The following is a 144179-nucleotide window of genomic DNA, read 5'->3' as shown; positions in this document are numbered from 1 at the left end:
TTTATAATTTTTGTCAATCAGATTACTTAAAATGGCATAATTTTTTTTACTTTGAATGTCTGTAATTAGTGACTATTTACATCTTTTCATACATTTATAGACCGCCTGATTTTTTGTGTGAATTAATTATTTTTATACTGAGCTCCTTTTCAATAGAGTCATTTAAAAGTTAATTTATTATAATTTCCTTACATATTATTCTTTCATTGCAACACTCTTCTATCAGACTTTTAGTTATCTTTTAAATTTTGTTATGGTCTTTTATTGCACAGATTTTCTGAATTTGATGTGATCAATTTTATCATATATTTAAAGCTTAGTTTTGTGTGTTTTCAAATTATTTAAAAGCCTTTTCTATCACCAAAATATTTTTCTTTAACACTATGTAGTTTCGTTTTCTAAGTTTTGATCAATAGTTAATTTAGGATTTAGTTTTATGAATGTGTGACTTAAGTTTGAATGGACAGCCAGCTGTTCCAATTCCATTTACTGAGTTATTTCCCCATTAATTTGAAATAATATCTTTATTGTATGAAAAGTTTTAATATTTATAGGTATGCTTCTAGATTGTTCTATTGTATTATAATACATTGATCAATTTGTTTACTTCTATGAAAAATACCAGTTTTTATAACTATAGGTTTATAATATATTTATTTTTAATTCTTTATTATTTTTCTTTATTTACAAATATTTTTATATTGATTTGTGACAGGCATTTTACTAGTTCATAATAACAGCTCCTCTCATATCCAACCTCCCTTTATTTATATGTTTCAAATTTATCTGATTTATTCTTGCCCATTCAATTTTCCATATAAATTTAGAATAATCCAATCAAGAGTTTTTTATTGGAAATGCATTGAATGTATTAATTAATTTTGGGAGAAATAGCAAATAATTTTTTATTTGTAAATTAGTCATATTTTCCTTACCATCCTAAAATTGTAGCATGCCGTTCACAAAGCAGCCACCAGGTGGTGTAGAAGCAAAGAAGGTGAAACAGGCCCAGTAATAATAAAAGAGCTGGACAGAAAGAGGTTGTAATTATCTGCCCTTAGGTCCTTGCACTTATTTTGTATAGCTTACAAACCTCTCGTTTACATCATTTTCCTCAGACTTGGCAAAAAAAAAAAAGTGATATTTCCCCATTTTATAGACAAAAAATAAAATAAAGCCCAGAGAGGTGAGGGGACTTCTCCAGGCTATACGGCCACTACAGGAGGATGCATAGCCCATGTCTTTCTTCCATGCCAACTCAGATTCCCTTCCCACTACATCCCACTGCAGATTCCAGATTTTCCTCCTCTGCACTATCCAAAAGGAATACAAAATAAGTAGAAACTAAAATAGAAAGCAATAGCAGAAAAATGTGTGCAGGAACATCATCAGTAAATTCAAAATTTTGGCATCATCTTCCATGGTTTTCTCATCTCCATTTACTAATTTAGGCCATCAAGCCTGTGCATTTTTCCTTTTTGGCATATCTCACAACTCTCTTTTCTCTTCTCCCAGTATCATCTTCATCTCACTTCTTGCTGGCATCTATGACCCCAGGTTTCCCCTCCAATGCAACTCCTTTGCCATGATAATAATTTTTGTTAGAGATGAGAAAACTGGGGACAAACAAGGATGAGAAGACTTGGGTTGAATAGGAAGCTTGTGGGGTTTCCAAAGCAGGCAGGACCTTCCAGGAACATTTGGATATATTGATACCCAGATGCTGAGATACGGGGAGCTGAGAAATGGTTTAGGTAATCATTTCTATTGGATTACTTAGTAGGGTTTGGGGAGGGAAGAAGCAGCAGGAGGCAGGTGAGGGGCTATCCAAAGTTAGGCAGGTATGGACCTTGTGGCTGTTTAGGAGATATCAGTTCCTACCTTGTGGAGCAACAAGACACAGCCACATTCAACCATGGCTTTAGCTTTGGAATCAATTATGCTCTGGGCCATGCTAATTCCAGCAACTTTGAGCCAGGGACCTGGTAGCTCAGACACTGTGCTGCTTTGACTCTGTTTCCTGGTACTAAGCTTTTGTCACATTTCTTATGAATGGGCTTTATTTTCCACCCAGGCCCAATCATGGTCTTGTACCTGAGCTCAGCCCTCAATTCTTCCTGTTTCAGAATCCTGCCGTATGGATTTCTCGGGGCCTAACTCAGCCTTTCAGGTCTCCCTGACCCTGGATGTTTGCTTCCCTGGATCTCCAGTTGTTTTCTACCCTAAGCTTCTCTGCCATCTGATTCTGCTCTGCCTACAACCCCTAATGGACCTTCCTGCTGCTGAGCAACTGCTCTGACCCTGGGCTCTACCTGCGTTACTCACATCTTCCCCGAACTTGCCACAAACCTGCCCATATCACCTCTCTTTGCTCCTCCTGAGTCACCTACAGGAGCCTCTTGATGTGTCTCCAAAGACCAGGGCATATAATCTATTGACCCCAGAAAGTGGGTAGATCAAGAAAAGCATGTCGAAACAAGCAACAGGAGCAACAGGCAACCCTTCCATTGCCAATCACCAAGAGGCTGCTGAAAAATATGCACCCTCATGGGGGCCTGTTTTCTAAGAAGACTTGCTGAGTCATTGGGGAAATGTGACCCTGGGCCAGGCCTCTCAGCACCTGCTGTTTCTACTTCCTATAGCCTTAAAAAGAGAAATGAGAACAGCTCAATTTTGCCTTATAAGGTAAATATGGGCAATTCTTTTGGAAGGTGGGGCTGTGACTCAAAGAGGCCTGCAGGTGGCCAGGAAAGAAGGTTTCTGTGCAAGCATAGATCAGATGTATACACACACACACACACACACACACACACACACACACACACACATGAGCAGCGCCCTGGTTCCAGGTCTGGGAAAAAAGACATATTCCACACACACACACACAGCTCCTCTTCGTCTTCTGTGAGTTCTTTCCCTCTAAACTCACCGAATCTGGATTCATTGCTGCAAGAATGGGGGTTTGGGAACATTCATTCCCACCAACTAAGAAGCAGGTCGACATGACTTGTGCCTCTAAAAGGAAACCATCCATCAGATCTAAGAGCCCATCAAGGGGTGGGGCATGAAAAACACGGAAACCTTAGCCAATTTGATGAACAGAATCAGAAACTATTAGATTTTTAAAAAAGATTTAACCACATAGTAAACATTTCTTCAGCTACATTATGAGACCACATCCTTAAAAAAAAAAAAAAAAAAAAAAAAAAAAAAAAAAAAAAAGACCTTATTTAAGAGATAGTTATGAAAGCCAAACACCCTCACTCAATTCTTTTCTTATCTCTAATCTAGTCATATAACTTAAGTGAATGCAAGTGGAACCCTAAGCAAGTAGAATAAAATAAAGAGAATTGAAAGGCCTTCTATTTTCTCTCTTTTAGACTCCAATTTACCCTGTGACCTGGCAACAGCAGGTGCTGAATTATTCGTTGAATGAACTGGGGGGTGGTCTGGACCCAAAGAAGGACAGCCACTGCAGGGTTAGGACTGGCTGGGGAGGACCACACCCAGATGTTTCACCTTGGTCAGGTCATCTCCCTTGACAGCTACTATTGTCCATTCACATCACTGGAGGTGACCTATGGATATAGGTAGCTATGGCCAGAGTACCTCCACTTGTGTTTTGACTTAAGGGTCAAGGACACCATAGGCCTCTGGACAACTGATGCCATGCCTTGCCCATCTCCAAGCTCCTGATATGTCTTCATGTCATAGCCCTCCAACACTCAATGATCTCCTTAGGACGAAGGCCCACTTTATCTCCTTGCATACATCCCCCATTGCAATGCCTTCTTGTTTGGGAGGGTGAGTGATTTGCCACCCAAAAAATATACCTTTTGGGATATTGATTATTTTAAACTGATTATTTTTAAGAAACAGAAGACCAAAGAAAAACCTTTGACCTTTCCCTAACTGCCCAAAAGGATTTAGATAGAAGATCTGCTCTAAGAAGGGCGTTATCATCTTAGATAACTATAGTTTAATATGAACTCGGTGTGATAGACGGGGAGGAACCCAGCCAGGCCTGTTTGATCAAAGTCCTTTCTCTGTCCCATTGTTAAGGATGACCCAGCAAATGTTTATTTACCAAAAGTTTGCTTTTCCAGGTCCATGTGAATTATCTTCCTCCCCTTTGAAGTACAAACCACTATCCCCCTTTCTCCTTAGCTCAAGATGACATATAACTTTCAGCTGCCTGATTCATCATCCATTCCCATATTCTTATGGTATCCCGTGTGTACACATGTAATAAATTTGGTGATGTTCTCCTGTTAATCAGTCTCATGTCAGTTTGATTATTAGACTAGCCTGAAGAACTAAAAAGGGTAGAAGTAAAATTATGTTTTCCTCCCTACATTAGTGTGCCATTCCTCTGCCCCCCTCCTTATTTAAGTTAGCTGATAGCCAACCTTTGTCCCTAGTTGGTATACTGTTTTGGAAAGTGCTGTTCAAGGCCTTTCACAATTACTTATTTACTGCCCATGACCTACAGCCTAATTGCCAAGTGGACCAGTTCATAAGATAGCAGATATACATTCACAGTAGACCAGCTGTTTTCCTCTTACCATATAACTGTTCCATGTACCACACAATTTACTTACATCATCTTCATGTGCTCGCCAGCCATATATCCCCTTTCTCAGTGCAAGGAAGTATAGGAAACTGTGTGGCTTTTCCAAATATTGATTGCCCCTCCTTGGGAGGTAGGGAAGCATTTGATCTCCCGCCCCTTGATGTCAGACTTGCCCATGTGACTTATTTTGGCCCATAAATGTGAACAAAAGTGGGATGTGTCACTTCTGAGTAGAAGTTTAAGGAATCAGCATTTGTTTCACCATATTCCCTTTCCTTCTGTCAAAAGCAACAGTGATATTGCAAATAGAAGCGACTCTGCCCCCCTTAGTCCCAGGAAGATGACACGAAGTAAATCTGCCAACATGTAATGTACTTGGTGTCAGCAAGAAATATACTTTCGTTATTGAAGATTTTGAGGCTCATTACTGAATTCATGACATGCAGGGGGAAGCACTACACCCCTGCTCCTTGCGTCTCCATCAAGGGGAAGGCGTGTTTTCCATTCTTCAGGAAGAAAACAATATGGTAGAAATACTTCCAACTTTTCTCCATCCTCTTCCCTTCCTCTTAGAAGATTTGGTGATGTGGGAGCGGGAGATGGCATAGGGAGCTCACTTCTTCCAGTTTCCCATCGGGGTCTGTGTGTGTGCAGAGTGTTGACATCTTCTGCAAGTGACAGTGAGGTAAGGTCCCAGAGGCAGGCCTTGTGAGGAAAGTGGTGCCAACAAGGTGGTTGGTAAAACATTAAGAAGTCCATGTGAGAAAACATGTAAACCAACCAAGCTTTCATTAGTGATAAAGATGATACGTTGATTTCCATATGTCTGCTCCTGTCTGTTATTAACATTCACATCTGAACTTGGAAACATGGGTGTTTTTATTTGCCCCTTAAGATTCCAAAGCACAACATCTATGTGGTCCAACTCCATTTCTCTAGCTTATCATATAGCATCAGTGGCATCCCCCAAATATTCCTGGGGGGAGCTGTGAGCCATCCAGAAGGACTCTCTGGCACAGCCTGACAAGCCAAAGATGGTGCAAGGAAGGTGTTACTGCCTTGACAGCAGAAGGAAAGAAGGGGATCAGAGAACTGCTGTTTGGGGTGTATCAAAATTCAGAAGTTATCTTTTATCCATCTTCGCACACCGTTCTTCACCACACTGCTTCAGTGACCCAAAATAAGGACTCAATATCTGATTGAGGAGGTCATGGGCCACACCTCTGGTCTACACCTCTTTGACCAGGTTCACTCACTTAGAAAATACATTTGAGCCATTTGCCTCACTCTGCTCTAACTCTTCCTTCCCTCTGAGGAACTGACCCAGGAAGGCCACCAATTCTTGCTACTAGGCCACCCCAAACTACTAAAGTGCTTGGTTTAGCCTGCTTTATCAGGAGAGAACAGTGGCTTCCAATGGGACATTAAATATGTGTTCCATGTTGAAAAATGAGAACTAGAGGAGTTATGTGACTTATTGCAGGCCACACAGCTATTGTTTCTGTGCCTCCTTTCAAACCAAATAATAATAATAACAATGATGATTCACTGAATATTCCTGTAGGTCCAACCCCATGCTAACCTCTTGCATGTAATTCTCACATCATGTAAAGTCAATCTTATTATTTATTAATTTAAGGATGAAGAAATGAATAGTTTTTATAACTTGCTTGATATTTGATCCATAATTGATTCTACTACCCATTCTATGTAGTTGTACTGTAAAAGTTAGTATTATAAAATTATAATACTGTCTCACAAAACTTAAAAATTGAGTCTGAGGGCTACTCAGTATCTTACATGTGGTAATGCAGACCCTATACATCCCCCCAAAGATTTGAGAGTGTTAGAGCTGGGAGCCATTACCAAAGGTTTGATGTTATGGAGTCTCTCCCACTCTTTCTCCTTCTATCACTGCCCTAAGCAATGGCTCCTTTTCCTGGAGAATGGTGTTCAGAAAGCAGGATCTGGTCTCTAGATGTGCTCACTGCTATTGTAGTATCTGTGTCTCAGGCCTTCTCAGTGGTCAGAGCTAGTGAGTACATGGATGTATATGCATGCATAATATTCATACATATTTAGAACTGGATTGAGACATAGATATAGATGAGTATGTGTCACACTTTATATCTACATAGTGATAATTTATCAATTTATCATTCATATTATTAATTTATTATTCATATAAATATCTGTATTTATAAAAAAATATAGTTCACACTGATAGCTACAATTTATATTTAACAGCCCAGGGTTCATTTTAGTTTCTCACTTTCCATACAACCAGGAATCTGGCTCCCATTATCCTTAATATATTTACCCATGTCATCAGTCATCCTGCAAGGGACCAATGCCCCATAGCTAGCAGCACACCTCTGCCACGTGGACACCCTTCTTACCCCACTCAGACCCTGACTTCCTGATTAGCCTGTCATGCTTCCCACTCTCACCCATCTCCCTGGCATGGACACCTACTCTGTTGTGTCCACCTAATGGACTTAGGGAGAAATTGTATTAAATTTTTCAGGAAGAGAAGGAGCACTATTTATTATTATTATTATTATTATTATTACTATTATTATTAATTTTGCAAGATAAAGCAGAGGAAGTCTCCACCATAGAACTGTTTTATTTGAAAGTTCTTAATGTCAAGTATTTGAACTGGCTTAGATTTGAAGGGAATAAATCTGGAAATAATATCCTCGAAGTTTTACACCTAAAGGTGTTCCAAAGTAGGAAAATCTTTGTTTAAAGACAGCCTCAACAAGCTGTGGTGACCTAGCCCAGAAATGACAAAACTGATGTGCAAGTCTCTTTGTGGTTTGTCCTTCAGACTGGGGGTGGGATGGGCTAGAGGTTGGGGGAGAATGTGCTAAGCTGGGAATCAACTTTGGTTCTAATCTTGGCTGCACAATCCATTTAAGGAGAATCCCAGACAGACTCTTAACTGCTGAGTATCAGTCTTGTTAGTAAAACCTGACTCTCTCCCTGGGTCCTTTATAGACCCACAGCTCCCAATGCATTTAGAATGTTGTCTCCTGCCCACCTTGGGGCCAGGAGAAGGCCTTAATCATCATCTCCATGGTACCAGCCCCCCTTCCCAGCTTTTTGTTTTAAAGAGGCATTTAATTTAATATCTATTTTTTCTTTGTTGATTAAGGTATTACATATGTGTCCTTATCCCTCCATTGCCCCCTTCACCCCTAGTGCCAGTCCTTGGGGGTGAGTGAGTGCAGGACCCAATCGCCCCAGGCGGCAGGTCCCCTCTTTGAAGCATCCTCTCTGTGCGCTCAGCTGAGAGCTCCCTCTGGTTGCATTGCCGGGGAGGGGAGTCATGCTTATTAGGACAGCTGGTGCCCTGCAGGGACTTCCACCCACCCCACCCAGGCCCTCATAAAAAGCCCCGATTCCCTGATAAGGAGAGGAAGTGACTGCCGCAGGAATTTGATCTGTGATAACCCGTTCCCCCGACTCTCTCATGGACTGCAATGCGCAGGCACTTGGCCTGTCGCTGGAGGCAGCAGCAGCTGCAGCCTCCAAAGGAATGTGTGTCCAGTCCTGGCTGCTGAAAGGCTGGAGGGAGAAGCAGGGCCCGGGACATGTCAGGGCGGATGCGTCCTGATGAAAAGGGCATGAACCTCATGTGGGCAGCAAGTGGGGAAGAATGTAGAGAGGGTTAGGAGGTCTTGCCTCCCTGGGCCTAATTTCTTAAAGAAACAGAAAAGCTGTCCTATCTGTTTCCCTTTAATCTTGTAACCTGGCCTCTCCGAAAACTGGGTTTTAAATGAATTCAAGTGAGCGGTGCCTCTTGTGCTCATTCATGAACTTTGGAAAGAGCACACTCCCTCTGGAGACCAGGAAATGGTCCATCGTCTTAGTTTGCCGTCTAAGGATCCCAGATTTTTCAGTGCAGAGTGGCCAGGGAAGAGGCACATTTTCAGAAGAGCCAGGTGATTAAGAAGGGAATGAAGGAGGAATTCCTACACTGTTTAACCCCCTGGCAGGCATCCCATCCATTCATTAGGATTATCTGTCAGTGGGAAGAGCCTTGGATTAAGTGAGGGAAGACCAGGGTGTCACCCTCGCCCAGAGAAAGGAGGGTGGACCCCTGAGCCTCACATTCTCCATCTGTACAGTAAACGCCACACGCTCCCGGCAGCTCCAATATGAAAATGCTGGGGGGGAGGCCAACAGCTACAAATAGGACCAAGTATTATTGGGAACTTTCCTTCTTTTCAAACACACATATCCCCTGGAGGACAAAACCTACTGGCATTTACTTCTTAGTGTTAATTATGTTAGCAGATAGCATTCTCCTAATCCCTAACTATAATTAGCAGCAGGAAAAAAAAAAAAAAAGAGAGAATTTTGTTCCTACTCTCACAGCTCCAGTTGATGGGGTGAAGAGCTGTAGAGCCGGGCAGTTGCAGGGCAGGTGGAGAAGGGATTAGCTGTGGAATGTTAATGTGAAGTGATGGGAATGGTCTGGATTCATAGGGAGCTGTGTTCAAATCCCGGCTCTTTCACAGACTACGTCATCTGGGAAAAGTCTTTGAAACACCTTCAGGCCTAAGTTTCATATCAGTATAGATTAATGATGGAGGGCTTCCACAGAGGATCTGCAGGCACTAATTGTAGGCCAGTTTGTGATAGTACAATACACCTTAGACAACAAGCCACTGTCTGGCATATGATGTACAATTATCAGGAATTATTTCCTGAAAAGAATGAGGAGTATTTCCTCTGAAGTGGTCATTCAGGCCTGAACTAAGGACTATTAATTAATGTCATTTGTAGAATCCCCAGTACAAAGCACAGTGCCTGGCATACAGTAGGCACTTATGTATGATAGAGACAGGTTTATACAGTGCAAGCCTTCATTTTAGCCCAAGGAAAAAGTCAACTCCTCTGCTTGTACCTCTGGGGGAGGGTGACACCCTGTTCTTCCCTCACTTATCAAAGATTTTTTTATTGCTTATTAAATTGCTTATCAAAAAATTGTTAATTGTTTTAGGTACAAAGACGTATTAAAATAGTAAAAAGAAGGGGAAACAATCTAAATAGTTGAGATTGGCTAAACAAATGTAGATTTATGTAAATGGAGTTTTTGTGGCCATTTAATAAAGATTATATAAATGTATGTTGGCATAAAAAGATATTCAAGTTACATTGTTAAATTTAAAAAGGTAGATGCCAACTGGTGTGGCTCAGTGGTTGAGCATTGACCCATGAACCAGGAGATCATGGATTTGATTCCCAATCAGGGCACATGGCAGGGGTTGCATGGTTTGATCCCCAGTAAGGGGTGTGCAGGAGGTAGCTGATCAATGATTCTTTCATCATTGATGTTTCTCTCTCTTCCTCTCCTTTCCTCTCTCTGAAATCAATAAAAACATTAAAAATTATTTAAAAATAAAAAGGTAGATTACAGTTCTCATATCATGGAGGAAAGTCCAGAATGCTTACTCCCCAAAATATTTATAGAGGCTATATATCTTCATGTAGTATTAAAGGTTTATAAACTAAACTAGAGGCCCAGTGCATGAATTAATGCACAGGTGGGGTCCAGCCAGCCCACCCCAATTGGGGCCATCAGGCTGGGCCAGCTGGGAGGACGGACTGTGGGCAGTTGGCTGGCTGGCCCCATCCTCCGACAGAACTCCTGGTTGAACTCCTGATCTAACTCCCAGTTGAGGGGATAATTTGCATATTAACATTTTATTATATAAGATTTCTTCTCTCTTTTTTCCTCTTATTCTTTATAAAAGCTTAAATGAGATATAGTTCACATATTTTATAACTCACACTTAAGGTGTGTAATTCAATTACTTCTAGTATATTCACAGAGTTGTGCAATCACCACCACAACTTCTTTTCAACAGCACAAAAAGAAAATTCTCATTCCTTAGCCATCATCCCTAAGTCCTCCACACCATTCCTTTGCAACCACTAGTCAACTTTTGTCTCCATAGATTTGCAAATGCCTGCTGGTTTATGTTTTAAATTCACATTTATATGTATTAAATGTGCTTTTCAGTGGAAGTCCCCTGAGAGTCTCTCCAATGATCATGCATCAAAACTATCATCACTTAAGTAGATCGTCTGGACTGAAACCAGGGACCAAAGTTGCACCTGTTATTAGAGGTGGTTTAGACCCGGTAGTAATGCTGCTTAGCATGTGAGGTGAGATCTGAAGATCCCAAGCTTCCTTTGACTTTTCATGGTGCCCATATCCTGGAAAGAGAGCTTTGTAACTTATAGTTTCTTGCATCTGGAATCTCTTTTCATTGTTTGGAGAGGGGCAGAGATATGCCTGAAACCCTCACCTTTGACTTAATACCCATTTCCATGCTATGGTTTGCACAGTCTTATTTTTCATCCAGAATTACTGGCTTTAAGTGAAATGGTTTCTAGAGCATAGATCTAGTTCCCAAATTCAACTCAAGTCACACATTTTTGCTACTTGTGTTTTTGAAATGATTGTGTCAACTTGATCTTAGGTATCAGAAAAGGGATTTTATAACTCAGGAAAATAGGATGATTTTAAAAAAAAAGTAGCTAGTAGCTCATTTCTTAAAGTTCAGATATTTTATATATAAAAATTTATTTCTCCAATATTTATTAATCATTTCCTATGTAGAGAGCCCCTAATTAAGTGCTCAGTTATATAAGAAAGTATAATCCTGACTTAAGTAAACTTGTAATTTGTATGCCTGAAACCCCAGTCTTTAAATACCATGTTTTTTTCTTTATTTACACTATTAAGGAAGTCAGTCTCCTTAACTCTGATAGCAACCAACATAAGCCCATCTAGAAACACAGCATACATTAAGTTGAACCATATGAAGTTACTAATAGCCTACAATTTTTCTATACAAAAATGGCAATTTCAAATGGTTCAATGTAATAGAAAGAGAAAAATTTGCACTAAATAATGACGATGAATGCTTAAAGTTTACCTGAATTGGATTTAAAATATTTTATAGACCTTATCTCTTTTTAGTCTCACAACAACCCCATGATGAAGATAATACTTTGATCTCCATTTTATAGATGAGAAAAAAGTATCAGAAAGATTTAGTAATCAGTTCAAGTTCATATGGTCAGTAAGTGGTCTTATTGTCTGGTCCCCAGAAAGGTCTGTGTGACACAAAAAGACTATGCTTTTAAATAAAACTATATTAAATAAAACATTAAAGGAATTGGAGAGAAAGGAGAAACTATGGAGAAGTTTTTATCCAAGTGTCTAGGATATAGTGTTCGTTTAATAAATTTAGAGGCAGCCGAAATCGGTTTGGCTCAGTGGTAGAGCGTCGGTCTGCGGACTGAAAGGTCCTGGGTTCGATTCCGATCAAGGGCATGTACCTTGGTTGCGGGCACTCTCACTGATGTTTCTAGCTCTCTATCTCTCTCCCTTCCTCTCTGTAAAAAATCAATAAAATATATTTTTTTTAAAAAGAGTAAGAAAAAATAAATTTAGAAGGCAGAGAACATGATTACTGTTAATAAAAAAGCTAAAGTATGAAATTCTTTCCATATCCTTCTTTTATATTCTGAAAGCTACAGAATAGCTCCTCTCAAGATGTATAATGTGTCTCAATGAGTCCCATCTCCATCTGATTTTACTTTCAGAGGTTCTAAAAAATGGAGGCTTCACACAATTCTCCTTTAGTCAATAATCTGATGACTATCAGTAATCTTCAACCTGTTGGCTAAAAAAAATTTTTATTTTCACATTAAACTGTTCTCTTCCAATAGGGCCTCAAACACTCCCAGTATGCAACCATAAACAAGTTAAGAGATAAGATATATACTCATAATAATTAAGAGTGATAGGAACAATCAGTAGAAGAGATATATGGACTATGAATGTGTCTTCTCCTAATATATTCCAGCAGAATTCTATTGTATCTATGATTCAGGCAGTCCTTGGGCAGAAGTGATCTGTCTGGTAGGATACCTCTGAGTTTGCTAACAACAATCAACAACTGATAAAACACCAATGTGTGAACCACTTGACTCCATCTTGTGATGAATTCACTTTCCCAAAATTCTGTCATTGCAATCCACCACTCTATAAGGCATTTCTTTTGCAAACTGTGTGCTGACAACTGTACATAGCTATTTCAGAATTCTTGACATTTATTGATGCTTTTTGGGCAACGGAATGATACAAGTTGTTCTCATAAATCATTGGTACCAAAGGGCAATGCTAAATTCTTCCAAAGCATTCTGGGAAGAGCATCAAGGAGATGGCCATAAATGCTATCAGGCACTGCCTGCCACATGAGCAAACCGTCCGGTGAGAGGAGAGATACAGAGAAGTGTGACAGGGTGAGCATGTGCAGGATAACTAAAATTAGTTTCCAATCTGAGATCCTTCTTTCTGCCTTCTCTGGAATGGCTGTCATTATCCACAGTTTTCCCCATACATGGTCCATTCTGAAATTCTTGCCATTCAGAGGTCTAAATGTCAACTGCTCTGAAAAAGCTACTGAAATTCTGATGATGAATGAATGTATAACATTTCAAACAGATAGTCTGTGGAATCTTATCACTCTGCCAGAAATGCAGCCAGAAAGACAGTCATGGTCATATATTGATGGAAGGCCACATTGTTGGCCTTGTAAAGCGATGGTTCATAAAATACCAGCGCATAGTGGCAGATTGATACCTCACCCCAATAACACATCTCCACGTCGACCTGCATGCACTTCTCAGTCTTCCCAGTGCTCCCAGTAGGCAGCCCCATCCCCCAGTCAGAGGTTGGACTGTCCATAGGCAAATGAAACCCTCTCCCAGAGTCTCAGCCCAGAGCCCTTCAGAGACCAGCTGCTGTATAGGCCCCAGGGAAAGTCAAAGATTTCCCCCAAAGTTCTCTGCCAGAGAAGAGGTCACCTTAAATGGGAAGCCTTACAAAGTCTCATCCTACAATTATGGTCTCAATTACTTTCTGTTGATGAATGAAATACTGCCTGGGGAAAACATCAATCTAATCACCTTAGTTCAATATTGACTGAGATCTGTCTGTTTGAACTGACAAAATTAAAAAAAAGCAAAGAAATGTAACCCATATTTTGTAAGTTTTTTTTGGAAGTATTGCTCCAATAGCTACCACTGAATGATAGAAGAAAAAAAGGGCCTTAAAGGTAGTAAAACAGGTGTTTACCCTGGAAATGTCATAAAAATACACCTCAGGACAACTGGAAAAAAAAAAAAACAACAAAAAAACACACGAACAGCTCATGTTTTCCAAGTGCATGTCTGAGCTTGGGATCAGTTTTCTAGGAAAGGCTGCTATTGCAGCCGTCTTAGAAGTGGGTGATAAGATCTGGAAGCCGTGCTGGATGACTTGAACAGTGGCTCGAGTGATGTCACTGATTTATGTGAAGACTTTACCTAAAAGGAAGAATAAATAGTTTTAAAGTCTGGAGCTAAATAGATCTCCAAACCCATGGTAATGAATATGAGAACAAAGCCTTATTACAGGGTAACAATTATTAGAACAAAGCCTCATTATGTCAAGCACCATTATCCCTGCTTTGTAGATGGTAAAAGGAAGGCCTTGGGGGGTTAAGAAAACTGCCTAATCAAAGCAAGTAGCCAGGCTCCCTGACCACAGGTCACACTCTGAACCATAGGAAACCTCGGCTGGACTGTGTCTGATTCTGGGCTGTGTGTTTGAGTTCTATTCTCAAGCCATGAAAGTGAAAATAAAGTATGCAATGTATGTTAATCTCATAGGAATCAAAAGAATAGAAGTTTGTCTACAGATTTAATTCCCAGCCGAGGCGGGAGCATCGCTTTGCTGCAGGGTAATGCACATCGAAGATGCTGTCAAGGACAATCCCCTAAATTTGACTGCTTGCTGAAAGCCCTGTGGGTGAGGTCCCTGCAGACGTTTCCTTCTGCAGAGCATGGAAACAAGCGAGCCGTCTGTGCACAGAGCAAGAAAATGAGGGGAAAGAGTGGATTGAGGGTTGTGGGAAGAAAAGAATAGAAAAAGTCTAAGAAACATTGGCCACGCGGATAAAAACAAAACAAAACAAAAAAGGTAAAGATGGTATTATGGACTCCTACCAAGTTACTTGGGACGTTCATTAATTTAGTAAAACACTTGAGTAAGTGACACTGGAACCTGACACCTTTAATAGCAGAAATTCAGCAATAAAGGAACTTCTTTCTCTGGAAAAATTGACTTCTCACTGGTGTTGTACCAAGAGAAGAATAGCACAATAGCAAAGGAAATAAAGCAGAAGCTATTCTTTATCTTCTCCCATGGAAACCCCCTATTTCTGCAAGGCCCTCTCTCTCTGGTCCTTGGCAGCCTCCTTCCCGGCGGTCTCCCTCCTCTTCTCACTGTTGAACTCACTATTTTCACTAAGGACCTCGTCCTGCTGTAAGATGACTGCTTCTGGTACCATCTTTTCATTTTCTTTACCAGATGCTTAGTTCATGTAGTGTCTCAGAGCAGCCCTCCATATTTGTCATCAGCCCTGTGGTTCTGTGGACCCAGTTGACTTTACAACTGAAGTTTGCAATATTACTTCAATGTTGCTGAAATTCCAAGAAGAGTTCACTTTAATAATTATGGAAATGGCTTTCTTCCTACTTGTATTGACTGGTTAAGATGCTCTAGAGGTTGCCTAAAATTTGTTATATTTAACCAAACTTTATGGAGGGAAAATGATATGTTTTAGTGACATTTATTGGTGCTGGGATATATGGATGAGTTATATTGCTCACTAAGTCAAAATTTTGTAACCTAGAATACATCATACATAAATAATGTATTGTTGCTATTAAAATGCTGCACATGCCCTGGCCAGGATGGATCAGTTGGCTGAGCATTGTCCTGTGCACCTTAAGTTCACAGGTTTGATTCCCAGTCAGGGCACATGCTGCGTTGTGGGCTTGATCCTCCATAGGGGGTGTGCAGGAAGCAGCCACTGATGTTTCTCACATCAACATTTCTCTTTTCTCTTTAAAAAAGTAAAAACAAACAAACAAACAAAAAAACCCATGGCTGTTTAAAACACACACACACACACACACACACACACACACACACACACACAATGCTACACATAATTTCTCTCCTGAACTTCAGTTTCAGCATTTTCAACTATTTCTCTGACATGTTTACTTTGCTTCTCCCTCTTCAGTTCAAGTGTACTAAACTAAAAACACAAACCACCTCTAAGACCACTTACTTTCCAATTTTTTATATTTTAAATGAAAAGTAAGTGAAAAGTCATTTTTTAAATATGTTCCTGAGCAGACATCTCATTTATCTCTCAGCTGCTTAGACTCTGGAGTTAGAATTTCTGGGTTTAAATCTTAGTTCTACTATCATACGTATTACACAATCTGCAGTAGGAATATTATTTCACTTCTTTGAGCCCGTTTCCTGAACTGCAAAATAGTGCCTACCTCATGGAATTGTGAGAATTAAAAGGGATCCCTCCTGTAAATAAAGTACTGCATTGAGGGTACTCAGTATTTGCTGCTGCTGCTGCTGCTGTTGTTGTTATTATTATTATTATTTCTATCTTATTCTTGTTCTCATTTTACCCATCAGATGTTTTTGCCTCTTTTTTTTTTTTAATATATTTTATTGATTTTTTACAGAGAGGAGAAGAGAGGAATAGAGAGCTAGAAACGTCAATGAGAGAGAAACATTGACCAGCTGCCTCTTGCACACCCCTTACTGGGGATGTGCCCGCAACCAATGTTCATGCCCTTGACCAGAATTGAACCTGGGACCTTTCAGTCCGCAGACTGATGCTCTACCACTGAGCCAAACTGGTTTCGGCTGTTTTTGCCTCTTAATTCCCAGAGGAAATTGAGGCTATTGGGTATGCAATTCCTCAACTTCTCCTACTACTTCAACTATGAATGTATTTCCTCCCATCTTCTCCTTTCTCCCTTCGTTGTTCCATTTTCTATTCCTTTTTCTTCTCCACCCAGCTGTGGTCTCTCTGCTAACCTCTTATTTCATCAAATCAACTCCTCTTGGGAATGTGCAATAGCGTTGAAGTGACTGACTTTGGATTGTCAATCTTGGCTCCTCTTCCTGGCTCTCTGTCTAGCATCCTCATCTGTGGAATGGAGATGATGATAGCACTTAGGTCATAGGGTTTGGAAGAGTGTTCGATGAGACAATAACCAGAAATCATGGGGCTCAGTACCTGGCACAGAGTAAGGTCTGAATAAATGGTGGCTTTTTATTGTTATTGTTATATCTGTTGGAGTTGCCGGAGCAGTGCCTGTCTTTGCAGCCTAGTGCCACTGTGCATTACACAGTGTAGGTGCTTAATAAACATTTGTTCTAGTGGTGGTGGTGAATGATGAATTATTAGCCATGATAAGTTGCCTCTGGCTGAGGCTCAAGATTCTTGATTTCTCAAAGAGCTGCCTGATATCACCACCACAAGTTCCAGAGAGCAGCATTTATGTAGCAGGGGACGCTCTAGGCAGAATAATTTTATTTCTATGAGCATTTTCTCCAAAACATAATATAGTCTCCTGATGAGCCGGACTGGACCAGATAGAGGAACACTTTTATTTTGGCCATAAGCAGGTTCAAAGTTTAGAACCCAAGGGCAGAAGCAGTGTCTTTGTCTCAACTCAAATAAGAAAAAACAACAACAAAAAAACCACATGTCCAGTCCTTGGCTCAGTGGTTGACCATGGACCTATGTATGAATTAGGTGGTTATGGTTCAGTTCTTGGGGGCATGCAGGAGGCAGCCAATCAATGGTTCTCTCTCATCATTGATGTTTCTATCTCTCTCTCCCTTCCTCTCTGAAATAAATAAAAAATATATTTAAAAAACCAAAACACCAAAACAAAACAACCGTATGGAAAACACAGCTAAAAAAGAAGAGACCCAGTGACTTTCACCTAGAAAGCCTAGAGAAGATGGTGGGATGGGAAGAATATGTCTTCCTAACTTAATGATGCCCAGATCCTTCTTGTCTCATCAACCACTTGGAGGACCAGGATTCTCATGAATTAAGCCCTGGCTAATATTCCCAAAATACTTAATTCTCATAGAAATAGCCAGTGGAATCTCAATATTTTCAAAGTGATCCCTGAGGAGGAAGAGTAGGTGGCTCTGATGTGGGACAGAAGGTGGATGTCAAGAAGCAAGAGATGGAAGTGCATTTAAGAATTAGAATGCACCAGCAATTTAAGGAATATTTGGACATTAGGCAAGTTAGTATACTTAATTTAGATATAAGTTCCTTTGAACATCTTTATGCTTAACTCTCTGTATAATGCTATATAGAACCCGATGCAGATAAATATGTAGTAATATTCATCACAAATGTACTCTTTAGTTTATTGATTCATTGAGCATGTACTGTGTTCCAAGATTTCAGGGATAAATTAATGAAATACAGCCTCCATTCTCAAGTTGTCCATGTATTCAAGAAGACAAGCATTCTAACCTTATCTCAGGGAAGCTGATACAACTCACAAGTATGTCAACCATGCAACATATCAGGACCATTTCTGTGCCTGGCGTAACAGTTTGGGGATGCATATTTTGAAATTCTTTTGATCACAAATTTAGTCAGTTGGCTTTCTTACAGAGTTCATTTGGGTGTATTATCTTAGCTAAGCCAATGATTGGTGAGTGGCAGAATCAGGTGACTACAGAATCTCCTTAAAACAAGTTTTCTTTTTTTCAATTATTCAGCTACCAAACTCCATTTGGTTGTCTGTTTGGCTATTTAAAGAATCCTAATGTTATCCTCAACTAGAATTTATTCTACATTATGTTATCCATCCAAACTATACAAAATCCCCAGAGATAATTAGCCAATGAATCCTAAACACAAAATCTTGATAGATAATTCTCTAATAATAATTTTGGTGAGTATGTGAAGGATATACATGGCTTTGGTCCCCTGGACTTCCACACAATGTAAATTACATCAGAACAAGCTTAATTGAGGACCCTTATCTAAAATGCACTTTGTCATTTTCCAGTTATATATTCACATTGGTTTGTAAGAATTGCTTAAGCAGAATTGCTGTCTTATGACCATCATATGATTACATTGCAACTTGACTCTGTCACCTGACCTTTTTCCATTGATGGGAAGAAATAAAGACATATTTCCTTGGGAGATAACAGCCTTTTAAGGCAGAATTGGCCACCCCTTTCTGTTCGGAAGCCAGAAAATTGTTGCTGTAAATAGATCTGCTATTTCCACGTTGCCTAAAGCCAAAAATCATCCATGCTCTCCTTTTCTCTTTGTTCTGTGGATGGCATTTAATGAAGATGGGTTACATGCAGACTCTGATTTCACCAAGAAATGTGTGATGTTCAGCAACAGTTCTGTCACAACACACTCAGGCTATCACTCTGATACGGAAGGCCTTCTCCAAGAAGCCCTTCTGGCATGCAACCTTCAGGACTTGTCAAGTGAAAGTAGTCAGAAAAGTGGCTGCCCGCTGATAAGGCGGGTCTCAGTTATTTCTCTCTCCTTCCTCCTCTCTTCCTGCAGCCTGTCTGAGGCGGCCGAGTTGACCTCCAATATTTCTTCCAACTTCAGAAGTCAACGATTCTAAGTGACTGATATGCCTCAGTGGATCATGAAGCCGGGGAGCAAGGGGTTACATTTGTAATGTTCTGTATGGTTATACATTCTCAGACCATGACACTGACATTCACAGATTGACATGACTGAAATGAATCCTATCTTTTTATTTTTATAAAACCATACTTATTTTTATTTTAGGTATTCATCATCTAGTCATAGTCACCATCCAAGTTCAATAATATTGGGGGAGGAGGGTTTGTCTTGACCTTGCAGCTCTAAGGAAGGTCCTGGTATTGATCACTCAAACAGGGAATGCGTGTTATTCCTGCAAAGTGTATTCTACAGATAGGCGACCATATTATCTTAATGAAAAAAAAGAAAGGGAGCTCATATTTTACCTATTGTTCTGGGGAAACAGGACAAAACATTTGAAAGTGGAACTGTCCTAAGAAATTTAAAAATATTATAGGATTCATTCGGTGTTCAGGGAAACCACATTAACAGCAAGTACAAAGAAGAGTGTAATCATATAGTGAAAGCTTTCTGCCATGCCCTATACACCTTCTCAGAGATCAACTATATGAACTACAGTAGTAAGTAAGCTAACGAAGTCTGGTTAGGCAAATCAGAGGGAGCAGTGGCACGAAGGTGAGTATGCATCCAAGTTCCCCAGCATGTGACATTGGGATGATTCATTTAACCTTTCAAACCTCAGTTTCACCTGTAAAATGAGGACACAAAATGCCACCTTGCAGAGCAGAGATCAGATAATCCATGGGAAATGGCCCAGGATACAAGCTCCTCATAGAACTAGAATCAAAACAGCTGAACTTGACTAATTTCCTTCACTGAAAGATTGTCCTTATTCATCTCTCTTAGTTTTTCCTCTGAGCTGCTTTCCAGATCTGAGTGTCTTGTGAGGCATGAATGGCAGCTTATCTTGCTGAGAGTGTGGAATAAACCCTTAGCCAGTCTCTGGTGTTAAAGGGCTTGACTTATCGCAGTGTGGTGGCAAAGCGCCCTGGCCGGGTTTACATCTTTGTCTTTGCACTCGGCGCGGTTGCTTAGCACAGCTGTCAAACACCTCGAGTGATTCTAAGAGCATGTTGATGGACAATCCATTCCACTCCTAGGATATCCTAGGTCAGTGGGCATTGTCATTTTTAGCATTTACTACTTAAGAAGGGCAAGCCGACAAAATTTTTGTTAGACTTTAAAAACTATGAAAATGTTATTTTAGATACACATAATGCAATCTTCTATAAGGTTTAAAGCTTCTTGTCTCACTCTATGAACAATTGTGTTTCTCAAAGGAGGGTACGTGTAATAATCTCCATTTGAAATGTAATGTGGGAACTCACTATTTCAAAGCTAATAATAATAATAATAATAATAATACTATTTTGCTACTTTGGAATTTTATAGATATCAGTTTACCTATTTTTTCTAAATGTGGGTTGTCTTTTTCCTCCCACATCTTTTTTTAGTAAAGGGGAATAGGATAATAATTTTTAAAATATATTTTATTGATATTTTACAGAGAAGAAGGGAGAGGGATAGAGAGTTAGAAACATCGATATGAGAGAAACATCGATTCAGCTGCCTCCTGCACACCTCCTACTGGGGATGTGCTTGCAACCAAGGTACATGCCCTTGACCAGAATCGAACCTGGGACCCTTGAGTCCTCAGGCCGACGCTCTATCCACTGAGCCAAATGGGTTAAGGTGGAATAGGATAATAATTTATCTACTTGTTATCTTCTAGGGATGTAGATAACATATGAAGTACTAGTTCTTAGGATGAAAGGAGTTCTGTTCCCAGGACTTCCCCAAGGGTCTTTTGACCAAGATAAAGGTTCAAAATTGTTTTTACATATTGAGCCCTTATTTATTCTTTTGTCCAGAAAACTGCCTCATGCTGTGCTGCAGATCCCAGGAATGAATGGGGAGAGCAGGAAAAGAAAAAGAATCTCAGCCTTAATTAAAGTTCCTAAGGTCAACCAACACAGGTATTGGCAAGGGAGTGAAAAAGTAAAAAACTCCTGCTGGGAAGAAGTGAATTGGGAAAATCATTTGGGAAAACAATTTGGCAATTAGATTATTGATAACACACTGTATATAATGAGGGGAAAGAAATAATCCAAATGTCTATCAACAGTGTAATAAAAGTAATACATTTTTATATATTTCTAAAACCAATAACTATGCAATAGTAAAAATCAATGAACTACAGCTACAGCATCAACATGTGTGCATCAAAACACATTCTGTTGAATGCAAAACAACTAGAAAACATAGAGCATGGTGTCATTTACATATAAAATAGGCAAAACTGGCCTAGCCAGAGGGGCTCTGTGGTTGAGCATTCACCTATGAACCAGGAAGTCAGGCTATATGCTTGGGTTGCTGGCTTGATCCCCACAGTGGGGCATGCAGGAGGCAACCAATCAATGATTCTCTCTCATCATTGATGTTTCTATCTTTCCCTCTCTCTGCCTCTCTGAAATCAATAAATACGCAAATTAAACTGTGTATTTTTAGGGATGTGTTCATATGTAGTAAAATCATAAAAATGTACCAGGCTGATTAGCAGAAAATCGTCTAGTAGCTACCTCTGTTGGGGAAAAGAAGAACTGGAAAGGGTTAGGTTGGAGGTTTTAAAGTTATTAGTCTTTTCTACATTTACAACTGGGTGGTAAGTACACAGTTGTGTTTGTTTTATTATTGCCTTAACAAACTTTTATATACTTTATATAAACATTTTGTGTATATGGCACATTGCATAATCAAATTGTAGAAGAATGTTAATGCTTTGCAAATCTTTAGATGAATAGTGTAAGGTAATATATAATCTATGTAGTGGGTCTCAAAGAAATAAGTACATATAGAGAGGGTCTCAAAGAAATGTCTGCGTACTTTGATAATGAATATTTATTTTAAGTGACATTTATGCTCTTATGGTGTTACTATAAGTCATCTAAAGATGAAAATATTTAGTTGTTTGCAATCATATATTCCTTCAAAGACTTTAATAACTACTATGTGCCGATCTCTAGGCACTTAGGCTGTATCAATTAACAAAACAAAGTTTCCTGCTATCAAGGAACACATATTCTAGCTGGGGAATGAGGGGAATGGCAGAGAGAGACGAACGGAAAACAAGGAGCGTGCATATTAATAAATTCTATCTTATGCTGGAAAGTGATGAGCAGGGTAGGTAGATTCAGGGTTGTCTGATGGATTGCCATTTTAAATAGGGTGGTCACAGGGCAGGTTTCATTGAGGAGGTTAATTCTGAGCCAAGACTTGAAGAAGCTGAGATTGACCATGTGAATTATCAGTGAAAGATTGTTTCAGGCAGAGAGAGCAGTTGAAGCAAAGGCCCAAAATGGAGTAAGAAGGCCATGGAGCTAGAGTGGAGTTGACGTGTCAATGACATCAGAGAGGTAGGGATCCCAGGGATTTTGCAAGACTTTGTCTTTTTCTCTGAGTGATGATCTAATATTATATCAGCATCTGGCTGTCATGTTGAGAATAGATTGTTAGGAGTCGGAAGCAGAGGCAGGGGACCCCGATAGTAACCTATTTCCTCAATGCAGACATAAAGTAACTTGGCACAGACTATTTCCACTTATTTCTGAGGCTAATGACATTTTACAGAGAATAAATGTTATTTAACCATTCTGCATTTTTTTCTTCCTCCTACCACATTTCAAGTAAGCAAATATATTATGTTCTCAATCTTACACTATGTTGTCACTCGTATTTCAAATGTAAAAGTCCAACGTCTTTACATTTCAATAGAATTGCTAGGTTTTTCTTTACTACATAAAAAATCCTCTTACAAGGTTATGGGGCATCCACTCAATGGAATTAGGCAATTACAATGATTAATGGCTGTGAAGATTATATGGCAACATGAAACACCCTTACAATGGAATGTTCAGTGAAAAAAAACCCCACACAACAACAAGAGGTGAAGTTGTTTATTTGTGTAATATGATTTTAAAAAAGATCCATCACCTCCGAATTGGTCCAGCCCTAACTTACTCTTGGACCTCATTTCCTATAATTCTCCCCTTTTCTGGATGTTCTATAGCCATTCTGACTGATGCTTAAGCCTTATAAGTGTGCTGTCATTTTAGAGGCTTCACACAGGTTGTTCTCTCCACCTGCAATGCTCTTCCTGCATGGGCCCCCAGGTACCTCCCCTGCCTCCACCGGGACGGCCTTCTTTGGCTTTGACAGTGAAATAGCAAACCCTCTCCTTGGCACTTCCTATTCTCTTACTTGGGTCTGTTCTTTCCACTGTACTTACTTTATTTGTATATTTATTATCTCTCTCCCTCCAACTGGAAAGTAAATTTCACAAGGTCAACAGTTTGGTCTATTATCTTCAGGTTTTGTTTTTGAACAGTACCCAACAGAGAGTATGTGCACCCACGAAATCTTGTTGAATTAAATACTCTTATAAAACCTTAAATTTTTATTTATTGCTAACTTGATTATTGATGGCAATTCACATTAAAGGCCCTCTGGGACAGTGGAGGGATTGCATGGAAGGTTATTGAAGGAGAAAGCTTATGACTATTTAAAGCACATCATTGAAAGAGTTTTGAGTTGAGTTGACGTGGCCTCTGTGTGTTGCTGTGTGGGAATCTTATGGCCCACTGCTAAGCCTTGGGTAAGCAGCAACCTAAAGGCTGAGGGGTAACTAGAGACAAGGAAGCATTTCTCCTACTGAAATGTAGACTCTGGATTCTGGAGTTGATGAGGAATGCCACTCACTGCCAAGGCAACTTCTAACCCTTGAAGGAGTGGTGGGGTAGATGGTATCAGAAAAGAGCAGAGCTCCCTGACCCATCCTAGGGACAAAGCCCTCCCCCCACTCCCATGGTTTTCTAGGTCTGGGTACAGTGGGAAAAATCTGGACTGAAGAATGAGAGGACATCCAGACAGCAGTCAATGGAATAAATCAGTGCAGACCATTTGTCCTTATATTGAATTTGAAAATTCTAATGCCCATAGCTTATAGAGCTCCAGCTTGGGAATTTTAGGCTGAATTTATAGTCCCTTGTAATACATAGTACAACAGTACTGTGTAGTGCTAAACTATTCAAATATTGCCATACAAATGCTAACTAGCTGCTGCCTGAGCCCATCCCCCAGCATCCCATCTCCCCAGGATCCAAAGCTCAAGAGGGAAGGGTGGGGCCTCTGGGGTCCTGCTCTGGCACTACAAGTAGGATCTGTTCTGATTGACTGGGGCCTGGTATACAGCTTGATAAATATTTTTATCACACTTGGTTTGAGAATGTATACCCCAAAGACCTGAACATTTCTGAGTAGGTAGCAAGAGTAGTGTAATGCTTCCAAAGTGGGGTCCAAGGTGGAGGGTTCCAAGAACCTGGAGTCATGCATGCTCAGAAACCTCCTGACTTCATTGACCTCTTGTCCGCAAGGAGAACTTTATCAGTAACACTTATCCAGGGAAGCATCAGCATTCACAGAGGGATAGTCCAGGGGTCACACCTTGTCTGGACCACAAATCCCTTTGAGAGGCCAGTGAAATTCAGTCTTAGATCCTTCAAATTTGTACAGTTATTGAAACTAGCCTTAAATCTTTGAGACTGGGAAGTGTAGTAGGATCCAAAACAATGAGATCACTGCAAAGTAATACATGGTGTTCAGAAAAATCAAGATGTGGGGAGGAATGGGGAGCTTTTTGAACCTTTTAGAATCGTCAGGGAAAGCTTCTACAGAAAATGAGATTCTGCAGTTAAATTATAAGCTTATCCTAGGCCTAGAAGAGGGAAGGTTATATTCCCTTCCTCCTTGTATGAAATCCAATCTCCCTTCTCATCTACCCTTGCAGAGGTGCGGGGCTTAAGGACATCACAGTTAAGGAAGCCATAGGCATTGAGATGTGGTTATAGACATTTTCCTATTCTACCCTTCGATCAGCCCCAAATATAAATAAACATTTCTGATTTGGAAACTGGTCCTAATATTAAGTCCCATAGTCACTCTGGAACGGAGTACAAGGTGGCCGATGATAGCTCAGTTGCACATCTTACCCCTGAGAATGGAAATAACTAGAACTCTGCAAGGTGGGATGCCCGTCTCTCCTCCTGACCTTTGAAATGGTGCACCCGGGCTATAAGTGCCGCCACTTACTCTGCTGTCCTGTGGCGGTTACACGCACATGCCTGCCGTTCAGAGATCTGGAGTGTGCGTTGACATCTGTGTGTGTGAAGATAAACCGGCTTGTTTTGATGTCGGCTATGATACAGGAGCCCTGCTGGCATGCTGTCAGAAAACTCCTGTTAAAACGAACCACCCACAGGATGCGGTCCAGCCCCCTGATCATTCACTAGTGGACCTGGTCAGGGTGTGATCTATTTTCAGTCTATGGTCATCTTTTTAATGTAGGAGCAGAAGCTTCGACTGAAATGGAGCCATGAAGCAAAATCAACAATTACTAAACAAATAGACAATTTTGAGAAGTTTTTTTTTTTTTAAGTCTATTCTTTATTAAGGTAATTTTTTAAATGCTGTAAAATTTTGCATTTTAGGAGAGGGGGGAAAAATCAAAAGATGATTATTAACCTTGGGAGCCTCGAGGAAGTAAAAAGTGAAGATGCTGTAGCTGACCTACTGGGATAAATACAGGAAAATTTAACTCAGAACCTAAGAGTAGTTCAGGGTACCCAATGTCTAGACACAGCCCTCGATACACAGTCAGGCTGCCTGAATCACCACACAGGGAGTGAGTGCACTGAGCAAGCCAGGAAGACACCATCAGTCCCTCCGCCTCAGTGGTAAAAGCCCCACCCACCCACCCACCCCAATGCTGCTATTACCGCTAATTGGGGTTGGAAAGTGAGATGAACTTGCTTTGTCTTTCCAGTCAATGCCACCTGGTTTTCCTGACCGAGGCATTTGTCATTTTTCATTGGCCTAATAATGTTATGCATCAAGCTTTTCCTAGAGCCACTTGATCATTTTGATTGAGCCATCGAGGTAGATTTGTCAGGGATTTTGGTATTCTTAATAATTCATTGCATGGGTGAAGGACTTGCAAATTGTTGCCTGCCTCCTGGCTATGGACTCCCTAGCTAGGGGGACACTGATTCAAAAGTTAGATTGTCTTTTTTTTTTTTTTTTTTTTTTTTACAAGAGTCCGACTGACTGGGTTCAAGTCCCGGCTCTAAGAGTTTGTAGCTTTGCGACCTCTAGCAAGCTCTTGAACTTCGGTGACCCATATATGTGATGGGGATAATAATTAGGTTATTACGGGGAGCATGTTAGGTGATATGCAAAGCACTTAGAACAATGCCTGTTTGTAGGAAAGCACCTAATACATTTTGGTCCTTTTATAATGAAGCACTCTCCTTATTTTTCAAAGCCATTTTAGCCAGATCAAATCTGTACAAAAAAAAAAAAAAAAAAAAAAAAAAAAAAAAAAAAAAAAGGCCATTGACTCTAAAGAGTATTTAAACTCACTTATACCTATTCATTTAACCTGAAGATTTTGGATATTCGGTCTTTCTTCAAAAATGTTATGTGAAGATGGAAGCCCCATTACTCGAATTAATAGATACCGCCATCGATGTGTATTGTGTTGATTCTTAATATTTGTTATATGCATGTGTGAAACTGAACCGTTTAAAAGCAGAATTTAGGCATTCCTGCCAAAAGGAAGTGAATTGAAAGGAAGAGAAGCAGAGCCTTTGCTAGGAGAAAATTGTCCTATCTCTCAGCCAGTGTCAGAATGTGGAAATGTTTACAAAATGCTCATTAAAAGAAAAAGGGATTGCAAGATAGAAACAAAATCTGGTGCACAAGTTTACACTAGTGAGATAAGAAAGGCTAGGCCCCTATAGGGTATTTTGTTATCCAATTACTGCAACCTGACTTTTGGGGGAAGCGGACGAATGGTAGGGGGAGGGAGAGAGAGAGGAAGAGTTTCCAAACTTGTCTCCAGTGACACGAGACATTTACGCTCAGTGAGATAAAACTGCCACTTAGAGCCCAGGGAAGCTAAACCTTCCTGGGTTGGCCTGGGGGCTCGAGCAGAGTCATGGATTCCCTGGCCCTGCAGCTGTGCGCTCTCCTCTGCCTAGCGGCTCACTCTGCTTCTGGAAGCCCCATCATGAGCCTGGAGCAGTCGCCTCTGGAAGAAGACATGCCCCTCTTCGATGATGTCTTCTCAGAGCAAGATGGTGTTGACTTTGACACACTGCTGCAGAGCATGAAGAATGAGTTTCTCAAGACATTGAACCTCTCTGACATCCCTATGCAGGATTCAGCCAAGGTTGACCCACCAGAGTACATGTTGGAACTCTACAACAAATTTGCCATGGACCGCACCTCCATGCCATCTGCCAACATCATCAGGAGTTTCAAAAATGAAGGTAAGCTTACATTTTATCGATGATATTTGGTTTGGATCTTTTTCAAGAAGTGACAAGTAAATTTCTAATGCATGATAGAGCGAATAAGGGTGAATGCAGACATATAGACATACAAAACAATATGGCCTATATCATTTTAATGCTTATTTTCCAAATGGTATTAAAAGGTACTAAAGAATATCTTTTAATTCAAAGTTATAAAGTGTCTACTATTTTGACATTATAATGGGATCTTGAAATTTTTTTTTTAAATTTTTGCAAGTAATACAAAAAGCTAATGTTGGCCGACTACTGTACCGCTGCTATTGGTCACTTTTCAGATAGGCCTCCATTTCCACTTGGCTTTTTGATTGATTATAAAATGTGTCAACTTCTATTTTGATTGAAAATGATGAAAATAGACACAAATCAGAAAGTTGTGTTTCACTCAAGCTTTGGACCAGTTTCCCTCTTGTGGCCTTATTTAAGAGATGCTCAAACAGGATGGAAACTTCTATTTCAGAGAGTCTTCCTACAGTTTTGTTGCATTTGATGTGACACATATATCTTTGAGACACTGTTTATAGTTTCTAGGAAGTGTGCACAGACCAGTTAATGATCCAGCTTATATCTGTGCCTTTATGGAGAGTGAGGCACAAGCTTCACATATCAGTGGAAAGATGTGTTTTCTCCTCCCAGATCTTCAATCAGTAACTAAATCTAATGACCTAGGAAGTTAATCCTTTTGTTTATTGTGGTGTTAGTTGGCCCCTCCAAAAATCTAATATCTATGGTAAAAACTGTGGGTCCAAAGAAACTAATTCTTTAATATTTACTAATTATGCTTTTATAGACACTAGCCAGGTGAAAAATAGGGTTTAGATTGATTTTGGCCAGACTGTCTTAAAAGGAGAAAGGTGGTGTCAAAGAAATAGCTCAGGATTTGGGATTTTGAGAACAGGTTGATTATAATGAGTTTAATTTCTCTGAACCTCAATTTCTTCATCTGTATATTGGGGATACAATACAATTGAGTGATTCAAAAGAGGTTCTGAGTAAGAAACATTCCATTTCCTATGAAGTGTTGAAGAAACATTAGTTATTCCTGATGAATTCCCTAAATTCTAGGCATTACAGAAAATGTTAAGTAGGTATTGCTTAGCCCTGGAGATACCATTTGCCTTAAAAATTTAGTTGACAGACCAAATTTTATAATATTTAGTAACATATTGGATATGGTATTTAGTAATATTTAGTAGCATAGTGGAAATGGCAAAGCTGAAATTGCAGATTCCTGTGTAGGTGAGTCTGGATTGCAAATGAACAGTCTTCTTCCATGGGAGTCCTTCCTTCCTAGTACTTCTGTGTACTGAACCCTCTGTGCCTGGCTCAGAGCCGCTCCCATCCTCCAGGGAAATTGGGGTTTTTTTCAGCTTTCACTTCTCCCATGGAGGATGTGGATGATCCAGGTCAGGAAGCAAAATTACAGAGTTTCTCATCAGCAAGGGTAGGGTCCTCACTCCATGGACAACCCCGCCGCCTGCAGCTCTGCCAGTCTGTAGGTGGGAATATGAAGTCCCCAGGACAGGAATGCTGCACTGGGCTCGCCCTGCTGGCTGCTATTGTCTCTCTTCGACTCTTCGGGTCTGCACAGTGCAGCTTTCAGGAGACAGATCAACAAAACAAAACAAATCCCCCAATCCCTCCAAATCTAACTAATCAAGGGGAAACAATTGCCACCTCGAAGGTGGAAAAAGCATGACCAATACTCCTATCAAAGCTCTGACTTTATCTTGTCATCTGGGGGAAGTCAGTTCTCTTCTCTGAGGCACAATTTCTTCTGGTGTAAAATGCACAGAGCAGCAATGCCTGCATTGGAAGGACATTGGAAGAGCTAAATAAAATGATGTTTACAGAGCACCTGGCACATAAAATTTGCTTAGAAATGTAACTCCTCCACCTATTACCTACTATATTTGCAAATGCACAGTGAATGTATTTTTTAAACAGCTTTATTGAACGAAATTCATGCAAGGGCCTTGGCCCTGGCCCCCGCCTGCCTCCACTTCCTGGGCCAGGGCCTCTGTTGCCTCTGCCACTACAGCTTTGTTCAAAAGGAAGGATGTCTAGAAGGACATCCGGTCTAATTAGCATATTATGCTTTTATTATTATAGACAATTGACATACAATAAATTGCACTTATTTATAATGTATAATTTGATAGGCTTTGACATATGTAAACAGCCATTGAAACCATCACTACAATCAGGATAGTGAACATATTCATGACCACCAAGTTTCCCAGTATTCCCTTATAATCCTTTCTTCTTACTAGAGTGAGCTTTTATTCTGCACTTTTCTCATGGGTCAAGCAACCGGTCCACTCCCCTATTTTTGGTCTTTACGTGTTCCCTGCCCAAGGTAAGCTGTCTCCTCCATTCTTATAAGGAGGGATAACTCCCAAGCTATCTGATGTATTAAGGACATATATTTTACACTTATAAATCAATTTGGTCTGTTGCCTGGAATCATCAATTAGTCAATTTGTTGATTTGTTTAAAGTGCTGCCTCAAAGGTAATCTGGCAGATTGAAGGCATAGAAAGGAGTTTCAGATGTGGTACTTGCTAGCATGGTAACAATCTAGTTAGGAAGATTCATTCATGGAAAGACAACATAAATACAAGGATGTACATGGCAAAGGTAAAAGGAGAGATAGAGAGTGAGAAGTCAAGTGATTTAGAAGGGAGTGAACATCCAGATGGGAGGTTAAAGAAGAGAGGTCCCACAGGGAGGAGTCATAGCTAGGTCTCTGGAAATGAGGAGGTAGGGCTTTCCAAAGGTCAGAAGAACTTATTCCAAGGTGAAACATACAGGAAAGCAAAAGGGTGTTTTCACAAGTAATGAAGATATCAGTCTATTTTAAACAGGGTTTACAACTTATTTCATCTTTCAACAAAAATCAATGGAACAATTGCAATGTTTCATGCACTGGAGAGGATGAATGGAAGTAAAGACTGGATCAAAAGATTAAGACCTGGTTATAGCTGTTTTGAGAGTCATATTAGAAAATTGAAATGCATTCCATTGACCAATATTTTCTATTGGCAGTATATGAGATTTTAGTCGAATCTAGAGGGAGCTGCAAACATGTGACATAATTATACACTTTTATTATTATAATTAGAAAAATCCACATATCACCTCAAACCCCTCATTTCATAACTGCTGTGGCTTAAGAAAAGTCTAAATGAGGTTCAAAGTATAAAATAATCAGATCAAGTTATCATTTGGTGGTGCTTATCATTGTCAGTGTCATGGAACCCCTCAGAAATTCCTTTTAGATGTGTATTACCTGAGTCAAAAGTATAGACGCTTTGGACTCCTATAAAATTCTTAGAAAGTCAACATGATGATATTTGAAGGTGTGTTTCTAAGATGAAAGGACCTTTTAAATGTTATTTTATAAATATTCTTGAATGATTTGTATGTGCCAAACTCCATGCCAGGTGCTATGGGTATAAGACTAAGTTAACCAATTTATCCCCAAGGTTCATTTCCCTATTTATTTTTGTCAAGAACTGCATACTCCAAATCAACTGCTGTGACCCTCCTGGTATATAGCTATCTTCTTGACATTGTCAGGCTTTGGTGTCTAGAACAGGGATCTGCAAACTTTTTTTTTTTTTTATCAAGGGCCATACAAATAGTACATATTTTAGGTTTTATGAAATACTAGAGGCCCAGTGCACAAATTTGTGTACCAGTGGGGTACCTCAGTCTGACCTGTGGGATCAGGCCAAAACCCGCTCTCTAACATCCTCTAAGGGGGTCCTGGATTATGAGAGAGTCCAGGTCAGGTCAAGGGACCCCAATGGTGCACAATTGGAGCCAGAAGGGATCTGGGAGGTTGGCCAGCTGGGAAGGAACCACGGGAGGGTTCCAGGGTGTGTCTGGTCCATCTTGTTCAGTCCCAATTGACCAGACCCCAGCAGCAAGCTAACCTACTGGTTGGAGCATCTGCCCCTGGTGGTCAGTGCACATCATAGTGAGCGGTTGAGTGGCCTTACCATATCATTAGCATATTACACTTTGATTGGTTGAACAGCTGACCAAACAACTGGACACTTAGCATATTAGGCTTTTATTATATAGGATTTTTCTTGGGACTATTTAGCTCTGTGGTTGTAGTGCAATCATCATCACAGATAATACAGAAGGAATGGGTGAGGCTGTGTTCCAATAAAACTTTATTTTCAAGACTGATGACCAATGGAATATAGTTTACCAACCCCTGGTCTAGGTGGAGGTCTTTAGGAAGAACAGTGCCCAGCCAGCTATGTGGGAATCTTCACCCATTACAAATGCAAATATGACCAACCACGAGGCCCTCTGAAAAAAGTCAGAAAAAGACAAATTGCCCTGGTGAGGTGGAGCATGGTCCTGATACACCAAGGTTGAGGGTTCAATCCCTGATCAGAGCACATACAAGAGCCCACCAATAAATACATAAATAAGTGGAACACAAATTGAAGTCTCTATCTCTCAAAATCAATCAATCAATAAGATTTTTTTTTTTAAAGAAAAGAACAACCATCACATGTTCCACTTGCTAGCTCAGTGGTTCTCAAACTTCCTAATGCTGCGACCTTTTAATACAGTTCCTCATGTTGTGGTGACACCCAACCATAAAATTATTTTTATTGCTACTTCATAACTGTAATTTTGCTACTGTTATGAATCATAATATAAATATCTATGTTTTCCATTGTCTTATGTGACTTCTGTGAAAGGGTCGTTTGACCCCCCAAAGGGGTTGTAACCCATAGGTTGAGAACTGCTGTGCTAGCTCTTCACTGGTAAGAAAAATTGGGGGCTTGCCCACACCATCTCTAAGGTCCTCCCAGTGCTATAATTCTGTGGCTGACAAGCTAGCAAGCAAGACTGGGTGAGTTTTTCACCATTTATTAGGCTGCCGTTTTCCAGTTTAGTCTTGGCAGCTTAACTCAGTCTAACATTCTACCTTTGACATTTCAGTGTTCTCTGTGTCAGAGAATGCTAACATTGTGTTTGTTTTCATTTATATCCCCTTATTCTCTCTGTTTCAAATTTCCTTCATAGAAAAGCCTTCTTATGACATCAATAAGTGTCTGTTTTTCTCTGTGACATACTGCAAATGCCACTTTTTTTTTTTTTTTTTTAGAGTTGTTTTCCCAACCAGCCAGTTTTAATGGGCTCAGAAAATACCCTCTCCTCTTCAATGTGTCCATCCCCCACCATGAAGAGGTCATCATGGCTGAACTTAGGTTGTACACACTGGTGCAAAGAGATCGCATGATATATGATGGAGTGGACCGGAAAATTACCATTTTTGAAGTACTTGAGAGCACAGAGGACAATGAAGGTGAAAGAAACATGTTGATCTTGGTATCAGAGGAGATCTCTGGAACCAACAGCGAGTGGGAGACTTTCGACGTCACCAGTGCCATCAGACGTTGGCAAAAGTCAGGTTCATCCACCCACGAGCTGGAAGTCCACATTGAGAGCAGACACGATGAAACCGAGGACACTGTCAGGGGACAGCTGGAAATAGACACTAGTGCCCAGAATAAGCATGACCCTTTGATTGTCGTGTTTTCTGATGACCAAAGCAGTGAGAAGGAACAGAAAGAGGAACTGAGTGACATGATCACCCATGAGCAACTTCTGGATCTGGACAACCAGGGTCTGGATGGTTATTCCAGCGGTCCTGGGGAGGAGGCTCTGCTGCAGATGAGATCAAACATCATCTATGACTCCACTGCCCGCATCAGAAGGAATGCCAAAGGAAACTACTGCAAGAGGACCCCACTCTACATCGACTTCAAGGAGATTGGCTGGGACTCTTGGATCATCGCCCCGACTGGATATGAAGCCTACGAGTGTCGTGGTGTTTGCAACTACCCCCTGGCAGAGCATCTCACGCCCACAAAACATGCGATTATCCAGGCCTTGGTCCACCTCAAGAATTCCCAGAAGGCTGCCAAAGCCTGCTGTGTGCCAACCAAGCTGGAGCCCATCTCCATCCTCTATTTAGACAAAGGCGTTGTCACCTACAAGTTTAAATATGAAGGCATGGCTGTTTCTGAGTGTGGCTGCAGATAGGAGAGGATTTGTGTTGCTTATTTAATAACTGTATATGTGTATATTTTATGTTCCTATTTAATAAGATTATTTAATAAGGGTGTACAGATCATAGAGGTTTACTTCTGGAAATGGACAGGTTGGTTTGTTGTAAGAAATGCTTATTTTGTTATACGGTCTCAATTCCTTCTGATCTGTGTTTCTCTGGACTTGCCATTTCCTGACAATGCCACCTCCAACAGCAAATGACAAGACCATGCTATTTGTCTTCTATGTCAATTTGAAAACAACAATCCCTGAGCAGAAATATTGTGTCAAAAGATAGATTTATGTATATGTATATGTGTACATATAAGCTTTAAATCTCTATTGGTTCTAAAGAGGTAGATTAGACTCACACACATAAAAAACTCAATCAAATGTGTATATATTAAAAGCCAATGGTATGCTCTCAGTCACTTCTTCTCTTAGTAGGAGTTATGTCAAGATAATTTGCACCAGGGATTTAACCATCCTAGGGAATATTACATTTCCTAAATATTATTGGGAATGTGGGCTGGGCTTTTATCAGTTGAGTGTCTGCCATCACTCAGAGCAGCAGGGCCTGGTAAAGGATGTTGTATGTGTGAGGAGAGGGGTTATTTGATGCAGAAACCAAATAGGTTCAAGAGGTAGTGGCCTTAAGGTGCACTAGCAAAGAATAAACACATTGTGGCACCCATGGTTAAGAAAGGAAAAAGTGGGGCTTCAGGGTGACATCTGCTTCTGAGATAATAAGAGAGCAAGGCCTATGTTGGCCTTTATTGCTACAGAAGGTAGATGAGGTGGGGGAGGGCACATAGGAGATGAGAGAAAAAGGATCTAGATGTTATCCTAGGATGTGTCTGTAAAATTATAAGCAGTTCTAATTGAAGAATTAAATCTTTTGGTCAAAATAAAATTTTCAAAGAACAAGAGGGAAAAAACCAGAAGGGATCTGTCTGTTGGTCTCTTCACTTCTTAACATTTTTCTTCAATTCTTAATATTCCTCCCTTGCCTCTGCACCTCTGTGTTTGTTTCATCCACCTTTCTTTTCTCCCTCTTTCTTCTTTGCCCCAGAGCCTCGTGTCTTCCTCCCATTTTTCTGTCCCTTGTTTTCACTGCCTTCATTGCTCCAATGTGACCTGGAGGGACACCAGGAAGCATTTCCTTCAGGATGAGTGGAGTTAGTGCTCCAATTCTAGTTTCTCCCTGATGTTTAATTTGATTTGGTTTTATCAATATCCTTTATGGATGTTTTGTCCATGAAGAATATTTAAGAATAAGAAAAAGAAAATGAGAGTCCAAATGGATTCACCTAAGTAAATGAATTAATAAATAGACATACAAGCAAATTACTGAAAGCTACGGCTGAATTTTGAAATCAGATTTGCCCATGTAGAACCCTTATAGCCTTCCCATTCTGGTCTTCCCATTTGGGAATTGGCCAGGACTAAGGACTGGGAAGTGTTCCTGACAGCAATGGTCTACTGGTTCTGCCAGCAGTTAGCCAATTGGAAGGACACTGAGACTCTGGTTGTGGTTTTACCCTCCCCATTCTCATGAGGGATCATGGGCTTTGTGCAGGAGGAACCAGAATAGTGCAGTTTTCAAGCTGTTCTGACACCTCTGGGTGGATGACACAGATGGTTCAAGCTAGAATCAGGAATGTGATTTCTAGTACATTGTCCCCACTCACCCCGTTGAATGCTTCCTTAAGAAGTCTGGCATGTTTTATAACCTAGGAAACCAGCAGCCTCCCTTTCACAAAACTCTTGGGTTTATAAATTCATATCACACTAGAAAATAGAGGCAAGGGAAGTGATTTTGAAAGACATTTTCCCCAATTTAGACCTCAGCTCTGTACATCCAGATGCATAGATTCTGAAAGCAAATAGAGGGAAGATCTTGGGGGATTCATTGGCCTAAAAAAGTGGTTCTCTGACTATCAGCGAGTATACAGTGAGTGACAATTTAAGATGGTCATGCAATTCAGATTCATTCATTTATGGAATAACCTCCATATACAATGGTACGTACGTGTGTGTGTGTGTGTGTGTGTGTGTGTGTGTGTCTGTGTGTGTGTGTGTGTGTGTGTGTGTGTATGTGTGGTGTATGTAACTGGCTGTGGATAGCCACACTTAGACCCCTCAGTGGGATGTGGTACATCCTTTACACCCATGGTACACACTTTAAACTCATGTTCTCTACGGTACTTCTTATTCTTCTAATGGACACTGTCATAGACATACATTAAAACCTCAGTTGAACAAGATAGTTCTAGTTCGAGAAAAATCAAGCAAAATTGTATGTCTAAAATACTTAAGACAGTGGTATGCTGGTAAATGCTTTCCTGGGGTGAATAAGCCCTGATTTGTGAATTTCAATGGTGTAAATACTCTCCTTTCCTATTTCAAGGCACTAAAGCGATGTCAACTAGCTTACAAAATTCCTGAACTTAACAGCTGTTCTCAGGAGCCATGCTTGCTGGCTCTGGCACCTCACTGCTATCAGCACCCAGCTCGTGCCCTCTGCCGACTTGCCAGGTTCCTAGAGAAATCTTGTTGTGAGCACTTATAGTCACTCTTCTATTAAAGAGATATGAAAATCTAGGCTGTCTGCAACTGGCCAGCACATCCCAGCAGCTGCTTCTTTTCCCATAGCCCAGACATAAATATGCATTTTCCTGATTTTCTTCTTCCATATGGAAAGAGGTGCAGAAATCCACATATTGGTTATTGACATGTTGCTAGTGGCAGTTTTTTGTTTTTGTTTTTGCTTTCTTCTCAGAAAATGAAAGGACATGACCCATAAACAAAGAGTCCTCCCAGTCCCCATCAGGCCTCACCAGCCTGCAGTCTCTGATGTTGCTGCACTAATGTGAAGCCATAAAATTGTCAGAACCTTAGAGTTTTGTGCAAGTCAAGCTCACTAACATCTTCTCTGATCATAGACCTTGGCTCCATCCTACACTCTTCTTTTTTACAGGTTTATGGCCAAATTAACATCATTGAAGTTGACCAACCCAAATGACTCTTGAGGAGAAGTGTAACATAGTGACTTGGACAGCCAACCACCAAAACATTCATGTAAAGGTTTCTAGGTGTCCTGTTATTTATTGATGGATATATTTATTTTTGTAATATAGTGTAGAATACCAAATATTTTATTTTTATGTTTGGATTCTTTCTTGGATAAAATAGTCTTCTGTGCTTTTCAAGTAGTGTCTTCCCCAGAGTATGGCTCCTTTACAACCTTTGGTCTGTATTTTTATCCCCTCTTTTCACATCAGAATTTCCTGTTATTTTAGGGAGCCTTGCCATAAGCTTGCCATCATCTGGTATATTTGTGTCTCGTAGGCATTGCTGTGAGCCCCATGGCATAGTGACTGATGTGCAAATAGTACAGTTTTAACTATATGCTGTAGTTTGGACTAAAGTGTAGATGTTCTAGAAAGTATTTACTCAATAAATTGTCATGTCATTTCATGAGTTGACATTGTCATTTTTCCATCAGAGCCAAATCTCGTCAGACTGTGAGGGACTCTGCTTGCTGTTCAGTATTTAATTGGCGCTTTTCATTCCCAAGCGAGGTGCTTTTCTGCTGACCGCGTCCCTTGCTTTCAATGGCCCACCAATTCAAAGACCAGGTCGGATAAATAAATCCCTTTGTAATTGGCTCAATTACTCTATACATGGAAAAGAAGTTTATGTGTGGATTCCCAAAAGAGTCAGCCTCAAAATGCCTAATTCTTTCCCTGTATATGATTTTTGGCCTGAGAAACAATGATATATACTGTTCCCAGAACTGTTGGTAATTGTTTTGACATTCTTCAGAATCTAGGTTCTTTAAGTAAAAGATATTCTCAGAGAAAGAGATTTTACATATTACTTCTTACCAGACTCCTCAACAGCCCACAGAGCCCAGCAGGGCTGGGTCAGAACAATGCACAATTTGTCTGTCGCACAGGACAGAAGGGACATATTAAGAATTGTGGATCTTCTCAGAATGTCACCAGGGGTTGTGCTTGGTCTTTGGGTGTCTGGTGAAAAGGAAACACTACTGTGACTCTGTGCATTTTCCTGGCCCCAACAGCCACATTTGATTTCACACATTAGATGGAAAGTAGAGAATGTTATGTAACAGCCACAAGAAAGGGTGTTTCTGGGTATGGAAATATATCCATAAGATTATCACTTCATCAGGGAATGACTGTGTGTTGTGATCAGCATGCTTCTGTGCATATAAGCACTTGTCCTGTGAGTTTCTGGCCTGATCCAGTGAGGTCTCCACGTGCTCATGCCCACCCTGCGAACTTCCACAAATTAGCTAATGCCACGATCACACTGAATCAACTGAAACCCAGTAATTTTCTTGTGTAAAACCTGTTTGCTATCCATGTCCAAATGTATGTAGAAATTGCTAGGCCAAACGGAAGACGGGAAGAAATAGTTTACACCGTGTTCATAAATTAAATGTGTATATTCAGAGTTATCTTGTTAAATAAAATGAAAAAATTATTTTGATAATTATTTGAAACATTTTTACTTGAGATGAAATCTGTTTTGCTCTCCTTCCTTACTTTTTTTCTCTGGTTTCCCTTTCACAATATATCCAGATGGAATAAAATTTCTTGCTAGATTAGTGGACTATGCCCTAAAAATACAATAAATCTGATTTTCCCTTTTAAGTGATCTCATCGGAGAGTGAGATTCTCTTGTGATATGGTCTTCCACTTTGCACAACTGTCTGCAAAGCCCATGAATGCAAGACATACATAGCAAATGAAAGCATCTCCTCTTTGTCAATCACTGAGAAATACTTCTTCTCTGAGTTTAGAATGAGTCAGACAAAAGAGCAATTACTTTGGGAAAAATTTCCAGGCTAATTTTTTGCTGAAATTTGATTATTGAATCTCTTAGAATCTCAGGCTTCGATGGAACTTTTAAGTGACCTGGCATGCTCCATTCCCTCCAGCAGCCCGGCAAAACCCCTTTCCATCTTTTCTGCAAATAGAAGTGAAGGGAGTGCACTACCTCTTAAAGGGCACCGATCAGATTTTAAGCTGTACTCAGTTTAACGAATAGGTTAGCTCATTATGCACACAAGTCACTGCAGGAGAGGCAAAGGTAAGCAGGCAGTTGTTCGACTTCTCCTTCATAAGGAACTGAGGTCTCTCTCAGTGTCCCTCATAAATTCCCAGATCATAACTCTTGAGATGGCCCATTCATATCTAATCCATTTTTGTGCCAGCCCCATGGTTTGCAAACAGCTCTCCTGTCCTTCTGGATGCATGGTCCCCATTTCCTGCAGTAGTGGGCGTGTGAACACATGGCCAGACGCAGTGAGCCCTCAGCCAGAGGGAGACACACGGGAAGCCCTTGCTGGGAGTAGACCTGGCCCTGGGTGTGTCATAGACCCTGTGGGCAGACAGACCCCGCTGCCTGTTCTTCTGGACGGAAGTTCCTTCTTATGGCAGGACGTGGGAATTGAGGGATACAGAGTCCTGGATGGACTAAAATTCCTTCCATCAGACAATCACCCTCACCTCTTTTGGGGGGAATCCTCTGATGTCTGGCTGACAGGCCGTATCTGGTGAGTGTGTCAGCAGGGAGCACAGCTCTTGTCCCTCACTGATAAGGGCAAGACAAGCATTCTAGTCATGGAGGGAGGGGAGCTGAGAACCCAGGTTGGGGCTTAAGCCAGGGCTGGACTGAAAAAACAACAAAAAGCCAGTCTTAGTCATAATGTCAAATTCTTTAGCAACCTATTCATTCTCTTCTGTAAATAATTCCATTTATGGATGTCTCTTGGAGTGTGATGTCTGGACCCATTCTTCACATATTATGGTCTGAGCACGAAACCAGCCACCTTTGTTCTAGGAGCATCTTGGCTACTGGTAACTGAGACGGCCTGGGATGGCATTGGGCAGACATGGCCGCAAGTTATTTTGGGGGATGAAGAATGATTTCCAAAGCTCTTACTGTCCACATAATAGCACGTTACAGTCTCTAATAGTGCTCTGAATGTGAATTCATCTTCGTGGTGTTGCAGGATAATAGGGCCATGAGACTGGCTGCATGTGACTCTGATCACATGGACGAGAGCCCACTTTTGCGCACAAGTGACTATTTGTAAAGAAGAGGCCTATTTGGAGAAGGTGAGAGCTTGTTAACTTGGGTGGTTATAAATGGATTATGCGATTATCTCCAACTCACTCTCCCGAACTGTCAGTTTATAAGAACCAGTTCCTGCCCTCTCTTAACCTTCCTCAGGCCATTAGCATGGATCCAGAGGGCTCGTCTTGTCCTGAGAAGAAAGTCTAGAAACACATGGACACCCCAGTCCATCTTCGCTCTTCAGTGTGATTGAAAGGACCTTATCAAAAATGTAGGCCACTCAGTTCAAATTGAGATTCTTTGGTGGAAGGCGTGAAGCAGAGAGTCAGACCAGACTCCAGCAGAGAGTTTTCACTCACAGGACACAGGGTCAACTTTTCTGCACAAAAATGGGGATGGTATTAGAAAATTCAGTTCTAGCCCCTTATTAGTATTCCTGCCTAAAACAAGTAACATGACCTGACCAATTAATGAGGAAATATCAGGTAAACCCATGTGAAGAACATTCTGCAAAATAACCAGACTACACTCTTTTAAAATGTCTGTGGCAGTGCCTTGGCAGGTATGGCATCAGTCGGCCCATGAACCAGGAGATCAGGGTTTGATTTCCGGTCAGGGCACATGCCCAGGTTGCAAGCTCAATTCCTAATAAGGGGCATGCAAGAGGCAGCCAACCAATGATTCTCTCTCTCTCTCTCTCTCTCTCTCTCTCTCCCTTCTTCTCTCTAAGATCAATAAAAGTATATATATTTTAAAATGTCAGTGGTAGTGTCCAACTCTATCAGTCGTAACTCTCAAGTGATCTTCATTTACAATACTCTTCTGTATGGCTATTGTTCTCTTCCTGAAGCTGTGAGAAGCTATGTGGAAGGAGTAACTAAGCTTTTGCCTAAGGCGGTGTCTAAGCAGCAAGCAGGCAGCATTAAAAATAAGACCTCCATGCAACAGGCAAACTCATGCAAAGAATCAGAGGAAACAGAAAGGAGGGAAAACTGTGCATCAGCGTGGCAAACCTGAGGTCAACACGTGAGCTGCAGTGAAACATCCTCCTGAAATAACCAGGCTCAGCCCTGCATTCCCTGAAAAGAAGTATGCTCTTCAGGCAGCAAACCATCTGCTTGAAGTGTTTGGAAAACAGATCTCCAATCACTGGTAATTTAAACTTCCTTATACCCAGTTCAATGTTTGATAAGGAAGGAGTGCTAACAGGACGGGAACTGAGTTACTATATTTAGCAGCCCAGCCAGAACAAAAACCAGCCCCCGCAGCTGTTCTGTTTATGCTCCAGACCCTTCTGCTTTAATTAACACAATATTTACACGAAACCAGCTCCTGTGACATCTTTTGCTGCAACTGTCACATGTTTCGTTCTTTGTTGTTATTTTTGCTTTTTTTTTTCATTTCCTGCAAAATACAATTGAGAATATGCCTGAATGAAGTATATACATGGTGAAATCATACCATAGATAGCATCCTAACTCTCCCAAGGGCCAAACCCAACTGCTTGTGGGGTCAGAGATTATGTTGCCAGGTAAAATGCAGGATGTTCCATTAAATTTGAATCTAAGATAAATGAGGAATAATTTATTTAGTGTAAGTATGCCTCACTTATTGCATACTAAAAAAACGAGCTTGTTTATGTGAAATTCAAATTTCATTGTGTTCCCTGTGTCTTAATTTGTTAAACCTGGCAGCCTTAGTCAGATATTGCTCAGAAGGTTACATGAGTGGTAAGAACCAGAGAAAAATGAAATACCTCTCCCCTCCAGTCCCAAATGAGTGATTCACAGGATCATAGATCAAGCCTATCAGGGTTCATTGTCAAAGAACAGCTTTGAGATGTGACGTTGAAATGCACTTGACCACAACACCTGCCAATACTAAAACAGCAACAATGCCTAACTCATCCTCCTCCCCATTTCCCTGGACAGCTTCCATTCAAAAATTCTTTTTTATGTTGAGTTTGTCTTTAGATCTTGTTATATTCATAAAAGTGAAATCACTGCAGAAAAAGATATGCACACTTAAAACATCCGGAGAGGTACTAGCAAGTTACTCTCCAAAATGTTTACCCAATTATACTCCATTAGCTGGTACAAGAGTGCTGATTCTATACCGTTTCTGATGTTCAATAATACTATTGCTTTTTGTAGTGAAGGCTAATGTGGTTGAATCATGTCCCATTTAAAAAAAAAATGATGAAATCCAACGCCCAATACCTCAGAGTATGACCTTATTTGGGGAAAAAAGGTCTTCAAAGAGGTAATCAGGTTAAAATGAGGTCATTAGGGTGGGCCCTGGCCCAGCCTCACTGTTGTCCTTATAAAAAGGGCAAATTTGGACACCGACTGGCAGGAACACAGTGAGAACACCATGTGAAGATGAAGGCAGAGATCAGGGTGAGGCATCTCCAAATCGTGGAACTCCAAAGATTGGCAGCAAACCCCCGGAAGCCAGGAAAGAGACAAGGACCAGCTTCTTCCTCCCAGCCCTCAGAAGGAACCAGTCCTGCTGGCACCTTGAGCTCAGATTTGCAGCTTCCAGAAGTGGGAGAGGATATATTTCAGTTGTCCAAGCCATGCAGTTTGCGGTACTTTGTTACAGCAGCCCTCGGAAACTAATACAGATGCTAAGCACAACGACTTTAATTAAATAAATGTACACTTAACTCTTTAATTAACGATTGGTGAGTTTGACTACGTTTTCATATATTTCTTGACTACTTCTCTTGGTTCTATCCATAGACTTTTCCTGTCTTTAACTTATGGCTTATATTGCTTATATTCTTCTGATTTGTTTGAATTTTACATTCTGTCTACTTCATGGTTTGCTATATGCTAGCAATCGTTTTCCTATTTGTTCCTTATCGTTTAACTTTTCAAAAATATTACATTTTGCTGTTCAAAAGTTTTACATGTTTACTTAGTCAAATCTGTCCATCTTTTTTGGGGCTTTATGGTTCTTGCTTCATACTTACAGGTGGTTTCCCCATCTCTAAATTATTAAAATGTCCTGTCAGCACTGTTTGGCCTGGTTTAGTAGAGGGATTAGGAGAGTTTTGCCTGCTGAGGGCCATCATCAGCCAAATTCACACTAAGCCTGGGGGGGAAAAGTTTAAAGCTTCACTTTTTTTTGGTAAGTTCTTCCTCAACTTCCAATTTTGCAATTGCCTCTCAATCTGTAGTTTCTGTGGCCTCAGAGCTAGTGGCTCACTCCTTCTGTAATGCCAGGGAAGCAGGGTCCAAACCCGGTCAGTTCTTTTGCCTTAATGTCCCTTCATGTCTTTAAGCAGTCTGATCAGATGGTGTTCCTGTTACTATCACTGGGTAGCATGCCATACCCAGAAGTCTTCCTTACACACACATATAGCCCCTGACCAGCGCGTTCCCTCTCCCCTCTTTCTCTTTCTTCCTATGGCTCCCTCTGGGAATCTTTATATGATGGCAGGTTGCCAGCGTGTGTGTCCCGAGAGCAGTGTATGGCCTTTTATTATCTAGCTGTGAGAGACATGCAGTGTCACCTCTGCCACATTCAGTTTGGTCGGAGTCACTACGTCCAACCCATATTCAACAAGATGGGCATTGGATGCCATCTTCTGAAGGAGGGTGCGCTGATGAATTTTCAGGCATCTTTTAAGACTCCCATAGGTGATATCTAAGAAATGTCTAAGCAGGTTCTCCTTTCTGTGCACAACCCACACTGGTCCATGAGAAGTATTCTTCGCCCTGCCTAACCCTGAGAGAGCTAGCCTATCCCTGCTCAGTGGTAACTTTTCTTCACTCTTCCACCAGATCGGCTCACCAGTTGATCTCTTAAACTTGCATTTCCTGGGCAGGGCTCAGACTTGAGTCCTTGATGCCCTTCCCTGCAAAAATAGGAAACACATATTAAGCTCTCTGAGGGGTTCCGTTTGAAGTGATGAGCAGGCATTCTTACTCTTCCCCTTAACTCCAGAAATTAGTAAATCTAAGTAAATGAGTAAATGAGGATACAGTCAAGATGAATTGATAGTCACCAAAGTCAAGTTTTGAAGAATACTTGTAGGCATGGAAAATATTTTCTTAATGGGAAATTATTTTTTCTTAAATTAAGTCAAATAACAATAATTAAAAAAAAACACCCTCAAGATAGCTAAGCAATATATTTAAGCTAGAACTATATGCTTCTTTCAGTCCTTTTTGTTTATTAGATTTTGAAAGTCTATTCAAAATTCTTGCTCTTTGGGCAAAGGAGTAGGAGAAAAATTAAACAACTTTACTAAAGTCATCTCAACAGTCAGTGGAAGAATTTAGTACAACACCTAGGTATCCCAATTTCTCATATCAGGATTCAGTCTGATGTGACCAAGATATTTTTAGTGAAGTTTTATCTGTTAGTGAAGTTATATCTTTTAGTGAAGTTATATCCTAAGGTTTGCCTTAATACTTGTTTGTTTTAATTATCAGAGAACAAACCAAAAAAATCCAGATCCTATTAGACTGTGTTTTTCATTTTCTAAGCATTCATGAGAGTATTTTAACATAAGACAATTTTTAACAAACAAACCCTACTGAGAAATATTATTTAGTACATAAGGATCTACCTAACGTAGTTGAATGCCACTGGCTTGAGGAGCTGCAAAGTGAGAAGCAAAGTGCTTTTGAGACAACCCAGGACATTGTGTTGAAAAGCTACGTGTGGAGTTAAGTAAAGGTTGAATGCAGTGTGGATTCAGCAGGCAAGTACAGTAACCAAGTCCCATGATCCATCACCTTTAGTTTGTTGTGTTTTGCTATGACAACTGCTTATCTTTGAATGTTTTTGGATCTACAGCTGACACTTGAGGATGTGGCTTTTCCTAACTGGCTTGACAAACAAAGACTAAATATGAAAATTTAGCAACATAGCAAGAGATTTCCATATGAAGTATATTAGGGATCTTATTATAATTACTCTTTGAATGATCACATAAGTGATAGCAAAAAGACACTTTGGCAGCACATATAGTAAAATTAAACAATACAAAGAATATTAACACAGGAATGACCCCCAAATTCATGAAGCATTCCATATTTCTTTAACAGAAACAAACAAAAAACACTACATGGAGAATATTTGTTACTTTGAATTCTGATATTTACCAATAAGATGCATTTAATCAATCACCTAAAGCTAATTTGAGCCCTTTAGAGCCAAAAACTAGTGCTCTTACTATCAATAATTTAAAATCAATGATAGATCAAACTGTTAGTCTCTAGCCCTTGTGCCCAGGCAAATTAGAGCAATGCCAGATTGTAGACTCTGGCATGCCACTCTGAGTCTGCATGGCCATCTTGTTCACCAGTAGAGCCCTAGTCCCTATCTTCTTCTTAGACCATCAAAGGATCCCACCATTATCTTGAGCATTCTAGAAGGGGATGGCAACCCCCCAAAGGCCAGACAAGTAACATAAATAGGCAAGATGGCCTGGCGACTGTGGATCAAAGGGCTCAAGCTCTGACTGTTGGCAGCAGCAGCTGTGAGGTTCCAGACAATTATTGCCACAGTGGAATTTAGGCCCAGGTGTACTAGATTTTCCAGTGTTTAAGATAAACTGGAAATCTGGAATTTAAAATTTTTTTGAATTTTCCCATCTGATTCCAGAAAGTGTCTAGATCCTGGAAAGTACAAATAATGCAAAGCTGTGAGCCAAATTTGGCCCAGAAGCTACTTCTTCGTCTTCTCTGGCCTTGATGTTAGTTGGAACCCTGGGTGAGTCACATTGCTCCTGACTAGGACTTTTCTCACTGATCCCATAATTGTGAACATTGTGTTCAGAATTGGAAAATCGTTCTTCTGGAGAGTCAATCTCTGTTTTATTCCCAGGCACTTCTCTTGGTCAAGATGGATCAGGTGATAAATTTAAAAAAAAAGAAAAAGAAAATAAAAACATGGATCAGGTGTTGGAAACAAAACTTCCTAACCCCCAATTCAGGGGAGTTTGCCTCTGCTCTTTGGTGCTTTCCCAATAGCATCATTGATGTCCCCCACAGCCCTGTTAAGGCCCACCTTGGATTTGGCATTGTTCCTACAGTGCAACATTAGAATGAGACTTTCTTCAACAAAGGGTCACTCTATATTGATGGTTCTCAAGCTAGTTTGTGCATCAGAATCATCTGATGAATAATTTTTAAAAAATATATTTTATTGATTTTTTTTCAGAGAGGAAGAGAGAGTGATAGAGAGTTAGAAACATCGATGAGAGAGAATCATCGATCAGCTGCCTCTTGCACAATCCCCACTGGGGATGTGCCTGCAACCAAGGTACATGCCCTTGACCGGAATCGAACCTGGGATCTTTCAGTCCACAGGCTGACATTCTATCCACTGAGCCAAACTGGTTTCAGCTGATTACTAATTTTTAAAACAGAGTCCCTGGTTTTACCCAGGAGAATGATATTTAGTCAAAGGGTCTGATATAGGGCAGCAGTTCTCAAACGCATACTTGTCAGGACCCTTTACATCCTTAAAATTATCAAGGATCCCAAATAGCTTGTGTTATAGGGGTTATATCTCTTTATATTTACTACATTAGAAATTTAAACTTAAAATTATAAAACATATATTTATCAATTCATTTAAAAATTAAACTCATTGCGCATTAATCTAACGTATTTTTGTAAACAATAAATATATTTCCCAAAACAAAATTTATATCATGAGAAGATTGGCATTACTTTATAATTTTGCAAATTTCTTCAATGTCTGCCATAAAAGAAGGCAACTGGGCTCGCCTACCTACTTCTGCTTTCAGTCCATTGCCATATGTTGTTTTGGTTGAAGTAGATGAAGAAAATGTGACCTTGAAATTTGTAGTTGAAAAAATGAGATATATTTAATAGCTTTTCCAGATAATTATAAATATTATTCTCTAACACTACACTAAAACTTATTTATTAAGTGTTAGGAGCAAAGTAAAATCTTAAATCAATGAATTCTTTGTATTTAGTTACATTAACATCAATTTATTTTCTTACACTTTTGAAGGATCTTTTACCCAAGAGTGAGAAACTATATAGCATCATGCATTTGTTATTTAAAAAAAATATTTGTTCATAGATCTTCTAAATGTTGACACACATTTTGTTAATGCAATATTATCACATATCGCGTAGCTGTTGGAAAACCCCATTGTGCACTCTCATTAGAGAATGAGAGTGATAAAAGCAAATAATGTCTTAATATTATTATGAGAATAGCTTTGACCTCTATGGACACTCTGGTATAATAAAAAGAGCCCTTTCCTAGAAATACATAGATTCTTCCACATACTGTGCTACTAACCAGCTCAGTGACCTTAAAAAAGTTTCCTCACCTTTCTATGACTCAGTTTCTCAACGGCAAAATGGGGGTTTGGAACACAAATCAGTGTTTATCCGTGGGGCACCACTGGCGTTCAAGACAGAAGAATTTGTTGTTGTGAGGGACTGTCCCTCATGCTATAGGGTATCTAACATCCCTGCCTATTCCACTGGATGTGCGCAGTGCCATACTCTACACTCAAATACTGTGAAATGCCCAGACCCTCAAGAGAACCCTTTGCGGTGTGACAGTGCCTCCAGTCTAGACCTATTGGATTAAATAAACTTGAGGGTTTTTTTTTTTCCAATTTTGAAGCCAATTCTATTAGAAAAAATTAACATATTGTTCAAATTTTTTATCTGTGTGTGCACCATCTATTTAAGTGTTATAGACATAAATATATTTGATTTGAACAAATGTTTGTGACTACTTTAGTGACATGGAAGGTAACAAAATTATGAGCTACAAATATATAACGTACAGAGTTTTATAAATGAGGGTGGTGGGGAGATGCGCAAAGTTGCCTACCTCTGGGTTAGAGTGCCTAGCTAGAGAGGGGTCCGGGAGGGGAAACAGAAACAGGAAAAATAATCACATTCTTTTGGCCATATTTTTACAAACTTAGGATTCTTAAAATCTTCCATAGTGGCTAGTACTTTTCACATTCACTTGTGCCACTGACCAGAAGTGTGGAAAGGAAGAGCTAAGCTAGATTACCAAGCTTCAGGGGACACAGAGATACCATGCAATGGTCCCTCAGCCAGCCCTGCTTCCTTCCGCTCCTGAAGGGGCAACATGGCCAAGTGGCTAAAAGCCTGCTGAGCCAGCCTGCCTCCCTGAGTTCCCTCCTTTGCCAAGGGATACTAAAAGTACCTACCTACCTTTCCGAAGATTAAATGTGCTAACGCACAAAGGACTTGGAATAGTGTGTGCCAAAGGGTAAGAAAGCAATACCATGCCATTAACAGTGTTACTAAGGATAGGCAGGAAGCCCTGATCCCTCCCACTGAAAACCTTGGGCCACCTTAGATGTTCTGTTCACCTTTCCCTATTAAGTTTTACATTCTGTTCCCATAAGGCTAAACATAAAGCTGGTTTTATCAGACTTTTATGTGTGCATGGCGGATGTTGGTGATAACAGGAGGAAGTGCCATCTTATAATCTTCCTGACTTCAGCATAGAACTCTCAGGGAGCTCCCCTTATGTCCATTCTAGGTGAGAGTAAAGGAATTTCCCAAAGCCCAATAGAGCTGGCACACAAGAATTGGGGGGTGGGGGGTGGGGGTGGGGGTTGGAACACACATTTTCTTTTTATGAATTTTCTCCCCAGGATATTTTTTCCTATTGATTTTTAGAGAGAACGGAAGGTAGGAAGTGAAAGAGGAGGAGAGAGAAAAAGGAGGAGGATGAGAGAGACACATCGATTGGTTGCCTCCAGCAAGTGCCCTGACCTGAGTGGGGCCAGAGAGGGCCTGGGGATTGAACCTACAACCCAGGTGCATGACTTTGGGCGGGAATCAAACCCGAGACCTTTAGATGCTCAAGCTGACACTCTAACACTGAACCACACTGGAAGAGCAGAACACATTTTTAAATGAGGCCACTCTGAAACTGTCTCTGTTGGCAATGAAAGTCCCACCAATACAGGCCAACATTGTGATGAACACTGAGAAGAAAATTCCAGGTTTTAAGAAAGAGACAACCCTTGCCCAGAGGAAGCAGCTTAAAAGGTTTGGAGGTGAATCTTGGAGGAGTGCTTCCTCTTCTGAATTCGGCAATTCATGCAAAGTTGCATCTTATTCCTTATCCTCCTCCTGAAAGAAAGAGACGGATCCCGTTTTGTCCATTCCTCTCTTTGCAGAACCTCCCCCTAGGCTCCCAAGAATATTCACTTTCACATCGGCAGAGAAATGAGGGTGGTGGGGAGATGAGCAAAGTTGCCTACCTCTGGGTTTAATTGTGCACCTATTTGCAACTGGCTTCCGGTTGATGCCTGGCGTGCTGAGAGAAGAATTCTGACAGATGTGCATAAGTCATCAGCCTTGCAGAGAAAGGCGGAAGGTGACCTCATGGTAAAGCTTCGGTATATGTGTGTGTTTCTGAATAAACACTCTCTAGGAGAGCTTCTAGGTCTGCTGTTTCTTAATTCTGTTCTTAAGTGGCCTAGAAACTTAGCCACTCTTTGCTGAAGCTTCTACCCATGACCAGTTTAAGTACTTGATGGGGAATTGGCGAGCTGATTTTAAGGTCTCTTCTAACTCTGTACGTTACATATTTGTAGAGCTGGCAATGTGTTCAAATTCATCCAGTTCAACCCTCTTATTTTCAACATGAAAGCTGCAGCTGAATGACCTTCCTAGATCAGGTATTTCTTTCATAGCTGGAATGAGTCAATAACCATAACCTTTTCCACTCCTTAGTCTAAGGTTCTTTAAAATATATATATATATATATATATATATATATATATATATATATATATATATATATATATTTTTTTTTTTTTTTTAATTGAATTTTTTTACAGAGAGGAAGGGAGGGGGATAGAGAGTTAGAAACATCAATGAGGGAGAAACATCAATCAGCTGCCTTCTGCACACCCCTTACTGGGGATGTGCCGGAAACCAAGGTACATGCCCTTGACTGGAATCGAACCTGGGACCATTCAGTCCACAGGTCGATGTTCTATCCACTGAGCTAAACCAGTCAGGGCAGTCTAAGGTTCTTGAAATTGAGGTCCACGTGCTTCCCTGGAGATGTGTAGCTATGTGCACAAGGTAGCCAGTGTTGGGAGATGCACTCCAGTCCCTTTCGATTAATGTCCCCAGCTCTGCTTACCTGTTCAGCTGAAAATGATGAATCAAGAAAATATTGTTTCCGCAATAATTGCTCCAGGAAAGAGTAATATTGGTTGGCACTGTGAAATGGAGAAGGAACAATCTTTTATTTTTCTTTATATTTTTTTTATTGACATACCAGTCCTTGAGCACAGTGCACGGGTGACTGCAGAAGGGGTGGATGAAGGACACTGAGGATGCCCTGGCCACTACTCTCACTCCCCCAAAGCAATTAAGTCTCTATAGATTAAGCGTCCTGTCTCCGAGAGGCCCATGTGCTCCCAGATGGCTACACTACTCCTCTAAAATGATCCCCTGACTCTTAGGGAGTGAAGCTGCCTTTGCCATCACATTTCTTGAAAATCCAGCTTTCTCAGGACTGCAGCAAACAGAACTACATAAAAGCACCCTGGAATTTAATGAGCCTTGCTTCTCTACCCCTTGCTTTTTTTTTTTTTTTTTTTACTCCTCACTCAAAGATATTTTTCTATTGATTTTTAGAGAGAGGGAAAGACAGAGAGAAATAATGATATGAGAGAAACACATTGATTGGTTGCCTTCTGCACACGCTCTGACCAGGGCCCGAGTTGGGGAGGAGCCTGCAACCAATGTGCCCTTGACCAGAATTGAACCCAGGACCCTTCAGTCCACAGGCCAAACAACGCTCTATCCACTGAGCCAAACCTGCTAGGGCTCTACCCCTTGCTTTTGACATCAGTAACTATTACTTGCTTCTAAATAATTTTTTGTCTACTAACCAGGTTTTCTCCTAATAATGCTATGTTTTGCCAGCATTGTTAGCATGGAGCACAGTCTGAATTTGAAACCTGTTTCCACTAGTAATAGTGGTGAGACTCTGGGCTAGTGATGTGATCTCACCAAACTTCCTTTATGTGCTTGCTTATGTATTGGATGCTGCTACTCTCGTTTCCTGATTCATGTTGATTTTTATGTGACATGTGCATCTTATTATAACAATAACCAAAAGCTCAGCTTAAATCCATTTGCTGTCACGGAAAGGAGTATAGTTGATTGAATATTAAAGCTGTGAATTACTTCAAGCTGGACTAGGGGATGAGAGGCTGAGGTCAAAACTCTCCACCACAGTGTTATCCTCTCAGAGTCTCATTACTCCACACAGCTAGTGGCAAGCGAGGCTTGGATCCCATAAATGTTGGGAATTTCTGTGTTTCCCTTGAACATATAAAATATTGTGGGGCCCTTGTGAGTTTGCTATGGCTCCCAGCACACAGTTTGGGAATCGCCAGAGTAGTCAATTACTGGGTGCCAGGAACTCTGCTACACATGGGGTCTAACGAATGAACGTGGTCTGTGCCGCCTGAGTCTTGCGGGTTAGTGATGAGACCAACATTAATCAACTCATCTTACCTAAACATGCATTCTTACAAACTATGCTAGAGCAAGGAAGTAAAGCCAGAACTTTGCCAGGAAGACCTTGTTCTCAGGCCTGAAGGAACACTCTATCCACCTGCAGTTCTCAGCAGGTGTTTCCGTTGGCATCCACAAGCCTTCAGCTGTACTCAGCACTATCCTTCCTAAAACAATGACTTGGACAAAGAAGAAAGCCAGTATGTCCAAATTTGGAGAATTAAAAATAGCCGTGTTCGTCATAATGAGATGCATCCAGATGGGGCCAGAGAAGCCCATGTAAGTCATCTTGTTTTCCCTGGTTCTCAGTGGTGATATTCAGAAGAGGCTCTCCAAGAAAGACCATTTCTCTCCAATAAGGCTTTTGCTACAGCTCCTAGAGGTTGGTCAGGGTGAATGCCTGTGGCTTTTAGAAAGGATTCATTTTGTTCGGGTTCTGGGCAAACTGAAGCTTACAACCTGGAGGCAGGCTGTCTGTTCTCTGGGGCCTCTGTGCACTGGGCCCTCACTCTCATCTGTACATCCCTTTTTTAAAAGCTCACAGCATGCAAAGAATTGAAGAGGAGGGGCAAGGCCACAGACCTCGCTTGCCACTAGCGGTGTGGGATAATGAGACTCTCAGAAGATACGAGTAATGTTGTGGTGGAGAGTTTTGACCTCAGCCTCTCATCTCATGGTTCAGCAATTTTCATTTCACTGTACATGTAAACTAATAATCACTAAAATTCTGCGACACACCAAAAAATATATTTTAGTTTTTGCTGATCTAACAAAAAAATAGGTATAATTTTGATTGACTCACAGAAAAGCGTAAGAATAGTAATTACCTATACTTTTGCTCCAAAGTGACTTTTAAAAAAATATTTTTATTTATTTCAGCGAGGAAGGAAGAAGAAAGAGATAGAAACATCAATGATGAGAGAGAATCATTGATTGGCTGCCTCTACACTAGGGATGGAGCCCACAACCCAGGCATGTGCCCTGACCAGAATTGAACCATGACCTTATGATTCATAGGTCAATGCTCAACCACTGAACCATACCAGCCAATCAGTCCCACATTGACTTCTTAAAAAATCAGGTGCCAAAACTTGTATATAAGGATTCCTAGTACCAAGAATTAACCAATAAGACGTATCCCTATTATTCAATGAGACCAATATGATGTAACTCTATTGTATGATCTATATTTTACATTTCAAGACAAGGCGTTCACACAGGATGGCTGTGTTGCCAATTTTTTTAATTTTTTTTTTTTTTTTTTACTGACAATTAAGGGAAAAGAGGTCAGTGCCCCTGACTAAAAAGTCAGGTAGTGTTTGTTTTAAAATTTTTTGTGGCACACTGATTGACAATCACTGCCCTAGTTCAAGGCCCACCCACCAAAAAGACCCTCCCTGCTCTGTTCCAGCCCAGCGTGGGGTTGATGGAGAGGCATGAACCTAGAGCTCCCACTAGTGGCAGGAGTAGACCACCACCATTTCTCGATTTTCCATTTGTTTCCTCCCTTATTCTCATTGGGTTTATCAACTACGCATATGATCTACAAGACACATTCAAAAATGCCATCGTCACCTTTATGGGAACACTCCCCCAAACACTGGCAGTTCTCTGTGGACCCACAGGGAAAAATGATGTTTCCAGGCCTTTGTGAATGTCCGCTGTTGACACCCACGGCCTCAGTTACCAGTAAAGAAATGTAAAGTGACCTCATTCTTACCACCACCCTTCACTTCTTTCTTTTTCTGAGGCCTGTTAAGAATAAAGAGATGTGAATTTTACACACACACACACACACACACACACACACACACACATTTATCATCGTAGGTTACCCCTGCCTTTTACCAGCTGGGAGATAGTAGGACTGCTGGGGAGTTTGTAATGAGTGGCTTAGGATATATGTGTACAACAGGGATGAAGAAAAATTCTTTCCCCCCATCCCTTCCTTGATGATACTTCTTCCCTGTCTGCCTTTTCTCAGCATCAGCATGGTGAGATTGGGGGCGCCCAGCATGAAGGGTGCAAGTTCATGTTCAGCCCAGGTACAAAGGTCTAGCACAGTTCACTGAGGGGTTAAAATGTACAATAGACTGGGCAATTTTACTTCCTCCTTCTCGAAGGGTGATACTGCCAGGTCTGCCCCCCTGAGACCGAGTGGGAGAGTCCTCTGGTTGCCTCCTGGGTGTGAGCTGTGTGCTGTGTCCACTGTGTGGAGGACAAGGCCCGTCCCCCCCGGTGAGCAGCTAGGGAGAAGGGAGTGGAGGGCAGACTGTGACTTGGAGCTGTGCCTGCCTTCTCAGCTACACAACTACACATGGCAGCCCAAGGCAGGAGGCACTCGCCACCTCCCCTCCCCGGAGTTCCACATGGTGAGCCCCTTCTGCCTTCTCACCCTCTCTGCGGGGTTTCTAACCACTGTGTCGGCACACCCCGCGTTGGCTATGATCTTCAGTTCAGTGGTCCAGAAAGAGACCTCGGCCTTGGGTTGTACTTTCTGTGGAAGTTCCGTTTCCTGCCAGGTGCGAGCTTCACTTATGTTGTTGCCTCCCTTCTCACTTCACTTTACTTTCCAGTAAATCTGCTTCCAGTTGGCCACACTTGGCTATTAATATGTGCGAGCAGACTAATATACCAAAAGTCAGTGTGTCAGATGAGCAATTCACCCAATTACTGGAGATCGTCTGACGTGTTAGCTTTGCCCTCACGTGCCCCAAGCCCATCTCTAACCCCAGAAGCTGTCAGAAAATAGCTTCCCTTTGGACGTGAGACAGTTTGCAGAGACACAGTAAAAGGCAGGAGCAACAGCAGAAGCCACGCACTCAGCTGTTAAGATGGGGATACTGCTATCTAGTTCTGGGGTTTGTGAGGATTAACTCAGCCAATACAAATAAAGCACCTAGAACAGTCTGACAGGCAATAATAGGCAGCACCCAATAAATGTTAGTGATTATTCGTATTAAAACAATCGTGACTTAATTTCACACATGCATTTACATTATATGACTTAAACTACACTAGGTGAAAAATAAAAATAACAATTTAAATGGGAAAGAAGATAGATAGAAATCACTAGGGCCAATTCAGTGGTCCATACCTTGGCCTTGGCCTTGTCCTTTACCAGGGAAGGGAGAGGGGCTAGAGATTGAGCTCAACAATCAGTGGCCAGTGATTTAATCCAGCATACTTGTGCAATAAAGTCTTCAAAAAAAAACAAAAAAACCTGCCGAGACCGGTTTGGCTCAATGGATAGAGCGTCGGCTTGGGGACTGAAGGGACCCGGGTTCGATTCTGGTCAAGGGCATGTGCCTTGGTTGCGGGCATATCCCCAGTGGGGGGTGTGCAGGAGGCAGCTGATCGATGACTTTCTCTCATCGATGTTTCTGGCTTTCTATCTCTCTCCCTTCCTCTCTGTACAAAATCAATAAAATATATTAAAAAAAAAAAACACAATAGGGTGGGATTCAGAGAGCTTGGGGGTTGGTGAATACACGGAGAGGCAGGAGAGCATAGAAGCTCCGCATCCCTTTCCCCATATCTTGCTTTACATCTCTTCCATCTGGCTTTCCTAAGTTACATTATTTCATAATAAATGGTAATTTAGCGAGTAAAGGGGTTGCCTGAGTTCTGTGAGCCACGTCAGCGGCTCTCAAATTCCATGGATTTGTTCCTGACTAAGTTACTGTTATATTAAGATTCCTGGGTAACATTGTCAGGCCCCATTTCCCCCATTTGCAAATGCGCATATAACATCACTTTACTTTCTCTCTCTTAAGCATCTCTTATCCTAAATGAGTGAATGCATAATAAGCCAGCAAGTAGGGCTTGAGTTGTGTTGATCAGACGTGTAAAATGGGAGCAGGTAGATTTAATATTATCATTAGTCTTGACTTGAGCCGAACACAGTAGTTTTACTGGTAAAACCATATTTAATAATACTGTCTACACATTAAAATTTACAGGGAAGTTTTTTAAGAGAAAAAATCATGGGCTCCACGCTCTGTTCCAAGATTCTTATTCAATCGACATGAGATGGAATCTGAACATCAGAATGTTTTTAAAAGTTCCTGAAGGGGATTCCATTGTGCAGCCAAGGCTGAAAACCAGTCTTAGAAGAGCACCAGTAATGCCAAGTAGGTGAGAATGACATCACATAAGGTGGATCTTGGTTGTGACCAAGAGATGAGCCCACTCTACATTCTGGAAGCTCTCAGCAACTGATGTTCAGAGGGTTTCAAATCATGATCAGGGGGAAATGTCACTTAGATAAAAGCCAAGAATCACAAGAATCCCTGAACGGTGGGTTAAAGGAGCCCTCAAAAATTATCCAAACTGAATTTTCTACCTGATTGCTGTGTGAGCACCAAAGGGAAGGTCTCTGGGCCTCAGTTTCCTAGCCACTAAAGGAGCAGGTTAGATTAGATAAGTTTAAGGGTATCTTCCAGTGCTGTTATTCTGATAGTTTTCAAGCCTCAGAGAAAAGAGATGTTGACATTGCCCATTCGTGCTGGTATTCTCTGCGCATTCTTTGTCGGAAGTCACTCAGCAGCTCTCTCTGATGCTGGCCACGTGCCAGCCTGGGACCCTGGAATGAGAGGCAGCTGGATCTTCGTCCTTGAACTTCCCCCCACCCAGTCTTCTCCGTCAGGATCAAGGCTTTCGTGAGAGTCTTGTGAAGGCAGCCTGTGTGAACTGCAGGGCAGCCTCTGAGTGATCTCTCTGCTCCCAGCCAGCACGTGGCCTGACCACGGATGGCATCGGCAGAGGAAGTGGTGGAATGTGGAAGTTTACATGACGACAGCGCATGCACATCCTCCTGTCTTGAATCAGGGAAGCCCAGCCAACGGCTGCTGTGCTCTGATGCTGCTCGCCCATCCCCCCAGCGTGGTGACCTTCAGCTTCCTCTGAGTCTCCTGCTTCATGCTTTTCTGAGGGGTGGGCCTATGAGCAGGGCTTAAGGAAATGCTCAAAACAACAACAAAAATACTTATTGCTCACATTCTCTGCAACAGGCTGGGTACTATCGATGCCACACGAGATCTCTCCAGGCCTCAGAGAATGACCAAAATCCATAGGAAGGTAGCTATGGTCTGAGTGTTTGCTCCCACTCCCATATTCTAATAGAGAATTCCAAAGCCCCAAAGATGGTGATATTAAGAGATGGGGGCCTTTGCACAGTACATAAATCATAATGGTGGAGCCCTGGTGGATGGGATTAGTGGCATAAAAGAGACCCCCACAGGGCTTGCCCGGCTGGGAAGGGATGGGGGAGGGGGTCAATTGGGAAAAAAGGAGACATGTGTAAAACTTTAGACAATTAAATAATAATAATAAAATATAAAATAACATAAAAAGAGACCCCCACAGAGATCCCCAGCCCCCCACCCCCTCCACCATGTGAAGATACAAGGAAAAGCCTGCAACTTGGAAGAGAGCCCTCATCTGGCCCTGATCTTAGACATCCGGGTTCCAGAACTATGACGAGTAAATACCACCCCCTCTGGGGTATTTTGTTATAGCATCCTGAATGGACCAAGGCAGGAACATCCCAGGCAATCCCCTAATGCAATGTATCCTCTCCAGTGCACAGGCATGCTTGAGGTTGTGAGAGAAATTAAGAATTTAGTTAGGAAAAAGGGAAGGGGTTTTTAAACGTGACTGAAGATCTTTTTAGGCTCTAGGTCTCTGTGCAGATAGAAGAGGTGGTAAGGTGAAGGCGGTAGGTGGCTGGAAACAGGCATAATGAGTAGATATTGCCCAAAGAAGGGCTTTGAAAGTGAAGGTGGGAGCCCCAGGATCCAACAGAGCACTGATGACACAGGTCAGTCTTTGAGTTCCGCTTTCTAGAAACTAGCACCTTGGTCCAGGTGAAGCCACCTTGTCATGCATCTTATGTGCACTTTTTCAGGGCATTGAAGACAGTAGCACCGGACCCCAGAGCTTTCCTTGCCTTTCCTTGGACTCATGAGGTCCCAGAGTCCCTGGTAGACTCTTCCTTGTGCTTCCCCCCTCCCTGCTTTTTATGTATTTCATTGTTTTTATTTATTTATTTTTTACAGAGAGGGAGGGAGGAGGTAGAGAGCAAGAAACATCGATGAGATATTGATCAGCTGCCTTCTGCATACCTACTACTGGGGATGAGCCGGCAACCCAGGTACATCCCCTTGATGGGAATCAAACCCAGTACCCTTCAGTCCGCAGGCCAATGCTCCATCCATTGAGCCAAACCAGTCAGGGCTTGTTGCTTCCCTTTTATGGAAGTTGGCAAAGGACCAAGTTGTGGCAGCTTAAGCAAGCAGAGTTTCCTCTTGATCATGAAGAGGAAGTGATGCTCCAGCTTCTGAAGCTGGAATGGCAGTTCAGTTGTCTCACTGTATTGTTGGACAAGGTAGGACAGAGGCATCGCGAGACCAGGAGGGAGTTGGGATCCAAACATGGCCCTTGCGCTCAGCCTGAGCTCTCACTTTTAGACCCAGCTTGGCCCTGTCACATGGACCTCCAAACAGCAGACTCCAGGGCTTCCTCTTTGCACCTTCACACAAATGTTTGCTCCCTTAGAAACTGCGCTGCCAGCTACTTCCTTACTCAAGGTTTTAGCAGCCAAAGAATCAGTGTGAGGAACCCATGGGAGAACATGAGAGGGAACATGTGTCTGGCAGAACTGCACACACTCATCAATGTAAATTCGGTGTTCAGTGAGTATTTCCATGTTTTCTACTCTGTAATTTAAAAGCAGCAAACCCCAGGAAACAACATTTTTTATTGCTTTAGTATGTTCTAAAGCCTTTCTCCACATCCCAACCTTCCACAAGCAGGCCTCTGAGAGCATGCCCTAGGTGCTGTTCACACTCTCCATCAGTCTGGTCCTCAGGTGGCTGGGGTGGGTGGAGCAGGACCTGAGTAACAGGATGGAGAAACACTGTCCTCCTACCCCTATCTGTACCTTTCTCTCTGAATAATAAATAGGTCATGGCCACAGATAGGAAGACACTAACCGGGATGAAGAACACAGAGAGAGGAGAAAAGTAAAAAAACAAAGGGAGAAAATAAAAAATGGAGGAGATACAGATGCTGGGGAAGGCTGAACTGTCACTGTGGTAACCATAGATTTCAAGTCACTGATTAAGCCACATAGCTTCAAGAGTTCAAGTGAATTTATGGGAGCAATGGGATGATATACGAAGCTCATGCAGATAATTCCTGCAGGGAAATCAAGCCAATGGTCTCCAGAGCTGAAAGCATATTTGAGAACATCTATTTATATTCATTTTTTAATCTGATTATCAAATTTCTGTTTATGTTTCATAATATGACATAGTGACATGTATTATGTAATTTATAAATAAATAAATATTCCTATGTCAGGAGTGGTGAATGCTCAAATATTTTCTACTAATGGGGTACATGGTCAAAATAGCTTGGAGGCCACCTTGCAAGAAAACCATTAAAGACTCCTCCATCCTACCTGGCAAGGCCTGGGACCTCAACAGAGGCCTCTGCCAGGTTGGCTTAAAGGAAAAATCAGCTGTCTAGAAAGGTCTAGGGCCTCATGTCCCCTTTTTAAAGTGTGAAATCACTTGTATTTTAGTGAAACAGAAAAAAATATTATTATGACTGTCACTATCTAGACTCCCAACCATCCTCAAAGGAAGTTACATCAGAGCATGTCTGCCCTGTGCAATTGTGGCCACAGAAAGACGAGTAAGGATGGAATCCAGTCTGTGTTCCACTCACTAAGCCATGTCCCAGTGGATCAGTGCCTCTGCCCCAGGGAAGAGGGCCTTTTACTAATTCTCACAAAGATGTATGAATCAATAGCCCTGCTTTTATTTATTTATTGTTTTTGCTATATTTGAATATAATTTTCTCATCTATGTTGCTTTCATAAATACAGTTTATCGCTCATTTTCTTAGTCTACTAATAATTTTCAGTTTCCAGCTCCTGGAGATGGTGCATCATTGGGGAGTGTTGCATGGGGCTCTCGCTTTAGCAAGGGCAGCCCCTCAAAACCATGGTGAGCACTCAGAAGCTGAAGGTCAATTTCAGCCTTTCTGTCTCAGAGATGCCCCGAGTCCATGTGACGAGGTGAGTTGGTCCACACCTAGACAACAGAGAACTAAACTTTAATCCAGCTTCAATTGGGGACAGCCTGTTCCCTGGGTCCTGAGATGTGGCCTTGCTCAAACGTCTCCATCGGACATAGCCATCCAGCCATAGAAAGTTCCAAGTCACTCAGCCTGAGACCACAGTGGAATAATGCAATCCTTTTGAATACAGCCACAGGCGGTCATGGACGTCTACGTATGTCCCTGCTCGCCCTTATCTTCCTGCAAATTCCACTGATTTATTTACTGGGAAATGTGATGTTTTCCTCCCAAATGTCCTCTCATCTTAGGGAGTAATTTTGCTTCCCAGCTGTCACATAGCAAGGAAAAAGGGAGCAGTGTTGGGCCTCTGTTGGCTGCTTCCCCTGTACTCTGGGGATTCTCATTCATCAGTCTTAGGCTCCTTCATCGATTTGACAAATTCCTTGACTTCTTCTTCCAAGGTCTTGTTCCTCCTCTCAACATCCTCCCGGGAGCGCTCCACGTTTCGGAGGCTGATCTCCAAGGCTGCAGACTTCTTCTTTTCCTTCTCCAGTTCTTCGTTGAGCCTCACCACCTTAGCCCAGACGTCATAATTTTCCTTCTCAAGGCTACAAGGAAGGAAAGAAATGAATGAAAGAATTGAGTATTACCTCTAGACTCCCCCTTCTCACATCCTCCTCTGTCCATTTTCCTCTTTCCACATCACAAGACCTATATCCAACCTGTACCACTTATTTACGTCCCAACCCCCACATGAGCATTTCCCAGGAAACTGAATTCCCACAGCATGTCGGAGCCTGTTTTATCATTTAACACATCTTGTGACATCTCTTGTATTTGCTGTTCATCTCATGAACAACATGAGATGAACATAAACATATAAAACATGTTTATGTTTTATATCTTCCACCTGATAATAGTCTTTAAAAGAAGGGACTACATCTGATTATATTTATTTCAATACCCCCTCGTCCCAGCACCTTGCATTAGACTTGCTCAACAGAAATACAGATTGACTACTGAAGCCCCACCCATGTTTCACAGATCCCATTCCCAACACCTCTGTACACGTAAGAGCCTTCTCATCCTGCTTCAATGGTGAGTATGGACCAGCGCCTTCTCTTAGTAAGGCCTCCTAGGAATCAAGATTTGGAGAAGTCCAGGGAACTCCCCTTTGGAGCAGCAGTCTTGGCAATGCCACCCTCACTTATGAATCCTGCTCCAGGTGAAGAATGTGTTGGATTCCTGAATTCACAGGCTTTTCACTATTACTGGCCAAAATCCCTAATCTAGTCTCAGGTGGCCCCCTGCCTGGCTATGCTGAATTAACTCTCAGGAATGAGAATACATATGATGTTTCTCAGCCAAAGGAGATTTCAGGCTTGTGGGAAGATTGTGTGATTGGAAATTTGCTTCAGAATTTCATTCTGAGAGATGCTGCCTCCCTGCCCCCACCCCCAGCCCCCAAATGCCCGATCATTTTACATGGGGACAAGCTCCCATTTGAGCCCATGCCTGACTTCTGTCTTCCAGGGCTTTGCCCCATTCTGTATGTAATGCCCCTTGTCTACCACTCCCTATTGCTTCTTAAAATGAAATTAAGTCTTATTCCTTCTGGTCCTCCCATCACAAAGCTCGTTTTCTTCTCCAAATTCTCCATATACCTCTTGTTTCGGGAGACATCTCAAATGAGACATTATGCTATATCTTGATCAGTGATTTCAGTGGAGAGGTAAGATCTGAGTGGGCTTGAGAGCTGGTTGAAGTAGGTTCAAATTCCAGCCCCACCGATAATTAGTTGTGAGACCTTCAAGAATCTTTCTGTCCTTCCTGAGTCCCCATTTCTTCTGTAAAGTGGGGCTATTATCTATTTCAAAAGATTGCTGTGGGGTTACATGAAAAGATGTATCTGAAGCATGAAGCTTAGACACTTTGGACTGTTTCTTCTCCCTCCACCAAGGATGGGAGGCCCCTGATGGTGGATTCAGAAAACTGTTCCATTCAGGAGAAGTGGCCGCCTCCATGGCAAACAGTTCTTTCTCAACCATGTCAATGACATCCATGTTAGAGTACAGTGGGAGTCACTGCCAAGGCATCAAATGAGGCTTTTTTGTTCTACCAACGCCTGATTTATGCCCTGGCCTCCATTTCTGTGCCCTCTCTCCTCTCAGTGATTGCCTCCTGCTCTAGCCCTCCACTGCTCTGGTGCTTGAACACCTAGACCTGCTTCCTTCCTCTGGCCTCTGCACCTTTGGTCTCCCTGCCTGGCCTGCTCTTCTCTCATATGTAGACCTGACTTGTTCCCTCTTCTCCTTCAGGCTTTTGATTTAATGCCACCTTCTCGGTGAGGCCTTCTTGACAACTCTATTTAACATTGGATCCCCTTCTGGAATCCCCCAACCTCCTGCCCTGATTTATTTCTCTTCATGGCATTTTCTACCATTGGGCATAGCATATATTTTCATTATTTTTTCATTATGTTTGTATTATCTGCCTGTCCTCACTAGAAGGAAATCTCTATCAGCATAGGAATTTTTGTCTGTTTTGTTCAGTGCTATTCCCCAATAGCTGGATGTCACCTGGAGCACAATAGTTACTCAGTGAATATTTTCAGAATGAATAAATCACAGTAATGTGAAAAAAGTTTTAAGTTCCTCTAAATTTATTAAGCATGTTGATCCTTAAAGAATTGCTATTTAGAAATAGTTGATTAAGCTACATAATTTTTCATGAATTTAATTTGAAGCTCAGAGTAGTCACTCATCACTGCATTTACCCTTTTTTTCTTTTCAGGCCTAACTAGTATAAATTACTGTATTCTCCAAACTGAAGGTTTATAATGTCACTTCTTTGGCAGATGATAACAATCCCTATTGCTTCATATATGTGCCCGCAACCCAGATACATGCCCTTGACTAGAATCGAACCTGGGATCCTTCAGCCTGCTCTATCTACTGAGCCAAACCAGTTTCAGCCCCTACTGCTTCTTAAGATGGAAGCTGAGTGGCTTCCCTCTGTATGTGACTTACTTTTTAATCTGTTCCTCAAAGGCTTGTTTCTGTGTTTCTATTTCCTTTCGCAGCTCCTGGACTGTCCTTTGCAAAGACTCCAGTCCCTCTTCTCCAGAGTTCTTTGTCCCAGGCCCGGTTTCAGAGTTTGGGCTTGAAAGAGTATCTCTCTTGGAGTCGCAGGCATGGAAAGAGAGTGCCCCTGCTTCATCCCCAGGAGACCCCGGCAGGGTAGGGATGTTATCATAGGTGGAAGTCCTCTGAGCATCAGAAAAGTTTGGCACACCTTGAGACAGTGTTCTCCTATGCCCCTCCCCTGCCTTCACCTCTGAAGAAGATGACCAGAACTCATTTTTGAAGATCTCCATCTTGCTGCTGTTGGCACCTTGAAAAGCTGCTGTTAAGAAACATTTCCGATTAGGGAGGGTCTGAGTCCTTTTTCGTGATTGCAGCTTCCAATCCCCTGGCTTTTCCCTGAGAGTTTTGCTGCTGTGTTCCAGAAACATGTCACTTGGCTGTTGTTCAGTGGGGCTGGTTACTTCTGAGTCGCTGGCCTAGGGAAAAAAAAAAAAAAAGGCCATGAAAGTTACATGAGTTTTCCCCACTTGTGTCATGTTCACAAGAAAAAAAAATTAGAGGCTTGAAAGAAAGCATCTCTGGGCAGCACACCTATGAAGCTCTTCATTAGAAGAACATCTGTTCATTGGTCACATTAGTTGATTATCTGACTGGCATTTTTTTTTTTCTGGAAGGACATGGTACTTGAAGGAACTCATATTCTAAAGGTGATGCACTGATTAAAAGTATTATATGTTTGAGGTAAAAGTGTTCTAAACCGGGATTCTTTTATAACTTTAGAATGGGGAGGCTTTTCTAACTAGGACTCAAAATTCAAAAGCCATAAAACAAACATTTGATAAACTCAACCTACATGGCATGAGCCCCCAAACTTAAAAGAATAAAATTAAAACAAAGAAATAACCACATGCTAAATCAAATAACAAATGACAAACTGCAAGAATATTTGCAAGGCATATCACTGACAACAGGCTACTCTCCCTACTATCTAAGGTTCATAAAAATGAAGAAGAAAAAGACCAATAATCAATTGAAAAGAAAAAGACCAATAGCTAATGGGAAAAGAATGAGGCAAAGAGCTCACAGAGGAAAATGCAGTTGGCCTTTACATAGAAGAAAAGATATTTGGACTCTCTCATAATAGGAAAACTCAAATTAAAATTCCTGACATATCAGCTCTCACTTATCAAAAGGACCCCCATCACAAAAGAGCCCCAATTTTGACAGTACACCTCTGCTAAGGAAACAGATTATTTTATACATCACTGGTAGAAGTACAAAATGGCACAAACTTCATTTGATAATTTTAATCAAAATTACACATTACAAATCTATGTAATTTCTGAGTCAGCAACCCCAGTTCTGGTGATTTATCCCAGAAATATAAAATACAGCCCTGGACACAAAACGAAGTATAGTCAAGGTTATTCATTGTAGCCTTATTTGTAGTAGAAAGGCATGAAAATTATCTGTTTATCTGTAAGGGCTGGTTAAGTAGATTATGATACAAGAGTGAAACACTATATTCCTGCAAAAAACATAAGGTCATATGAGGTAGCTGTCTATGTATTAACATGAAAAGGTCTACAGTATATATTGTTAAGTGGAAAAATTCAAGATACAGAGTGAAGTGTGTGTGTGTGTGTGTGTGTGTGTGTGTGTGTGTGGAGAGAGAATATTTTGGGTAATAGGGAGATGAATAATAATTTACATTCATATCTGCTTAAATTTGCATAAAGGAACACTGGAAAGATAAATAAGAAACTAATAAAGGCAGGGAAGGATGGAGTGGGTGGAGGTAGAAGAGGGATCAGGACTTCTCAATGTAGCTCTTTTTCTTCCTTTTTATTTTTTTCAATTAAATTAGAAAGGAAAAAGAAAGAGAAAGACACACACACACACACACACACACACAAAGAATAGTCGTAAACATCAAATCTGAAACTAAGGGCTGAGACTCTTTTTCTAACTCTTCTGCTAATCAAGTGCTTCAGCAACCTCATCTGGAGCTTTGAGGTGAGAACTAGATCAAAAATCTTATTCTGTAACATTCTAGTGCTGTCACCTTGGGCCACCTGGTCAACCTCCCTGAGACTGAAGTCCTGAAACATAAAATGTGCATGATAAATTCTGCCCAATAGAGTTACAGTGAGGAGTCCACATCTGATCTGTTTATATTTCCCAGCAAAGTGCCTGCCCAGAGCTGCCCACACTGTTACCATTAAAAGAATAAACCTGTCAAAGGAGCATACCAATGGCTAATCTGAAGCACTTCTAGGATGATGTCACTGTACAAGATATGAACATTTCTAAACATTAATTTAATTTTTGAGTGTTAGTAAGATGCAGTGTGTCCAGATTTTACTAAGAAACATCATCACCAACCACTACCTACTTTTTCTCCCAATCCTTTCTTAATCATCCTCAAGATTAAAAGTACTACAGGCAACTTATATTACCAGGTCAACCTAAAATTTTCAATTCATTTCTTGGTCACACATAACAAATCAGGCTGCTACATAAAGTTCACATGTTCTTTTATTTAAAAAAATTGTTTTATAAATATATAAAACATATTTGACCTTTGTAAGTTGTTGCCCTCAAACAGTCTAGATTTCAGAGTCTGCGGAGTTTTCTGACATTGAGAACGTGAGCCCCGAGCCTTCAGTACAAATGAGGGGGTTGACATTGCTGAGACAGTTTATCAGAGAATGGGATATATTTCACGAACACATCACATGCTCTGAGAAAGAAATCACGTTTCATGGGTTAGCAGGAAACCAGTTCTCTCTGGATTTTGACCCAGAATTTTCAATAACCCTCACTGAAACATTTACAAGGTGGTGTATCTTTTTTCCCATTGAACTTCTCTGGACCGTGTTTCAAAGTGTTTCCCTTTGGAGTGTGCTTCATTGAAGAGTTCCATTGCTCAGTGGTCACATTAGCACACACACATCACTAATCCCACCTCCAGGATGCAATCAGAGACTAGACTTTGAAAGAGGCCAAGCTTTCAAGATGCCCGGGGTGGGAATGGCTCTGGGGGAGGAGGTCAATTGGGGAAAAGGAGGCATATGTAAAACTTTAGACAATAAAAATAAATAAATAAATAAATAAATAAATAAATAAGAAAATAAAAGATGCATTCAAATGACTCTGTACCAGCTGTACCCATAGCCACAGCATCATCAAAAAAACTCCTCAAACTGCCACCCACAGAAGCTCTTATATGGAATGACCTGGATTAGAGGAAGAGTCCTGTGGAAGGAGGAAGGCTCTCTGCACCTTACCGTGTTACTGAAGCTGTCTGTCCTAGAAATCGGGACATCCTCAGAGGCATCCCAGCCCACAGAGCTTCGAGGCACTGGAGGTTTCTTGGGGTCATTTTTGGGAGCTGGGGGTGACAGGGGTACATCCTTGGACTTGGGGAAGAGGACTTCATGGTCTCTGATCATCATGGTCATCACTCTTTGGATTTGGGGAGTTCCTGAAAGAAAAGAAAGAGATTTGTGGTGCTGGACCACAACGTAGTCCTCACCTATGGGATGTCTCCAAAAGTGTCTCTAAAACCACAGCAACCAAAAGGAACTCATTTTGCTCCTCATAAAACTCTTCTTAATTGCTTGGGGTATGATATTGTAGTGAAAGGGATAAGCTAGAACATAGATGTGGACTGGAGTGAAAGATGGTTATTTTCAGTTTACACCCCACTGGCTCAGTCTTTAAACAGAAAATTAGCAATCTAACAACAGAGAGAAAATTAAGACAACTGTCTCTCCTAATGTGGTCTTCAATGTAACATGCGATTTTTATTGCACACAGTGAATATGTGCCAGGCATATTGCCTCCACAAATCTATGGCAGACATCAGTACTCTATGGCAAAAATTTTGCTCACTGATCCAAGACACAGCCTCAGAAGCCTTTTCAACACAGCTTTACAAGTATTCTTTTTTTGACTTGGCTTATAAAATTAACTTGTTTATTCTCTCTGGCTAAGGATATTTAAACATAATAAAAGATTAAGAAACATTAGCTAACTGTTTTTGTGCCAGCCTATTGTATGTACCGTGTGACCTTTAGGTAAATCTTTAACCACTGCTGTGGTCTGGAGAATGGACCTAATTCCTGCCCTGCCTACTTCACAGGACTATTTTACAATTCAGACAAAATAATCAGCTGAAAATTCATGGCAAATTGCAGATCAGTGCACAGACATGAGGGCTAGTGTTGTAACTGCTGTTAGTTCCTCTGTATCTGGCTTACCACAGGACCATTCTTACCCCTCATAATCACAGCAGGGTCTTCTACCTTCGACCTGATAAGATTCACACCAATCACGGTAGCCAGGTTATCCACGCTCATCTTGTTAACAGCACAGTTCAGCTGGATTTCATGTAGGAACCTGTGAACAGACAGGCAATCCCAGAATAAGAAATAAGAATTTGCCAGAAGAAAGCACTTCTGGGTACCAACGAGATGTCAGAGATACATCCCAATTCTCCTTCTGATCTCAGAAATGGGATCAGCCTGCTCTTCCCAGAAGATTTTAGCTTCATCCCCAAAGATTTAAGATGAAGGAAGAATAGAAAGCAGGAGGGGCCTGCCCTGCTGAGGTGGTGGCCTTGGTCTGGGAGCAGAGAGGGGAGTCACATTGGCAGAAGGCAGGATCCAATTTCAGGGAGCTAAGAGGAGACTAGAAGGACCAAAACAGGCATTTGACTGCTCCTTATCCTGCCTTTATAAATTTATCTCCCAGGCTCTCAGCACCCATCATGCCCAAGTCTCCAGGGAGGAAAATCTCAGAGGTGGGAATCCCAGTGCCTCCTCACTCTCATCCTCCAATTATAGCACCAAGTATCTCAAATTCTCAGCAGGTGCTCAATAATTAACAATTAATTTCTATTATAGTTCTACCCAATTGAGGCATGCACTTCTGAATCACAATTAAAGAAAACTAAACAGCCAACAAAGGATTTTCTACTTTTTCTGGAAACCATTTTTAAATGGATAGGCTGGAGCAACATAAAATTTGAAACAGAAAAATTATCAAATAAATGCTGGTCTGTTCAAATGAGAAAAGCTTATGGCATATTATGAAGTTATTTAAAATCCTACTCTATGACATAGGAAAGTATTCACAGTGGAACATGAAGCCAAAAAAGAAAGCAGAATACAAATACATGTATGTAATTTCAATTTGGTACAAAAATTGTTCTGGTAAATTTATATTGATGAATGTAAAAATCAATCATAGAGACAAAAACACCCAGAAGGAAAAACACTCAGGTCTTAATAGTGATTTTTACTGGGTAAGAAGATTGTGGGTAATTTTTATTTCTTCTTTACAGTATGTTGCATTTTCCTGGTTTCCAAATCAAGCATGCATCACTTTTTATAATCTGGAAACTACAAAAAAATGATGTTTTAAATTTAAGATAAATTTCAGCTCTGCCTGGCAGGAGATCCAGGCTCCCAACTCAGCAGCCACAGAGAAGACACACAGCAGGTCCTCAGAAAGGGGAACTGGAATGTATGCCTCTGGGGCACTAAGTCAGGATGACTGGAGCTAATTCTAGAACCCATTATAAAGATTTTGGTTCTACTGCATGCCCAAGACTCTTAAGCAGTGCTGAGGAAAGCCTGAGGAGGAAGCATGAACATTTTGTATGCTGATCAAATTTTCAGGGGGTCCTTTAAATTATCTTGTGGACACAGGAATGTACTTTGGAGTTATGTAAATAGAGTTGACCTTCCAAAGATCTGAACTAGAATCTCTGAGTTCAAGGAGACACTTTTTCCTTCTCCATCCAGGAATTTACTTATATTCTTATTCTTAAATTTATTGGTGTGACATTGGTTAATAGGATCATATAGATTTCAGGTGTGGATTTCTATGATACAAGATCTGCATATTGCACTGTGTACCTATCACCCACAGTCAGATCATCTTGCATCACCATATATGAGGCCCCCTTCACTGCCCACCCTCTAGACTGGAAACTGTGTAGCTGATACCAGGGGATTCCTACCTGCAGATGTAGCTCAAGAGGCTGTAGTTGTCTCGAGGAAGGGTGGAGAGCTGCTTCATCAACTCCTGCTGAGCCTGGAAAGACATTTTTAATACCAGTAAATGAGCCTGCTCGCTTGCCAGCAATGAGACCTTGGAACATAATTGGTGTGTCTGTGTAAAAGCAACACTTTGGCAGTGCTATCGGAGTGTTACATCTCAAGCATTCATTAAGCAATTACTGTGGGTATGAGTTGTTGATAGTCCTTGCCTCAGGTTCTTGGAAGAAGAACAAACAAATAAAAAAAGTAACACTACAAAAATAAGTAAATAATGAGCCTCTCCATTCTATTTTTTTGCAACATTTTGTGAATTTACAGTTATTTCAAAATAAAAAGCTATTGAAAGGCACACACAAAACTCTGAGAAAAGGAATTATCCCAGGGAGCCACAGACCCTACAGGCAGCTGAAGCTGGAAGGAACAAGAAAAGCTCCGCCCTTCCTCTCTCCGGCACATGCATTCTTTGTATGCCCATGTCTGACACTTGTGGTCATCGTGGAGCTAGTACAGTCAGATCTCTCACCTGCTTTCCAAGTAGGACAGCTTGCCCTTGTGTCCCAATGGGTCTCAACAAGAAACCCTTCTCAACTGCATCCTCCCTCTCTTAGTAACTTTAAAGTGACTTTGGGGTATTTGATTAAGGGCCAATTCTTTACTGGATTGTTACATCCCATGAAGGCTGTCACCATGATTGGCTTCATTTGCCTTTGGTTGCCAAGGATGTTCCTGGTGGACAAAGTATCTCACCAACGGGTATGGACCTCCTGACACATTGTTCCCTGCCTAACCAGAATAGTGTTCAGTAACCATCACCTTCTTTCCGAGCAGGACACCTAACTCTAATGAGATACCAACCTTTGCTTCATCCGCATTCATGAGTTGCCCACAGAGCAGGAATCCCTCATACTGGCTCCAGGGAACCACAGGTTCTGGGAGGTCCCGGAGATAGAGCTTTAATAGGGAGGCCACCGTGTGCACGTCTGTATCTCTGGAAGAAAATGAGCAACACCCTTTAAAAGCAAAACTCCAGAAGTCTCCTCAGCTACCCTCTGATGAGCCACTGAATAGAATCCAGGGTCCGAAGGGAAGCTTTGCAGAGGAGTAGAGTCTGATAAAGGTATATTGACCAAAACATTTTTGCTAATTCCTTTTATGGAATAATCCCCCTAACACCTTTTCCTTTATCTATTCTGCCTAACTGCCTCAAAGGAAAGTTCAAGGTCTTCTTTTTCATTAAACTTCAACAGTTTAACCTTCATTGATTTCTTTTTTTCTCCAAGTCCCTTAGCATCTCACAATTTAGCATTCTGTACTTAGTGTCTCATTTTTCATGTGATAACTGCTTTATATCCATGGTCCATTGATCTATTTGACCCCCCCAGAATCTTAAATTAATTCTGCAATCTTTAATTTAATCTTAAATTAAATCTTAAATCAATTCTGTGATCTTTATATATTTATGCAATCATTCATTCAACTAACAAGCTTTGAAAGAAACTATTTCAGATACTATGTCAGGCACTAGGCTTTCAGCAGTGAATCAAAGGGACACACAGGATACCTCACCTCATTGAACCACAGAGGTGTGCAAGCTTAAATGTTACCAAGTCATTACAATACCATATGGTTAGTACCAAGACAAGGGAAGTCCTGGGCCTGGGATCATATGGAAATGTGGAAAGGGACTTAATGCAGAGTTGGGGAGCCTCAAGGGACTCTTCAGTCAAGATCTGTAGAGTGATCAGGAATTAAAGCGTGGGGCAGGCAGCATGTGGATCAGCCTAGAGGGGGAGGGAGGAGGCCTGCTGCAGGAACTGAGACAACATTGATTTGATCACCTGGTTAGCAGAAAGAGACATAGGCTCTTCAGCTCAGCTTCTCGGGTTAACAGTAGGAGTTGACATAGCATGATCCCAAAGTCTATATTTGTACAGCCAGCTAGCTAAGAATGGATTTTACGTATTTTAATGGTTGGAGAAATAACTCAAGAGAAGGATATTTCATGGCATGTGAAAATGACATAAATTTTGATTTCAGCTTCCATAAATAAAATGCTATAGGAACACTGCTATGCTCATTCATTTTTGTATAGTCTTTGGCAGAGTTGAGATAAGAGCAGAGTTGAGAAGCTGCCACAGAGACCATCTAGCCCACAACACATAAATATTTCAAAGGTGGCCCTTTAAAAACGTCTGCTGACTCCTGGTTTATAGAGCTGTTGCATTTATTCCATAGAGAAAATAAATCTGAATCTACCATATACTAGAACATCATTAGTAAAGAAATATTGATTTATTTCATATCAAGAAGAACTGATGTTCTTAAGAGATAGCCCTGATAGTGTTTAGAAAGTTGTGATGTGGGAAGAGGCTCAGATAACCTGAGGGTCTCGTTTAGCCAGCAATTGGGAATATAGAATCTGCTGGGTGGAATACATCCCGATGAGAGACAGGAGGGGTGGATTGGACAGGAGGAGGAGAAGCGAGGCCTTGGAGGCAGCAGAAGAGAGAATGCCAGGACTTGACTAGAAAGCTCTGTCTTGGCGTTGTGTGCACATTTTTGAACACTTGTTTTTGACAGCCAGTGGGTTGGAGGCTCCCCTTTGCCGCCTGTGAACTCTGCACCGCAGCCTGCACAGACCAGACTGCTATCTAGGCTCCATGGTGGCCCTCAGGAAGTCAGGGGGTGGGGATTCAGGAAGAGACTTCCCTGCTGAGTCTTTGCCTAAAAATATCCCCAGGCAAAGCCCTCTTGGCAAAATATACAAGAAGTTTTCAAGGAAGTGTCAGAAAATCCACCAGAGCCCACCTTGCAGGAGTAACATTCTCCTAATGTCGCCGTCCACCCAGGTCTTAATCAGAATCCAGGGTCTACGGTTCGATCGGGGTCTCTCTCACCCCACATCCAATTAGTATCCCAGGTCCCCTCAATTCTACTATCCAAATGTCACATGAATATCTCCAAGTCCCTCTCCTCCTTCCACTCTACTTTTCAAAAGGAGGATTCCCCCTGCCCCCACTCCCTGCCAGGACTGCACAGCCTCCTAATCTAGCCTCCTGCCTCCAGGGTTCCATTCTCCAGTGCACTGTCCCCGGCCTGACACAGCACCCAGCGCTCAAAACACACCCACAAAAACAATGTAGAAAACAAAGAATTTGAAATGAGAAAAAAAGCATAGAGGATATATCAAGGAAACAGAATCTTTTGAAGAGAAACAATAATAAAAACTACCAGACAGGTTAGTCAGGAGAAACAAAGACAACATTTAATAGCCAACATTAGACGAGAAAGGGGTTATAAACCACAGATACAATATAGATACCTCAAAGTTGTAATCAAAGAACACAGTTAGCAATGTAAATCATCCTAGGACACTGGAATGCACAGGAAGCTGCCCATTCATTTTACCAGGGGAAAATATGAATGCATCACCTAACTCCTTATGCTTCTTTACTGTGTCTCCGCTTAAATGTCATTTTCTTGGGGAACTTCCTAAATCCACAAGACCATGTCAAAAACCCCTGTTCTAAATTCTCACAGTACCATCTTTTTCATTTTTTAGCACTTAATACAATGAAAATTATAGTTACTTCTGTAAATTTTTGGTTTCATGTCTGTGCCCCATTGGGATAGGGCTGAACAGATGTCATGGTTATAGTCTAAATTTCCTGCATGGTACTTCCTGATTTTGCTGTTCCTCCAACCCAATGGAACATCCTTAAATTTTAAATCAAAGACTACAAGCACGTCAGGAGCCAGGTGGTTTCTGAGTTCAAGCCCTGGTCCCGCAGAGATTAGCCAGGGCTCCCAGATAGCTCTGCCCACCTTTCTTTGAAGCACTGATCTTATAATGCAGACTGTCTTTGTGCATTCCTCCCAGAGATGAGAGGTCTTGGAAGTGCACTGGCTCTGTGAGCAGGCAGTAGCCAGCCTAGTAGAGGCTAGACAAAGAAATTTTCAAATTCATAGTTTTATCTTGAATGAGAGCCTGACACACCTGTACTGGAATCTGCCAATAGAGTTCCTTTGATTTCCTTCATCTAGTGAGGCAATTTGGGAAACTCACAGTGAAACTGCACATGTGACCAATGTAGGGAGGTCTAGATGAGTATCCACAAAGGTCATGTGAGCCCAAAGAACCAGTTCTGGGAGGACCCTGAAGGGCCCTTCCTATATTTGGCTGTGGGAACTCCTCAGTTCTGGCAGCGGAGATGTGTAATAACTTTCCTTCTTTCAGATCCAAATATTTCAGAAGAATCAAAGACTCTGACTCTGCCACCCATGCTGATTTTATAGACGCAGGAGCTCGAGGCTAGGGCGGGTATTTGGCAACCCCCTGAAATCACCTCTATGCCTGCTGGCTGACTTCACATTGCTTTTGCAACAACCCACCTGCATCTTTTGATCAACTCAAAGCTAATTAAAAAAATAAGAAGAAAAGTGAATATAAAGGTGGCAAGCTTAATTGAACAAGTGCTTGGTAATGAAAATCAGTTTACGGTGATGCTAAAAGATCCTTAAATTCCATGCCCATAACCTGGTATAGTTCCAGTAACAACTCCCCCCATTGCTTTCCTGTTAAAATACAGCACCCTTGCTACACTAACCTGTTATGTGCCAAGGGCAGCAAAGACAGGCCTATGGTGGTCCAAACTAAGACAGTGGCCACGAGGAGGGAAACGGATGGGTGTTAGAGATGCTTCGGAGGCAGAATGGAAACGTTGGGGACTGGAGTGAGGGAGGAGAGAGAGAGGTGAGCAGTGAGACTGTCCACATAGCGTGACACCCAGCTATTCACCTTTTGCCAGGATCAGTCCTGCTCCTCAGTTCTCAAAAAGCTTGTGAAGAATTTCAACCTTTGGAAACTGGATAGCGCTCAGGCCTGACTTGCTAAATCTTAGTTTATGGGCCACTGATTTGGAAAGAATAATGACTTTTTCTTGCCAGCAAGGCAAGTGCATGCAGGCAACCAAGGCAAATATTGCACAATAAGCAGAGCGCGTGCAATGTAGGATGGTGGTTGTACTAGCTGCGCATGGCAGACAAGAAAGCCTTGGCTGGGAGGCTGGAGGAGGTGGGGAGGGAAGGGAATGGTGGGGAGAAATGACCCTGCACCAGAAATGCCCCAAACAGGGCTGGGCAACATCCATTGGGAAAACACCAGGCAGCCAACCTGATGGTATGTACTCCCTCCAGAAGGGCTCAGAACCAAGTTCAGAATTGGAAAGTCCTGTGCTCTCCTGCATTAACAAGGGCTGGTTCTGGCTGCTCAGCAAAGCCTAGGGAGACCTTCACAGCCCTTAGATCTAGACATGGTGTGTCCTCCACCACACCCAGTCTGTTGTACAGGCAACTCAGCCCCGAAGTTCCTTATCTGCCCTGAAGGCTGGGCCTGGAACTAGAACCCATCTTTCCCCTGCCCCATACTCCCCTCCCCGTATCTGCCCAGCAGGCTCTCCGTGGAGCTCACCTCTCTCTCAGGTAATTGATCACCATGTCTCCTAACTGTGCCCCAGGCTCCCACATCCTAAACTTTGAGCAAAACAAAGGCTCTTTCTGTTGCAAGCCAGGGCTCTTGGCAGTGTCTGTGTGAGTCCCACAGCTCCACTGGAAGAGAGAATCTTCTTACGCAAGTGAAGGCAGAGGGAAGGGTGAGGTGAAGGCAGCGTACCTGTCAAAGGAGGGCCTCTCCCCCGCATCGAAAGCATCTCTGAGCTGCTTCACCAGGTTGTCCTGCCCAGGCAGCCGGAAGATGCCCTCTTCGTTCAGGCCATGTTCCAGGATGAACTCCGCACACTTCTCCACAAGGATGGGCACCAGGTGGGGCCCGAATTTCTGCTCATAGGCCACGGTCTCATCCAAACGCTGGCCAAACACCGCTGGGAGAGAAAAACAGCACCTGCCCATTATTTTGTCTCCCGTTGGATGAACTGACAGGTCAAAGTGCTTCGCCTATTTCTTGAATTTCTGTGTTGCCTATGACCTCAAAGGCTTTAGGGAAATGATACTAAACAAAATAGAGGAAACCAGTCACCCACAATATTTCCTGGGGCTGGAAACTGGGGTAGTCTCTGTCAGTCTTTTTCTATGGACACACATGTTTACGCATTTAAAGTAACAAGTAACTTTTATTGAGTGTGCTAGGAATGGCGTTCAGCACTTTGAATATCTTTTCTCATTTAATCTTGACAGCAATCCTAGGAAGTGGTATTAATTGTTATGCCCACCTTACTGTGAAAGATACTGAGCCTTAGAGGCACTGATGAACTTGCTAAGGTCAGAGGCCAGGGCACGGTACAGTCAGAACTCAATACAGGCAGTATATGCAAGAGAATGTGCGCTTCACCACAGCAGCAAGCAGGTGATTTTAAATAAGCATCAATCTATCACAGGATATCTCAGAGCATATTAAACCAGTGAGGTATTTGAATAATTTAGATTGATTTACTGTGCTTGACTATTTTAACATTGCCACACACAGAACATATTCATTTGCCTAACAGAGTTCCTGGAATGTACAGAGCACATGCATTTTTCTAATTAATTGTTTAATTAATTATTTGACATTTGGATGAATGGGCACAGGCTATTTCTTCTTTTGAACTATTTCCTTAGGGCAAAGCCCCACATGTAGAATTACTAATTCACGTGGCTTGAACATTTTAATCGCTCGATGGTATGCAAATCGCATTCCAAAAACACTGTTCCAAATTACAGTGCCTCCAGCAACGCATGCACAGACCAGCCCGCCCCGGCCCTGTCAGCGCCTGGCTCCGGCCTTTTTCCACCCCAGCGGTGTAATAAAGTTAATTTCTAAATCAGGATAATCGGTGGCTACTCATTTTTTCCCATGAGGCCTGGAAGTTCAGAAGATGGGTTATGCTTTCAACTCTGTCCTACCTGCATTTCCCTCTGTTATAATGAAGCCTGTGGCACCAACCACTTCAATCCATGGACACGGGTTTCCAAAGCCCTTTGGTTTTTTTCCCATGATTCTCTCTAGTAGGTCCCCTGGACGAGTCTCTAATTAATGTGGATTCCACCTATTAAGAGCTCTAATGTGTTCTCGAATCTCTCATGTCCTTTCCGTCCTTACCCATTGTCCCAGCCCAGCCCAGACTTGATTCCTCTCTTCATCTATGACTGTGTTTCTTCTCTTCTACTATGTTCAAACCCTCCTGCTACTTTCCTATTTAAACCACTGGTCTCCCTGAGCATATTCCCCCTTATTTTTAATATCAGCCACTTCTTCCCATATTACCACAGCAGTGTTTTTCAAATTACCCCTCAGAATACTCGGGGGTTCCTCTGAAGCCCTTCCCTCCTCACATCAAGTGCTTGAGAGGTGAGGGCATATTAGATCCAGGAGCAGCTGAACAAGCGAGTCTCTGTTCTCCCTACTCCCAACCAGACCTGCTGGGCTGTTGTCTGTTTTACTTGTGTTTCAGGGAGACTGAGTAAATATTTCTGTGGCTAAAGTTTGGAAGCTGGGGCTGGCATTCTTTAGATTGGCATTCAGCCCGGCCCCCGCCTACCTTTCTGGCCTGACTTCCTGCCACATGCCCAGAGGCACCTCACCTGGTGTTCCCAAAGCCGACGGTGCTCTCCAATGTCCATGCCCTCAAATGGTCTCTTCTCACTGCCTCATCTGTTCATCTCTCCCCTCTCTGTCTGCTGGAATTCCATTTGTCTTCCTTGGCTCCATTCAATTATTGTCATCTCTGCTAAGCCTTCCCTGACCTCAGTCTGAGAGATTCTATCTCTATTCTGTGTATCCATATCCTTCTCAAATATCCCAATTCCTTTCTACACTGTGCTATGATTATGTGTATGCCCCAGTGCCCTCTGTATGACTATAGACTCTCTCATGCTAGAAATATGGGGATGGTCTCTTTTTATTCCCAGAGTTTGGCGTAGGGCCTGGCACAAGGTAGAGTCAACAAATTTTGCTAAACTACTTAATAAATCATTTCATCTTCAAGCAAATGCTTTCCATGATTAATGATAATTTTGGCATTTATTTACTTTAAACACTAGTTGATATCTCAGCAGATAAATTCAGCTTCACGCTAACATTTATTGAGTACCCTGCCATGTGCCAGGAGCAGCCCACATGGCATTCCATTGGCTATACAGAGTAAGGGATTGTTATGCTCAATTAGCTTGTCATCAAATTATGAACATGAAAAGACCCCATGCAAAATAATGAAAAACAATTAGGGAATATCAATACAATATAGAATTAGATTGTTGTTTGTCTGTGAAATGATCTGGATATATATATTCACCAAACTGGAAGGAAATAATTAAAATGAGCTGACTTACAATATAGGCCACGTGGCCTTTGTAAAATTCCCTTTGAGGGGTCTAGGGAAGAACACTTCAAAGGGACAGGTGGATGTGTTTCAGTGTAGTTGAAACTTGAATTCAAGGGGTCCACGGGGCCTCCTAAGGAAAGATCTCCCAAACACAATGTGACAGTGTGCACACAGCTGTCAGAGTTCTCAAATGTGAGCTGCATTTCTGAGGTCCCCAAGCAGAAGGAAGGTCCACGTTGCAGGTGATCTGGAATCAAGCTTCTTCTTATGCCCCTCTGCATAGTCAATCCTCTAACTTTTCTCCTCTTCTGAGTGCATCAGTCCTGTCCACTTTCAACAGTACACTCATTCCCCCATCCTTTCTCTCCATCATCTCCACTCTGCTGATTTCCACTCTCTCTCCATGCCTTTATCAGGCAACTGGAAGCTACGTGTGAATGCAGCCTAACATATCATGGACATTTATATTTCCAATCTCTGTAAGATCGGTTCCAAAGCTTCACCACTCCCCTTGAGCTCACCACCATTCCCTCTCCTGTCTCAGCAGGTGACCTTGTCTCCTCTTTCCCTTATCTCCCCCAATTGAGGACATGATGAGTGAACTCCCTCATTTTCAGTCCCTGCCTTTTTTATTCTTCTTCCTGTATGCCTGCCTGTCTCTCTTAGAGGGAGAAAAGGACCCTGTACTTCCTCCAAGATAGTGTTTTCTTCCACCCTTTTCACCTCTTCCAAGATTTCACTCCTTCTCTTTTTGAATTTTTCCCTTTCAATTGAAAGAGCCCACATGTATCTAAGTCTTTGCTAATTTATTAAAGACTAATCTCCTATCCTGAGTCTCAAATGACCAATGCTTTCCTTTCTTCTATCCACCAGTATATTCATCCAAAAAATGATGAGTCTACGTCTTGAAAGAGTCATCCACCCTCACAGCCTTTACTTCTGCCCTTAGCATTCACTTCCCAACTCCTCAATCCTCTCCATTTGGTTTAATCAGCCTGCATCTTTCCACTCAATCTGCCCAAGAAAACTTCCAGTGCCCTGCCGTCCTATGCTTATTCCACACTCTACTGGTCTTCACTGAAGATTCTGATGGGAATGATTCTTCTTCCTTTTCAAGACATTCTCCCTACATGACTACAAAATCACCCACTCTCATTTTATGCCCACATCTCTATGGACTCTTTTGCAGTCTCCTTTACTGTGCCCCTTCTTCTACCTGCTGTGCCATTTCCTGGCATTCCATCTCAGATGTCCTCCCACTCTAGACATTGGGATATCGCCTATAATCTGGTAACTTAAAATACACATATCTGCTCCTGGTCTCTTCCTATCTCTATCTCTGTAATTTCTCCTCTCTCTCTCTCTCTCTCTCTCTCTCTCTCTCTCTCTCTCTCTCTCTCTCTCTCTCTCTTCCCTCCCCCCATTCCACAAGTCCAACACTTAATGGCTTCTCCAACCTCACTCTCATTCTACCTATCCCTCCTTACAAATCACCCTTCTTCTGTAGCATTCCTCACAGCCATAGCATTTGGTCAATCGAGCACTCAAACACCAAGCGCTTTAATACAAGGTACCTGCACTCAGCCCAGTTAGCAAAAGTGTGAGCATTGAAATGATCTGCAACACCCCTCTTTCCTTCCAGAGAGATCAGTACATTCTAAATTACACCTTCAACTGTCTCTCCTCTCTACCCTTGCTGCCACTTTCAAAATTATTGCAATGATTTCTTATGCGACTCTGTTTCTTGCAAATTCCTTTCACTGGAATTCACAAATCACTCAGCAAATATAGACTGAGCATCTGTGCTGTGGTAGCTAGAGATTATGATAGAAAGAGTGAAAAATGGTCTTTGCTCTTGGAAACTCTAGAGCAAATGCCCTTCCTCCTTCTCCCCACCTAGAAACCTGATCTTACGATAGCCCAAGTTCAAATGCCATCGCCTCAGAGGGACTTGATCACTCTCCTCTGTGCTCATAGAGCTCCCTGTATATACCTCTATTCCATCTCTTCTCATGGATTTTACAATGATTTATTTAAACATCTCTCTCTTCCACTGGACTGTGGGCTCCTCAAAGGCCGACAGCCTGTCTGGCTCACCATCTATTTTTATCTCCTGGCACAGAGCCTGGCACGTGATGGACCAGTCCTCAAGGAGCTGTTATTACCTGCTGTCCCCTACCCCTCCTGTACTCAGCCTTGTCTCTCCTGAATACACTCTGATCAGCATTTCTTCATACTTGCATTTGCCAAGATCAATGGCCTATTTTACATTTATAAATCCTGGGGTCACATTCTCCATCCTTACATTAATTCCTCTATCAGCCCCCATTAAATTACCCCTCCTTCATGATACAAATTTTCACATGGCTTTTGGACCACCACTCTCTCATTTCTCCATTTAGCTCATTGGCTGCTCCTTCTCAGCCTTTTCTGATGATTCCTGTTTCTCCCCGTCCTCCAAATGTCAGAGTGTCCCAGGCTTTCTTTTTTGCATCTGCATATACTCTGTAAATCTCACAGCTTTAAATATCATAAATATCATACGATGAAGACTTGGGAACTTTACATCTCCATCCTACAAATCAGCCAAAGCTATTCTCTCCAACAAGACATAACTGTTGCAAGCTCTAGGCACATCAGGACCAACTTCTTATGAGAGAGATGGAGCATCCTTGCTTGCTTTAGTTTGTCTAGGCCAGGCTTCATCACTCTTCATCTCAGATCGAATATGAGGAGTTTGGTGCACAACATCCCTGGAAAGCCAGAGACCAATCCTGAGCTCTGCCTATCTCTGACTTCTGGATATTGATTGCCACCCTTTGATCCTGGGTGGACATAAAGTAGCCTAGGTATGGGGAATAGATGAGCTGAGACATCCCTCATCAATGAAACTAAGGAAGAGTCCAATGAAGGAGGAAGGTGGTGGGAGACACTCAAAGACCATTCTCCACCCCTAGGTTTCCCTTCTGCACCATGGCCTCCTAGGTTGCACCTGCTCTTTCTATCCTCTGCTAGCCACTCATTCACTAAAAACTGCTCATCATGTTGGACCAGTCAGCATTAACAGGCATTTCCATCTTAACGGATACAAATTTTAAATGATTAGCGAATCACAATATGTCAAATAATAATTAATTAACTTAATTAAGTTAATTCTGTGACAGAAAGAGGTGGACTGATGTCCAGTTTCTGCTTACTGGTCATCATCCAGCCTTTATTTCTCAAGACCCCTCCCTAGGTTTGCTACACAGACATACACACACACACACATACACACACACACACACACACACACAATAACAATAACAGGACACAGGGTTGGTTTGGGAAAATTAAAATGGAAGGATTAGCTATTACTTCCTGGTCTCTCCTTCATCACTCAAACATTCCTGGGTTCAAGACAAAAGAACCCATTTCCCCCCCACCTATGCCCCCCGTCCTCCCCTAACCCCCCAACCCCCGTCACCAGGAGAGTCTGCCCACTCCCTTCTGCTCCCAGCTTCACCCCTTCCCACTCGCCCTGTCTGCTAAGCATTGGTACCTGCTTCCCGTGGGCACAGTTCCAGGAGCTTCCCCACCCCTGACAAGGGAGGGGAGGGAGAAGGGGAGCCGGGCAAAGTGTTTTTCAGAGGAAGACTAGAATCACAAAATAGGGAGGAAATACCTTTCTTTCGGAGCTTGTGGATTTTCTTCCTGAAATTCCAGCCAAAGAGCAGTGCCAGAGAGGGAAAACCACAGCTCATTGCCCACTGCGGCATCCTGGGAATATGAGGCAGGCAACAGCGAGGAATCGCAGCCCCTGCTGGGCCAGCCTCAGGCCTGTCCTCCTCCCCAGGCTGGGAGAGCCACCCTCTCTCGCCTTCAGACCAGCACATGCTTGTAAATACTGCTCGGATTCTGACTCCAGCACAGAAACTCTGGGATCTGTAGGCACCTGCCCCGGGCCCTCCCTCCCTCCCTCCTTCCCACACCACTTCCCCTCCCCACTCACCTTTATACACATGACTCTTGGCTTTTAAAGAGTGAACATAAAGCTGTCAGGGCCCACAATAAAAATAAGTGCCTCCTTTTACTTAGCAGCTAATTGTCAACTGCCATTCAAGGGATACCACGGAGCTGGGTTAAAAAAATTCCCTCACGCAAGCCCTTACCAGCATTGCCCCATATATCAAAGCATCTGGCAGGAACACAGGATTTCACTTAGTGTTGATGAAGCCAGCCCACCCTTCTCTGGAAATGCTTTCACAGTTGCAGGTGGTTCGGTCGAGCCTTCACAGAGAATAGTCTCGGAGGTGGGTTGTTGGCTAAAGGGAGATGCTTTTTCCCCCTCCCGTGGAGATGATTTAGCAAATAGTGCAGCAACCCTACCAGACAGGCCCAGGAGACTTGAAATGGACTTTTGGCATCACTGGGGTAAGAGATAGGGGTTGGGGGGAGTGAGGCTGAGATAGTCAGGAGCAGGGAGGATTGCCAGGAAAGGCCCTGAGCAGTGCGATGCTGCCAACCAAGTGTTCATCCCTCCATTCACTCAAAGGCCAGGAATAGAGGACTCATCTTGGACCCCACATTCTCCTTCATGTGGCATTCACTCCCAGGTCTGGCAGTGTCACCTCTACAGTAAAATGCTGCACAGACCTATTCACTTTTCTCCTTCTCCACCATCACCCTCTTCCAAGCCAACATCTTTATCAGGGCTATCTTCACTGTTTTCACCTTTCTCTCAATTCAGAACCTGTTCTTTCTGTCACAGGACATTTGCACATGCTATTTCTCTGACAGAGACACTTCCTCTTCCTCTTTTTCTGCCTAATTAGCCTCTATTAACCCTTCCGATTTAAGCTGAGTCATCACTAGTTGAGGGTTTCCCTAAATTTCTTGGCAAATACAATCCTCCCCCACCCCCTATCTTATCATGTGTTTTTCCTTTGTGCTACTTTTCAGAGTTGTAGTTACATAGGTTTCTTTGTGTGTGTGTGTGTGTGTGTGTGTGTGTGTGTGTTTAATTAATTTATGTATCTTATACTATACTGTAAGCTTCTTGAGAGAAAGGAATTTGCCTTTTTTTCCTCTTCTCTTCCTTCCTCACTGCTCCCACCACTATCTCTTTCACTATTATACCCCTGCTGCTAGCACAATGCTTGGCCTATTATAACACATTCTCAAAAAACATTTGTTGAGTTCATGAATAAACTTGTATCTGTCTGGTGTAAGGATCTGGGGGAGGGGAATGAGGGAATTAATAAAAATACGTAAAAAATTATTCCTTTTAATGTCCACTTTAACTAGAGAGAAAGAACCAGAACACATGGAACAATAAATGGCGGACACAGCACTCTCTCATGAGCTACACTGCTCTACAGATTGTGAATTCATGCTCTGAAGGACAAGAGAATTTCAAAAATGAAAGGAAACAAAGGAACCTAGGCACTTAACAATTCCTTATTTATATACTCTAAGCCTAGTGTTGGCAAACACAAAAGATGCTTAACACATGGAACATACTAATACTCCAGGGTCTTATTATCTGGTTGGGCTGAGCAGGCCTACTAGTGTACACAATTTAGTGCAGTGCTTATGCGCTCAGCAGTGGCCTGAGAAATGCCTCAGATGGCCAGCCTCCAGAGGAAGAGGGCAGAACATGTCCCGACTGAGTAGCAATTTGCAATCTGAGCTGCCTGATCCCCAGAGATGGGACAGAGACCAGGTTTCAACGTGGGGATCCAGCGGAGGCAGAGCCCTTTTACTAAAAGGAGGAGGTGTTTTGAAGAAAACCGGCAGCTATGAGCCTGAGAACAAGTCACCAGAAGTGGAGATGTGATCTCCGATCTTCCTTTTATCCTACTTAAGTTGCAAAAACCTGGAATTGCATCCAGAACTTCTGGGGAAGGTGCTGCTGTCTAGAGTGATTGATTGTAAGAAATATATACTTGGTCTTTGACTCGTTTCTTGGCATAGAGCTCATAAAACTCTTGGAACTTCCATTATGAGAGTTATAAAGGTATCTTTAATCTTTTGGAAAGCACCAGATGACGAGAGGGTTGGAACTTTCAATCCCACCCTCTCAACTCACAAGTCAGGGGAGGAGAGAGGGCCTGGAGGTTGAATCGATTCCCAATGGCCAGCGATTTAATCTATCGTATCTGTGTTATGAGGCCCCATAAAAACCCAAAGGACAGAGTTCCGAGAGCATCTGGGCTGGTGAACACATGGAGATGAGAGGAGAGTGGAGCTCCTGTAGAGGCCATGTCCCTTTCCCCGCACCTTGCTCTCTGTATCTCTTCCATCTGGCTATTTCTGAGTTATATCTTTTTATAATAACTGGCATATAGTGAGTAAACTGGTTTCTTGAGTTCTGTGAGCCACTCTAGCAAGTTAATCAAAACCAAGGAGGTCATTGTTGGAAATTCCCACCTATAGTCAGCCATCCTGAAGCACAGCTGACAGCTGGACTTGCCAAGACATCTGTACTGTGTACGTGATTGGGGTCAGTCTTGTAGGACGGGGCCCTTAGGCTGTGGAATCTGATGCTATTTGGGTAATGTCAGTACTGAGTTAAGTTGCAGGACTCCCAGCTGATGTCTATGACGTGTAGGAAACATCCACTCTCACATTGGAATTGGTTCCTGAATCAGATAAGGTGAGAGGAATGCTCAGGGCCAGCTACCAGGCAGGAGGAGCCACAGGGAAGAAGTTGGGTATGCTGTGGAAACCACGTAGGCCACCTTTCCCATCAAGGGAGAATGGAGACCAGGAAGGGGACTGGGGCAGGAAGAGGCCTTAGCTTTGCAGAACTGTCACTAGTGACTTCGAAAACTTAAGAGTTGGGATTCATTTCTTGGAGGGTGTAGATGACTATTGGGGTCTGAAAATACCCTGCAGTTGAACTCAGAATTATTTTGTCTAAATGTATCTTCGAAGAGAGAATCCAAATCTTTTATTGAATTCTTTAAGGTGTCTATGAACCCTAAAGAACTTCACTAAAGCTCATCATTAATGTACTTGAAGGAATATCATTCTAGAGGGAGCAACCCATTTACCGAATAATTTTGCAGATAAGCTGGTAGTCATTTATCAAAGTGGACAGCCTAGGGGAGTAGAACAGAGAGCTGCTTGGATAGAGGGGACCATTCCTGGGCCTACTCCTTTAAAAACATTCATTGAGCACAAACTGTTTAGATTCTGGGATACAGCATCCCCAAAATAGAGGGGAAAATTCCTGCAAAACAGATTGAAGCTTTCATTCTAGTGAGGGGTAACCAACTCAAAACAAATGAGTAGAATATTTAGCATGTTAGAAGAAGGTAGGAAAGGAGAAAAATGAAGCAGGAAAGGGGAATTGGGGAGGGGGGCTGGGAGAAGGGCAGGGAAGGGGTTCAATGTTAAATGAGATGATTAAGGGCAGGCTCACTGAGGTGATGTTTGAGCAAAGACAGAAACAAAGCAAGAGACCGAACCATACAACTACCTGGGGGAAGAGAATTACAGACAGCAAGTGCAAGGACCCTGATCAGATACATGTCCATGGTGTTTGGAGAAGATCAAGGAGGCTGGTGAGTTTGGAGTGAAATAAGCACAGCAGGAGGTACTGGAAGACAAGGTAAAAGGTAATGGATGGGGCAGATTGTGCACTGTGGTTCATTATAAGCTTTTGACTTTTCCTCGAGGTAGAGGTAAAGCTATGGGACAGTGTTGAGTGGAGGAGGACCTCCACTGACAAACAGGTTTAACAGTTCATTCTGGCTGTTCTGTGGAAGACAGACTATAATTCAGACTAAAGCAGTATAACACTTCACAGGATGGTACAGTGAAGGTCATGAGCAGTGAGCAGGTTCTGGGTGGGAAAATCCATAGGAAATTTCACAAATGAGGCAGCAGCAACATTCTCGGACTTCTCAGTGGTTGAGGGTGCTTGCTCTGCCCAGCTAACAGAACCAGGGGATCTTTACAAGTGGAAGTGAGCTACCTACAGAGGCAGGAGCCCTGGCCCTGCTGCTCCATGGCTGGATCCCTTGGGCAAATTATTTACTTCTTCAGGACTGAAGCTTCCTGACTTACAAACAGAAAGAACAGATGACTGACTTGCCCCAGGACCTCAGTCTGGACTCTGCTATCTTCAAATGCCTTCTCATCCTGAGATCTATTATCTGGGTTCAATGAGAGGCCTGAAGAACATCTGAAATGCCACAGCAAAGCCAAACCCTATTCCTTGAATAAATAAATAGTGATGTACTCTGTTTTCTCCTCCCTTGGACTTTCCCCAGTCTATAGGACTTATGCTTGACTTTCTTAGGATGTTGGCCTTGAGGAAGGGGGAGGGAGAGATCCCCATGTGGACAATGACACAGTAAAGCAGAGTGCAGTGGCAGGGCTGAGCCAAGCACAAGGGACACAGATGTTGGCTACAGGGCATAGGTTAGGGTTAGGGTTAGGGTTAGGGTTAGGGTTAGGGTTGGAGTTAGGGTTAGGGTTAAAGTTAGGGTTAAGTTAGGTTAGGTTTAAGGTTAGGTATATGATTAGGCAATATCCACGACCTTTGTCAATGCAGACAGCCTAAAGTGCTGGGCTAGAGAAAACAGAAAATGTCAACCATTTCACAATCCAGGACAATAAGGAAGGTTGAAGCTACCTTTATGCAGGCTGGATAGTATATAATAGAGCTTTAGTATAGAAAAGCTTCATTTCAGCCTGATTAGCACCATAAAATTATTGGGAAATGTTTAATGAAACCATGTTATTCTTTTTTAATTTCTGTAATAGGTTACCATAGTTCAGGATGACTTAGGCAGGCACTCCTGAGTTTGGCTGTCCCCTCCAAATTACTTCTTTTCTTGTAGTGCCCACATGGTAGGTTACAGGCCCCAGAATTGCCTCCCTGCCCCAGACCCTAGGTTCACAGGTGGACCCCAAATATCAGGTGAGATCACCTGGGACAGGAAGCTAGAGGCTTGACAATGAGCGTGGCCTCAGAGTTGTCCTTTGGTCTTTGAACACTGTTGAAGGGAAGATTGTATCTAGAGCTACTTCCCCCCATCACAGAGATGTTACAGACACCTGCCCAGGAAAGCCTGTCGGGGTCCTTACCTCCAGAGGGTGTGCCAGCGACTCTCTTCAGGAATTTAACCCATTCCTCCATCTCCGCCTGGGAGCTGGCCATGAGGACATAGGAGTCCTGTCCCGTGCGACTCTGGTCCCATGAGGCTAAAGGAAGAAGCAACACTAATAAAGGTCTTAGAGTGGAAAGGGGATGGAGCAAGAGGAAGCAAAGAGAAGCTGAACCTGAATTGCTTCCATGGTTCAATTTTTTCCTTAAACAACACCAAAGCATTATCTGCTTATTCTCAGTGACACTGAATATCTGTTCACCCTTATTGTTTTTGCTGATGCTCTAGTTCTCTAGACAATCACTGGCCACATGGCTTGCATCAGGGTGACTTGGGTTGACAGCTACTCCTGTGGAGGACAGAAGCCATTTGCTACCAAAAAGGAGGAGGAAATTCATGAGGCAGGATCAGTATTAGAGGAGAGAGGATCACCCCATACAAGTTTGAAGATTCCATTCAGTTCATCATGCCAATCCTGGGTAGTTTCCTAAGCTACTCTTAAACTCAGTTGTGGAGATAGGGAAGGAAACAGCAACTCAGGAGGGAGGAACAATAAACATGTGTGTGTGTGTGTGTGTTTCTCATGAAATCGGTGCTTCCTGTTCAGGATTACCGCTCTCCCATCTGCACAAGACATTGCAAAAGGTAGGTTCTCAACTCATGTTTAATTGACAAATGAAGTTTGTTAGGACTTTATTTATTAGCACCATTTTTACTTTAAACACAAGATTATAAAGGAATAGATGTAGTATTTCCTGAATTGATGTTCTCAAATGGACAAAAGGGTAGACAAAATGACAGGAGTTATAGAGGGTACAGGAGGAGACCAAGAGAGAAAACGATAATAGAGAACAATAGGGAGAGAGGAGGAGGAGGAGGAGAAAGGAAGAAGGAGAGCATCAAACATGGGTCCTGGGTAGGACAAGAAAATGATAGCAACCCTTTTCAATTATAAGATCCTAATAAATTTCAAAGTGCCTTTGCAGACATCAACACAATCTTCTCTCAATGTCAGGGCATTTCCCTCAAAGAGAGCCTGTTTTAGTACCACATTTGTGCTCAAACCTATCTTTTCTTTCAGGAAAGCAAAAGACTTTCAAAGTCCCACTGGTTCTGGTCTCTTGAACCCATCTTAATGTCACCAAGCCACACCTTCTTTCATCCTTTGTAATGACCTAATCCTGAATCTATGTTATCATTGGGTTATTGGCTATTCTAACCAGAAGTGTCAGTCCACGGGGGCCATGGCTATTCAGGAACATCCTGAGAGCTGGGTGTTTCCAAAAGTAGACTGGGAAGTAAAAAGTTCTCAAGGCAGAACTGAAACATTCCATAGAAATCACAACATCCCTTTGCTCTAGTATCATTTCCTCTCCACAAGTAATGTAACTGAAGGCCAGAAACTCAAAGGCACCTGCTCATTGGTACCCAGTAAGTTACTGCCAAACTCAGGGCAGGGCTACTGGTCTTTCTTCCAAGTAGAGTTTCCACGAGGCCATATTGCTCCCCATTTTGGCCAAAAGGTATCCAGTGTCCTTCCCCACCATGCCCACACCCCAATCCATTATGCCCACACCCCAATTCATTCTGTTGTTAAGAACTGTCTTTCAGTTTACCCTGATTCCTGAGAGATCCTTCAGTTTGACCATGGCAACCCCATGGAGAAACATCCAGCTCTCAAGATGTTGCAGAGTGGCCAAGACTTCCATGGGTTCACCCTTCTGGTCAGAAGGTCTGATGACCCAATACCAACATAGATTCAACATCTGGCCATCCCATAGGGTAGAGAAGGCGAGGCACAGTGATATTAATACAGGTTTAAGAAACCAGGTCCAAAGGGAATTTGAATATCTTTTGTTGCCCTCTAAAAATATGCACATTGAAGTGTGAGGATGGGCTCTCTTTGGGAGAAATTTCCTAACATTAATACAAAGCCCATGAATAGCTGCTCTGCCCTCAGGAACCTGCTTTCTTTGACTTAAACAGTTTGTTCGATGTGTCATATATCGGGCTATTTCCTTATCAGAAAGAAGCCTCCCTTCTTTTCTTTCCTGCCTGAGCAACTCCTACCCATTTTCAAAAACGTAGCTCAAATGTCATCCTCTCCAGGGATATTTCTTAATATCATCTCTTCCCACTTCAAAATAAGTGGGGAGTCCCTATTCTAAATCCCTCATCATCCTATTCTTACCTCTCTCACAGCAGTAGCTAAATTATCCTGAACATTAGTTTCCTTATCATTACATCTAGGCAATTATTTAATACTAGAGGCCCAATGCACGAAAATCACGCAAAAGTAGGCTTTCCTTCCCCCACCCCCCTCCTGGCTGCCAGCACTGGCTTCCCTCTGGCACCCAGGACCCAGGCTTCCCTCGCAGCCCTGGCTTTGTCTGGAAAGATGGAAGGACGTTTGGTCTAATTAGCATATTACACTTTTATTACTATAGTTGTCCAAAACTACAGCCTGCTCTTCCCAAAAAAATTTTCACAAATCTCAGCAAATGCATTCTTCCAATTGTTTAGGCAAAAACCTTGCAGTTAACCTTTGCTTCTCTTTCCCATATCCAATCTATCAGCAAATGAAGTCCCGTCTACCTTTACAATGTATCCAGAAATAATTATTTCTCACCCTTTCACTGTGCTCATTTCTCACTTGCATGATTGCAATAGCCTCTTCACTGGTCTCCCTGCTCTGTCCTTGTCTCTTTTTATTCTCAACTCAAAAGAGTGGCAAAACATAAGTCAGATCATGTCATTTCTTTGGCCAAAACTTCCCAATGCCTTCCCATTCGTATAGCATAAAAACTAAACTTTTTACAATTGCCTGTAAGTGCCAGTAAAAGCTGAGTTCGCCCCTGACTGAATCTCTTACTCTTGTTTCCTGTCATCATTCCACTGTAACCACATTGGTCTCTTTGATGTTTCCTGAACATGTGAATAGGCTCAGAGACTTTGCATTGACTGTTCCCCTTTCTGGAATGCTCTTCCTCCAGATGGGCACTTGGTTCACTCCTTAACGTCCTTCAGATCACTCCTCAAAAGTCACCTTCTCAATGATGCCTACTTTTCCTGCTCCAATTAAAATGACAAATCAACCACTGCCATCCCCATCTCAACCAGCACTTTGTCTTTCTTTGCTTAATTTTTTTCATAGCACTTTCCCACCATAAAAACTATACAATTTACTCATTTGTTTCTCTTGTCAGTCTCCTCCCATATAGGCTATACGCAGGCTATTTTGTTCTTTGTTGGATTCCCAGTTCCTATAATAGTGCCAGGCTTGTGGCTCAATAAGTTTGTTGAATAAGAGAATGACATCTAATAATATGAAAATCAAAGGCAACATATGCACCGGAAGAAATTACGCCCTTATCCCTGGGGACTCCCTTTGGGTTGGAGACCAGATACTTTTCTGCGAGTGGTAAGAAGGGAGAAGGACGCTTGCCCTAAATTTCTGCCTGTCCCGAGTAAAGAAAAACGTAACTACAAGAAATCCTGGCCCTGGTTAGCAAGGCCATTCCTTATGCCAGCAATGGCCCCGGAGAATCATCTTGCACAGGAGAATGACAAAAAGGGACTGAAAATTCTCTGCATCATAACGTAAAGGGTTGTATCTGGGAGGAGACTTGGAAAAGATGGCACCTTCAGGAAAATTGTTTCCTACCTTACCATACTTTAGAATTGTTTTTCTTTATGAGTGTGTGTGTGTGTGTGTGTGTGTGTGTGTGTGTGTGGTTGTGTGTGTGTTCTAAGAATTTCCCCAGCAGCCTGCCTGCATGGTGTGAGTGAAAATGAGAGAATAAATCTCCATTTTACCCTAGCACAGCAGTCTTTGAGGGTACTGGACTTTGGTGAAAAGACCACATTGAGTTTGCAGTTAGAGTTTTCAGTAGAGCTACCCTCGATTGAAAATTCAGGCTTTGGGCCGGGGCCGGTTTGGCTCAATGGATAGAGCGTCGGCTTGGGGACTGAAGGGTCCCGGGTTCGATTCCGGTCAAGGGCATGTACCTTGGTTGCGGGAATATCCCCAGTAGGGGGTGTGCAAGAGGCAGCTGATCGATGACTCTCTCTCATCGATGTTTCTAACTCTCTCTCTCCCTTCCTCTCTGTACAAAATCAATAAAACATATTTAAAAAAAAAAAAAAAAGAAAATTCAGGCTTTGGGACACATATGACCATGGATGGTGGCAACCTATGAATGGTGCTGGGGAGGAAATCCTGGGAAAGAGATGGGTTTCCCCAGAGAGAAGAGGCTAAAAAAGCTCATCCTCTGAGAAGGAAGAGAAATGGATAGACCTTCAGATAAAAAAGCAAGAGAGGACCCATGAGGAGGCTCCCTGGAAAGAGCAGAATTTAAAAAGAAATATTTGCCGAAACCAGTTTGGCTCAGTGGATAGAGCATTGGCCTGCGAACTGAAAGGTCCCAGGTTCTATTCCGGTCAAGGGCATGTACCTTGGTTGCGGGCACAACCCCAGTAGGGGATGTGCAAGAGGCAACTTATCGATGTTTCTAACTCTCTATCCCTCTCTCTTCCTCTCCGTAAAAAATGAATAAAAATATATTTTAAAAATAATAATAAAATAAAAAGAAATATTTTTCTTTGTTTTATATGAATGGCCATAGCCAACTTTAGGATTCGCTTCTACATTATAATTTCCTCTAGTTCTTCGCCAAATATCAAACACTTACATGGCATTAACTGTATACCAGACACTGTACCAAGGGTTTCATATATATTTATTTAATCCTCACTATTATCATCATTGGTCCCATTGTGCAGATTAAGAAACAGAGACAGAGAGTAATGAAAGAACTTATCACAGTTACACAAACAGTAAACAGCAGGAAAGGTTTTGGACCCGGGCAGGATGGCACCAGATGGAACACATCTAACTTCTCTGCTACACTGCCTTTTCCACCAAGTTTCTTACACATGTAGCTGCCTCATGAGAGTGGTGAGGGGGGAGCTAAGGAGAGGGGTGCTCAAGGGACAGGTGGCATGCCCTGTTATGTCAGCATGGTGCAGCTGCCTGGCTGCTCGGCCTAAGAAGCAGACATGGATTTCCTGGCGGGACCGGGCTGGCAAAGGAGCAAGAGACAGGGAGAAGCAGCTTAAGTGTGATGGTTTCACACAAACACAAACTCCCCCTGAGACAAAGCAGGACAAGCTCCCCTTGTCCCAAATGCATGCCTGGAGGGAAAAGTGACTCTTGATTGGGAAAAGCACCCTCCCGTGTGCTGCTAACATGCTCAATAGGGGAATGGCAGCACCTGACACGAGCTAAGTGCTCAGCAAGTCAGAGCTGTCATTTCTTGAACCACAGGAGAGACGGTTGACTGTCAACTACTTTCCACCTGCCAAAATGGCAATTTCACATTGTTCAGTTTAGAGTTTAATTTTAATGTCCCACTCCCCTTCTAGACTGAACTTCCTTTAGTGAGCCGGGATGATGTCCTTTCCAGATCAGGGTCCCAGTGCCTAGTGTCCATGCTCAGGAAATGCATACAGAGTTGAACCGAATGCACAACCACTTAATTTGCTTGCTAATTAATGAGCTGGTATGGTTCCTTGACTACATACGGAACTACTATGTATTCTTCTTTTGTTTGTTAATCCTCACAGGAGGATGTTTTTCCTTTTTTTTTTTTAGAGAGAGAGAGAATGGAAGGGAGGGGAGAAGAGAGAGCATCATCAATGTGAAAAAGATACATCAACTGGTTGCCTCCCACATGCACCCCAACCAGGGCCAGGGACTGAGCCTGCAACCCACATGCCCTTGACAGGAATCGAACCCACAGACCTTCAGTCCGCTGGCTGATGCTCTAACCACTGAGTGAACTGGCTATGGGCCTACTGTTCATTCTTAGTAGGCTGGTTGATTAGCTGTTGATATATCTTTGGCTTATAGGATCCAGAGGAAAATAAGAATGTAATATACCTCTGGCCCACCTTTTGTCACTTACCTGGAATGACTTCAAAGACAAACTTCCCCGCTTCTTCTGGGTTTGTGGCAATCTCCTTGATTGTACTTCCAGGTAGGTACATACAACCCTGAAAGATCAAAAGTCAGGCCTTTATGATGGGCAGCAATTTTATCACCTATTAACTAACCTTAAGTTGGAAGACAGGAGGGTAGCGATGGGATTGAGAAGAACATGGAAAGCTAGGCCCTTCTTGCTATTTGGGCCTCAATCACATAAAATGGTAGCTATCGGAGAACAAGCTAAGGATAAGATCCTGACAGGAGAATGAGCTGAGGGGGCATCTTTACCAATGCTTGCCTCTTCCCACTTTTCCAAGGACCTGATTTCCTGGCCAAACCAGATATCAGGTCTTTGTGAAGGCCAGGTGGACCGTGCTACCTGCTGGGCTGCATGAGGGGGCATAAAGGGCAGAACCACAGGCACAGGGGATAAGGAGCCTTAGGTAACAGGCTTTCCTAGAGGTTGGTTTTACACTGATGCCTGATCATTCTTTCATGAAACAGGATGGCAAAGAAATGAACATACTGTCAGGGACTTCCCTGTGCTGGGAATGTCAGTGGTAATTGGGCAATTTTCAAGCATTCACTTGGCCTCATGAATCCTAGGCCCCTGGAGGGTTTGCATTTTTAAAAGGCATACTCCAGAAAGGTTGTATGGATTGTCATTTCCACCAGCTATGCATGAGAATTCCTGTTTCCTACAACACTAAAATGTCTAAAAATTTTTTGGCAATTTGATTTAAAAATAAATCCTTGCCAATTTGATAAGGGAGCAGTAGTATCTCATTGGTTTACATTGCATGTTTTTAAATTATTAATGAGATTGAACTTTTTATATGCATTTTGTCCATTGCATTTTTTGGAGAAATTATCCACTTGTGGCATTTGCTCATTTTTCTATTGAGCTGTTTCTTATAGCCTTGAAAGAATACCTTAAATATTAGAAGTATTTGTTTGTTATATCTACATAAACAATTTTTCATGCTTGTAATTTGACTTTTCACTTTATTATGTTAATTTTCATGTAAGGTATGGACATTTTAATTTATGCAATTAAATTTGCTTTCTCTGATATTGTCTCTGTTGCTATGTTTATAAAACACCTGCCTCTTAAAGATTATGAGGATAACTACGTTTTCTTCTAGGATTTTTATTAGCTCATTTTTTTTTTTTACATTTAAGTCTTTAATCCATCCAGAAGCATGAATGGTGTAAAACATGGTGTGAAACCATGCCATTACTTTTTCCAAAGAATTTAGCTCATGCCTATAACTGTCATTTCATTTTAGGTATTTGCAATGCCTGTGAATCCCCCAACAATGTTAAATGGTAGCATAATAAAAGTACTCTTTGAATAGATTTTTCTTTATCTTAATGAAGTAATTATAGATATATCAAAAGTCTACAAGGATGTCCTTTTAATTCTTGTTTGTAATAATAATAAAGGAACATCAGCCAAACTTCTCAACTAATTTCCAGTAGGAAATTAATTAAATGAATTATAAAATGTCCATACATTAGATTATTTTACCACCATTAAAAATTACATTGTAGAAGAATATTTATATAATGAACAATATTCAAAACATATTGTTAAATTTTTAACTAAATAATATTATTATGTTAACTTTGTATTTAGAATAGACAAGTGTGTATATATATATATATATATATATATATATATATAGAGAGAGAGAGAGAGAGAGAGAGAGAGAAGATTTGGGTAGTTATTTTTGCTAATGGGATCATTTTTTTTCCTACCTTATGCTTTCCCACATTTTACAAATTTCCCATTTTGTACACATATAGCTTTTGTAATAAAAATATACATGTTCAAATAAAGTAAAATATTCTTTCTAAGAAATTCACTGTATTCCTAAAAACGTTTTTAAAAATAAACTTTTTACATCTGAAATGAGTATTTAATTTTACTCAATTTTTTTTTCAGCCATCAATTTAAGGGTTGTGTAGTTTTTCTCATTTGATTTATTGCTCTCTACCTATTGGCCAAATATATTAAGAGATTTCCTACAAAATAAACCCTACTTGTCATCCTAGAAGCAGCTTTACCTAATATTGCCAGACTAATATAATCCTAAAAGGACTTTCCAGATGCAAGGGAGAGAAGTTAGGACCTTCACTAATTTATTTCACCCTTTGACATCATTTATGCTTTTTCAAAACAGAGTTGTCTTACATGTGTTACATATCATTTGATCCTATGACAAATACAGGCCAGGTACGTCTGTCTGATTTTACTGCCAAAAAAAGAGAGGGTGTCCAGAAAAATTAAGTAAGCACATGGTCAGAGGGTAGTAGAGCCAGGAAAAGAACACAGGCTTGGAGAAAGCATACCTGCCCCCCTCCACGCCTCACGGAAGGAGACCCCGCTGAGCTGTCCTTTCCGCTCATCCGGGAAGCCCACACATTGTTGTCATCTCCCTGGCTCTCTGCTGAGGGGAAGACTTCCGGCATCAGCTATCAACCCACCAGTTACCACCCTCGGAGCCTGTAATTACTTGGATCTGATAGAACTGGCTTGTTCATAAAGTGAAGGAAATCTGGTCACCACGCACAGGACGCTGAGCAAGAAAGGGGTGGTCGGGAGGGGAGTCTCTGGCCCTTTTGTGGCCTGTGCAGTGACAGACATCACAGCCTCCAGTGGAGGGCCTTGTTAGCCAGGGGCTGCTGGCACATCATGGATCCTTAAGTCTGTCCTTAAAGAGAACTCTTATTACCAAAATGACTGTCTCATTTCTTCACATACCCTAGCAAGAACCCGCAATATCTTCACCCTTCTTGGGACATTTTTTCTGGTTCTGGAAGGTTCTAGAACAGTGCTTCCCAACCTTTTTTTTTTTTTTTTTTTTTTTTTTTTTTTTGCCATGCCCCACCTAAGCATCTCTAAAATCCTGATGCCCCCCACCGTGTGACATATAATTCTTATTATTCAAAAACTGAACTCCTATTCACAAAGGGGAAGCCTAAAAGGCTATCAGCTTGATCTGAACAAGCTTCCAAAGAGCATGGCATCCATGAAAGAGAAAAATTAAAGAACGAAAGGACAGTTGAAGTACTGAGGAAGAAATCACTAAGAAATTGTTTTTTAAAAAGTAATAATAATATGAAGTGATATAAAAAATAGCAAATAACGTTTCAAAACAAAATACTAAAATGCATAGATATGTCACAATATATATTTATATACTGTATATGAAGCCCCTAGAACCACAAGAAATGCAAAAAAATCACTGTTAATAACTCATTCTCAAATTGCCCCCCTTAAAAATCAAATTTTCCGCCAAGACCGGTTTGGCTCAGTGGATAGAGCGTCGGCCTGCAGACTGAAGGGTCCCAGGTTCGATTCCGGTCAGGGGCATGTACATTGGTTGCGGGCACATCCCCGGTGTGGGGGGTGCAGGAGGCAGCTGGTCGATGATTCTTCCTCATCAATGTTTCTGGCTCTCTATCTCTCTTCCTTCCTCTCTGTAAAAAAATCAATAAAATATATATATTTTTAAATCAAATTTTCCCCCTGTGAGGGGTGTGCCCCACGTTGGGAATCCCTGTTCTAAAGTCTGCCTTCCACTTCCAGAGACATGAGCTCTAGATAGGGTGACCAGTGTCCTGTTTGCCCTGAGACACAGTTTTTTTCCTGGGGTCCCAGGGTAACTACTAAAGCACCCTTTCACTCTCAGGCAGCATGATGGCCACAAAGAATCAGCGATGCGGGGAGAAAAGATCTAGGCCCAAGATTTAGGATCAAAGCCCTCTAGCCCCATTGGGAGATCCCGTTTGCTACGCTTTCAAAGTATATCAGGCATCTGACCCATTTCCCTCCAGCTCACAACTCCCCTTGAGATGCTAAACATCATAACCTCTCACCTTGAGCCTCCTCCCTCTGTCCCTGAATCTATTTTTGGACACTATATCGACAGCCATCTTTTTACAATGTGAGTCAAAGATTGTCCCCTTTCTCCCCCACCACCATCAGTGTGCCAGGGGTCTTCAAACTACGGCCCGCGGGCCACATGCGGCCCGCAGAGGAGTCTGATCCGGCCCGCCAGGTTTTTTGGGCAGTGAGCGCAGCCGAGGTGTTACAGTAGGAATTAGTAGTTCATATAGTCCGGCCCTCCAGCTCTCTGAGGGACCGTGATCTGGCCCCCACTTTAAAAAGTTTGAGGACCCCTGGAACACTCCAGTCCTCATTATGGCATACAATGGCCTTTGCAATATGTGTCTCAAGCCTTCCCCCTCCGCTACCTCTCTGACCTCATCCCCTCTGCTTCTCTGAGTCCTTAGCTCTGCTGACCCACGCTGCCCTCCTTGCTATGTCTCACACGTGCGCGGCCTCAGGGTCTTTGCACAGGCTAGCCCTTTTCCGAAAGTGCTCTTCCGCCAGCGATGTGCCTGATTACTTGTCTCTCCTCCTTAGTCCTTGCTCAAAGGTCACTCTCTTCACAGATCATTCTGACCATCCTTTTTTAAAAGAAAAAAAATTGCAATACCTCCCCCCAACGCTCACCAGTTTATTCCAAGTACCCAGAACAGTGTTCTGTCATATAACAGATGCTCGATAAATATCAATTGACCAAAAAAATATATGAAAGCCCCCAGATCCATTTTTCTTGACCCCAAATCCACTCCCTCTGGGCCCCCATGCTCATCATTACCATTAAGGCCCCGTTGCCAGCCTTGACCTAGAGCCTGCCCTTAGGAAGTTCCATGGCATTCACCTGGGGGTTTCCTGGAGGAGGGTCTCACCCTGTCTCAGGTTACTTTTCTAGGAAATGATGAAAGGGAGAGAGTAACCTCCTCTCAACTAGATGTGTGTCCAGGCCCAGTATGAAGGCCCCGGGGAGTTGATAGTGATCTGGGCAGGTCCACACCCGCCTCCTGCAGGCCTGGGGGGTGGGGGCGCGGGGGGAGAGCCCTGGTGATGGGGACAGACAGCCCGGCCGGTACCTGAGGCTTCGTGTCCTCTTCGTCCTTGTAGTAGTAGAGCTGCTGTGCCCTCAGCACGAAGTACCTCTGCTGCCAGTTTTTCACGATGGACCGCTGCTTCTTCAGCCAGCCCATCTTGATGGGCCTCTCCAGCGGGTTGGGGGTGGTCGACGGGTGGAAGGCTGCCATCTGCTCGCCGGTCATCACGCTCCTGGACCGAGCTATGGAGAGGAGCAGAGAGGCAGGCTGGCTGAGGGACATGGAGCAGTGAGCAGAGAAGGTGGCTGGAGAGTCGAGAGAGAGAGGAACCCCCGAGGGGGTGGAGAGGCGGCTGGGGCCCCAGCCAGGTCCTGCTCAGAGGTCCAGATCTGTATCAGAGAAAATCCCCTGTGACCCAGAGAGCTGCCTGCTCCCGCAGAGGCCAAGGCCGGCAGTCAGGAGCCAGAGGAGGAGGAGGGGAGAGTCCGGCCGCCGGCCTCGGCCCCCTCATTCTGCAAAGCGAAACACTGGCTGGAGACTTCTGAAGAGGAAGTGGCCGCAGCATCTGACACAAGGTGCTTCCTTTTTCCTGCGTGGGAGTCGATATCTGACAAGAGAGAGGAGAAAATAATGCCTCGCTCTGAGGGCTCGGGGTGAGTCCCCTGCAGCTGCAGAGGCACCGGAAGCTGCCGGGCATTCTTCACCGAGGGGGAGCCGGTGTGTTTGCTCTGGTCGCATTATCCCATAGGGCCTTCCCCAAACCGACCTCCAAAACCCAGACCCCCCCCCCAAAAAAAAACAAACAACAACCCAGGTCCTGTCCGCACAGCCCGCATGCAAGAAGCTGGCACCTCCTGAATGTTCCTGATGAGTGGCACTGACGGCCATCCTGTCCCCTCCTCACTGAGAGCGTCCGCAGCCTCTTCTACTGGACCCAGGGCCTCCCCGAGCTGCGCTCTTGCTACCTGTTCAGTCCAGCTGTCCCTCCCTTGTGGCTGATAGCACACTAGTGTTCCGAAGGAAAATGGATCTGCCAGCAGAACACAAAAGCAGAACTTGAATCCAAGCCCTCTAATCCACCGTATTGTGTGGCTGGCTTTTGTTTTCACGTAAGAGCTCTGCCTGGCGTTGGAACAGGGCCAGATCTCCACCGTAACTCCATGCAGAACAACTCTCTCCTTCTCTTTCCTCCGCAGGGAGGGGGGATCACCCTGCCTGAGGCCCCGTTTCAGCACGTCCTCTGAGCCTCACCTACCTCCTTTCCCAGACAGTTTAATGGAGCCCTTGAAACTGCCTTGGAGCTCCTCATCTCCTTGACTTTGAACTGTGTTCCACCCTCGCCAGTCCCCAGGGTCTCCATTCCTCTCCCGGCTGGAGGAAGTTTCCGTCTTACCGTGCTTTTCTTCAGCATTTGTGGGTTCCCAGAACAGCCACGACTGAACTAAGCCAACCCTATTACCCCCTAGCTGCCTCCCACCTGGTTAGAGACCAGTGCTTCCTTTCCTGGCACTTCCACAGCTTCTCTGTGCCTCAGTTTCCTCCTTGGTTAAGATAGGATAATAATAGTCCCTACTCTATGGGGTTGTTATAGAGAGTAAACAAGCTTACAGATATAAACCACTTAGCACAGTTCCCAGTTCAAGGTAGCATATGTTACTCATTTTTATCAACAGGTGACTTTACTTCCTAGTTCAAGGATAGATATCAGCTTTGAGAGTTCCCTAAACTTACCCCTTCATTTCAAAAAGTCGCCCCATCATCCAGCTTTCTCTCTTCCTTCATTCCTATCCCTAATGCACTGAATTGGCAACTTTTCCCATTGCTTTTGATTCCTTCCTCTCTGTCTCATTCTAGGCCTGTGGTTTTTGAGCTTTATTTATATTCATGGCATACTTTCAAATAGCAAAGTTGTGTGTGGCATTAGAGAATCTTTCTCCCACTGATTACAACTGTACCCAGTTATCATCCTACTGACATGTCGCCTTTCAATCCTGTATTGCTGTCTGATCAGGGGTCTGTGTTCCTGTCACATGCCAGCTGGCAGTCACCCCTTACCTCCTACCAGGGTCCAGAGAGGCCATACTATGTTGTACACAAGCGGCAAGATATACTAGATTCAACAACCTCCTTCTGGACAGACATCAGCAGATGAGCGCATATACTCAATTGTAGTAAAAAGTAATTTGACATTTTTATGACAATTGAGCAGCATGGCTTTGCATCTGTGAGTCCTGGAACCCCCGTTAAAATTCTCAGATTCTCACTCCTTAGTTAGCTGCCATCTTCCAGATCTTACATCTGTAACCGACAGAGCAGACATGGGGCTGGTCCCTTACGTTAAGGCTGTGTAAAACATCTGAAGGAACCATAGGAGGGTTTCAGCAGGAGTACAATGGGGAGGAGGGAATTGGAAGAACTGCATACAGGTCTGTGGCTCTCTAGCTCTGAGACTGTAACTTGCAAAAACTCATATCTGACCTTGAAAGAGAGTAAATAGTAGGGACAAATGGAAAGTGGTTCCCACACACACACATACACACACACACACACACACACTCAGGGAAGACTGAGGCATTGTGGCAGATGCTGTGTGATTCTCTTCACCTTAATAGCTTCTGTGTGGCCTAACCCAGCATGACTTTTGTCACTATGCAGCTGAAGCAACATTAGTCTTGGGGGGGGGGGGGGGTGGGGGAAGCCCCTTCCTAGCAGGAGCATAATTTGGAGTCTTCAATTGGCTTCTGGATGATCATGTCACCATGAGGAGCCAGCACAAGAGAGGAAGAAAACAGACAGGTACCACCTGGTGATTATGAGAACTCAAGCTTCATGGGCTACCCCCAGAGATCCACAGAAATTGTTGGAACCACTACAGGAGACAGGAGAACCTAAAGGTCTCCGACAGCACCGAAGAAGTGGGATGGGGGCACAGGAGCCAAAAAACTCTGCAGGTTGAAGAGAATTAACTCCACACAGAACTCAGCTGCTGGGATATTATTCTATAGTTCGTTCTGAGAAATTGTTTACACTCTGTTGTGGCAAACACAACAACCACAAAAACAAACAAACAAACAAAACCCCAAGAAGCATCTGTGCATTGCAGAATGGCCTGGCAAAGGCAGAAGCAGGTATGGGAATCTGGTGTTCTTAGACCCAGCCAGGAGGGGTGTAAATGCCCTCATGACAAGTAGACAGCCACCTGTCTGCCTGCATATTGTCAAAGCCTTGGCTAGCCACCTTTTATAGTCCAGATACAACGCTGTTCACCCATACATCTACCGTGTTTCTTCAGTGCCTATGGCAGTCTCCAGCGTGGGCGGTGTGACTGTGGTCATGGGTCATATGTTAACAAGTTAGAGTGTGGATGGCTCAGTGCAAACCTCCGCCCTGAAATTGGGCCTAAACTGGGGGAGATGATGGGTAGGGGTGGTGGGAGAGAAAGGGGCGGGGAGAGGACTCCAGTGACTAAGTAGGGGAACTTTCTGTCCTGTGTCAGGGTCATCTCCCACCTCAGCCCTCAGCGTTGCTGATCAGCCAGGCATATCATGAGATGATTTAAATACCAAGGACGAAAACCTACTGGGCCTTGAGTTTCACATAATTTTGACTAACCTTTCCTATTAGTCCCTTTGAACAGTCTCTGTTTGTGGGTGCGACTTGTTCCCGGATAAAATAAACAAAGAAATCCGTTACTATTTATGGAGCTGTTTGTCATAATGAAAATAATAACTGTGATAAGCTTCGCTTGTGAGCCAGTCCCTGCACACTGTGTGCATGCTCCCAGCCCTTCAGGAAGGATTTCTGAACCAGGCTGTGGGCTAGGGAGGGGGCTGCAGGCAGACCAGAGAGGCCTGGGGGAAGGCACTTGCTAAGCGTTTACAGAACACTCTGTACAAGGGGAAAATGAGGGCCTCATGAAGTCAGCAACTCACCCCTACTGGAGTAGAGAGAAAGAACAGCTCCACGCACTGTGCTTTCAATACAGTAGCCACTTGCCATGAGTGCCAATGTACAAGAAAATGAATTAAGAAATTAAATTCAGTTCCTCAGTCACCCCAGCCACATTGCAAGCGCTCAGAAGCCCCCTGTGGCTCGTGGCTAGAGTGGTGGACAACATGGACAGTGTGTCCATCATCACAGAAAGTTCTATTGGTCAGCACTGCCCAGAATCTGAGTGTCATCATTACTAAACACGGGACAAAATAGGCCACAAAGGTCAGGCAGCATTTCATCAAGTAGAGACATCAAGCTGGAGGGCCCAGAGAAAAAGTGGCTTCAGGTGGCAGAGAAGTTCAATCTTGATCTAAGAGGTAATAGGGAGCCATTTTGTGTACCTTAGCAAGGGAGGCCTGTGATAAAATATAGACAAATTATGTAACTGTACTGCATTTGCTGGATTTTAGTGTGTGGATGAGTGAGGGCACAAGGAAGGAAGGGAGAGGAGTAGAAGTGCACATTCCCAGGAATGTTGTTTCTGCAAAAATTGGCTGTTTTTTTGCCTGAAGTTGGAGCAAGAGAAAATTAAAGAAGGAAGTATAGATGGCGAGGTCAGCTTGGGAAGCGTTACCACTTCCTTTCTTTATATTCCCATCTCTTGACTTCTAATCCCCCAAAATAATCAATCACAAAATCTTCTAGGGTCTACTTTTGAGATATTTCTTCTTTCTTCTCTCAATTTTGCCTCAGTTTAGATTCTATTTTAGTAGGCTCCGAAATTGTAGGTGAGATGGAACAGTTCATCCAAAGCCAGAGGAACTACTAAAGGTGTTTCCTCAGTATGTTGGTATAAGCAGTACATTAGGCTAGGAACTATATATATAGCTAATATGCAAATAGACTGGAACAACCAAACAACTGAACAACCAGTGTCTCTATGATGAGCACTGACAATCAGGGGGCACACTCGGAACATGGCAGGCATAGGCATCAGGGGACAGAGTGCGGAACAAGGTGGGGATCAGGTGTGGCGGGATGATGGAGCAGGTGAGCAGGGCACTGGTCACTGTCATTGGGGCAAGCCTCTGGTGGTGACTGAAAATTCTTTGCTCCCGCATGCTGCAGTCCTGCCCTGCGCTCACACACACTGCTGGCGCCTGGCACAGGCCCCGATCTCTAGGTGCCATCAGATGGTGCAAGTGGCAGCTGCCGGCCTCGATCACCCCTAAGGGCTTCTCCACCTCCCCGCTGCTCCTGAGGGGTGATTGAGGCAGCAGCTGCCACTAGTACCTGCTGATGGTGCCGGCCCCAATCACTTCGCACTGTCAGCAGGTGCGAGTGGGGCTGGCGCCATGGCAGCAGTACAAGCGGAGTGTCTGGAAGACAGGGAACTAGGGGCTGCAGCAGGAGGGGCCATGTGGGGGCACAAAGGATGGGCCGAGATCCACTGCTGTGCCCACCACAGCCTTGCAGTCCACGATTCCTTTCAAGGTGCAGGAATTTGTGCACTGGGCCCCTAGTGTTTAAATAAATTTGAAAAGGGAGTAGAATTTATATGGCATATCCCCAGAAACCCTCTCCTGAACTGAAAACCTAATCTATCCAACTGCCTGCAGGAAATTTTGTGGGGATCTAAAGGTCACCATGTTGCTAGTTGAACTTACCACCTCCCTCCCCCTCCTCACCTCCTACCATTCCCCTACCCCGCACAAACAAATACACCCAAACCTGCTTTCCCTCCACTCGTCTCTATGATGTGCTGTGAGTGACCTCTTTCAACCAACCAACCAAACCAGAAAGCTACCCCATTCCTAGAGACATCAGAATCAAAAACTCTTTTTCTGATCCAGCCTTCCCCACTACCCTGACCTGGCTTTTTTGGCCATCTGTCCTCTTGTTGTATTTCTATAATAGTTCTCTGACCTGTCTTCTCCTACCAGACCCACCTCTAGCCCATTGATGACATCATTTATGACATGGTTCTACTAAAACACAAATATGGCCATGTTCTTTTCTGCCCTAAAAGCCTCTGATGACCCTCCAACATTTTTTTCCTAAAAGATGGAGGCTGAACTCTCTACCATGGGGCTCAGAGTCCTTTGTGGTTTTCTGACTGCATTCCCTGCTCTTCCTGCATACCATCCCATACTTCATCCATGACAAAATGCTATTCCCCTTGCTGAAATATAATGCCCATCACCCCTAATTTTATCTTTTGAAAAGCTCTCATTCCTCTTTTAAGATTTAGTTCAGGCCACACCTCCTATGAGAAGCCTTCTCAGCCAGACTCAGTTACTTCTTGGGCTCCATTCCTTCTTAATTGAGTCATATGCCCATCAAAGCACTTATCTACCTACCTGATCATTTTTCTTAATGTCTTCCCTCTCCACTATAAGAACCAGAGACTCTGCCTTAATGCTTTGGCCTTGCTCATCCTTGTATCTCCAGCACCTAACACAGTTCCTGACAAAAAGAAGACAGGATGAAATAGGGCACAGGCTTTTACATACACATGTTCTATCTCTGGGGATTTGCTTCCTTCTCTGTGAAATTGTGATAATAATACCTACCTTGAAAGGTGGCTAATCTATAAGTATTAATAATGATGAATGGACAGGCTCCACCCAATGTCTGGTTCTTAAAACATAGCTGCTTTAAATGGAAGCTATTGTTATTAACACTATTCTTATAATACTAGAGACCTGGTGCACAAAATTCATGCACAGGTAGGGTCCCTAGGCCTGGCCAGCGACCAGGGCTGCTGATTGGGGCCTTCTGGCTGCCAGCTGGGGCCTTCCTTCATTTTATGCCACCACCACCCCACTCCCCAGTGGTCAGCACACATTATAGCAAGCGATCAAACTCTTGATCTCCTGAGGAGACACTTTGCATATTAGCCTTTTATATATATATAGGCTCAATTTTTATATATATAGGCTCAATTTTATGCTAAATGAGAGAAAAGTAAGAAGAAATGAAAGAGTGAAGGGATTAAGAAGGGAGAGAGAGAGAGAGAGAGAGAGAGAGAGAGAGAGAGAGAGAGAGGAAGCAAAAGAGAAGACTAGCTGGACATTGTACAATATTTCAGTTGCAAATCCAGAGACCTGAATTAGGATGGTGGCAATAGGAAAGGAAAGAGTAAGAGAGATAGTTGTGAGGCCACAACCACCAGACCTCAGCAACTGTCTGAACAGGGAAGATTGGGAGGCAAAGAATTTGTGAGGTTGCAGTTTGAGTGGCTCAGATAAGGTAGCCTTCTCTATCCGCTCATGTGATGCACATTGGCCAAGCACTTGGCATGGACCAGGAACTGTGTCGGGTTCTGGGACATAAGATCAACCAGACACAGCCCTGCCCCCGAATAGCTTATAGACATAGGAGGCCTGCTCATGGAAGCAGGGAAGGAAGCCAGAGAACAAGGTGGGTATGAACAGGTAGGGAGCCTGGTTCTGGCCATGATGAGATGTGAGGGTGGACTGAAGGCTTTAGACTTCCCAGAGTTCTAAAGGTAAAGCCCATAGATTAAGAAAGAGGTTAGGGAGAAAAAGAGGTGCAAGCAAAAGCCAGGAGATTTTGAGTGACATGAAAATCTCAGATCTGACTGCCGCTGCCACTTTGGCTTTGTTGGATGCAGCTGCTCCATGGAGTGTCGCTGCAACTGTCACAGCGAGTGTGCTGGCATGGGGACCACGACCACTGCCTGCTCTGCCCAAATCACACCAAGGGCAGCCACTGTGAGCGGTACCTCTTGCTCTTCGTGGGTTCTGCCTTGGGAAGCAGGCCCTGCCGGCCCTGCCACACCTTCTGTCGTGGCAACAGCCACATCTGTGTCTCTAGGAAGACGCTTGAAATGGCTGGGAGGGAGCCGGAGAAGTAATCCCTGGATCCAGAGGAGATTGAAAACTGGGTCCCAGCGAAGACCAGACTGTGTGTGTAAACTGCCAGAATAACAGCTCTGGGGACAAAGGTGAGAGCTGCCTCCACGGCTACTTCCTCCTGGATGTCAAGTGCACCAAATGCCAGTGTAATGGCCATGCGGATGCCTGTAACGAGCAGGACGGGACAGGCTGCCCCTGTCAGAACAACCCAGAAACAGGCACCTGCCAGGGGAGCTCCCCAGTGACCGCTGAGACTGCTACTAGTACCAGATACAGCTGGATAAATGAGTCATGGGCCAAGGGCCCCGCAGCACCAAGGGATCAGAGCTGGGAGGAGGCAGCCCGGCTCAGGCAGGACCGACATTGTGGTTTTGAACTCAGTGGTCATGGGGTCAAGGTCAGCATGACAGACTGTTTCTAGCCCTTGTCAGTTTCAGGCCCCGGGGCAGTGATGCTGGACAACCCAGAAAAGAGCCTCTTGTGGGGAATCACTGTGGCTGATGAGGAGACATACTCCACTGTAGTTAGCCAAGACTTAAGTGTTGCAAATGCCAGGAAACCCATCTTGTAGTAGCTTATGCAAAAACAGAAATAGTATTGGCTCTCAAAGAAAAGGACAACAAAAAAAGAGAAAAGAAAACAAAAGAAAAGAAAACCTCAGATTGGAAAAGTAACACAATAGATATTCTGAAACCAAAAGAGATGAGCACAGAGGACTTGAGCATTGAGAGAAGCATTTTTTTAAAAATATACGTTTTTATTTATTTTAGGGAGTGAGGAAGGGAGAGGGAGAGAGAGAAACATCAATGAGGGAGAAATATCACCATCGACCTGCTGCTTTCTGCATGCACTGCGCTGGGGATTGAGCCCACAACCCAGGCATGTGCCCTGACCTGAAATCAAACCTGTGACTCTTGCTGCATGGGCCGAAACTCAACCACTGAGCCACACCAGCCGGGTGATGGAAGCATTTTTAACTTGAGAATATGGAGATAAACTCAGATACAAGACAGAAAAGATGTGTGGGCATATTATACAGAGGGAAAATAATGTTCAAATAAAAGATATATAACACAGGTTTATATAAGGTTCAAATAAAAGATATATAACACAAAGAAACCCATCTTTCTTATCCCTAGTCAATCAGAAACATTTTTGGGCACTTCTTATGCACAGGGAGGACATGGTTTAAAAAAATAAAGGAAACCATCTAAATTTGTAAACTCGAGACTTGTGGGGTTTCAAACATGCACTGTGCATCTGGCACATAAAAATGCAGTCCGCCACTCCCCATTGCCATGGCTGCCTCAATTGCAGCCCATTTCATGATGTTATACTTACCTTGAGTAAAAAAAAAAAAAAAAGTGGGATTAGCAACCAATTCATGGATTACAAAGTGTTAGGAGAGGTAAGCATCTAGTTTATCTGGTAAAATCAGAACGAGAAAAGAGTACCGCTGATGAAAGTGTAGAATGGAAGCTCAGCCATCAGGAAGTAAGTTCCCAGTGGCAGGGGTTTTTCCATATTTTTCTTCACCAATGTAACCACACCTCCTAGAAGGGCATCTGTCCAATTGAAGGTGCCCAGGACATATTTGCTAAGTGAATCAGGTGAACATTTTAGAATGAAATGGGAGCCACTATCGGGCATTTTATTTATTTTTTTAAAATATATTTTATTGATTTTTTACAAAGAGGAAGAGAGAGGGATAGAGAGTTAGAAACATCGATGAGAGAGAATCATCGATCAGCTGCCTCCTGCACACCCCCTACTGGGGATGTGCCCACAACCAATGTACATGCCCTTGACCGGAATCGAACCCGGGACCTTTCAGTCCCCAAGCCGACGCTCTATCCATTGAGCCAAACCGGTCTCGGCGAAACATCGACGAGAGAGAGTCATCGATCAGCTGCCTCCTGTACACCCCCTACTGGGGATATGCCTCCAACTAAGGTACATGCCCTTGACCGGAATCGAACCTGGGACCCTTCAGTCCCCAAGCCGATGCTCTATCCATTGAGCCAAACCAGTTTCGGCTATCGGGCATCTTAGATTGGCCACAACTATTGGCCAGTTCACCTACTGGTGGGATTTCTAGACAATTGCCCCTCAGCAGGGTGGCCAGTAGAAGATGTCATTCCCGATGTAATAACAATCCACATCAATAGTGATATGTTTACTACAAACACGCTATAAGCCTAGTTTCATTTAATGCTCACTCGAATGCTTTGTGGTAAGCACTGTATTGTCATCCCCATGTTACCAACGAGCAACTGAAGCTCAGAGAAGTGAGGTGGTCTGGCCTAGTTACACGCCTGGAAATCTGATTTCAAAGCCCAGTATCTACGCAGCCCCTGGAGAAGCATACATTCTTGTGATGGGGAGAGGCATTGGCATTGAAAATCAGTGGTTAACAATTCATAGGGCCGGCCAGTAGAGTGACGTGAAGGAGAGATGGCACCCCCTCTTCAACTGGGAAGAGAACAAAGCCACTCTTCCTGAACCATCACGTGAGGCACCTGCCTCAGCCTCCACCCATTTTGCCTTAATATTAAGCATAAACAAATTTGTGTTATTTTTTTTTTCCATTCAATGTGTGGTCTGCTCAGCTGGCCTTGGAACAAAAAGTGACCACACAATGGCACTGAAACCTCAAGCGCATCGCGAGGCTGAGCTGACACCCCAACAGGAAATAGACATATTAGGCAGTCCTGCTGGGTCTTACCAGCCCTCTGCCCAAGCTCATTTGAAGAGATTTAAGGATTCTGACCAAAGCCCAATGTGGTCCAGGCGTGGGAGGGAGGAACATGGAACTAACCTGTGGCGGGCCCAGCGCTCACAGCCAGCTCACAGCCCACGCCCCACCCCAGCTGAAAAGGGAACTGCTGGGGGACGCGTGAAGTAGCAGACACATCACTGCCTCCCTGATAAACAGGGATTCCTACACCGTTGCCTACATCCTGCGTGCATGCACACATACACACACACACACACACACACACACACACACACACACCCATTCAGGAGGGTGAGGAACTTTTAACATCTTCCTACTTTCAAAACCTGGCATGCAGAGTTCAGGATGAATTTATCTTGCGATTACCCTCCTAGATTTTTTTTTTTTTAATTCTAAGTTTCATTTTCAACTTTGGTATAGGGAGAACTCTACCCGGTGTCAAAGGCAGCAAGCTGTGACTGAGGACAGCAAAGGGGCTTGCCCTGTGTGTGCACCTGCCATTCAATCACACAGGGTTTTCAGCACAATCACAGGGGAGACAAATTTACATATCCTCGTTAAAAAAAAAAAAAATCTAAGAGTTGTTCTCTGGCTGCCTGCTAGCATTTACAGGAATTGAGCAGGTTTAATTTCCCCATGTCCTATCGCTTGTAGAAATGTCCTTCATTGCTTCACAAGCGAGCATTTCAACCCAAAAGAGCAAACTCTGCTTTGGAAAGGGACTTAGCATACATGGCCATGTCTTTTGCAGGAAGAGGCAAAATTGTGGCATCGGTAGCAATAGGAAGGGGAAAGGGAGAGGAGAGGGAGAGAGAGAGAGAGAGAGAGAGAGAGAGAGAGAGAGAGAGAGAGAGAGAGAGAGAGAGAGAGAGAGAGAGAGAGAGAGAGAGAGAGAGAGAGAAGACAGGGAGGAAGGGAGAGAGAGAATTGGTTTTCTGTTTCTTCTTAGGCTTGCAAAGTCTTTTGCACTCTCACAAATTCCTTTGACTGGCTGTGTTGCAGGACCACCCCTCCGGTGTGCTGTGTGTTTCGCAGGAATTTCCAGCGCAGTTGCTTCTTGTGGGTGTATGGCTCTATCAGTTGCAACACTTCACGGCCCCCTCTGCCTATTTTTGCATAACAGGAAGCCGAGTATAATCACAAGAAGCTTACAGAATTGTGACTGCTTCCTCCTAAGCACTGCTGGGGCTGCCTATTCCTCAGCACAAGGAGAAGTGGAGATTTGGCAATTGTTGTGGACGATATGGCTGTTTAACTGTGTACCAAACTAACAGCCTTCCCAGACAGCCGCGTAAGGAAGGCCTTGGCGTCACGCAAGACTATGGGACGCTGTGCTCAGCAGCAACATGGTGTGCTAAAGCGAGAAGGCATGAGAGGTACTGACCCTTTCATTGTCAACGCCAGTCATTTGTTCTAAGTCAGAGGTTTAGCTCAGTCACTAATATTTGTACTTAAAGTATTCGTATTTAGCAGAGTCAAATGAATTCTGTGGCCCCAGCAGCCATAGCAGCAATTCAGCCCCGGCGGTGCTCAAGGACTAGTACCAATGATCAAGCACTCGGCCTTGACTGTGTCTCTCTTGGGGCCTTCACTGGTTTTCAGAAATAGTGGTCTTTAACTTTGTTATTCTGCTAAGAATGTGAACCAGAAACAATTCTTTCTGTGGGATGGGCCTGGCTTTCAAGTCATAATATAATTCTCTTAGTCTACAACCTGATAAAAATATTCTATTAAATATGGAGACAATTAGATTATGGATAGAGAATATGTTACCAATAAATTACTAATTAGTTTTGGTAAATGTGATCAGGCAATGCCGCTGTGATATCACTGTAATGAGGCAGTTATTAATAATAGGAAAGGAGCAAAGGGGAGGTCAGAGATTCTAAGCGTGTCATTTGGGCAGCTTGACCAAGAAACCACCAGCCCATTCCCTGCAGGTTAAAGGGGAAAATGGGCATATGTACAGTGAGTCCAGATGACATAGGTAAGATACTTGCCTATCAGTCAAGCCTGGAGAACCATGGATTGGCTAGATTAGGCAAGGCCACTGCAAACCCATGAAAATTTGCGACTACAAAATCCCTCAAAGGAGCTCTCCTGTAACTTGGCTCTTGGCTCTCTGGTTCCTTTGGGGTTTTTTTCCTCCCGCTTCCTGCATTTGCCTATGTTTCCTCCATAGCCATGTGACCCTTCAGACCCTATATGCAATGGACTGATGGACAGCAGCAGGAAACACACACTAAACTAGCCTGATGCTGGATTGGATTACGCCCTAACATAGTACAGAGACTCTGGACACTGACTTTGATTTTAGCTCTACGGAAAGCAAAATGGGGGCTTCTATGGTGGGCCTGAGGAAAATGGGTCCATGGAAACTTTGGGGGCTGATTCCACAGAAATAACACTTCCTACGATATGTCATCTTCCCGTGCGAATCTCAAAAAACTTCCTTTATGGGGATATCGCAAAGAGCCCACTCCCACTAGCAACTAGTGGAGACTTGGAGGTCTCTCCACCAATAACTACTTAAAAAATTAAATGTTCCTATTTTTAAAGATGTATACTTAAGCATAAGGAATAAAAACATAGTGCCTGGAATTTGCTTAAAAATATCTCAGCAAAGAAACAAAATAAAAGGAAAAGAAAAGGATAGATAAAGCACATGTGACAAAACCGTGATAATTGTTGAATTTCAGTAATAGATATACATGGAGGTTCAGTATACTTATTCTCTGTGTTGTGGTTTGAAATATGTATATAATAAAAACACTCTTTTTCAAGATTCTAGTAGGCTTTTTTTTTCACACATCAACTATCACCCTGAACTTCAACTTGCTCGTTTTCCCAGGCCCGCATTTCCAGACCTGTTAGTGACTTCTCTGAGCCCAGCAGAATGATACTATGCAGATGCTGTACCACACACGTACGCATTCCCTCCGGAACAGACCCTGCCCATCCATTTCCCCTGCACTGTCATTTTATCAGTTAATGAAGGGGAAGAACCGAGGGACTTCTGATGTTTCCAGTTATGGATAGTATTTCCTGTAAAGCCAACTTTTCCTCACTTAGTGATGTTGATGGTGTGTGTGTGTGTGTGTGTGTGTGTGTGTATGAGAAAGAGGAGTGGACATCCCCACTTTGAAAAAGAGTGCTTGCAGGGAAGGCTTTGTCTCACATGACAATTCCTTTTGACTGGAAGGAATGTCTGGGACAGCTGGGGCCTAGTACAAGCTCACTAGAAGAATGGAGTGACTGGTTATCAGTGTTTGCAGTGGCAAAAGTTGGAGGAACTGATAGTCCACAGTCTATCAGTGTATCAGGATCATCGACACTTGATAGCTCCCCTGGCCCTGTGGAGAGGGGCAGGCAGTATGGTGCAGTGGAAGGTGTATCTGATTAGGCATCAAGAGACCCAGGTTCAAGTTCTAGCTCAGACATAAGCCAGATGTGCAATTTTCTGGGCCTTTTTGAGCCTTCATTTCCTCATTTGTAAAATAACAGGATAGAAATAAATCATCTTGAATGCATATTCAACTCTAAATTTTTTTATTGACCTACAAAACATCTCTCAGCCAACTGCTTTGTGTAGTAATCCTACTGTAGGTGCAGTGCATCAAACTTAATTTGCCAACTGATTCAGGACTCCATTTCTACACCGAAAACATATGCCTCTAGAGATGCATTTCTTTCGTTGATTAAGAAAAGTTGATTTTGCAAAATACATACTCTGGGTGATTTTGATCAAACAAGATGGTTTGATAAGTTTCTGGTTAGAGTGTTTGTGAATTTTAATATTAAGTTAAAGAAGATCCCCTTTGCAGTCCCCTTAAAAACTCAGGGTGGGAAGCAGGAAGACAAAAGTCACTGTAATTATTACTCAAGGATTGACAGCTCAATAGGCTGTGTGGCCTATTTGTTCTGGGGTAATACCTTAACTCCCAAATACCACAGAGCCACCACCTTCTGGATAGATCTCTCCAACTCTAAACCAGACTTTACATATCAAAAAGGCAAATGCATCCATGCCCTTTTAATCAAGGAGGTCTTCTAATAATTTAGCAAAAGCAATAATATATGCATATTAAGTTTATTTACAAGTGTATTCACTGCAGTTAAAAAAATGTATACAACTAAATGTCCAATAACACAGATTCGTTTGAATGAACTATGCTATATCTACAAAGTAAAATACTAAGTAGCCTTAAAGTAAATGCTTTATTGGCTTCCAGGACATGGGAATACATTGAATTTGTGAGTAAAGTTAAAAATTACTTCTTCCATAACAGTATATATATATATGGTAAGTACATTTTGTTAAATATAAATATATATATATATATATATATATATATATATATATTCTACACACATATTGTGACATAGGAAAAGCATAGATACCCATGAGGTGTAGCACAGAAAAACAAAAATGGCAAGATTCACATAAGAATGGTATTTTCCAGAGATGTTGGATTATGGCTAATTTTTGTGTCCTCTATTTGCTGTAATTTTTCATTCTTTTAAAAAAGTTATTTGTAAATGCTCTATGTCAGTTTTCTCTTCAATGACCTGAAGGCTGAGTTTCCCAATCTATACATTTTAAGACTTAAAGTGGGTCAAGAAAGATGAAATCACTGAGAGGAATCTGTCCCAATGTTAGGAAGGATTTACAGAATCTAAACCAAAGCAAATTCCAAACATCTTGAAATTGAACATTTCAGGAGCTAGCTCTGTCACCGTGGGCAAATCACCCTTCTGTGCCTGATGGGACATTGCACCAGTAAGAGACAATACGTGTGTCCCTTATGTCATGTAAAGTAGGTATAGATTTGCTTATTATTCTTGTTGTTAACAAGGTGTATACATATATAAAAAGAGGTTGTTGACCAAGATGCTTGCTAAGACCCTTCTCAGCCCCCCAATTCTTATGTTTTTTGCTTACTCACAGTTTCTACCAGTACCATATGCAGCAGGTGAAAGGGCAGCAGTGAGGGATTCACTATTTGGGAAAGAATATAAAGAAAAAAGCACTCTGGGAAGGAAAGGACCAGTACAGCTTGGAACTGTCAGCCAAGACACCCCAGAAACCTCAAAGCCCGATCATGTTCTTTGGGGCTAAGAAGAAAGGGCAGCGGGAATGCCGAGGGAGCATGAAGGGGGTTACTCGAGGAGTGCTCAGGAAGGAAGAACCACTTAGAATTCCATGCAGTTTGACCTCATGGGGTAACAGTTCCATTTCCAAAGTTCCATTGTAATAACCAAAGCGTTGCTTCAGTGGTAATGAAAGAAAAATGGGAAATGAAAGTAAAAGTAAGGAAGGATGCTATCGGTGTGCTATCTGTTGGGAGGATTTCTGGCTATCTGTGTGCTAGCTGTTGGGAGGATTTCTGTGAGATGTCGGATGGTGGGCATTGACCTGACAGAAAAGCTAACCATCCCACAATTCAGTATATATAGGGAACAGCTGCCACAGAACGGGGGCTCCAGTTTTCCAGAAAGAATCTGCACCAACATTCAGAAAAGAGCATCACTGCAGGAGGCAGGGGTCAGATGCTCACAGAACAGGGGCCTGGCTGGGGCATGTGGCAGCATACCCCAGGTGCCCAGAGTCCTGCCAGAGAAATCAATGGTGGCCCTAAACTGAGGCCCTGCACTGATGAGGGTAGGAAATAGGAGAAAAAGAAGCTCCCTGAACAGAGGAGGAGCTTCTTTCTCTAAACTGGATGCTTCTTAAATCATTACCCGTAAGCTTCCCAGGCCATCCAGCCATTCCACATCCATGGGAAGTGAGGCGGACACCCACAAAACTTCCATGCAAATATCCCCAGCAGCAGTACTCTTAATGGTCAAACTGGAAACAGTCCGGGCTCCATCAGCTGGCGGATGGTAAAACAACGCGAGATAGCCAGGCTGTGCAGTGCCACCCCAAAATAAACAGGAATGAAGTGCTAACACATGCTACACATGGCGAACCTCAAAAACGTTATGCTAAGAGAAGGAAGCTGAATGCAAACGACAACGTATTATGAGCCATGTATAAAAAATACCCACTAGAGATGGAAAGCAAGTGAGTGGTTGCCTGGGGCTGAGGGTCAGAGCAAGGACTGACTGGAAATGGCAGGAGGCAACCTTCCGGGGTGGTAAAGGTGTTTTAAAGCTGCACTGGACTGCCCTGGAATGGTGTTTCTCATAGATAGAGCCAGCCTGCAGACCAAATGGCCTCAGGTTCAATTCCTAGTAAGGGCACGTACCTAGGTTGCAGATTCAATCCCTGGTCATGGTTGGGGTGCATGCAGAAGGTAGCCAGTTGAGATCTCTCTCTCTCTCTCTCTCTCTCTCTCTCTCTCTCTCTCTCTCTCTCTCTCTCTCTCTCTCTCTCTCTCTCTCTCACCATTCCCTTCCTTCCTCCCTTCCACTCTCTCTAAAAACCAATGGAAATAATATCCTTGGGTGAGGATTAACAACAAAGACACCACATTGTACTAATGCTGTATGTTATAAATTTAATAAAAATCATTGAATTGTACACATAAAACAAAATAATCTATGGCATTTAAATTATACCACAATAAAGCAATAATAAGAAAGATCAGGAACTATATATATTTAGCTGCCACATACACAAAGGAACCACAGTAGAAGCAGTGAGGATCTGAACAGCCTGCATAGAAAAGTAAGGAATAATGCCTAAGTCATTTTATATGGACCATACACCACATGAAATTTGAGATTTGCCCCTGTTTTGTCACTCGTGTATCCCAAGTGTCTAGAATACTCCTGGGATGCAAGGATAGTTTCATATTAGGAAAACCATTAAGTGATTTATTAATCAATAGGTAAAAGAACTAAAAAGCCATATACTTTGAAAAGATTGAGAACTTACATTTGATAAAGTTCAACAATGATTTGTATCAGAAAATGAATTATCAAGAATACTTCCTTAAAGTATTCTTGGTAAAGCATGTGTCTCTAACCAGCAGGAGGGAATTGAGAGAGTACTCTACGTCCCTGAAAATTCAACCACGGAAAATTAGAAGAACCATAAGTTCTTAGGAAGCAGCTCAAGTGTTTGGCATTTTGCAGTGCAAGGAAAATGAAATACAGGTGCAACACTCCAAAGAAATAAAAAATGACGCAGCAAAAAATATCTGACATTTCTACCATGTCATATAATTGAGAACCTTGGAATGTGTGAAAATTTCCATCCCTGGGACATTTTGCAGTGCTGTTGAAAGTTTTGATGGTTTGACAAAAGAAATCATTCTAGCATTTAGGAACCATAAATAGAAGAACATCAACACCAATGTTGTGCTTAGAACTGCTGACTTGTGGGAAATAATTGAGAATTTACCTTGTCATAAAAATAGGTTGTTTGCCGGTGTTTCTGTTCATTTCAGGCAACGTTTTGCAGTACGTGGGCGAGGCTTTGCGAAGGCAGAACTTCCCCTGTGATTCTGCCTCTAACATCCTGCCTCCTCTTCTAAGCTGTCAAACATTATCAGCTGTCTGGGGGGGGGGAGGGGGGCAGGGGACCTGGGGGATGGCTTGGGAGGTTCCCTTTTATCACCCAAGGTTCTCACAAAATTGTTAGGATTTAGTGTGCGTGCATCTGTGAGCACCCAAAGTGCCTCTGTCTGACTTGGGCTTTCATGGGCGGACACAGGCCTGGCCCTCATATGCCTTGACGGTTCTCGCAGCCTCTACACCAAGTCTCTGGTTGCCCATGGAAGAACTAGAAGAACACCATGCTCCTTCCTTTTTTCTTTACCAGCGTGTTTGCTTTCAGCTAACGGTCACTTGAAGGATGAACTAAACATTGAAGTCCTGGATGCAGAAGCTGAAGAACCAGGAAGCTCAGACAGACAAACAGGAAGTGGGAGAAGGGAACCACAAACCAGGACTTTGTGGCTGATGCTGTGACACCCAGGATTCACTCCCATGTTCGAGGACTTCTGACCTGGCACATCTTATAGCATAAGAGACCTTTTCCCTGTGAAAACTACTTGCAATGTTTGGGGTTTTTTTCTTTTTTTCTTTTTAAGGGCATAATTTCACTAAACTCCAAACGTTCATTAAATAGAGTTTCAGCCAAAACCAGTTTGGCTCAGTGGTAGAGCGTCGGTCTGCAGACTGAAAGGTCCCAGGTTCGATTCCGGTCAAGGGCATGTACGTTGGTTGCGGGCACATCCCCGGTAGGGGGTGTGCAAGAGGCAGCTGGTCGATGTTTCTCTCTCATCGACGTTTCTGGCTCTCTATCTCTCTCCCTTCCTCTCTGTAAAAAATCAATAAAATATATTTTTTTAAAAAAAAATAGAGGTTCATCCAATAAAATAATTGATATGTCTTATAACAAACTGTCGTGGGCACATTTAGAAAAGAATTCATAATATTTACGTAGTGTGCTCAGGGATGAATCCTTTTTTTCTCCTTCAGCGCCACCCTTGCCCTCTCTCCTCTATCCTATCATTATTTTATGGTCCTGACTAAGATATGGCTGACTTCAGACCAACTAAGAGAAGTAGAAGGAGGCCGAACCCAGACTGAAGAGCAGCCCCTGAAAACATCTCTTCCTTTTAATATAAGGGAAGGTGTTTCAAAATACAAATAGAAAAACACAGCCAATTAATTGCCTTGAACATGAAGTTCTGTTGATATGGAGCTCGAGTTTTACTGTACGAATGGATTTTTGAGGAGATGGGCTTCCAGAATGCCTTTCCTGCTTGCATAAGTTTGCGAAAGGGGATTGAGAGTGTTCAGCTATAAAAGTAGGACTGACTATTCCAGGCTACCAGCACTTTCCCCTGCACGATTTAAAAAAAAAATGCTTTGGAAAATGTGACTTTTGTGATCTTTGGGAGGAGGCCTGGGAAGGGAGGGCTGAGGTTCACAGTGACACAGGAAATCTATGTTTGTAATGCTGAAGTGTGTGGGTGTGTTCACAGGGGCAGAGCTGCAGAGGAAAAACGAAAGAACATGTTTGCAAACCATTTCAGAGGCTGAATGAGAGGATCAAAGAGAGTCTTTTACACTTATGAAACATATTTGATATCTGCTCACTATCCTGGGTTGGGATTCTGGAAAACAGCCCTTGACTGTTTTCAAAAGTGCAGTCTATAAAAGAAAAATGTGGCATTGGACTTCACCAAAATAAAAAGTTTTTGCTCTGTGAAAGGCACTAAGAGAATGAAAAGTAAGCCACAGGCTGGGAAAAAATATTTACAATCACTTATGTGGCCAAGGGAATTGTATCCAGAATATCTAAAGCATTCTCAATGCTCAACAAGAAGAAAACAAACAGATTTTAAAGACAGGCAAAATATTTAAATAGATACTTCACTGAGTGAAAAGATGCTCAATGTCATTAGTCAGCAGGAAGACAATAAGTAAAACCACAATGAGACTCACTGCAAGCATTTTAGGATAACTAAAATAAAATAAAAGGCAAAGCAACAATCTCAAGTACTGGTAAGGATGAGAAGCAGCTGGAACTGTAATACATGGCTGGTGGGAGCACAAAATAATACAGCTGCTTTGGAAAACAATTTGGCAATTTCTTACAACGTTAAACATATGACCTAGCCATCCCACTGCTCAAAATTTACCCATGAGAAATGAGACTTTATGTCCACACCTGTGAGCACATATTTATAGCAGCTTATTCATAATTTCCAAAAATTAGAATCAACACCAAAGTCTTTCAACTGATGAATGGCTACATCCATGCAATGGAACACTAGGGACCAATAAAAAGGACAAAAATGTGTGTATATAAGCAATAACATGTATGAATCTCAAATGCATTCTGATGAATAAAATAAATCAGACTCCAAAGGCTACATACTGTATGAGTTTGTTTATATGACATTTTGAAATTTTTATTTCAAAATGAAAAAGCAAAATGAGAGGGATGAAGAACCAATGAGTGGCTACTCAGGGCTGCGGCTGGTGAAGAGAGGTTAACAAAAAAAGAGATGAAACTGTTCAGTATCTTGATTGTGGTGGTTATCACATGACTCTACACATTTGCCAAACTCATAACTGCAGACCAAAATGAACACATTTTACTTGATGTCCGCTACAAAACAATTTTTTTTTCATCTGCTCACATTTGTTACACAGAATCCTCTGCTATTCTCACCCTATCCTGATCTTCAGAAGTTTCCATACTAATGCAAGTTCTAAATGGAAAACTAGTGATATCTATCATCTACCACTTCATAGTGAATTGAGTGAGGTGTATGGCCTCAAAAAACATGGAACTGTGGGAAGATCAACATACCAAGCTAAATCTCCCCAGGTTGTAAGAGAACAGGATAACAAGAGTTGATATCTGTGCTCCTACATTTAGCTTGTCCCCTTCATGGATGTCAGGGGGGGTCAAGCCTACCATCCCCAGCAACAAGCCCACATTCCTGTGAAAAATGTCCAACCGTGCTCCTCACACAGATTCTTCGCTGTGGTGAATAAGAGACTATAACAAGTGGTGTTTCATTCCATATACACAATCTGTCAATTCCAGTGGTACTGGTTTTAGCCTAAGGGGTAGCACAATCTTGACAAGGAACTCTCTTGTAGAAAGTAGTAGGAAACCCACTGGGTAGTGGTCAGGAAACATGCTATCCAGTCTTGGTTGTGCTGCTAACTTCCTATATTCACAGAATTTCTCCATGCTTTATCATTGTCTTAGTCACCAAATTTTTGGCTGAAAAAAACAGATTCCGAGTCAAGCTGGTTTAATACCCTGTTTCCCCGAAAATAAGACAGTGTCTTATATTAATTTTTGCTCCCAAAGATGTGCTAGATCTTATTTTCAGGTAATGTCTTATTTTTCCATGAAGAAGAATACAGTACACATTTATTGTTAAATGAAAATAAAAGAAATTTATTACCTGTATATGGTACGGTAGTACGGTAGTTGTCAACACAAACCAGACAAACTGTGAATCCTACAGTATCAAGAATTTACTCATTTATTCAATGACAATCATGTCATCATCTTTTGGAACATCATCATAACAATCCAATTCCTGAATTTCCTGGTGAATTTCTTGTGACTCCATTTCTTTCAGAATCAGTGGACCAAATCTCTCATGTTTAGCCTAGGGGGGGGGTGAGGGGGGCCTTATTTTCAGGGGATGCCTTACATTTCACTCAGAAGGAAACCTGTAAGTAGGCCTTATTTTTGGAGGATGTCTTATTTTCGGGGAAATATGGTAGCTCCTGCATTGAGGACCTGCCCCCTGGTGGTCAGTGTGTGTCATAGTGACTGGTCATTCCAGTTTGGTTGATTTGCATATTAGCCTTTTATTATATAAGAAAGGTGATAAATAGGTAGATAGATAGATAGACAGACAGATAGACAGGCAGATGGTTTTTATCCCCTAGGGTACATTTGGCAATGTCTGGAGATATTTTTAGTTGTCACAGTGAGAGGGCTGCTACTGACATTAACTGGGTGGAATCAGAGATGCTGCTAAACAACCTACGATGCACAGAGAAGCCCCAGACAACAAAGTATTGTCTGGCCCCAAATGGCAATAATATTGAGGTTGAGAAACCCTGATGTAATAATAGACACACACAAATCTATAGATAGGTATATAGAAAGATAGTACATGTGCATGTGTGTACAATTATTTAAGTATAGAAAATTATTTCAAAAAATCTAAGAAATGTCGAGAAAAATAGCATGGCTTCAGAAGAGTAAAATTCAAGGTAGATTTTGCTGGTGATGAGCTCCTAACAGAGCTCAAGGGCCCTACTGTTAGTGCCCTACAATTTGCATGGCTCAGTTCCAAACACCCATTCTGTATGGACCTCAGACTGAGAGAAAACCAGATAGATGCATCTTGAGTCAGCTGCCCACCCTGCTCCAGTCAACACTGTCGGAAATGTCAAGGTTACAAAGACCACGCCTGTGGCCACCCAGGGAGACTAGGAACCCTCTGAGAGCAGGAGCTGGTCAAACAGCCCCAAGGAACCCTGTTACATTCATCCAAAAAAGTTACAACAGTGCCACCTATCTTCTAGAAGCCTATTGCTAAACAAACAGCCGTGGGCCTCAGGTCATCTGGAAGGATAAATAGCAGTCTCTCCTTGAAAAGGAATTATTAATCTATCTTTTCCCCCCTTCTGATCTTGCAAAAGAGTTTGCAATATTTACACTGCTACAGAACAAACAAAACCATAACTTACGTTCCACAATTTGCATGGCTGGTTTCATGCACATTAGTAAGGTTTTCTTCTTTTTGGCAGGCCCAAGTTTTACCCCCTTTGAGCTGAGAGGATGCAGAAGGTAATTTGTCTGCCTGCCTGTTATAAGAACCAAGTGAGACCATAGAACATGCAGTAAATCACTGCCCAATACAATAATCAGAGCCCCAAATTCAATCATCTACTGTACACACATGGTCACGTTATTTTGAAGCTGATGAAATGGTGGCATGAACCTGCTCAGCTTGCCAGTGGCTGCTCCAGAGGTCTGTCTGCCCCAACCAAACCACCCCAGCTCTGGCTGATGTGCTGCCATCTGGTGGCCATGAGCAACCTCATGTACACATCAAGGAACAGGATGCAGTCCTGTGGCTGGCTAGGACCTGCATTTCAGAAACAAGAAGCAATTCTAGGAATTTCTCAGTTAGGTGTCAGCATCCTATTGGCCCCAGCCAGGAAGTCTGGGTCATAAAAAGACTGTGGACTAGGGAACCCATAGGATGTTTTCCCACTCAGCCACATGGAGGCTTCTCTCTTCTGATCACCTCACACTATCCACTTTTCCCTTCTCCTTTTACCAGATCCTTCCATCTGGGTGTCTCTGTCTTACTCCTTTTGCTTTCCTCATTTCCCCTTTCCATGCTGCTCCTCACCACTTATCTCATCTACCCACTTATACCAACTGACCATATGACAACACTGATGTAGAACCTTAGTATTTGTATTTCTTGAGTAAAGCTGCCTTGCACCTGAGTTAGGAGCTCTCTGGATACTAAAGATGTTGAAGAAAAGAATTTGTTAAAGAGAAGATGTTAAAGAGAAGAATTTAGAGGGAGAGCAGGGCTGGTGAGTATAGCTGCCCCAGACCCCTCCGTTTGAAGGGGAGTAATTCTTTGGCCACACTTGAGTTTCAATCATCAAGAAGACTTTGATTATAGGAGCAAGAAGTGACCCTCGTGACCCTATTCAGAAATCTAAGACCTGTGACTTAGATCCCAACCTCTCTCCAGAATAGCTGTGTGCTCAGTCACCCACATCTGTTCCAAATTAGCTTCAGAAATCAGAAGTCCTACTTCCTTCTCCACCAGAAAGTCAGAATTGCCTCCCTGGATCAAACCATTGTTCAATCTTAAAGGTAGTAAAAAAAGAACCTGCATAGGTCTTATTTTAACTTACTTCAGTCTCTGGGATGGAGAAAACTGAGCAGACCTTTTTGATCACCTACGATATGCCAGGTGCTGTTCTTGGTACAATGACGTAGGAGTGAAGGACACAGACAAAGCTCTACCTTCAAGGAGCTTACATTGTTATAAAGAAAGAAAATAAGATAATGGGACCAAGAGAGATTGGAGTAGTGGGGGCTGTATTAGATATTAGTAGTGTGGTCAGGAAAGACATCTCAGAAGAGATAATATTTGAACTTAAACTGAACGGAGCAGAGGAAAGGCCGTGGTAAGAATTTCAGAAGGGTGTTTTAGAAAGAGCAGCAGGCAGGTCTTGAGGTAGCCTTGAACACCAAGTGTTTAAGGAACTAGAAGGTGAGTGTAGCTGAAGGGCAGAGGGAAAGGAACAGAAGAGTGGCTCATAGGTTGTAAGAGATGCGCAGAGGGCAGGCACCATCAGTTTGAATTTCATTCTATGTCTTATGAAGGTTTTAAAGAAGACATGACATAACTTGGTTTCTACTTTTAGAAGATAGTGAGTCTGCACATAGTGTAGAGACTATATGGTACAGGACAATGATTGAGGCAGGCAAGAAGTGGTGGTGTCTACAGTATCAGAGATAACGGAAATTATCACATAAGAGACATTAATCAGTAATGGATCTAAAAGGTGGTTGTGTTTTTTTTTTTTTTTTTTTGTGTGTGTGTGTGTGTGTGTGTGTGTGTGTGTGTGTGTTTTCTGGTGGATGTGATATAGGATGGGAGAGAAAAAGATAAATGGGAGACGACTGTAGGTTTTTAGCCTAAGCAACTTGCCAAATGCTAGTGTTTTTTATTAAGGTCAGGTAAACTAAAAGGGGAGAGCTGGGAAGAAAAATCATTCTGAATTTTGTGGTGGGCACCCTAGTTGGAGAAGCCTATGAGACATCCAAGTAGAGACGTGAGCAGCCTAGAACCCAGCAGAGGCGATAATGTATAAAAGTGCACGTGGAATTAAAAACCGTGGGAAGGGACGAGATCACCCAGTGAGCAAGGGTGGAGAAAGAGAGGACAAGGGAACTGAGTCCTGGCACCATCGCTGGCTTCACAGACATGCAACCTGTTCAGGTCATCCTGCGGCCCACCCCCCACCCCCCTTACATGGTCTCTTCCCTTGGCTTAATGCTCTGCTGTCACCATCCTGAAATTCTTAATAATTTTGAACAAGGAGCTCCATATTTTTACTTTGCACCAGGCCCCACAAAGGATGTAGCCAGTTTTGCCTGGGACACTTCAAAGTTAAGAAGTCTAGTGGAGACTCCTGCAAAGAGGACTCAGGAAGAATGGCTGATGAGGGAAGGGGAAGCTGGGGAGTGTGGTATCAAGGAAGCACTGAAATTATTTCAAGGAGGAAATGGCTGCAGAGTAGCAGAATGAGAAGAGGACAGAGGATTCACCCCAGGCTTCCCAAGGCACAGATTCGTAGTGACTGTGGTGAGAACCTTCTTGGTGGGGTGAGATGCACCAATGCTTAATTAGGTTGACTACAGAATGAGAATTGACAGGTCCACCACTGACATTTGAGACCCTGTGGCAAGAATCAAAATGGAGGCCCTATCCCACACCCCTCTCTCTTCCCACTTCCAGCTCCATTTCTCATAGTGAGGAACCCCATACACACATCCATGAGTACATATATCAGCCCAGACATCCAGCCCAGCTCTTCGGGGCCTCCCTGCAAGCAACCATCTTTGGGAAAATAGCTGGAGGGACCCAGTGGAACATTTGTGTGGGCCTTGGAAACAGCGCTGGCCTCTAGGGAATGTCAAAGACCCAAGTGGTCTAGAAGGCAAGCAGGATCCAGTTACAAGTGGGCATGTCCCCCTGGCCAGACACCTCACCCCGTGAGGAGGAATACAGCAGACGCTGGACCCTATAAGATGGGGGCCCTCATTAGCCCAGGGCTACTAAAGGGTAGTACTGAAGGTGAGGATGTGGGCAGGTGAAAGCACTTGGTGGCAGAAAAATGAGGGGATTCTCATTCAGTTGAACATATGTTTTCTTTATGAAATATAAAAGTGAGAGTGTTGGTGGGAGGAGGTGGTAAGGCCTTGAGGAGAGAAAAAGATAAGTATTGGGGGAAAGGAAAGTAAATTTACTAAGTAGACATAGTACACTTGTCTGGCTCTGTTGAATGTCTACCTAATATGTTTGGTCACAAATTTGAATGAGTCCAGGTGACTCGTTTATCTCATGTTCCCCAGCCATGCTCAGCTGCCCAGGGACAGGCACTGAGAAGGTGGACCATTGTTTAAACAGGTCTAGGGATTTGAGGGTGTTTGTTCAGTGTTTCTACAATGCCAGCATTAGGAATCTCCGCTAAAGAGGATGTAATGGATGACTGGTAGTAAAAAAAAGTCACAGGACCATGGGAGCAGTAGCTCGCTGAGATCAGAGCATTGCTGAGTGGGTGAGCTGGGCTCACAGGGTGTGGCAGTCACAGCGTGGGAAGCCTGAAAGCAAGATGTTAGAGATGGTACAATTATAGAGATGACATGGTTTCCTTATGAGTATGAGTGGCTCAGCTGGTTGGAGGATATATTATTCGAGATGGGGCCATTAAAGGAGAAATAACACAACAACTGGTGGCCGGGCACTATCTATGCTAAATGACTTGTACACACATTACTTGATTCTTATAACAACGTTATAAGGTGGCAGGACTACCCATTTTTCAGATGAGAAAACTGAGGCACAGAGAGATTAATTACTTTCCCAGATTCAAAGAAGTGATTAAAGGCTGAGCTGGAAATCAAATCCAGGTTTATCTGACTTCAAGGTTGGTGTTCTTAAGGACATCCCGTCCCCCTACACACAGGTTTGGCTTCTTAGCTAAGTGGAGTTGGAGGGGGCGGGGGGGGGGGGTCTTTATTCAAGAAACACTTTTATCTGTAAAGACACAAAGGAGACTAAATCATCACTCACTTTCACTGTAACACTGGGCATTTCAGGCCACAGAAGGATGAGATATGGGAGAACTTTGTGCTGGCCAGAGGCTGGTTAAACCCAGGACTTTCTGGAAACAACAGAAACAAACCAAGTTGATCAGTAGTACCACAGCTACGGTACATTGTCTGTGGGCGCTCTCTATTGGCCATTAACCAGAATAGCAATCTGGGGTTGGAAATGTGTTTTTTGGTAGACTTGAATTAACAAATTAAAACTTGTCCCTTGTATATATTTAGAGGCTATAGCTCCCAGGAGGAGAAAAAAAAAAAAAAAAACCAAGAAAAAACTTTAGTTACAGAACCCTGTGTCAGCTTACAAGTTAATATTCGATAATGTGTACAAGTTAATAATGATGGATTTTTTTAATAAAAGAAAACATGATAATTTCAAGAGAAACATCAAAAGTTCTTTATTCAAAGTAATGTCCATCGCTAGCTACTACACATTTCCCCCAGCTTTCAGGTAATTTGTGGATACCATCCCAATATAATTTTTCTTGTTTTGAGGCAGACCATTCAGAGACCCAGTTTTCCACTTCGTACGTTTTGAAGTGCTGCTCAGAAAGTGCATGAGCCATCAGTTGGAACAAGTGGTAATCTGAAGGAGCAGGTCTGGTGAATATGGCGGGTGGGTTAATACTTCCCAGGCAAGATCTTTTAACATATCTTTAAGTGGTTTTGAAGTGTGTGATGGTGTGTCATCATGAAGCAAAATTACTTTGCCGTGTCTTCTGGCCCATTCTGGTCATCAAAGCAAGGTTCAAATTGATTATTTGTTGTCGGTAGCAATTAGTATCAATGGTTTCATCTGGTTTTATAACCTCAGAATACACCACACCTTCCTGATCCCACCAAATGCAGAGCATTGTCTTCTTTCCAAAGCAATTTGGCCTTGCAGTCGATGTTGATGGTTGACCTGGATCAGCCCATGATTTTGTGTGTTTGGAATTCTCAAAATAAATCCACTTTTCATCGCCATCCACAATTCAATGCAAAAAAAGACTTTCTTTCGTGCCATTGAAGCAACATTTTACTAATGACTTTTCGGTTTTCCATTTGTCTTTTGATCATTGATATATCACCCATTTTCCTTCCTTTAAAATCTTTCTCATTGCTTATAAACAGTCAGAAATTGTTTGCTGAGCAACGTTTAATCTTCTGCAAGTTGTTTTTTAGTTTGACACGCATCTTCATCCAATAATGCTTGTAATTGGTCTTCAAACTTTTTCAGTTGACCTGGACATTCTTTGTCTTTCACATTAAAATCGTCACTTTTAAAGCGTTTAAACCAGCGTTCTCAGGTATCTTGAGATGGAGCATGTTCACCATAAGCTTCCCAAAGTATATAACTTTTTTTTCAAAATATAGTAATGAATTAAAACTTCCCACAAATGCTCTTTTGTTTGGCACAAATTTCGACATCTTTAAGCATAAAAATATCTGTGATGTTAACACCTTCAGCAAATTTGACATATGAAGTTTTGTGGGTTTTTTTTAAAATATATTTTATTGGTTTTTTACAGAGAGGAAGGGAGAGAAATAGAGAGCCAGAAATGTCGATGAGAGAGAAACATTGACCAGCCGCCTCCTGCACACCCCCCCACCGGGGATGTGCCTGCAACCAACGTACATGCCCTTTGACCGGAATCGAACCCGGGACCTTTCAGTCCACAGACCAACGCTCTACCACTGAGCCAAACCGGTTTCGGCTGACATATGAAGTTTTGAAGCTTGCTGTCAATACAACAAAATAGCATACATATCAAATTGCATATGTAACAACATATGTGTAACTCCATCTATTGAAAAAAATCTGCATTAACTGGTATACCTAGTAAATGTCATAATTGCAATGGTGTCTCTTAGGAATTGATTATCTTCAGTGGCAGAGCCCCACTTCCCTCTGAGTGTCTCTCCAATGAGACTGTGAGCTGCGTGAAGTTAAGAGCTTGATCTTTTTAACCTTCTTACATTGGTACAGTGCCCAGTGTATAGTAGGTGTTTGATAAATGTGTCAATCAGTGTGGAAGGAAAATGAGCCACATGGCATAATTCCACATAAAAAAGAGAGATTAATTCTACCTGAGCAATCCAGGAAGTCTTCCAGGAGGAGATGAGTGGTGGTGGCCATGGTGATGGGGAGGGAGTGGTAGAGTTGAAAAAAGAAATCCAGAAAGCAGAATGGCAAACCTAGAAGTCAGATATAGATTCCACAGGGCAGGGGGTTTTGTGTGATTCTGAAAAGAAATGCCCTGCCATGGACTGACAGGTGTGGCTTCCAATCCTTCCAGTATTAACAAGAATAAAAAATGGCATAAGCACAGATGGAGGAAACTAACATGGCAGATTCAAGTAGGCTAAAGAAAGAATTTGAAAGGACTTCTGGCTCAGCTGGTGTTGCTCAGTGGTTGAGTGTTGACCTATGAACCAGAAGGTCACGGTTCAATTCCTGGTCAGGGCACATGCCCAGGCTGTGAGCTCGATCCCCATTGTGCAGTGTGCCGGAGGCAGCCAATCAATGCAATCAATGATTCTATCCCATCATTGATGTTTCTATTTCCCTCTCCCTTCCTCTCTGAAATCAATTATATATTGATTTGAAAAGAAAAAACTTCTGATTTGGGGTTTAAAACCCCCCCACAATTTAAGGTTTTAAAGTGTCCCCATAATTGCATTCTTTTTTTTTTTTTTTCCACCTTAAACTGTGTGACCTCACTGGAAATTTAATTCAGTAGATATACAGGGCACCTATCACAATTATGGCAATATTTTCTCAAAATATCTGGTTTTCTCAGCTATAGAGCACTGGGGCCAGGGTGACTTTCCTGGTTTTTATACTGAGTGTCTCATATCTTGGAAACCCCTGACTCTGAGAAATTGGAATGGTCGGTCATCCTAGCTGTGCCGGAGGACTGGGAATGGCTCAGAAAGGGATCAGTGCCACGTGAAGGGAAGGCAGGATGGTCTCAGAACAGAGCACAAAGACCGTGGCTGATAGCTGGGGTGACAACTCTGCTCTGAACCTATTATAATAACGTTTGGGGGGGGGGGGTGTTTGGTAGATTTCTCACCCACCAGCTGAGGATTTCTGGATTCTAAATGGCCAAGTTGATAGAATAAAATGCAGGAGGGTGGTGAGAGAGGAAGAATACACTCACAAGAACCCTTGAGTAGCCAAGCAGAAACTGGGGTCAAGGAAGAGGAGTCTCATTTTGAAGGTCCTGCTGTTATATCTAAAAATAAGGGCTGAAAATGAAGAGTAGGCCATGTGCAAGACTCTTACATGAAATCAGAACAACAAGTGGGCGGCTGCTGCTGTAACCCACATGTAAGTGATCACAGGCATTAAACATTGGCGCCAGGGAGACCCAGACAAACAACATTCAGCTTCACTCCAGCGGTCAGAGGTCCACGGGACAGCAGGGGATGTTAGCTCTGGAGAAAGCGGCAGCTCAGTAATGTGCTCTTCCAGGCAGCACACAGCCCACATTCACTCTTTTCCTACCCAAAGTAAGGGAAGTTGGAGGAACTGCTCCCACCACAATAGCTCAGAGACCGTGGCGCCTCTACAATCAGCATGCTGCAGGAAACTTACCAGGAGTTCCTCATTACTCTATTGGGAAGTCACAGCTCAGGCGCTGTGACTTAGGAATGAAATGGTAAAAAAAAAAAAAAAAAAAAAAAAAAAAAATAGAGACAGAGAGAGAGAAGAAAGAAAAACAAGGAGAAAACTGATATCTATACTAAAAAAAGGGTAATATGCTAATTAAACTGGGAGACCTTCTGGACATCCTTCTGAACAAAGCCATGGTGGCAGGGCCGAGGCAGAGGCAGTTAGGGGCGATAAGGCCAGGAGGTGAAGGCAGTTGGGGGTGATCAGGCCAGCGGAGGAGAGGGGGCGCAGTTGGGGGCAAGCAGGCTGGCAGGCAGAGTGGTTAGGGGCGATTAAGCAGGCAGTCATGTGAGTCGTTAGGAGCCATCACTCCCAAATTGCAAGAGGGATCCCAGATCAGAGAGAGTGCAGGCCAGGCTGAGGGACACCCCCCTCCCCCGTGCATGAATTTCATGCACCAGCCACTAGTAGCTACATAAACATGATTGATACAATTGTATGCATTAAGGACAGCACATTCAAACACTGGAGGTAAGAGGAGTAGAAGCAAGACCATGGCCCATCAACCACAGACCAGCAGGGTGGCTGTGGGCCAGGAAAGTGGATCAGCAGATGTTGTAAACACTATTTCTCTAAAGTAAAGAAAGAAGAACTAAACTGGAGTGAGACAAGCCAAACTCTAGCAGTGTTAGCTGTGGCTTTCACCAATGGCTTTGTTAGAAGGAGTTAATATCATGCCTACATTGTAGCAATGCCCATCGTGGTGCTATGATGACTACTGATGTTTATGAAACACATACCAATGGTGCTTTTATAGGAAGTGTTTGACAAAGATCATCTCTTTTAATCCTCACAATAACCATATTACAGATGTGCCCATTTTACAGATACAGAAGCTAAAGATGAAGACCACATAGCTAGTAATTAGTGATAGTGGGATTCAAATTTAGGCAGTTTGACTCCAAAGCTAGCTTTCTAATACCATATTGTGTGTAACTGGCTCATTTTATTGTAGCTAGTTCAGACCTTGTCAGAAAATCCTTTTTGTGAAATTTATAAAATTATTTTAAAATATTGAGCAAATATTCTGCATCAGTCTCAAAATCTTTATACTGTAGCACCTCTTCTTTAACTTTGAAACTCACAAACCAACAAGGAAGAATATAAATGGTTCAGAAGCCATAGGCCAAAGATCCAGCAGTAAAGTACCACCAGCCCCCTCTGGAACTAAGATCTGTGTGTGCACATTTGGGGAGGTGGGAGATAGGCAGCTGAGGAAGGAAGTAAGGAAATGAAGCAGTTGTCACCTAAGTTAGTCACAATTCTGGTGCCGGACACCTCTAAGCTTATGAAGAATATGTGGAGGGACTAAAGTTGAAAAATACTTTTTCTTTATAAAGATAGAGGTGTGAGTGAGGGAGTGCTGTCAGAATGAGAAGTTCAACATTGAAGATGCTTCTTGAAATGTATCTATCATAGAGAGGTGAGCAAAGAGATGCTTTATGAATGAATGAATGAATGAATGAATGAAATGACCAGCCTCAGTGTACTGAAGATACCATTGTTTTATGCAACTCCAGGGAAAGAATATGAGTGCTCATAGAACCGTGTTTTGATTTATAAACTGAAAATTGTAATGTCTAGTTGCTACTAATAAGTATGACATCTATCCAGAGGATACCTGAGGAGTTGTGGATACTGATATGCCTATACTTCCATGCTCTTCTTAAAGTAAAAGATTTTATGGGGTTTTCATATTTAAATAGAAATCTTATTTACAATAAATATCAAATATAAATTTATATATAATATAAATATCAAATATAAATTTGATAAATATCAAATATAATATAAATATCAAATATAAACATTAAATATAAATTTCAAAGGCAAAGAAAAATATGTTGAGATTGAGGATCAATTCAGCTCTGAGCTTTTGTTTAATTCTGAGTTTCCTGGGAGCCAAGTCAAAATAAGAAACACGATAAATTGCACAACTTTTTTTTTTTTTTTACCACAAAGGAGGAAGCATGGCAGTCCCTCAAAGGACACATAGTACTTCTGAGCACTGAATTCTCAACAAATTTTCTCACATAGAGCCACACATAGGAGAGTGGCTGGCATTGTCCATTCCTTGTTCTCATGTTTGCAGCACACTCAGAAACAAATGCCATTAAATCACTAATTGCAGTAATGGTTAAAAATGAGGGTGTGACATTAAAGCATAACTCAATGAACCCATACTTATGAGGGTAGCAAGATAATGTAGTTTGATCTGAGGTGGAAATGAGATTATCTATTAAACAGGAAACACATGTTTGCTGAACGCCTAACGTATGTTATGGGCATGAGATATTTTCTTCCTCTCAACATACATATTATGAATTCTATTGAGTAATTAAGCTAAGCAACTTGCCCTTGAGATTCACTGCAACGTAGCAGAAAGCTCTCTTTTCTGTACCACACACCTCCTTCCCTCCAACACTCCCATCAAGAAGAGCCAGTGGGCAATTTGTGCCTTAGATAACCCTGTCAGTGCAGCTTTTTACAGGCAATTCGAGATTATTCTCTCCAGGAAAGGCCTAGAGCTCTGGTGTTAGATATTAAGGACGAACTTCTTGGTTGAAAACCAAGCCATCTGTTGGTAGGTCGACTCATGTCATGAAAGTTCAGGAGCGTTCATTGAGCTCACCTCAAACGAAGTCCACAGTCTCTAGAGTTATGAGCCTCTCTGCTTAAACGACTTGAGAAGGATGATGATACTCCCCTTCCAGTGATTTGCAGACTTAGGGACTCCCCGAGGGCAAGATGTCCACACTTGTGGCTAAATCACAGGTAGGAAATGGGTGGTCGTAAGGGAGCCCTGAGTAGAGAGGGCTCCAGGCAGATGAGAAAGAACAGGGAACTGAAAGGGATACTACTAAGTGACTGAGGTCTGGTGTGCGAGTGTGTGTGTGTGTGTATGTGTGCCTGAGGGGGCTGGTGTGGGAAGAGACAGGTGGGAGGGTGAGCAAGGCCAGGTGATAGGATTTCAGGTTTAATCCCTCCACAAGGAGGAGCTATACAAAGTTACAAAGTTTTTTCTTCTCTGGAGAAACAGACTGTGTACCGGAAACCCAGTGTTAGAAAAATGGCAAATCCTACACTCACTGATGAACATACATGTCTAAGTCTTAAAGAAAAGAAATGGCCATGGTGGGAAGAATGGGACAGGACCAGCTCCTATTCATAGGCCCCATCCTGTGGCTCCCACGGCTGCTCTCAGCCCAGTGCTTGTCTCGATTCTTGTAAGTTTTCTCCTCATCTGTGCACCCACTAGCCAATGAGCCCTGCAGAAACAGCAAGCAGGAATGCCTCTTTGCTTGTAATATGATTTTGTTTGTTTTGTTTTTTAAATGGTGTCCAAAGCAGGGGGAGGGGAGAAGTTTACAAGGAGAAAAATGGTGATGAGTAAAGCATATGATAAGAAATATATTTTCTCTCTTTGTAACTTCCATATCTCAGTTCCCTTCAGGGGAGTCTACAAAATTTACAGATCATCCCCTGGAGGGAATCACTCCGATTGACCTGGGCCCCCTGTGGGTCTCCCATGGTATTTTCCTGGCTCTCCACACTGCCCTTTTGTCTCACTTGCTTTAGCCACAGTTGGGTTTCACTTCAGCTCTTCACACAATCCCTTCTATTGTATCCAAGTAGTCAAGCACAGTGCTGCCCCATGAGAGGTTACACTTTGTTTCTTTCAAGTATGTGAAGGAACCACCATCACCAACTTACTCATCTCGGTTAGTGCTAGGATCTTTCAACCTCCATAGCGGGCACTGGCTACTTGAAGGACCATGCTCCAGCTCTAAAAGGGATGGAGATGTCTCCATAGCTCTCCCATTAGACGCTCTGTGCACATGCTTTATAAACTGTAGACCAGAGGTGGCAGACTACCATGTGTGGGAGGCACTCACAGCTGGGTTTACCAGGCCAGGGCCATGCCACATCTCACTCTAGACCCTTTGTCGGAGATACATGGACTGAGAGCCACTGAGTTCATCTCTGCCGACCCCAGTGTATCTGTACTTTGTCCATTAGGGATCAGCAAACAGGATTTTGACTTCCTATCATCACTCAAGTTGGCCCTCTATCTCCTGATGTTTAGGGTAATATCAGTTCCTGTCCCCCAGGTGGCCAGGAGGTTCTTGAGCTGGGTAGTCAGAGGCATACGTCTTTTGGAAAGAACTTAGTTTATGCCAAAAGGTAAGTCAATGACAACACAAGTACAGACATTTTTACTTGAACAGGGATAAAGACAGGTATGGATCTTAAAAGGAATTCCTCTGTGTCCATGTTCACTATCTGAGGAAGGCATGTTCTTGTCCAGGACGCTGCTTGCATGTATGGAGACCTTTATCCATCAGGGACCGAGAGCTGCTCAGTGGACAACATTTGCTCCAAAAGCCAGGCCAGATCAGGTTAGCACATTGTAAGTTTCACAGTGTTGAAAGCCAAACAGACCAGCTCACTATGGGCTGGATGGAATAGTTCTATGTTTATTGTATTACTAGAGGCCTGGTGTATGAATTCATGTACTAGTGGGGTCCCTCCGCCTGGCCTGTGGGATTGGGCCAAAACTGGCTCTCTGACATCCCCCGAGGGGTCCCAGATTGCAAGAGGGCTAAGACCAGGCCGAGAGACCCCACGGGTGCAGGATGGGGCCAGAGAGGGACACGGGAGGTTGGCCAGTAGGGGAGGGACCACAGGAGGGTTCCAGGGCATGTCCAGTCCATCTCGCTCAGTCACCATCGGCGGACCCCAGCAGCAAGCTAACCTACCTGTCAGTGTCATAGTGAGCGGTTGAGTAGCCTTAGCATATCATTAGCATATTATGCTTTGGTTGGCTTAATGACCGATTGGATGACCAGACCCTTAGCATATTAGGTTTTATTATATAGGATTCCTATCTGAAAATATCCATTCATCTTGTTTGTTAATTTTTTATCATTTTTATTGATTCATGGTACTGCTTTATATATTTAATTCTACCTCTGTGTATCTATGTATCTATTGGTGCATTTATCTAAAAACACACTTTCAAATATGACTTCTTTTAATAAGAATAATTACCTGCATTGAATAAAGCCATATGGTTTTATAAATGGTTTAGTTATGAAGGTCTTAAGTACAAACGTTTTCAATCCCTTTACTCTGATTTTCTAAGGGACAGAACTAGACCCAATATCAGACAAATTATGATTTATCAGATGGAAAAAAATAAAGTGGAGAAAAACCCACCACTGTTGTCATTATTCACTTTACCTTTTGGAGACTAGAATAATGATTTTTCTTCGTTTGTTTCTTTGTTTCTGAATTTTTTTTCAACATTAAATTTCAGAGGAAAGAAAAGTTTAAACAACCCCCCTCATAGTCAGTTTCATTACATATCTCAGAGTCACATGCTCTCTGGGGCCTATTCTACCCTACTTTGGTTGGGGGAACTGAGAAAAAAGAAAAAAAAAAGGAGAAAAAAGATGTGCCTATGACTGACTACAATGTGGGTGGTCCTGACATTCACCCAGCAATCTTCCAACTAAACACTCCCAAACCACAGGACAGCAGGGGGCTTTCCCTGTGTGGTCAATACCCTCTCAATAGAGTGCCTACATGCAAAGCACTGGATGCCAGACCCCCCAGACAGTGCAAGAAAGGAGGCTATGTCCTGAAACCCACCGATCAGGGCTTACAATGGAGTTCGGAAGGAAGCCATGTGAAAGAGTAAGAGCTTTGAGTAACAGTGTGAGAAAGCAGTGGAAGGTTGTCACGATTTTCATTGTTGGACTAGAATGAATGACAAAGAGGCAAAAAAAGAAATGTGTGCCTTTGGAGCGCCTCAAGTGAAGTGTGTTGGTTCTGCATTTCCCTTTCTTCCAGCCTCCACCAGGATCAATGGGTCACAGGCGGGGTAGCCAGGGTCAGTTTCTCCCACCCATGCCAGGTCCGTGGTGGCCGTCTCCAGGAAGCTCTGCTGTCCAGCGGGCCCTCCCCAGATCTCTGAGACGGGAGTCCAGTGGAGAGTCCCTCCCCCACTCCCAGACACTTTCACTTTCACAGCAGCTCTGGCTCAGCACCCACAAGATTTAGGGGAAACTGGAAGCACGGATCGCCAAAAACAGAAAAGGCTGAGGCCCCTTTCTGGGCCACATAATGGATCCGTTTCTTGCTATTTTCCTGAGCAAGTGGAGAACCTGTCTTCTTCTGCTGGCTACTGCCCTTGCCCCTGAAGTTCTATCTTGCTAAGATCCTCTTGAAAAATTACCTAGACAGTGAATCACGAGGTCATATTTGGGTTCCAGCCTCTTAAAGTCACACCGTTTTGGTGACCCATCTCCTCCAGTGGTTCTCAACTAGGGAAGGTGTCCCTCCCCAGACATGTGGCCATGTCTGGAGACATGTCTGGTTGTCACAACCGGTGGCAGTAGGGGGGAAGGAGTGCTATTATCATCCAGTGGGTGGAAGCCAACGATGCTGCTAATGTGTTATAAGGCACAGATCAGCCCCATCACTAAGAACTACCCAGACCAAAATACCCATAGTGTCCAGGTTGAAAAACCCTGATCTCCCCTACACTAGCTCAGGCTGGAAAAACCACAGGTCATTGGCTTCTCTGACATGACTTCCAGCTCCACACATCTTCTTAATAGAGGTGAGTTTCTTTGACATACAGGGTGGGGCAAAAATAGTTTTATAGTTGTTCGTATGGAAAATAATACAATAAATAATAATCCCAGAATAAACTCTGTGTTTCACATACTCACAACTGTATACCTACTTTTGCCCCACCTGGACACAGGGCTCTGGAGAGGGGACTGGAGGACCTATGATTCAGGGACTCTCTCCCCTTGGAGGCCTCAGCTTATCTGAATTCTCCTTGATGGGACACTCATGAAAGGTATTCTGACTTCAGTCCATGTCATGGATAATGACAAGGGCTCCTTTACATTTCGTTATACAATTATTTTTTATTAGATAATACTAAATGATACCTTTGGTTGATAATCAGTCATTAATTCAGTCAACAAACATTCATTGTGGGCCCACTAGGACCAGGCCCCGTGCTCTAGTCTAGATGAATGGTAACTCTCAGGATCTTCTCACTTCAACCACAGCCCCTACAGCAAGACTTCACCCGTGGGGTGGAGAGGTGAGTGCTTGTTAAACTGCAGGTGCTTGGCCTCCCTCCAGAGATTCTGAGTTCACAAGTCAGGATGGTGCCCAGGAATTTTCATTTTGAGCAAGCACTCTAGGTGACTATGATACAGGCTACCCACAGGACCATGATTTAAGGAACATTCGTAGAAAACATAAATCCTACCCAACCTAATCCCAGGCCTGAGAATATGCAGACCTGAGAGTTAATGTAATTTCCTATAACCCTGAACAAAAAAATTAACTCTTTAATCAATTCATTATCTAATCATTCCTTGTCTCACATTTCTCATTTTTAAACACAGATGGCGAAAGGGTAGAATGACCCCATGTTACCAGAAGCAGGACATTCACAGGGAACAAAACCATAAAAGTTTTACTTCTAAAAACACATTTTTATGACATGTAACAGAATGTAAACCAGCCAAATGCATTGGCGAGGAGAAGACTCTCTTGCTGATGTAAGACATATACATGCTAGCTACTCTCTGAACCGACATCGGCATGACATGACACCTGGGTTCATTAGGACTAACCTTCCCAAGGTAAATGGCTGCTCTGATCACTCACAGTTTTCTTTCAAATCCTTTCTCGGGCCTCCATAGTAACATTCCACTATGTGACTTTCCAACGCATCATTTATTTTAGCAACACGTGAACCACCATTAGAAGCCCAAGTCTAAACCTTGTTCCAAGCCATTAGAAACCCCTTAGCGCTCGTCTAACATCAAGGAAGTTATCTTTCCATTTGGGTAGACGAACAAAACACGGGGCCTCATTTTTGGCCCAATTGCTCTACCTCAATCACTGTGATCCATTTCATAGAGGAAGAAACCCACTTAAAGAAACACATCATAATAATTATATACCAGATGGAAGTCAGGGTGTCACGATCGTTCATGAGAAGAGGGGTGGGCTTAAAGGACAGAGGATTCAGAAAACATGCCAGCGTCCCTTAAGATAATCAATCTAAAATGCACTGCACTTTTTCAGCTTCTCTATCTAAGAATTCCCTTCCATCTTGTCCCTTTAACTAAAATTGTCTTTATTTTCCCTTCACATGTCTCCATGTTGCCGTCTTGTCTACAGTGTTTCCTTTTGCTGTCTTGTCTACAGTGTTTCCTTTTGCTGCGAGTCTCAGCCCCGAGCCTGGAGAGGACCCAAAAGACCCAGTGGGCTCATGGAACAGGCTACCTTGACTTTGATTGCAGAGCAAGCACTTCAAAGACCACTATCTGAGCTCTGATCAAAACCCACTGCCAATATGGATAAGTGTCCACACGTGAGGGAAATAATCCTTCCACGATCGAGAAACACTTACAGTTTTGTGTGCGATCTGTAGCTTTAACCCATCCAGAGTAACCCAGATCCCACACACCAGGCAGCTCCATTCCACTGCCACCCCCAAACGAAAGAGAACCCCCTCCCGGCATTTGGAAACTTTGAACCAACCTATCGACTTGAATGCAAATTTCCCCCCAAGCCCAGATTTGCCAAGATCCATTTTTAGGTAAACTATTCTCCCTGCAGACCAACATGCAAATGGTGGGTGCTCAAGTACAAGAACCACAGAGACAACAAAAAGACATGGACTGTACCTATTTTCGCCGCCTCTCCTTTCAGATTGAAATCCCAGTTTCTTGGCAATTTCAGGGACATTTTGCTTCCGGTTCTGGTGAGCAGCTGCTGAAGCGGTGAGTCGGCCTCAGTCCGGCCTGCCTTCCCAAGCCTTCCCTGTGGCTGGTGTGTGTGCTTTCTCCTTTCAAATTGCTTCACGGGCAGTCTTGGGTTTGAGGTTGATTTGCCAGCGTGTGTCCTCCTTTCTCTCAGACGGAAGGTCCAATCATCTGTGACTTGGGGGATGGTCCCCAAACCTCCACCAAACCCCACCCACAGCCCCGGGGGCTGGTACCTCGTGAAGTGTACACCCTGCTTCTCTTGCTTTCAGTTTTACCAGAAATATCCCAGTTACCACTTCGCTCTGCCTCGTGGGAAGCAAAGCCCCTGGTTGAGAGAATCTCAGGCCTCTCTGAGGAGAGGGCCTTATAAACAACGGCTGCCTCTCGGCCTTTGTGTGTGTGTGTGTGTGTGTGTGTGTGTGTGTGTGTGTGTGTGTGTGTGTTTAGTTTGTTTTTTGTTAACTGTCTGCTTCCTTGCATTTGAGGAAGTGGTGGCTGCTCTGTGTAGTTGATACATTCTGAACACTCTTTCTTAAGAAGAGTTTTTTTGGAAATGCTTGCATAAGTAGAATGAGTGCTCTTACGATAGAAGGCTAGAGCTTTGATTACAAAGAAAATTCCAAGACTCTCACCCTCTACTGCTAAGCTCTCCTCCTCACCACATGGATGAGGCATCCAAAAATGGTCAGTCAGACAAGCAGCGTCCCCTAAAACTTGCCTTCCTTGATATGTTTCCTGCTCCACCGACTGCATGGTAAGCTCTCCACCTGCTCAGGATGAAGGCGCCAAGTGGCCTCGGCCTGATCTAGGGAGGGTTCTCAAGTAGGTAGCTAGTAGGTTGGCTTTCCTAGGGGAGACCCTCCCCCATGGGATAATGGTTCTTTGGCATTCTGCACAGGGTGTGGGTTTGGGAATCAGGTCGACATGGGGTCAGAGCTCAGTTCTTCCACTTCCTAGCTAACTCTGCAGTTTTTAACAAGTGACTGTCTCTCTCTGGTCCTCAGTGTCCTCGGTGGTAAAATGGGTTGATGAGAACCATGACTGCACGGAGCGGTGAAGGCGTCTAGCACAGAACTCGACACATAGTGGTTGCACCACAAATGTTAGGTCAACCCTAATTCTAGGTAGTTCAGTTCCGTGACAGGCTTCTATAGGTTTAACTGAGTCACGCTAACCTAGTTAAGTATTTGGCCCCAGGGCTAGACCACCTGTGTTCAAATCCTGGCTCTCCTACTTTCTTACTGTGTGATTAAGGACAGGTTTCTTGACCACTCTGTGCTTTAATTTCCACATCACCCTGTAAATGAGGCATATAATAGGGCCTGCTTCATGGGGCTGGCATGGGGCTTTACTAGATAGTAGGTAAAATAGTCCCTGCTGGTTTCCAAGCAAGCTACATATCGTAGTCCATTCATTCTTGGACTCTCCTGGAGGACTCTGTCATACTTTCCTCACCTCCTACAAGCTCACTTTTCGTTGGTGACTTGGCTTCCAGCTTCATTGGGAAAGTTGGTGCAACTGGAAGGGAATGTCTGCTGGCTCCCACCGCTCTATCTGCCGCCTCCCTGCACGTGGGCCCAACACTCAGCCTTCTTCCGGTCACAGAGGATGAACCAACTGTCATCACGCCGACATATCTGTGGCATCATCCATTTCTTCTTTTTCCTGGATCATTCCTGTTAGCATTCAAGCTTATTATTTTTTATCCCGTTATTTAAAAACACCCCTCTTGATGCCAGTTTCCTCTTGGACAGCACAGTGTCTCTCCTTCATTTCTGAGCAAAGCTTTGGTACAGATTGTCTACACTTGCAAATGTTTCTGCTACTATTCTCTTTGAGTCCCTTCTGTTGATGCTTTTGCCCCCAGAACTCCATAGGATATACTCCTATCAAGAACATCGATGACATCAGTTTCAGTAAAGCACTGGTCATTTCTCTATGTCATGTCACTGACTTATCAGCTTCGGACACATTTGATCATTGTCTCCAACTCAGCCTCCTTCCTCTTGGCTCCCAGGACTGTTCCTGGCCTGGTTATCTGTTTCTTTGCTGCTTTCTTCTCATCTCTCTGACCTCTAAATATTGAAGGAAACCAAGACTCTGGGCTTTGTTTCCATCCACACCCACACCATGATGAGTCCATCTGTCTCAAAGCTCTCAATGTCACCTGTCTGATGACTCCAGTATAGATCTCCAGCCAGACCCTCCCCTGGTCCCCAATTCATACATATCTCTGCCATCTCAAACTAAACATGTCTGCAACTTCTATTTAGGGGACCTGGCTGAAGAAACAGTGGTAACCTGAGGTATATGCTTCCCATTGTGAATGAAAGGAGCGTAAGAGGGAAGAACCACACAAGTATACTTATAGCCTCTAGTCACAACATGTCTGCTCATATTCCAGTGGCTAACTCACATCATATGGTCAAGTCCAAAGTCAGTGAGGCAGGAAATACACCCATCCCTAAGGGGATGGGAGAAGAAGAAGGCAGGGAATATTTGCTGATCAAGACTCCAACCCATCACACCAACCCACTTTACCCAGCTACCCTCTTGTCTCCCCAGGGGTGTGGGACTCCTCTGAACCTGACTCAGCCAATGGAGACTTTGAAGCCCCTCCTCCCCCGCATTAGTACCTGCCAGACAGAAACACCACCAGAAACACCACTGCCCCTTATTTCTGCCCTGACTTGGGTTGCGGTAGTAGATAGCTACCTTGAGCCCCAGCAGCATCTTCACCATCCAAAGGTTCAGTCCTGGGACCTTTAACTCAGGAACTCTGACAATATTGTGAAGGTAGCACTTAGAAACATATAGGGAACTTCTTTTTCTGTTTAGGGTAGGTTCCTGTAAGTCTTGGAAAAACTCATGACTGATGGGGAAGTTGGTTGTGAGCACTTGCAAAGGCGATCAGAAGAAAGACACCCCTGGAAAGGCCTAACACAGCAGCCTTCCTTCCAAAAGTTTCAATCAGCCTCTGCAATCACATAAAGCAAAATTTCATTCATCTATTTGCTTATTGAATGCTAATCATTTATTGAGGAAGGACTTGAATTTGCTAGACACGTTCAAGAACAAGCAGTCTTGGTTTCTGCTCCCATTCAACTTACTGTCTATTAAGAGAGAAGCACAAATAAGTAAATACACCATAAGAAGGATTATGTTGGGGGAACTCTAGGGAACTATGGAAGATTATGTCAGAGGAGCATACTTGGGACTTGGGGAATGGGGGAAGGCTTCCTGGAGGAAGTGTCTTTTAAATTAAAGCTTAACAAAAGAGTTATGAGGGCAAGAGGATTGGAAAAAGGCTTCCAGACAAAGCAAACTGCAAGCATAAGTTTCAGAGGCAGAGAAGAACTCATCAGGTGGCTCCTGAGATGGATGAAAGAGATGATATAGAGGAGAAAAGAAGCTGGAGAGACAGACAGGGCTGGACCAGGGCAGGACCCCTGGTAAGCCTTGGTAAAGAGTTTCGACTTTACCCTGGGGTAGGGATGATGAGGCTGTGGCAGTGTGTAGGGAAAGAAGGAAAACAACTCAAGAGCACCCAGGTGGTCGGATTGTGAGCCCCAGTGAATTTCTGCGGCAAGAAAGAGAGATGACTGCAGTCTGGCTCCAGTCCCTGGAGGGTGGGAGGCTCCAATCACAGAGATGGGCAGGGCACAAGGTTGAGGGCTGCTAATGAGGAGTGGGGAGGGCTGTTGAGGTACCCCAGGGAGATGCTGGGCTCACTCTAGGAAATGCTATATTTAGAGACCTAAGGGGCAGTGAGTACAGACGTCCTGCTGGTATGTGAAGCTACAGCTCAGTAGACAGATTCATTCATTCATTCATTCATTCATTCATTCATTCACTTACTCCACAAACATTTATCCGGGACCATGCTGGATGCTGAGTAAACAAGGATGATTAAGAAACTAATCCTCAAATGACTCATGAGAGAGGCATGTAAACATAAAGGCAGTGCTGTTTGAGGTACAAAAACAGTGCACGCACCGGGCAGGGTGAAAGCAGGGAAGGCTGAATTCTGCTTGGGTGGCCAGGGATGGCTTCCTGGGACAGGGAACCCAGGAGAGAGCAGTCGGGCAGGAGCAAGGTGGGGGGTGAAGGGAGGATGTTCTGGGCCATTGAAATAGCAGATCGATGCTAAGATGATAAATCCGTTTAGGAGAGTACCAGGAATGGTGTGTGGCCACGGGACAAGGCTGGAGGAGGGGACAGCAGAGGTGGCAGGGCCGCTGGGCCAGGGCCTCTGACTCTGGCTGAGGAGTTGGGATCTATCCTAAGAGGCAGTCATTGGAGGAGTTTTTAAACAACCTTTTTGTTGCTATTTTTACCACTTTAGACATCTATGCAACTTTTATATGAGCATAAAGAAAATGAAAAGCATGGTTACTATTTAATGTGTAATGAAAAGTTTTCCCATATTCAGTTTCCATCTCTTTTACTCTTTCTGTTTGTGTGTATATGTAATATACGTACATATGTACTTTTAACTTTATTAAAAAATAATTGACATGCATAATTGTATATGTTTAAAGTATACAGTGTGATGATTAGCTATACATATACATTGTAGAATGGTTACCAAGATCAAGATAATTAACACACTGGTCACCTCACGTAATTAACAATTACCCTTTTTTTGTGTGTGTGGTGAGAACGTTTAAAATCTATTCTACTCTCGGCAACTTTTTAAGCACACAGTGTCATATTATTGTAGTTACCATGCTGTACATTAGATCCCATTTGTATGTATTTTAAAATTTAAATATAGTGCTTGTACCAGATCTCACATATATGTGGAATCTAATGAACACAATAAACTGACAAATCAAATAGATGCAGAGACATTGAAGCATGCAACAGACTAAAGTATTTCAGAGGTAAGCAGGGGAGATGAGGGGAGCAGGAAGAAATTGACCAAAAAGCATATATATATATATTCATAACCCATAGACACTGGCAATAGTGCGGTGAAGGCCTGGGGAGCGAGCGGGAGCTAAGTGGAGGGAGTCAATCTGGGGGAAAAGGGAACATCTTTCAACAATAAGGATAAATTTTAAAAGTAAAAATTAAATTAAATTTAAAAATAGTGTGCATGTTCTGTTATAAACTGTTGTGTTCCCTTGACAAAAAACATATCTGTCATGAAGCATTTTCTAAAACATCATTATTAATAACCTCATAACCTCATCGTTTTAAATTATGTGATGACAGTCTTCAACACCTCTCTGTGTCTTTGAGCATTTGAGTTGTATATAAATTTTCACAATATCCATGTACAGATCTCGGTTAATTCATTCTCCCCCTCCCTGCCCCCAGGCGAATTCTCATAGGTAGAAATGTAGGAAAGTGAATTAAGAAATTTAAGACCTGATACATATTTCCCGCCCACACGAGACCCCAAAGTTGGATTGAAATGGTGAAAATGCCAAGATTCAGTGTCTTTTTCTTTCTCCTCCAAATCTTCAGAACCCAGCCGGGAGTAGGAGTTTGCTCACTGATCCCTAGAGGGAGCCCTAGAGCTAGAAGGGAACCCTTGCTGCCCTTCTGCCTTGACCATGCTCTAATGGCCCCCCTCCTTCTCATAACTGCTCAGATTTCCATCTGCCCTTTCTTACTCTGCCCTAACTATTAGAAACTGCCACTAGGAGGTTCCCAATAAATGTAGCCTATTCCTATAGTTTTCCAGAGGTCTCTCCGGGTTTTGGAGTAGTCCATGGGTGTTCAGTTGGTCCCACAGTAGGTCTAAAGGTCTGGGCAGTCTGCCCAGAACTCAACAAGAACAAGTCCACCAGACACCCCTCCCTCTGGCTGACCACCCTGCCTTGCCAGCAGCCACAGTGCAGGCACCAAGATGGCTGCCCACGGGTTCTCTTAAGCCCAGTTTTGTCCTCTGGCCTTGAACACAAGCCTGGGTTCTCCTCAGACTCTGCTGAACCTGGCTTTCCCTTTGAAACTTTCAGTATTGTCTGCAGGTTTAAGAACTAGAAATGCCTCCATTTCTCCATAATAAAATTGCTGTTAGCCTTCTAACCATGTGAGGGACTCTCCTGGCAGATTTGGCTCACTCGCCCTTTCCTCCTGGGCTCCCTCTGTCCGTTCTCTCTTCTTTCCTGGTTAAAATCTGGGAACTGACCCCACCCTGCCTGTGTTCTTACATTCCATGCTGACAGGGCAGGCAGATGCCAGGTGATGCCCACAGTCCTGGCAGGGGTGTTCAACTTGGCATCCAGAGTCTCTGGGGAGCTACCTACCCCATGCAGGTGTGTAAACCTATTCAGTGTGTGTCCAGTGCAAGGCTGAGGCGGGTGTGTCTGCCCCTCTGGATCGGTCAGTCTAGGTACCTTGTTCTACCCCAAGAAGTTTTATATTAAACCCCCTACTGCCTGCATTGGCCTTACTCTCCTGCATAAAGACTCCAGCTAGAGATTCCTGTCATATAGATATACCTTGGGCCCTTCTGGGGTGTGAGAACTAGGCTCCCTATGGCCTTTGGTCCCATTCTTACCCTGTCCTTCATGTTCATGAGTAGGTATCAAAGGATTGATGGGTGGCCCCAATACCCCAATACCCCGATGTGGGTTACCATTACTCAGGGTTTCTGAGGCTGACAACATGGCCACCAGACCACCAGCCTTCTTAGGGTCAGAGGCCACTCTCGCAAGGGTTTTGGTGGCCATTCATCCCATATCAGCACACTCTGCCAGGGAAAACACCAGCGCCATCAACTGTGCAGGCTGTGCCATGGGCAGAAGGGCCAGCGGCTATTTGTGGTTCCCTCCTCTTGGCCATGCATGTGCAGTGTGCTCCACAGATGCGATCACTTTTGGAATGAAAAACCCCAACCTAAAGGACTTGTATGCATCCATATAAGCTTAATTAATGGACACAGACAACAGGGGGTGAGGACATGAGTGGGGAGCAGGGGGAGTGCAGGGGCAATGGGGCAATAAGGGCACATATGTAATCAATAAAGAAAAAAAATTTTAAAAATAAATATAAAAAAAAAGAAAAGAAAAAGCCCAAGGAGCTTTTGGATGTAGCAACCATTATAGTATCCACAGCAGACCCCTGAGGCCTGCAGGATCCCTGCTCAGACCCAGCACAGAGATGTGACTGTCCCACGACCTGGAAAGGCCAACAAGGAGTCCTGGACAGAGAACACTGCCCTGTGGCAGCTAAGTGAGCAGGAGTCAACCCGGAGGGTCTAGCCGGGCCAACTATGAGCAGACCAGCTTTACTGGCTCTGGGCTCTTGAATGGGGGCTTCACTTTCTTGAATGCATTTTCAAGGTGTGAAGTCCGCCTCTATAGTGGATGGTCACAGACTGTTAGATTATAAATGACCTGCTTTGTCATGTGCTGGGAAGCTCTGACAACTGGAACTCTGTTTGTGACCATTGCCTCCCAGTGGGCCCAGCATCATGGAATTGGCTAGCTAGTCTACACCCCTTACCAACCATAGCCAATGCTATGGCTAAAGGAGCACTGGAACGGCCAGCTCAAGTGCAACACACAGCAGTCACATGTGCCCCATAAAAAGAGAGCAGAGAGGGGTGGAGCCCCTCTGCTGGGACACAGGCTCGTGTGCATCCGGGTGAGCCCCCACCGAGCTCACCTCTCCCCAGGTTGGAGAGTGGGGAAACAGGGTGCCTATTGACCAAGTGCTTTCCCCCATTCCTTTGCACAATGCTGTAGCCAGCTGTCTTTGAGCACCCGTGTGCCCACAGTGATGTGGAAGGGTCTTGGGGTTCAGGAGCCTGAGTTGGGGTGAGAAGCACTATCAGGACCAGGGGCCTTGGAGCTCAGCTCCCAGGTTTGAATTCGGCCTCCTCAGCTGCCCAGGGGCATGTTGATTAACATCTCTCAGA

General features: G+C 42.9%; 2 protein-coding genes across 6 annotated transcripts; one reads left to right on the top strand and one right to left on the bottom strand.

Annotated features, from left to right (window-relative positions):
• Nucleotides 1–27214: 27214 nt before the first annotated feature.
• Nucleotides 27215–33670, top strand: BMP10 (bone morphogenetic protein 10; the record flags this gene model as incomplete). Its single annotated transcript, XM_084900157.1, has 2 exons — nucleotides 27215–27548; nucleotides 32730–33670. The coding sequence occupies 2 exons, from the start codon at nucleotides 27215–27217 to the stop codon at nucleotides 33668–33670; spliced, it is 1275 nt and encodes a 424-aa protein (XP_084756283.1).
• Nucleotides 33671–59138: 25468 nt separating this feature from the next.
• Nucleotides 59139–136738, bottom strand: ARHGAP25 (Rho GTPase activating protein 25). Of its 5 annotated transcripts, XM_084900545.1 has the most exons (12): nucleotides 136195–136414; nucleotides 135946–136019; nucleotides 96949–97148; nucleotides 91964–92051; nucleotides 85978–86094; nucleotides 74250–74457; nucleotides 69434–69566; nucleotides 68539–68612; nucleotides 66790–66911; nucleotides 65798–65994; nucleotides 62451–62983; nucleotides 59139–60029 (listed from the first exon to the last, which is right to left on the bottom strand). In XM_084900545.1, the coding sequence occupies exons 1-12, from the start codon at nucleotides 136281–136283 to the stop codon at nucleotides 59822–59824; spliced, it is 2043 nt and encodes a 680-aa protein (XP_084756671.1). In that variant the 5' UTR covers nucleotides 136284–136414; the 3' UTR covers nucleotides 59139–59821. The 5 variants fall into 5 exon arrangements, with proteins under 5 accessions (XP_084756671.1, XP_084756668.1, XP_084756667.1 ...); XM_084900542.1 differs by lacking the exon at nucleotides 135946–136019 and having other exon boundaries at nucleotides 136223–136738; XM_084900541.1 differs by lacking the exon at nucleotides 136195–136414 and having other exon boundaries at nucleotides 135946–136023.
• Between the last annotated feature and the right edge of the window lie 7441 nt (nucleotides 136739–144179).

This window comes from Pipistrellus hanaki (genome assembly GCF_964339955.1).
Source record: "Pipistrellus hanaki genome assembly, chromosome: 12".
In the NCBI taxonomy this organism is placed as follows: Eukaryota; Metazoa; Chordata; class Mammalia; order Chiroptera; family Vespertilionidae; genus Pipistrellus; species Pipistrellus hanaki.
This window is presented reverse-complemented; position numbering and strand designations above follow the sequence as displayed.

Excerpts from the sequence above, each read along its gene's own strand:
- ARHGAP25 (XM_084900545.1), bottom strand. The coding sequence starts at position 136,283 with ATGTCCCTGAAATTGCCAAGAAACTGGGATTTCAATCTGAAAGGAGAG. Across the intron at positions 69,567-74,249 it reads GAGAGGCCCTCCTTTGACAG|AGATACAGACGTGCACACGG; the intron begins GTACGCTGCCTT and ends ATTTTCTTCCAG. Across the intron at positions 60,030-62,450 it reads TTTGAGGAACAGATTAAAAA|CCTTGAGAAGGAAAATTATG; the intron begins GTAAGTCACATA and ends CCTTCCTTGTAG.